The sequence below is a fragment of the Mustela putorius genome, unplaced genomic scaffold, assembly GCF_011764305.1.
Source record: "Mustela putorius furo isolate JIRA1106 unplaced genomic scaffold, ASM1176430v1.1 tig00000461_pilon_pilon_pilon, whole genome shotgun sequence".
In the NCBI taxonomy this organism is placed as follows: Eukaryota; Metazoa; Chordata; class Mammalia; order Carnivora; family Mustelidae; genus Mustela; species Mustela putorius.
Genome location: NW_025421390.1, coordinates 1,644,981 through 1,789,159, shown reverse-complemented (window position 1 = coordinate 1,789,159; position 144,179 = coordinate 1,644,981). Strand labels below are relative to the sequence as shown.

The window sequence follows — 144,179 nt, the reverse complement described above, 5'->3', positions numbered from 1 at the left end:
CAGAACCTTGTAGAAGGACTCAGAGAGCTCACTGAGTTAAAACGACCTGTATGAGTTAAATACATGCACTTTCTCCGAGGGCTCTGCTTTAGTTTTCTGATTCTGTGAGACCATTACAATTCCAGCTATCCTTGGGATTCTTTCACTTTATAGTGTTGGTACCAAAGCCTTACAAACACTATTCGTATAGAGAAATCAGCCGTGTTAAGAAAACAATCATCCGCAAGAAAAATTCCAAAGGGAGCAGTAACATAAAATGATGAAAATGCCAAAGATATGAAAAATAAAGACAATTGTTACAAGACGCAATGGCTCTGAATGTTTGCTTTTATGTGACAGATGTTTTTAACCAAAGCTCAACGTTGGCAGTTTGAGTACACTTATGATTTTAATTTGTGTTCTATTCCCTTTTCATATCGATGTCTACTTACAACATCTGTGAAGGCTCTGTAACCTGAATTTGACAGGGGAAAGTGAACAGACTGCTTTTGGAGTATTTCCATTAAGTCCGCATAACAGACTGTTAACAAAAATCTTAAATAGCTATTCTAATCATCAACAGCAATCTTACACAAATTAAATTAGACCCAAAGGGCCCGATTAACTTTAAAATGCCTTACAGGCATGTAACATAAATTTAACTTTTTTTTTTCCTTTGGAGTAGAAATAGGATTTTTCGGTGTGAGTCAGATACACAGTTTAAAAAAAAAAAAAGTTAGCATGCATGTTAGACTCATAATGACATGGAGACAGGATTTCATTTTCTTTATCAGGAAACCACACTTCTGTGCACAGAAATTCAGTTAGGCCACAACCAAGTTCCCTGTTTATATGCAAAGTAGAGGCACTGAATGAGGTAGGAAACTTGGCTTTTCTAATAAGCTCAGGAGGTTTTATCCCTAAAACAAAGAGGCTGGTATCAATCAATCGGCATTAACATTAAAATGATGCCATGAGCCAAGGTAAAGCTGAACTAGAATTTCTGCAGTTCATCAACCCCACCTACCAAAAAGTGGGCTCAATTCATGATTGAAAGCAAAATTATACCATTAATCAAGGGAAAACCATTTTTAAAAAATATCTCCTCTTCTCTGTTTTAGCCAAATCCCCAGGGGTCTGTCCAAATGCATTTCTTGAATTTTCATGTATCCCAAATCCCAGCCAGGATCGTTCCCCATCTATACATTTAATCATCTCCATTCCTCACACACACTGGATAACTTCTCTTAGACAGCTTCCTTCCAGCTGTATGGAACATGTGATTTCTGCCCAAGTCGGTAGCAGTGAATGAGAAACTTCATATTAAAGAACATGAACCATCAGAATTACCAAAGCTGTATTTTGGACAACCTATTAGTTTGAGGAAACCGTGTCCTTTCAGCTTTTAGAAAACTATCACAGACACCTTCGTGGCAATAACCCTCGTTTTCTGGTGTCCTCAAGGTAAGTGTTTTCAGTCACTAGGAGATGCTCTCTTCTCCCCACCTCTCCAGACACTATCCAGATGCGAGTTAAGAGTCTTGAGAAAAGCTCATTGCTTGCAGAATATTCATTAACACCTTATAGAACCTAACTGCTTTTTAGAACCCTACCCCTCTTCCACAAGTCTCAGGGCGCTTTGAGCACCACCTGGGTCACCAACAATAGAACCTGATTAGTTCAAGTCAGTGGTAGTCCCCTAGCCACGGTGTTGAGGAAAGGCATGATCTGGCATGATAAAGGCAACATAAAAAGGATTTGTATGTGATGCCTCAGATAGACCAAGAAGTAGGTAACTCCCATTGGCTCTGGCAACCAAATTGTGAGCACAAACAGAAGGGATCTTTTTTTTTTTTTTTTTAAGATTTTATTTATTTGTTTGACAGACTGAGATCACAAGTAGGCAGAGAGAGAGGAAGAAGCAGGTTCCCCACTGAGCAGAGAGCCCTATGCGGGGCTGGATCCCAGGATCCTGGGATCATGACCTGAACCTAAGGCAGAGGCTTTAACCCACTGAGCCACCCAGGTACCTCCAAACAGAACCAATCTTAAGAGGAAACTAATGTTTTTCTACCTTTGGAATCCAGTTATATAAATAAATATTCTTATTGTTTATGCCAGCTCGAGTCGGGGATTTTGATTCCTTGCAGTTGAAAATACTCGACTGATTTAAGTGGTCTTCTGAGCAATTTGTACACCAATATCTCTGAAGTTTTCCTAGAATTCCCCCACCGGTCCACAAGGGCTGCGCCACAGCGGCTCTATATAGTAAACAACGTACTCCCTATTGTCTCCATTCTCCAGTGCTAGAGAACTGTTTTTGAACCAGTGTGTGTGCTCGACTCTCTAAGACTGGGTTATTTTCCCAAAAGACTTCTTCCTCATGCAACTGAGACTAGACTTCTACCAACCCACCAGATATGCCCAGGGATGCCCTCAAATGTACCTGCCTGGGTTCAAGCGAGAACCCCAGATACATAAATAAATGTATCTTTATATCAATTTTGAGCTGAAAATTGTTGTTGTGTGTTTTTTTTTATTTCATTAGACTTAATTCCCCTCAGTTTTAGATAAAACCTGGAGTGGGGGAAGTGACTTGACCTGACTTGACTCCGGAAGTGCTGAGCAGACCCAGAGACAGAACAGAGGCCACATTTCCTGCTCTGTATTCAGTGCTCAGCCCCCTGCTCTACAATATTGAGTCTTCAGTCGGAAACCTAATGCCCTTTCCCAGTGGCAGATGAGCATTATTTAAGCATTACGTTGGGATCTGACATAAAACTGTTGAGAGTCTTTATTTAGGAAGTCTGAATTTTTCATAGCTCTGCCATGTTAAACCCGCTACTGCTATTTTCTGAGAAATCACGCCAAGATGCAGTGAAAATCTAAAAAAATACTAAGGCTTTAGGCTCCAGATTAAAGCTCAGGCGAAGTCGTCCGACTGATGAGGGGGTATTCTTTTCTTCAGTGCGTTCTAAAGCCATTAAGAGGAGTCATTTCACAACAAGAAGAATCCAAAATTTTAATATAAAAAAGAAGCAGAAAAACATGCAGACCTTTTTATTTTATACCTAATCTATATGAAATATTTAATGGTGAAAACTGCTGCCAAAACCTGGAAACATGGTTCTCAGCATATCCCTGCCTGACTCAAGAACACACACAGGCTTCCATGCTTAGTTCTGGAATTCGCTGGCTGATCTCCAAAGCATTGGGTGACCGCACACAGCTAATCAACTATGTCACCTCATCACCTCCCGTGTTCTCCGAAACATCTGCACTGTAGCCACGACCCTCCATGAACAGCACTCTCTGATACTCATGAACATTCCTCCCTCAGGACTCAGCCCACCTTTAGCGGACATCTGAAATGCCCTCAGCTCTTCTGTGACTGTCCAAGCTCATCATAAATCCCTCCTCAATGACAGGGAGCCCGGCCCATAATCCTTCCTTGCCTTCAGGTGCACTCACCCTTGATTATCAACTGTTGTGTTATGTTTTTCTCATGCTTTCAAATGCGGGGGTCTCTTCTGATTTGATTGCACACTTTTTAAGCACAAGCACTCATGTCATTCTTTCCTATACTCATTCTGTGGAGCCCCTTGTGCAATATAGAATTCGAATGCTGCTCTACAAGTGCTTGTTGACAGGTGGTTAGAAATAACCTGGCGGACACAGAAAACTGCACCTGACCCTGCATCACACTCTCCTGGAGCCTGGTCACCACTGGTCCTTTAGGGTGTAATAGCTTCTCATTAGCATAGGTTCTTATGAGGACTGAGGACCAAGCTTTCTTCTTCTCTTCCTCGGTGTCCTTCCTGCCTTGCAATCGATTCTGAGATCCATTAAGATCTTCTTATCTGTAAAGTGCACAGATCGAAACTCAAATTTCCAAGGACATCGATGACATTGGTAATCCTTTCTAGCTCCAAGCAGGCCAGGATCTCAGCTGTTTCAGCAAAGCTCTTTCTCCAAATCCCTAGGCAATCTTCAGTCTTGCAGAGATACGCAGTTATTTCTAGTGTCTAATCTAAATCTCTTTGGCTGAACCCAAGTCCATTCCCTTTATCACAACCCTAAGTGGAAACAGGGACCAGGACTTTCTTTGCTGAAAACCACGTCTATGCCACATAACTGATTTTTTAAAATGTTATTAACCAGCCTGTCTTCTTTATAAATTTAGGATGTGGTATTGGGTTTTATATCTGGTCTCAGTTTTAAGGTAAATAGCCATCTGTTCTATTGACTGCAATAAAGCAAGTCCTTTAAATTTTCAAGCATTCAGAAAGTACAGAGAAATTTTTTCATATTTTATAAAATATAAAATATTTAAATATTTTATTTTAAAAATTAAGATATTAGGGATATAATTGATGCCCCCTTTATATACTATGGCCTATTCTCTCTCTAGAAGGGTAAGGACTCCTAGAGCAAAGTGCATATTCTTCCTGTCCAGTTTTTAGGTCACACATATATATGTAGATCACATATACATAATCATACACACATTTCATATACATGCTAATAGTCTCCATATTTGAGTGTTTGTATTCTTTATTTTTTTATTAAAGATTTTATTTATTTATTTGACAGACAGAGATCACAAGTAGGCAGAGAGGCAGGCAGAGAGAAAGGAGGAAGCAGGCTCCCTGCCGAGCAGAGAGCCCGATGAGGGGCTCGATCCCAAGACCCTGAGATCATGACCTGAGCTGAAGGCAGAGGCTTAACCCATTGAGCCACCCAGATACCCTGAGTGTTTGTATTCTTTAAATCAGAGTGTATGTATCACTCTGATATTTACTTACATGTAAGAATGTGTTTTTAAGATTTCTCCAAGTTGGCAATATGGTTTTCCTTTGTACAACAGTGATATAATTTATTTACTCATTCTTCTATTAAGGGACATTTAAAACATGTCCAATTTTCCTCTATTACAAACTGTATATTGAACATATATGTACAGATCAGAATGAGCACGTATTTGAGAGTTTCTCTAAGATATAATACTTATGTAAGTGGAAATGCTGAATTATAGAATATGTACATCTTAAATTCTATTAGATAATAAAATCTGCTCTCCAAATTGCCCATAAAAAGTCACACTTCCACTAAAAAGTTCTGAGTTGTTTTTTTTTTTTAAAGTTCTGAGTTTTTCACCACTTGATACTGAGGGGTTTAAAATTTTTCCAGTAAGGTGTAAACTTGATGTCTTATTTGTCTTTTCTGATTGTTCATGAAGGGTAAGCATATTTTCTTGTCTGTTGATCATTCGGGTTTCCTCCTCTGTTAATTATTTGTTTATAACATTTACCCATCTGTCTGTTTTGTCATTCTTATTGATAAGCAGGCTTTAAAAATATATACATTCTGTTTTTCTAATCTTTTGTCAGTTAAGACATGACAAATATATTTTCCCAGTCTGTGGATTGCCTTTTAACTTTGTCATATTTTACAGGTTTTAAAAAAACTGTTTAATGTTGTCAAATTTGTCAATCTTTTTTTCTTTTTCAGAGTTTTTTATTTTTGCCTTTCATTTTATGTTCATAAAAGTTTCTTCCTAGCCGTGAGGAACAAGAACACTTATCCCACCTCAAAGTAAGGTGGTATGAGAGAGAAAACTCTGAAGGGCTTCCAGGAAAACTCTTTCCTTGGGTGAACCAAGTTTGCTTTAGAGCAAGTAGGAGAAGGGAGTGTTCACAGAAGAGATTGTGGTATAAAGGATTCAGAGGGTGACCACAGTGAGTTCCAGTGGACAGCCTGGAAAGTTCAGGAGTTAGAGAAAGGCAGGAGATGGGAGACACTTTTCTATCAGGACTCCAATACCTCAACGATTCTTGAATATACTCAGCCATTATTTCTCCAAGTCTAGCTTCTCTCCCATTCCCTGTAATCTTTTCCAGAACTCTTTCAGGAGCCTCTTAATCTAGCCACCATGATTACCAGCCACCCTTTCCTTTCCTATTTCCACCAACTTGCCTGTGTAATTTCTTAGTTATTTCCTCATTACCGCCTTCTCATCTATCACTTGTCTGTTTGATTGTGTCCGGCCTAGAATTTATTCTACTTTGTGTATTTATTTCAATGCCTGTGTTGTTGTTTTTTTAATTTTGATGAATCTTAATGGATTTTATATATATGTATCTATATTCTCAATTTCCATCAGTTTTTATTTTATGATGTCTTGTCTTTTCTTGTGAGGGTGTTCTTTTATCTCTTTGGGCTCTGAAACATTTATTTCAATATCAATTTCAGATTGCTCTGCTATTTTTGTATCATCTTGAGAGAATCCATGTTCCTCTTGTAGGTTCTGTGTGCCACGCTTTGAGTAATAACTGTCCTCTTCCTCTTGTGCTTTGGAATTCTCGATGGCAGGCTCATCTTGAAGGGTTGTTTTTTGTTTGTCCTGCTCATCCCTACCTCCAGCTCTTCTCATGCCCTTTTATCTAGCAAATTTGTAATGGCCTCCACCCAGCTCCCAACTCAGAGCCAAGTCTAGTATCTGTAGCTCAGGCGTTCCACCTTTGGTCATGTTGGAGAGCTCCCAGATCCAGTCACCTAATCACAGAAGGCCTTGCAATGTTCCTGGCCTGCAGGAACATTGTCTGTGTCTTCCCTCATCCCAATATCCCTCTTTCCATCCCTACCTCACTTGCTGATTTGAAGTAATGGGACTACCCTGACCCCATCTCACATAGGGCAACTTTAATTCTGGTACCCAACACAGTGGAACTCCCAGCTGCCTCTGTCTGCGGCTCAGCTCAGAAGCTGTAAGCCTACAAAGCTAGCCCCAAGTTACTATTCTGAGCTTCCTCTCTAAAGGTAATCCATAGGGATGCCTACATTTATCTCTAAAGGTAATCCATAGGGATGCCTTACAACATGAGGTATGCCTTTTCAATTTTTATCTCATACCTATAGTGTTAATTTGTTTGGACTAGTGTAGGTGGGGACTTGAAGTATGAACTGTGTAATCTTTTTTTTTTTTTAAGATTTTATTTATTTATTTGAGAGAGAGAGACAGTGAGAGAGAGCATGAGCGAGGAGAAGGTCAGAGGGAGAAGCAGACTCCCCATGGAGCTGGGAGCCCAATGTGGGGCTTGATCCTGGGACTCCAGGATCATGAACTGAGCTGAAGGCAGTCGTCCAACCAACTGAGCCACCCAGGTGCCCCTGAACTGTGCAATCTTAAGCTGACATGTTTCCGATCTGAATAGCCAGGAGGGGATCTGAAGCACAAATGGAAAGAATGGCCTTGATTAGGCCTAATTTAATAATTAATTTAATAAAAGTAAGAACTTGGGCATGAAGATGAGACTCAAGGAAAAGTGGCTTCATTAAGACATTCTGAGAATTTGTGGAGTATCAACAAATTCTTGATTCCTGAAAAATTATTTTGTACTTTGTACTTTAAAGTTTCCAAGATTGGATAAAGTTCTCTTTATAAACCAAACTGAATCATAATTAGTAATCACTAACTATTTTTCCTTTTATAATTATTTTAAAACAATTGCTCTGTTTTAGACTTCAGAAAACGTACTTATCTATCCATTAGCAAACATTTACTGAGCATCAGTTTTATGCCAGCCTCGTGCTATGAGTAAATAGGACAAGATCGAGTTCTTGCCCTCACAGAGCTTACAAACTTAAATAAATATGTGATCACAGGGAGAAGCTCTAACTACCCCTGTGATAAGTGCTCTCCAAGGCCCTTCTTCCTGTTCTCACATAATGTAGCTCCTTTCCCTTCAGGGTTCCACTGAAAATGTCCTATCCATTGACAATCCTCTCCCTCTCTGCTATTATTCTCTGGTTTGGTTCAGACCCCAGATATAAGAAGCTTATCACAAATTACTATCATTTTGATTATTTATTTTTAAAAAGCCTGTCATACTAACTAGACTATAAACTCCAGGAGGACAGAGGACCTCTTTTATCTTGTTCTATTGCCTTAGTGTCACTCACTAGCACGATTTCTGACTCATAGTTGGAATTCAACAAATATTTCTGAATGAGTGAGTCCGTGAATCAATAATCCATGTGGAGGGTATTGGGTGGGTGGTGGAGGGAACTTTCCTGGCAGAGAGAGCAATCTGTATCAACACCTTGAGGGTGGAAGGACCGTAGTAGGTCGCAGGAATGTAAAGATGACTAAGGATGCTGAGGTTACAGTGAGCAAGTAATAGGTAGGGGCCAGCTCATCTTGGCTTTAAATATCAAACTGAGGACTTTAAATTTTTATTTGAAAGGTCATTGGAAACTTGGTGGGGTTTAAGTGGGAAAGTGGCTTGCTCAGCTTTTCTTTCTAAAACTGTTCTATCCAATATGGCAGCCATTAGCCTCACATGACTATTTAGATTTGGATAAATTAGGAATAAACAAGATTAAGATTTCATCTTCTCAGTCATATAGGCCACAGAGCAAGTGCTCAACAGTCACAAGCAGTTCGTGGCTATCTTAACAGAAAGCACGGATATAGAACATTTCCATCATTGCAGAGTGATTCATTGGATAACACTGTTGAAAAAATTGGACACTGCTGTGTAGTAAGTGGTTCAGAGGGGATGATTCTAGTGTACTGTAAAACTTGAACCTGAAGACCTCAATGTGAGATGTGAAACCATAAAACTTCTAAATGAAAACATAGGCAGTAATCTTTTGGACATTGGTCTCAGCAACATATTTATGTGTACGTCTCCTTGAGCAAAGGAAACAAAATAAAAAATAAACTGTTGGGACCACACCAAAATAAAGGCTTCTTCTTTTTTTTTTTTTTTTTTTGTATAGCAAAAGAAAGCAACAAAGCGAAAAGACAACCTACTGGATAAGAGAAGATATGTGCAAATGTCCAATTGCAAGAATCCAATGAGGGGTTAATATCCAAAATATATAAAGAACCAACACAACTCAACCCCCCCAAAAGATAATAATCCAATTAAAATGGAAGTAGAGAACCTGAATAGACATTCTTCCAAAGAAGACATACAGATGGCCACAGACCCATGAAAAGATGCTCAACATCACTCATCATCAGGGAAATGCAAAACAAAAAAATAGTGAGATATCACCTCACTTCAGTCAGGATAACTAGTATAAAAAAGACAAGAAATAAGTATTAGCAAAGACATGGAGGAAAGGGAACAATTGCGCACTGTTGGTGGAAATGTAAATTGGTAAATGGGTAAATGTAAATTGGAAAATGATATGGATTTAAAATTTAAAAATGGGGGGCGCCTGGGTGGCTCAGTGGATTAAAGCCTCTGCCTTCAGCTTGGGTCATGATCCCAGGGTCCTGGGATAGAGCCCCGCATCAGGCTCTCTGCTCAGCGGGAAGCCTGCTTCCTCCTCTCTCTCTGCCTACTTGGGATCTCTGTCTCTCTGTCAAAAAATAAATAAAATCTTTAAAAGAAATTTTTTTTCAATTTTTTTTTTTTTTTTTAATTTGACAGACAGAGATCACAAGCTGGCAGAGAGGCAGGCAGGGAGAGAGGAGGAAGCAGGTTCCCCACCGGGCAGAGAGCCCGACATGGGACTCGATCCCAGGACCCTGAGATCAGGACCTGAGCTGAAGGCAGAGGCTTTAACCCACTGAGCCACCCAGGCGCCCCTAAAAAAAAATTTTTTTTTAAATAAAAATACCATATGATTCAGTAATTCCACTACTGGATATCTACCCAAAGAAAACAACACTAATTTGCAAGGGTATGTGCACCCCTGTGTTTATTACAACATCATTTACAATAACTAAGATATGGTGGCACCCAAGTGTCCACTGATAGACGAATGGATAAAGAAGAAGAGGTGTGCGTGTGTATGTATACAAAATGGAATATTACTCAGCCATAAGAAAATAAAATCCTGTTATTTGTGACAACATGAATGGCTCTAGATGGCATTATGCTTAGTGAAATAAGTCAGACAGAGAAAGACAAATATCATATGATTTCATTTATATGTAGAATCTGATAAACAAAACAAATGAACAAACAAAAAACAAACAGACTCTTAAATACACAGGAGAAACTGGTGGTTGCCTGAGAGGAAGTGGCTGGGCGATGTATGAAATAGGTGAAGGGGATTAAGAGTTACAGACTTCTGGACACCCAGGATCAAAACTCCCCTCCCCCATTGGTCTCCCTGCTCAGCAGGAAGCCTGCTTCTCTTTTTCCCACTCCCCCTGCTGTGTTCCCATTCTCTCTCTCTCTGTATGCAATAAATAAATAAAACCTTAAAAAAAAAAGTTACAAACTTCCACTTGTAAAGTAAATAAGTCACAAATAGACTTTAACCTATCCTGTGGCAAATCTAAGAACTTTTTGCAGGGGGAAAAAATATTTAAATCTATTATCTCATTGAAAACAAATTTTGTATTTTAAAAGAGCAATTTAACAGGCCAGAAAAGTACCAGTGCTTATATGTTCATAAAACAAGCTGCTCTTAAACAAATTGAGAAACTGTCAAAACATTTTGAGATGCAGTTCTAAAATTTGTATTATCTAAGATAGATGATAGATAGATAGACTAAAGATTGGTCTGGAGATAATGAACAAATATCTATTCGCAAATTTACTAATTAGGGTTATGTCTGTGCTTTTTTGGAAACATTAAACATTTGTTTATTTGAAGAAAAATCTCTTTAGCCAACTACCATAAATATTGGCTGCCTGTCAGAAATGATGTACCCAAATCTTACATGTTTTACATTTCCTAATAGCGATCCAGCCCACACAGTATTTTTATATAATGACAGCTGTCATGAAAGCAGAAAATCTTATAAATACATTGGATTTTGATTAATGAGCTAATGGTGGTGATTCCATGTTTAAAGTCATTAGGCCCTGTGTGGTGTTTAGCCAAAGCAGGATCAGAGTCAATGCTGTTGATTACATCATCCCCGTGTTAGAGTGGAGCCAAAATGATCACATTACCGATAGCAATGCTCTTGCAACTGCAAACAAGTATTGCCTATAAGTCTTGGTTTGTGAAAACCTGTATTTGTGTGTGTCTTTTGTATGAATGCTGGGTCATGCTATAAAATGTATTTCTTCCTGTGGATTACAGGAAAATATTCTGAACAACACCAGCCTTCTTTCAGATTTATAGCTGCAAGGGCCCTCAGTTGTTCTACAATTTTCCCTTGGCCACCTGTTGATCAAAGTCCTTTTCTGATGCATTTCTGCACCCTCTAAGCCCTCGCTGGTCAGCCCTTTGAGGGGTCCGATTCGTCCCCCTTCAGTGGTGTGCAAGATCCTTTCTCTAACCTCACCTCCTACTACCTCTTCCCCTGCTTACTCCACTTAAGGTACAGTCTCTTCTGCTATAGAATGTGCCATGAGAGCTGAAGCATGGGCCTTTGCATTAGCTGTTCCCTGTGCCTGGAACACCCTTCCTTCCCATGGATATGTACCTGCCTAATTGCCTTTCTTCCTTCAAGTCTTTACTCAAATGTTACCTTCTCAATGAGACCCGCTCTGAGTTCTTGATTTACAATTGCAACGCTTCTCATACTCACAATCCCCCTTTCCCACTGCATTTCCTTTCTCCATAGAGCTAGCCCATCTCAGTTGTACTATAGAATTTACTTGTTATGTGTATTACTTGTCTGTCTCCCTCTACTCAACGTAAACTCCAGAAAGGCGGGTATTTCTGTCTGTTTTATTTACTGATACAGCCCACACAGGACAGTGTCTGGCATAGAGTAGGTGTCCATAAATCCTGTAGATTAATTTAGATGGGGCCCACATCAAGAGGGAGAGAGACCAAGCCTCAAATTCAAAATTACCAAGAGATTGTTATTGCATTCATAGGTTATTTTCTGCCTTTTATCAGAAGCTTCTAACTTTTTTTTTTTTTTTTTAGAAAGCAGGCATTCTAACTTAACATTTTCTCCTTATAAGGCCCAATCCTCATCTGGCTTGACAAGCCATTAGACCAAGGGCCTTTGACTAACTTCTAGGAATGCAACCCCAAGGAGTGTAGCACAAGTTAAGAAGTGAGCCTCTGGTTACAATTTGTAGATATAATAGAGCTAATCTAGGTAGAATTATCAAAACCTGTACCTCTGCTGAGCTCGCCTATTTTTCCAATGTGGAAAATGAAGTCGTAAAGGAGGTCAGAAAATAAATTGCAGGATCACTTGGTTTACAACATAAAACTTCAGGAGAAAAGTAACAGGATCAGTTTGATGGGCCCTGAAATTTTATTTTTGGAGCCTCCCAGGTTAGGGAATGAAAGTCCTGGGGGGAATTAGCTCTGCCACCCAGGCAGGAGGGTTAGGTCTTTGGTACAGTTCATTTGTTTCTCACTTCAAACTTTCCAACATAGAAGCAGGGACTTCTCTTCCTGGCACGTAAGGAAATCAACAATGTCTTTCTGTACTTATTAAAAAAAAAAAAAGGGTACTTGGATCTAGTTTGTGTTATGAGGATCATATATGAAGTAGTGTAAGTTTTTTAAAAGCTAGAGGACTGTGAAATAAATAATTTGGAGAAGAAACCATAGAAATATCACTTTTGGGTTGTACATAATTGCACTAGGGATGCCATTTATGAGATGACTCACAGAAGATATATTTGATGTTAGAAATCACAAAAGCGAGGGACTGTAAATAGATTGACATCATATAAATAGCACAAAACACAAAACAAAATATAACAAAAAGCTTCACAAAAGGGATGACTAAAAATGTGGCCACTTCTTTTAATCATGATCTTAAACTGTGCCTCTTTATTTAGCATACTGTTACAATTCTGTGAGAAGCTGAAAGCATTATCATTTTTTTTTCTTTTGTCCCCAAACTTACACTTCCTTCATCCCAATCTGTACTGATCTTTGAGCAATTTAAACATAACTCAGCTGTAAAGCTTTCTTCTGTCTCGGTGTTTATCTCTGAAACTGGAAGCACTGCACCATACCTTGCTCATACTTTCTTTTAAAAAAAAGATTTTATTTATTTATTTGAGTGAGGGAGAGAGAAGGGGCAGAGGAAGAGGGAGAAGGAAAAGCACACTGTGCCCACTGCACAGGGAGCCCAGTTCAGGCTCAGGCTCCATTTCAGGACCCTGAGCCACCCAGGCACCCCCTTGTTCGTACTTCTTAATATTGTTTTTATTTTAAGCTACATTTTAAATAAATAGAAACATGTCTGGATGGTTCCCATCTACAAGAAAGATGACAAAATCTGTTTCATTATAGGCTTGTCACATTTTAGTCAATTTAGTCACAGTTTAGTCAATACTGCCAAAGCCGTGGAATAAAAAACTGCAGTCTTTAAGTTTAGGGAAATTCTTTCACAATTGAAGTCAATGTTAATTTTTTTTCAAATCTCTTTGTTTTTTTTTGTTTTTTTTTTTTCCCCCCAACTGTAGAACAAAGGGTACTTATTTGGTTACACATTCTTTACCTCTGGGGGATGATCTTGATAAGAAATACATGGGATTCATTTGTTCTATCTAGAAGTTTTGATGTGGGTTTTTTTTTTTTAGTGCATTTAATATTTATGTTAAAAAATTAAAAAAGTATAAGCACTTTTAAAAGATAATTCTTTTATTAATTTCATTAAGTACTTAAAGAATTAGGGGTATTCATGAACTAACCACATTCATTTGTTCTGTCTAGACACTTTGATGAATTTTTTTTTTTTTTTTTTTTTTTTTTTTTTTTTTTTTTTTTTTATAAAACATATATTTTTATCCCCAGGGGTACAGGTCTGTGAATCACCAGGTTTACACACTTCACAGCACTCACCAAATCACATACCCTCCCCAATGTCCATAATCCCACCCCCTTCTCCCAAACCCCCTCCCCCCAGCAACCCTCAGTTTGTTTTGTGAGATTAAGAGTCACTTATGGTTTGTCTCCCTCCCAATCCCATCTTGTTTCATTTATTCTCCTACCCACTTAAGCCTCCATGTTGCATCACCACTTCCTCATATCAGGGAGATCATATGATAGTTGTCTTTCTCTGCTTGACTTATTTCGCTAAGCATGATACGCTCTAGTTCCATCCATGTTGTTGCAAATGGCAAGATTTCATTTCTTTTGATGGCTGCATAGTATTCCATTGTGTATATATACCACATCTTCTTGATCCATTCAATCTCTGTTGATGGACATCTAGGTTCTTTCCATAGTTTGGCTATTGTGGACATTGCTGCTATAAACATTCGGGTGCATGTGTCCCTTTGGATCACTACATTTGTATCTTTAGGGTAAATACCCAATAGTCAATTGCTGGGTCATAGGGCAGTTCTATTTTCAACATTTTGAGGAACCTCCATGCTGTTTTTCCAGAGTGGCTGCACCAGCTTGCATTCCCACCAACAGTGTAGGGAGGGTTCCCCTTTCTCCGCATCCTCGCCAGCATCTGTCATTTCCTGACTTGTTGATTTTAGCCATTCTGACTGGTGTGAGGTGATATCTCATTGTGGTTTTGATTTGTATTTCCCTGATGCCGAGTGATATGGAGCACTTTTTCATGTGTCTGTTGGCCATCTGGATGTCTTCTTTGCAGAAATGTCTGTTCATGTCTTCTGCCCATTTCTTGATTGGATTATTTGTTCTTTGGGTGTTGAGTTTGCTAAGTTCTTTATAGATTCTGGACACTAGTCCTTTATCTGATATGTCGTTTGCAAATATCTTCTCCCATTCTGTCAGTTGTCTTTTGATTTTGTTAACTGTTTCCTTTGCTGTGTAAAAGCTTTTGATCTTGATGAAATCCCAATAGTTCATTTTTGCCCTTGCTTCCCTTGCCTTTTGCGTTGTTCCTAGGAAGATGTTGCTGCGGCAGAGGTCGAAGAGGTTGCTGCCCGTGTTCTCCTCAAGGATTTTGATGGATTCCTTTCGTACATTGAGGTCCTTCATCCATTTTGAGTCTATTTTTGTGTGTGGTGTAAGGAAATGGTCCAATTTCATTTTTCTGCATGTGGCTGTCCAATTTTCCCAGCACCATTTATTGAAAAGGCTGTCTTTTTTCCATTGGACATTCTTTCCTGCTTTGTCGAAGATTAGTTGACCATAGATTTGAGGGTCTATTTCTGGGCTCTCTATTCTGTTCCATTGATCTATGTGTCTGTTTTTGTGCCAGTACCATGCTGTCTTGATGATGACAGCTTTGTAATAGAGCTTGAAGTCCGGAATTGTGATGCCACCAACGTTGGCTTTCTTTTTCAATATCCCTTTGGCTATTCGAGGTCTTTTCTGGTTCCATATGAATTTTAGAATTATTTGTTCCATTTCTTTGAAAAAGATGGATGGTACTTTGATAGGAATTGCATTAAATGTGTAGATTGCTTTAGGTAGCATAGACATTTTCACAATATTTATTCTTCCAATCCAGGAGCATGGAACATTTTTCCATTTCTTTGTGTCTTCCTCAATTTCTTTCATGAGTACTTTATAGTTTTCTGAGTATAGATTCTGTGTCTCTTTGGTTAGGTTTATTCCTAGGTATCTTATGGTTTTGGATGCAATTGTAAATGTGATTGACTCCTTAATATCTCTTTCTTCTGTCTTGCTGTTGGTGTAGAGAAATGCAACTGATTTCTGTGCATTGATTTTATATCCTGACACTTTACTGAATTCCTGTATAAGTTCTAGCAGTTTTGGAGTGGAGTCTTTTGGGTTTTCCACATATAGTATCATATCATCTGCGAAGAGTGATAATTTGACTTCTTCTTTGCCGATTTGGATGCCTTTAATTTCCTTTTGTTGTCTGATTGCTGAGGCTAGGACCTCTAGTACGATGTTGAATAGCAGTGGTGATAATGGACATCCCTGCCGTGTTCCTGACCTTAGCGGAAAAGCTTTCAGTTTTTCTCCATTGAGAATGATATTTGCGGTGGGTTTTTCATAGATGGCTTTGATGATATTGAGGTATGTGCCCTCTATCCCTACACTTTGAAGAGTTTTGATCAGGAAGGGATGTTGTACTTTGTCAAATGCTTTTTCAGCATCTATTGAGAGTATCATATGGTTCTTGTTCTTACTTTTATTGATGTGTTGTATCACATTGACTGATTTGCGGATGTTGAACCAACCTTGCAGCCCTGGAATAAATCCCACTTGGTCGTGGTGAATAATCTTTTTAATGTACTGTTGAATCCTATTGGCTAGTATTTTGTTGAGTATTTTTGCATCTGTGTTCATCAAGGATATCGGTCTATAGCTCTCTTTTTTGGTGGGATCCTTGTCTGGTTTTGGGATCAAGGTGATGCTGGCCTCATAAAATGAGTTTGGAAGTTTTCCTTCCATTTCTATTTTTTGGAACAGTTTCAGGAGAATAGGAATTAGTTCTTCTTTAAATGTTTGGTAGAAATTCCCCCGGGAAGCCGTCTGGCCCTGGGCTTTTGTTTGTTTGGAGATTTTTAATGACTGTTTCAATCTCCCTACTGGTTATGGGTCTGTTCAGGCTTTCTATTTCTTCCTGGTTCAGTTGTGGTAGTTTATATGTTTCTAGGAATGCATCCATTTCTTCCAGATTGTCAAATTTATTGCCGTAGAGTTGCTCATAGTATGTTCTTATAATAGTTTGTATTTCTTTGGTGTTAGTTGTGATCTCTCCTCTTTCATTCATGATTTTATTTATTTGGGTCCTTTCTCTTTTCTTTTTGATAAGTCGGGCCAGGGGTTTATCAATTTTATTAATTCTTTCAAAGAACCAGCTCCTAGTTTCGTTGATTTGTTCTATTGTTTTTTTTGGTTTCTATTTCATTGATTTCTGCTCTGATCTTTATGATTTCTCTTCTCCTGCTGGGCTTAGGGTTTCTTTCTTGTTCTTTCTCCAGCTCCTTTAGGTGTAGGGTTAGGTTGTGTACCTGAGACCTTTCTTGTTTCTTGAGAAAGGCTTGTACCGCTATATATTTTTCCTCTCAGGACTGCCTTTGTTGTGTCCCACAGATTTTGAACCGTTGTGTTTTCATTATCATTTGTTTCCATGATTTTTTTCAATTCTTCTTTAATTTCCCGGTTGACCCATTCATTCTTTAGAAGGATACTGTTTAGTCTCCATGTATTTGGGTTCTTTCCAAACTTCCTTTTGTGGTTGAGTTCTAGCTTTAGAGCATTGTGGTCTGAAAATATGCAGGGAATGATCCCAATCTTTTGATACCGGTTGAGTCCTGATTTAGGACCGAGGATGTGATCTATTCTGGAGAATGTTCCATGTGCACTAGAGAAGAATGTGTATTCTGTTGCTTTGGGATGAAATATTCTGAATATATCTGTGATGTCCATCTGGTCCAGTGTGTCATTTAAGGCCTTTATATCCTTGCTGATCTTTTGCTTGGATGACCTGTCCATTTCAGTGAGGGGAGTGTTAAAGTCCCCTACTATCATTGTATTATTGTTGATGTGTTTCTTTGATTTTGTTATTAATTGGTTTATATAGTTGGCTGCTCCCACATTGGGGGCATAGATATTTAAAATTGTTAAATCTTCTTGTTGGACAGACCCTTTGAGTATGATATAGTGTCCTTCCTCATCTCTTATTATAGTCTTTGGCTTAAAATCTAATTGATCTGATATAAGGATTGCCACTCCTGCTTTCTTCTGATGTCCATTAGCATGGTAAATTCTTTTTCCACCCCCTCACTTAAATCTGGAGGTGTCTTCGGGCTTAAAATGTGTTTCTTGGAGGCAACATATAGATGGGTTTTGTTTTTTTTATCCATTCTGATACCCTGTGTCTTTTGACAGGGGCATTTAGCCCATTCACATTCAGGGTAACTATTGAGAGATATGAATTTAGTGCCATTGTATTGCCTGTAAGGTGACTGTTACTGTATATGGTCTCTGTTCCTTTCTGATCTACCACTTGTAGGCTCTCTCTTTGCTTAGAGGACCCCTTTCAAGATTTCCTGTAGAGCTGGTTTGGTATTTGCAAATTCTTTCAGTTGTTGTTTGTCCTGGAAGCTTTTAATCTCTCCTTTCTATTTTCAATGATAGCCTAGCTGGATATAGTATTCTTGGCTGCATGTTTTTCTCGTTTAGTGCTCTGAAAATATCATGCCAGCTCTTTCTGGCCTGCCAGGTCTCTGTGGATAAGTCAGCTGCCAATCTAATATTTTTACCATTGTATGTTACAGACTTCTTTTCCCGGGCTGCTTTCAGGATTTTCTCTTTGTCATTGAGACTTGTAAATTTTACTATTAGATGACGGGGTGTGGGCCTATTCTTATTGATTTTGAGGGGCATTCTCTGAACCTCCTGAATTTTGATGCTCGTTCCCTTTGCCATATTGGGGAAATTCTCCCCAATAATTCTCTCCAGTATACCTTCTGCTCCCCTCTCACTTTCTTCTTCTTCTGGAATCCCAATTAATCTAATGTTGTTTCGTCTTATGGTGTCACTTATCTCTCGAATTCTCCCCTCATGGTCCAGTAGCTGTTTGTCCCTCTTTTGCTCAGCTTCTTTATTCTCTGTCATTTGGTCTTCTATATCACTAATTCTTTCTTCTGCCTCATTTATCCTAGCAGTGAGAGCCTCCATTTTTGATTGCACCTCATTAATAGCTTTTTTGATTTCACCTTGGTTAGATTTTAGTTCTTTTATTTCTCCAGAAAAGGGCTTTTATATCTCTCGAGAGGGTTTCTCTAATATCTTCCATGCCTTTTTCGAGCCCGGCTAGAACCTTGAGAATTGTCATTCTGAACTCTAGATCTGACATATTACCGATGTCTGTATTGATTAGGTCCCTAGCCTTCGGTACTGCCTCTTGTTCTTTTTTTTGTGTTGAATTTTTACGTCTTGTCATTTTGTCCAGATAAGAGTAAATGAAGGGGCAAGTAAAATACTAAAAGGGTGGCAACAACCCCAGGAAAATATGCTTTAACCAAATTAGAAGAGATCCAAAATCGTGAGTGGGGAGAAAGGGGATAAAAAGTGGTTCAAAAAGGAAGAGAGAAAAAAAAAAAAAAAAAAAAAAAAAAAAAAAAAAAAGAAAAAGAATTTTAAAAAAAAAGAAAACACCTAAGAAAAATGTAAAAAAAAAAATATATATATATATATTAGATAAACTAGTAAAAAATCGTTAAAAAAAGAAAAAGTAACAGTTAAAAAAAAAAATTTTACCCCGAAGGCGAGAAAAAAAAAAAATGAAAAGAAAAAATTAAATTAACTGCAACACTAAAAAAATTCACAGGAAAAAAGCCACGAGTTCCGTGCTTGGCTTTCTCCTCCTCTGGAATTCTGCTGCTGTCCTTGGTATTGAAACCGCACTCCTTGGTAGGTGAACTTGGTCTCGGCTGGATTTCTTGTTGATCTTCTGGGGGAGGGGCCTGTTGTAGTGATTCTCAAGTGTCTTTGCCCCAGGCGGAATTACACCGCCCTTATCCGGGGCCGGGGTGAGTAATCCGCTCGGGTTTGCTTTCAGGAGCTTTTGTTCCCTGAGCGCTTTCCGTAGAGTTCCAGAGGACGGGAATACAAATGGCGGCCTCCTGGTCTCCGGCCCGGAGGAGCCGAGAGCCCAGGGCCGCACTCCTCAGTGCGCCCTCAGAGAACAGCGCCCAGTTACTCCCGTCTGCCTGACCTCCGGCCGCGCTCCGAGCTCACCGAGCCTGCGACCGGTTCAAGGTAAACCCGAGCTGCGAGCTGACTGTCAGCTCTGTCTCTGTAGCCGGCTTTCCCGTTCCAATACCCGCAAGCTCTGCGACACTCAGACACCCCCGATCCTTCTGTGACCCTGCGGGACCTGAGGCCACGCTGACCCCGCGTGGGCTTCGCCCCGGTTTAGCCTCTGGAGCGATGTCCCTCAGCGGAACAGACTTTTAAAAGTCCTGATTTTGTGCGCGGTTGCTCCGCCGCTTGCCGGGAGCCGGCCCCTCCCCCTGGGGTCTATCTTCCCGTCGCTTTGGATTCACTTCTCCGCCGGTCCTACCTTTCAGAAAGTGGTTGATTTTCTGTTTCCAGAATTGCTGTTCTTCTTCTCTTCGATCTGCCGATGGATTTTCAGGTGTTTGCAATCTTTAGATAAGCTATCTAGCTGATCTCCGGCTAGCTGAAGTAGTCTCAGCTTGCTACTTCTCCGCCATCTTGACTCCTCCCCTTTGATGAATTTTTTTAAGAGCGCGTCATGTTTATGCTAAAAATAGAGAAATGATAATGTATGATACAATGTATAACATAATAAAAATTGTAACAGAGTTCAGCAGCCAAATTATTTATAGTTATCACTATAAAACTTGAAATTAAAGGGTTTAAAGGACTTTTAAAGGACAGTCCTTTTATTAGTTTCTAAAAGAATGAAGGATTTTTCATGGTCTTACAAAGAAGATTCTAAGATCTCAGAAAAGTTACATAGTCCATGTAAGTAGAAGAGTTACTGTAAAATTAAATGTCTGTACAGAATGCACAAGTTCCTTTTTAAATAATCAATATTACTAATTTTTGCTGTTGAGCAAAATGTTGGGTGGAAGTCACACTACCAGGAAAAACTGTTAGTCTTTTGCAATAATTAGCTATATTTCACAGTTGTGGGTCCTACTTTCAGATCGTTTGACAGAGTGAGTTAATAGAGTATCTCATTACTATTTGAAGAGTATTTTACTTGTAGACAGAAAACCACAGAAATGTTCTGCTTTGATGTTATCAGTGGATGTGTATCTTTAAGCCTCTTAATTGTGAGACCAGTGGTGAAAGGAAGCAGGACAAAAAGGGAACCAGAATATTATTGTTTAAACAGATAGGAGGGATTATGGAGTAAAGTGAAACTAGAAATTAATATTTCTATTATCAAATTGAAATATTAACTGAAATAATTAAAGAACAACTATGTTTAAATTTTAATTACCACTCCTTTTTTTTTCTTCTTAGTTGTGGCCATACTTTGTATAGGAGTATGTATTCTGCTTTTGAAAATAAATATTTTAATGAAAAGTAGCCAACATTTTAGCATCTCTCAATTAATTGACTTGCTAGGTAATTCATGGCTTAAAAACACATCTCAGAAGCACTGCACTGTAGAAAATATTAACGGTGTAGATAAAAGTAAATGAACTGAATAACTAGGGCACCGAATTATTAAAATTTTCTGAAGTGTATGGTGATTGTTCAGGCTTTCATGCAGCAAAAGATGTAATGGTCTGATTATCTGACTCATTTGCTCAATATCTCTACAGATATTTCAGAAGATATCTCTAGGGAGCTTGAGTTGCCTGAATTTTCTTGCTACCTTGATTTTATGTAAATACATGTAATGTTTATAACTGTACGCACACACACACACACACACACACAGACTGAAATGTATAAACATGGTGTCAGTAGGCTTCAGTCAAAAACTACGAGGAACACATGGATAGTTGAACAAATTCAGATTGTTATTTGCTGCAGGGAGGGTGAATTCATGCCATGGAAAATCATGAGTCTTACTAAGAGGGTGTTAGAAGGGAGGTTTGGAGGGGTTGGGCTTTGGTTGGGTGACTTGGGGGGTGGGAGTCAAAGGAAGTAAGAACTACTTCCAGACTGGGTGCTGTTGGAAAGTGGGGCAATTCATGATTGGATATCTCAGGGAACCTTATCTACAGGGAGGGGAAGCTGGAATGAGGAGAATGCCATAGTAGTAAAGAAGTAGCAGTCACTCATTCTGGCTAAGCCGGGAGGTGTGTGGCATTTTGTGGGTGCCACAATGACCCGTTTTTGTCTGCGCTTTGCCAAAATCATGAGGCAGCCTGGCTTTCTCTCACTTTATTCTGGTCTCAGGGCAGCCTTGTGTGAGGCGGGTATTCTGGGAAATTTTTTCTGTCTCCTGGTACCGTCACATGGTCTAGCTGTGAGTCCCAGGGCCAGCTTCTCGATGTCAGGAGTTGCTCTTCTTCCTTTCCTAACAGCTTCAGTCATTCTTATTCTAGAACCGGCAGATCTCACTAGTTTATGTGAGCCCCACTGCCTCTCTGCAACAAGCACAATCCAACTTTAGTTTGGGTAGGTTAAGAGAGTGAACGTAAAGGAAATATTCTCTCTAGAAATGATGGCTCACTAGTACTCAGTGGCTCCGTTTCTAAACAATTGGCTCTTTTAAGAGCTGATCCTTTTCTCCTCCCCAGCTTATGCTTGCTGATGCCTTCTTTACTGTCACTAGATGAATATTTGGCAATAAGGCAAACACAAAGCAACAATCTTTTCTTATGCTAAAAGTGATGATAAATGTGACTTTTCATTTGCATTTTGTTTTGAAAGAAGCATTCTCATAAATTTTTAATAATCTCTGAGAGAGAGAGAGAAATCCTTTCTCTACCCTTAGAATTTTTTCTGCTTTGGTTATCACTAAGCATCGCTAAAATTCTGACTCTGAACTTATTTTTTTCCCCCACTTCATTTTTTTTTTTTTTTCCTAACTAGAAAATGAACATCTCTGCTTCCGGCATGTAGAAGAGCTTCTGTGATTCTCCACACAGTTTTCTACTTGCTGTTTCTTATTCTTTGAGAAATAACCTACTTGTCTCTTTGCATGTTAGTGTAACTGGTATAAAAATTAATTTATGGAAAATTTTATGGTATACTCCATATAATCAGTTTGTTCTTATTTATCAAACGTAAGAATGCCACAAGCCACACTGGGCCATAACTGCCTATCTATCCACACATGTTTATTCAAAAGATCCATGCTAAGCTCATGCAGTGCTGGCAAGCTCTGCCCTAGGCTTAGACACTAGAGAAGGAGGGAGGGAAGGTGAAAAGCTGTTTCTGGGTTGGTATTCCTGCTCTGCCCTTGTTGGCTGGGCATTCTTGGGTGATTAGCTGATCTCTCTAAACTTTACTTTCTTCCTCCATAAACCGTGGGGATCACACTAATACTTCCCCTTTAGGCTGTTGGAGGATGAAAAGGGATCTTCTGAGTTAAGTGTTGAGCACAGTGTTGTCACAGTTACTGCTGAGAGAGAGCCACTGTTATTTTTTGAGGATAAAGTTGTGAGTTACTAAATACTGTCCCTCAAGAAACTGAAGTAGGATTGGACTCCCTGGGAAGACTGGAGGCATCTCTCTCATTCTTAGAAAAGTGTGGGGCAGCAGAAGTGCTGTAGAGAAGGAATTGTCTAAGACCTGGTTGAGGAGTAGAAGTTGGCTAAGTGGTGGAGGGTGAGAAAGAAGGTGAAGGAATGAGTTTAGCCCCTGGGCAGGGGCATCCCAGCATTGGGAACAGTGTCAAGCGCTATATGTGGCAAGGGCAGGTCCTCATGGCCACACTGTGGACAGGGATGGGAGGCAATGGGAGGTGTGGCTGGAGGGGCAAGTGCAGACCAGTGTTCCAAGGTTCCTACCTTGGACTTTATTTACCCTGAGGGCAACAGGAATCTGGAGTCAGTTTCCTATATCACCACTGGTAACCTTCTGAGAAGGTACTTAAATAATTTTTTTTTAAGTGGATAAAGGAAATTTTTTAGAAATGTTTGTTGTAACACATTTAAAAAAAAGTTTTTGTCCCTGGACCTAAATGTCAGAGGATTTATACTCTCCAGTTCATAAGACATAGTGACAGTTGCCCATGTGTGCCCTGGCCTCTCTCTTATTTGATTTTTCTTGCCCCCTCATTCCTTATCTGTCCCTTATCCCATTCTCCTCCATTTTGAAGACCTTTCCTTATGTGTCTGATACATGCTCTTAAAGGTACATGTATCCTTATAAAAGATATAGTGGTGGTTTATGTGTGTTTTTAATTTATCTACTTGGTATTCTGCTGTGAATCTAGTCCTGTCTCTGACTTTATTTTTCTCTTGATATGAAGCACCCATGTTGCTATGTGTACATCTAGTTCATTGCTATTTATAATAACAGTTTAAAATCATCTAAATATTGCTCACTAGAGAATGGTTAAGTAACCTTGGTAGATTAACAGTGTAAAATAATGTCTCCATTAACAATATTCTGGATGCCGTGGAAACCCCATTTATACAAAGTTAAGGGAGACAACGTTAAGGGAGACAAGCAGACAAAATTGTCTTTACTCTGTGAAACAACCACATAACAAATACATATTCATACAGCCAAGGGCTGGAAAGGATCAGAGAAGAATGAAAACAACTCTGCATGTCAGAGAGAGGGAACTGTGGGTAACGTTTCTTTCGTAGCTGTTAGTAATGATTACGGTGTGCCTAGGGATTTAGCTTACACACCATAACTTTTCCCATGGTATAATATTGGGGGAGGCAAGAGATCAGAGCAATACTAATCTTCTGCCTGTTCCAGCGCCGGCATTGCGATGTCCCTCCTCAGCCAGAGAGGGGTGTTCTGCAGTCAATTTCAACTGCATTTGTCACCCCCCGTGGGAAATGGAATTGAAGTTAAAACCCCTTTCGGAAGACTGAGATCTAGTACTGCCAGATTTAACTATCTTCCAGAAAAGTGAAGTGCATTAAAAGTTATGTAATATTCTTCCAGTTGTACATAAATAAATAAATAAATAAATAAGACATGGACTTGTATGGTGTAAGGAAAATTTTTGGAAGAACAGAGGATGAACTGTTAACAGTAATTGCCCCTGGGGAGGGGGACTGGAAATGAAGGGGAGAGGGAGACCTATTTTTATTTAAAGCTATGAAGGAAGGATTTATTATCCTCTTTTTAAAGACCACGTACCAGACACTGCTGTTTCAAACAAAATTTTATTTTTCGAAGTTTAAATCTCCAAATTTCATGATTTTTAAATATCACTTTTTTAAATGCAATTTTTAACTAGTTACCAAGAATCTTCCAAAATAACAAATTCGTATTTTGAGCCTAACTTCTTTTTAGTGGTAAGGGCTAAGCCCAGTTTGAAGATTGCTTACATTGCGTTATGAATCACAAAACAAAATATTCTGACATTAAGTCCAACGCAGAACGCGACTGCTGAACAAGATACACTGACAAGAGCGACCTCAGGATTAGGATCGGATAGGGATCGCCCTCAACAGGGAACCTGCTGCAGGCTCTTCCTCCCCGCCGGGTGGGCGCGAATGCTCCAGCCCCTCCGGCGGTGTTGGTTCCTCTATCCTGGGGCTCCGCTCCCCGGGGACCCGGCTCTCACCCCGGGACTCTCTCCCCGCCGGCCGCGCCACCCCTCGGCGGGCCCAGGCGACCCCTCCCGCCGCCGCGTCCCAGGGCAGCCGCCCTGCGCGCCGCGTCACTCGGCGCCTTCGGCGAGCACCTACCACTGGCCGCGCCGCGGAGGGGAGAGGCCGCGACCCTTCCCCGGCCGGCGGGCGACGCGCCACCCCTCGGGGCGCCTCGGCCTGGCGCTAAATTTAAAAATTTAACCGGCGCAGCTGGCTGGCTCCGGAAACGAAAGTAATTTCGTCCCGCGGGCCGCCTCCCGGGCTCTGGCGGCGCCTCGGCGCGCCGCGCTCCCCCGAATAGACCCTTCTCCCGCCATTTTCCGCCGGCTCGTGGCAGGCCCCGCGCCCCGCGGGTGAGGCCTGCTGCCGCCGGGCCTGCAGGCGTCGGGCTCGCGCCCCCGGAGAAGGCGGCCGGCATGGACTGCGGGAACGGGGCTCGCGCCCGGCAACACGTGTTCCTGCTGCCAGGTAAACACGGCCGCCGGCGACGGCGGCGCGCCTCGCCCCGCCCGGCCTCTAGTTCGCCCGGCCCGGCCCGGCCCGAGAGCGCGGAGCGGCGGACGGGGATGGCGCCCCGCCGGACTTCCACTTGGAGCGGCGCGGCACGCCCCCCGTCGGCCCTCGGCCCCCGCGGCCTGACGCGCGCTCCCCAGCGGGTTGCGCCTCCCTGCGTGGTGCGTAGTGGTGCCGCGCGCCCCTGGGACCCGGGTTCGGGACGGGATTCCTTCCCAGATTGTTGCTCCTCATCTTGGTCGCTCGTTACAGCTAGCTGCGGTTTTCACAACCCAAATGCGAAAGCGCAGAAACGGACCGAGCGTCTTGCTTCTGCTAGGGTGGGCCGCAGGAGGGGCCCAGGCCTACGCGGCGCAGCGACATGGGCTCACGGTCTCTGGGCACGCAGTGGGGCCCTGGAGTGGCTGCTTTGGGGTGCAGTTAGCTGTCCCGCACTCTTGCACTGGGCAGCTGGTCCAACCTCTGGGTTTCCACTGGATCGGATCCTGCACTTTTTTATAGGGCCTGAGCCCTGGGGCAGGCCGTAGGCGGAGGGAAGGAGGCAGGAGGGAAGCCAGGTGGTGGTAGGGGCTAGGACAAAGGTGGTTCAAAGACATTCGTGTGGGTAGATCAGGACAGGAATGCTGGAGCCAAGCCTCTTCAGCCACCGCCTGGGTGATGAGGAACCATTCGGAGTCTGCAGGGGCTTAGGATAATGGATAGTCAGTCAGTTTCCAGACATGATGGATTCCAGTAAATGTCAGAATGAAAGGGGTTTGGGACTAGGGAGAGCAAGTTGGAGAAGTTTACTCCATTATAGTAGATACATTGCGATGATGGCATAACATTGGAAATAAGGAATTAATTTTAGATTTAGGTCAGTAAATGCATTATTTTTACAGCAGATAATACTCTGATGATGTGATAGTTACTCAGGAACCTAGACTTTTATGATGAATATTGAAAATTATTATGTGACAGTCTGCCAAGTATAACTTGTGCATGTGTGTGTTTAACTTTTTCTCCCTTAATAAAGAGGTATAAACTGTATACAAATTTAAGTGTGCATTTCAGTGAATACACCCCTGTATTTTCATCATGTATACATATGTATATACCCCTGTAATGATCCCCCAAGTCAAGATATGGAACTTTTCCAGCAAGCTCATGCCTGCTGTTAGCCTTAGTAGCCTTTATACTGACCTCTGTCACTAGAGATTTATTTTGCCTGTTTGGATAAGTGTGTACTCCTTTAGGTCTGGCTTCTTTTACTTAGCCTTATATCTCTAAAATTCATCCATATTGTGTCTAGCAGTGGTTTGGTTTTTCGGGTGGTTTTTGTTTTCATTGCTGTGTGTGTCTTATTGTATGAACTTCCATGTTTATTTCCTCTCTGGTGGGTGGGCATTTGGAATGTTTCCAGTTTGTAACTATTGTGAGTTATACTTTTAAGAACATGCTTTTATGAGGCTGTTGGTAGAAGGAGACACTCATTTCCCTCGGGGTGTATATACCCAGGAGTGGAATTGCTGCTTCTAGGTATCTGTGTGTTCAGCTTTAGCAGATGCTGCTAAACGGTTTTCCGAAGTGGTTGTACCGATTTATACTCCCACCAGCGGTGTATGAGAGTTCCCATTGGTCCACATCCTCACTGTAGATGTCTGTATATTAAAGCCATCAAAGGAAAATTCGGGGTTTTGGCAGAATCTAGCAAAGGCTTACCTGTAAACATGCCTTATGTTAGAAATATCCTCTTGCTTTTGTCACATCAATTCAGTAGGATATTAAGGGCAGGAACTCTAATCATTCTTGCAGAATGAAGGGCATTCTTATGATTCAGATACACACAAGGGCCCATGATACTTTGCGTTTCTTATTTTCTGTTTGATCTTTGTTCTTTTGATCAGTATTGACATTTTCATTCTTGAGGTGTGTTTGTAGCCTCACTGTATTAAATACAAAAACTTTCAAAAATAGTTAAATATTGATGCATCCCTGACAATCCTAGGTTTGATGTGTTGACTGCTGCGCTGTGAGAATGTGAGTCAGCTTCCTGTTCCAAGCTGAGATGTCCTATGACCTTTGAGCTTACTGGAGTGGCTGAGCAGGCGGCTGGGGCCGGGTGTTATCAGGCAGGCAGGTTCTGAAACTCAACTTGTTTTCTGCTCCTGTCTTTCCAGCCGGCCTTTACTGCCACCTGCAGGCTTTGAGTGTACAAACATTGGTGTATTGATCATTCCTGCCAGGCAACAATGCTTCTCAAACTTGAGGGCCTTGGTCACTTAGTCAACTGGGCCCCACCCCCAGAGTATTTGATAATGTGGCTCAGGGAGGGGGCTCGGGAATGTGCATTTCAGACAAGTTCCCAGGTGATGCTGATGCTGCTGGTGTGTGGACACCACCAGGAAGCCCTGCACAGGGACAGCCCTTGGCAGTGGGCCAGGAGGCAGGATTGGTCAGCCTTAGGTTTAGCTCTCTTTGTGGGGGCCAGAATTAGTATCATCAGGGGTGCACATGGAAGCAGAGGCTGTGAGGACTGTCTTCACAAATACACATTTGTTGTCATCATTGTTGTTTTCAGCAGATGAGAAATCAGCCCCAGTAAGTTGTATGATTGAGAGAAGGAGACTACATCTTGGGTGGAGTGAGGACCATAGCTATAGTGAAGCTGGGCCCTAAAGAAAGAAAACAAAAATTTGTATAAGAATTTTTCAAAAGCATTTGGTGGAAGCAGTTTGTATTCAGTTTTAGAACATTTCTGGGATCCGAAGAGCTTACTCTGTGTACTGGAACATAAGTGCATTAGCCAAGAGGCAAATAGAACTTCAGAGATTTATCCTTGAGACAAATGCACAGCCACTGGACTTCGGAATGATACTTCTTTCCCACCATTTAATTCCCGTTGTTTATCAAGTTGCCTACAATAACATTGTGTTATATGTTGAAGAATATATTAAAAAGCACTAGGGAGGCCTCTTATTTTCAATTTCTTTAGAGAAGTCGGATGTCCCAGAAAAACAAAAGCTGGAACTTGGAAGGGATACTTGTGAAGTAGTTCGACTTAGGGACTTGATTTTCATAGGCCAGGCGGACAGAACTGCCTCCCGTTTAAGCAAGGTAGGCATTTCTTGTAGTTTGGAATGGTCTTAAGTGTTTCTCCAAAATGGTCTGTGGATAGTACCCTATTTGCAGTTTTAGTTACTGTAAGAGACCATCAACATCTCTATTTTTTAGAATTTGGTGTAAGTTTCTATCCCTCTTTGCTGCCCCGAAGGTAAAATTTTTTAAGTCATATTTTTAAACATTTTTCTCTACTCCACGTTTTCTACACTGGTCAGTTCTGCTAAGTTGAAATCTGCCCTCACGTGAGAGGTGGGCTGGGAACAGGTCCACTGAGCCTAGTAGGATACAAGATTGTGTGGATTGCTGGCATGGCTGAACCTTGTCACTGCATCAGCTCCAAGGAGATGTCAAAACATTGGGAAACCCTAATGTTGTGTGAAGGATAAAAGGAAGGAACGAAATGATCTCAGGACCACTAAATTCATCTGGGTTAGCTTGGTCTGAAAGCATGTCTCAGTCAGCCCCCTGATTAAACAGCCCCTCAGATCAAAGTAGACCACATCACATCTTCAGCTGTAGGCAAATTTTGCAATGACGTTATTCTCCTTTATCTCAAAAAATACACATTGAAAAATATTTTGAGGGAGAATCATATTTGTTATTTATTTCCCCACAGCATGAATAGTGCCTGCTTTTGTGAGGTTAGAGGATGGATTGCTTTTTGGGAAATAAGAATCACAGGTGGTCTGCCTCCCTTAGTAATCCCAGATGACTTAAGGAGCCTTTTATGAGCAAGAGCATATATTCACAAATAATAATATCAGATTTGTCTCTCCAAATAGAATACAAAAATAGATTTGAAAGCATTGTATGAAAGCAGGCCTTAGAACTATGTTCTAATTAAATGATTGGAAAAGAAATCAAATTGAAAAGGCAAAACTGATTTTCCTGTTTAATGGTAGAGACAATTTATATTAATGTTATTTCTGATTAGAGTCCTATAGCTTTTTTGTAAGCCCACAAGAAGCATCTCTTATTTGGAAAAAAGTAACAGTTGAAAATATGTGGTAAAGGAAGAATTGCTATAGATCTAAATGACTGTTCAGTGACCCTAAAGACAGTACATATAACTGTATGTACAAGGCACAAGGTTAATCTCAGAAGGAAAATGTCAGTGGGTTTTTTTGTTCTTTGGCAGCATTGTTTGCGTGCGTGCACGTTTGTGTTTGGAAATCCAGCCTGTGAGCTGAAAGTTTCCTTACTTTCAGAAGAGCTTATTCACAGGGGAGGAAACTGTACTTAGCTTGGTGAGGGATGGGGAACAATTCAAACGCTGATTGTAGACAACCTCTGAGTAGTGAAGCTCAGCTTCTTGGAAGATGTGTCTTTTGCTGAGTAGTTTTCTGCAGGCCTTCTGCGGGGTGGGAGTCTCTAAACTCTCCCTCATGGAGCATGTGTAGTATTTCCCACACAAATCCTGAGGCTGGTTTTGTCTTTACAAAGTTGTTTTTGGTGGGAGCCCCACTGACCTTTCTCAGATGGTCATTAGATCTGCTCCCTTTGCTTGCGGAGCACATTCTGGAGGGGATGGGCTTAGTCAGTTGTCAGTTGGTGTGATTAAGCTGAGCCTGATGCTGTCCTGCTAGTAATTGTTCTAAAAGATTTAGGACACTTACAAGAACTTATAACTCTCATGTATTTATCCTCCAAGGCAGAAATAAATTTTCATAAAACAAGAGTAAGAAATATTTTATTTTTTTTTCATATGAGTATAGTTGACACATGATGTTACCTTAGTTTCAGGTACACAACATAATAATTCAACAACTCTGTACCTTATGTCATGCTCACCACAACTGTAGCTACAATCTGTCATCATGCAAGGCTATTACAATGCCACTGTCTCTGTACTTTCTAGCTGTACCTTTTATCCCCATGACTTTTACTTACTCATACGTAACTGAAAGCCTGTATCTCCCTCTCCCCTTCACGCATTTTGCCCTTCTCCCCGCCTCCCCTCTTGTGGTGACCATCAGTTTGTTCTCTGTATTTATAGGTCTGTTTCTGCTTTTTGTTTATTTTGTTTTGTTTTTATATTCCACATATAAGTGAAACCATAGTATTTTTCTCTGTCTGACTTATTTCATTTAGTATAAAACACTGTAGGTCCATCCATAGCAAAATCTTTTTATGGCTGAGTAATATTCAGTTGTTTGTGTGTGTGTGTGTGTGTGTTGAGATACCAGCTTCCTCTTTATACATTCATCTACTGATAGACACTTGGATTCCATATCTTGGCTATTGTAAATAATGCTGCAATAAACATAGGGATAGTCATAACAATATTTTTCTAGATATGTCTCCTATGGTAAGGAAAACAAAAGCACATCAAAATAAAAAGCTTTTTTAAAAAATTTTGACTGCCTCAAAGTAAAAAGCTTCTGCATAATGAAGGAAACCCATCAAATAAAAAAGCAACCTACTGAATAGGAGAATATATTTATGAACATTATATCCAATAAAGGGTTAATTTCCAAAATATATAAAGAACTTATATAACTCAACATAAAATAAACCTCAAATAATTTGATCAAAAAATGGGCAGAAGACCTGAATAGACACTTTTCCAGAGAAGACATCCAGGTGGCCAAAAGATACATGAAAAGGTGCTCAACATTACTCATCATCAGGGAAATGCAAAGCAGAACCACCATGAGATATCCCCTTACCTTTTCAGAATGGCTACAATCAGAAAGAGGAGGTGGAGGAAAAGGAACCCGCATGCACTGTTGGTGGGAATGCCTTTAAGGTGATGCAGCCCCTGTGGAAAAGAGGATGGGGTGTTCCTCAAAAAATTTAAAGTAGGACTACCATAGGACTACCAGTAATTCTAGTACTGAGTATTTACCTAAATAAAACATAATGTTTAATTTGAATAGCAGAAAAGGAGCTGCATGGATGTCCCCCATATCCTCTCCCAATATCAAGCTTTCTCCCAATATCAAGCTTTCACCATGATAACAAACAACTCATCAGTATTTTCTAACATGTTATATTAAAACACAGCTAAAACTGGGCTTGTGCTTTTTCTTGGCTCCATGCCCTCCCCCAAATTGTATCCTCTTTGTAAAGTCTCCATTTCTTCTTCTTTACAGTGGGGAGCACAGTCCCAGCCTCCAAAGCTCTTCCTTGCACCCCAAGCTCTTAGCCCCAGACTTGGGACAGAGCAAGCATCGAATAAACATTCACTGAAAGGAAAAATGTCTCACATTCCATTTTTTTCCCCTAGTCTTTGTTACACTGCCCTTTGTCCTCCTTTTCCATTTCTGTCCAAATTCTAGCCTTTCTTCAAGGCTCAGTTCGACTTTAGTTTCCACAAAGCTAAGCTATTGTATGGATCACAAAATGAATTCCAGTATTCTTAAATTTTTCTCATTTTTCTGTTTCTGCCTTTTATTTCACTATGTACTCATACTACTTATTCACTGTAACACTCACTAAAATACTGAGGGATATTGGGGTTATACAATGTCTCTTTCTTTGAATGCCCAGTGACTTTGGGTCTGCCTAGACCTCTGGCTGCTCCTCTCCACATTCTCTGCCTGGCAAATGCCTCCTTATCCTTTAAAGTCAGCCCATGGCTCTTCTAAGACATCTTCCCTCTGAGCCTCCCCGCTGTTAGTGTGCAAGCTAGTGGTACCTTCTTGACCTATCTACGCATTTCATCATGATTATTCAATTCACTATCTTTTGGGGGTGTGTGGAGCAGGGCTTAAACTCATGACTCTGAGATCATGACCTAAGCTGAAATCAAGAGTTGGACACTTAATCAATTGAACCCCCAGTATGTGCCAGCGGCTGGAGAGAATCCAGGTATGTACGTCCTGCATCACCACCATGGGCTTCTGAGTGCTGGGCGCCTATGCCTTAAGCTTCAGAGCCCACCCTTGCCCAGTGTCTCTGGAAGCAGAGCATGCCACTTAGGACTTCCAGTCATTATTTTTCAGAAGTCCTTTGTATGTGCCTTTTAAATATCTTTAAAAGGTAACTTTACTTTCCAGGTATGACTGTTGCTAAAGTGGAATGGGCTGTGTACCGAAAGAGTCAGATCTATATGTTCTGAGGACTGTTTTATTATCTGCCCCTAGAACAACTAGGATCCGAGTTGGCCAAAGTCTGTAGCCAGAGCTGATTTCCTGCAGGAGCCTAAGACATTTGGTGAGGCTCTGCAGTATCCATTGCTCAATTTCGGGCACTTAAATCTTCATTTAGAGGGGCACCTGGGTGGCTCAGTGGGTTAAAGGCTCTGCCTTCAGCTTGGGTCGTGATCCCGGGGTCCTGGGATCAAGCCCCGCATCGGGCTCCCTGCTCGGTGGGGAGCCTGCTTCGCCCTCTCTTTCTCTGCCTACTTGTGACATCCCTCTCTCTCTCTCTCTCTCTCTGTATCAAATAAATAAATAAATAAATAAAATCTTAAATCTTTATTTAGATGTTTTTCTCCCAATATTTTTTAGTAACTTCTTATTTTCTTAATTTTAAAGATTTTATTTATTTATTTATTTATCTATTTGCGAGAGAGCGAATGAGAGGGGGAAGGGTCAGAGGGAGAAGCAGACTGCCCACTGAGTAGGAAGCTCGAAGCAGGACTCGATCCTGCGTCTCCAGGATCATGACCCAAACCGAAAGGCAGTTGCTTAACCAAATGAGCCACCCAGGCGCCCAGTAACTTCTTTTATTAGAATACTAATATATACCTTTTAGTTAGACACAAAAACATAAAGAAGAAAATTATCTATCATCTTGCCACTGGGAAATACCAATTTTGGAAATATTTCTTTCCAGTCTTTTTATCCTGTGAGTATCCCAGTATGAAGTCAGTGTTCTTAATTTTTTCTCATTTTTCTATTTTTACCCGTATTTCACTATTTACTCTTTCTACATGCAAGTTTATTTCTATTGTAACAAATATACCAAATAAGTACTACTTCACAGCGTACATGTTTTGGATGGATTATCTTTAAGAGTGGGTAAAGACTGAAAATACAAATGGATGCCAGAAGGTGAGCATAAATTCACAGAACCCTAGCGGACACAATGGCATGTTGGGATTTCTTAAAAGCCATTCGAGGTTGATTTTTTAGGACAACCATGACCTCCTGCAAACATCCATTGGGGCGCTTGCCATAAATAGGATGACAGTTTGAATGGACCACGAGTCAATCTGCCTTGGTATGGAAATTACTGTTTGCTTCATGTGGAGTCAGTCTATCTGACTTGTGTTACAAAACCTGGCCTGTATTCCTTTAGGAGTTTCCTAGCTGGGTCATCTCTTCCTAGGAAGGGCCAGCTGGGTGGCAGGGGCAGGGGCAGGGCGGAGAGTCTGAGAACATTGGAAACACGGCTCGCAAAATGAGGAGGTCCAGAGTGTCTGCCTCTCTTGAGAATTCACTTCCTCTTCTCAAACCAGCTTCCTCCACTTCGTGGAAAACAGGCTGCACATTGCACCAGCCTCAGATCTGGTGTCTGCTGGGAGAAGCTGCCCCTCTTCTCTTGTTTCTATTTTCAAGACAACCTTCTGACTGGCCCCTCTGAGCTCTCATGCAAGCACAGCCTCACCCCCTATTAGCTGTAGCCTTGAGGGCCAGCTCCACTACAGCACCAGGTGGGACTGAGAGGACGGAGGGTACCTGAGGGTAAGGAGCGCTTCTCCAGAAGAAGGAAAGGCGAGGCTCAGCAGCACAAAGCCAGCTGTGGCCCATACCCACCAGCGTGCAAGGCTTGTCTCAGCTGAGCATGCGCAGCTTCTCAGGTACTAGTGGTCTCTTTGATTGGGTGGCAGGGAGGTGGGGCAGCTCCTTCTTTTACCCAGGGTTTATATAATCTTAAGGAAGCCCATCTTCTAGGGTCTGTATCTTCTAGCCCTATACCTTCGCACTACACTTCGATGTATGTTACTGTAGCTGACCATCTCCGTGGCCTTGGGAAGTAGTCAAGGCAAGCTTTATTATCACCATTTTACAAGACTTCGAGAAGTCAGATCATCTGACCAACACTCAACAGGAATGAAATGGCTGAGATTCCAGGCGCTCCCCGGTCCTCTGGGACCCCTGCCGTGTGCCAGAGGCCACTCTGCTGACTGAATGGCGCTACCTCACCAGGGTAGGAGAGCTGGGAGGATCAGAAAGGACTGGGGTTCCCTCTCTTGTCGGGTTGATGACCAGGGACCAAGCACACCTCCTATTCTGGAGCCAGTCTGGTTATGGTTGGACATCCCAGTCAGGTCTGTCCTTTCAACCCCTCCAGAATTTTCCTGCTTCCTAGATATTTTGAGAGCTCCATCTTGATGTATTGTTGGTCTCTGTGGCTCTGAATTGACTGCACACCTAAATTTTTTTCATCAGTTTCTTCTTTAGCACAGAGATCAATCCCAAAAACATGGCTATGGATAGAGGCAGCCCCGAGAAAATGGAGATTTTATCTTCTCTGGTTTTGGTGAAGGCCAGTTTTCATTTTTTTCTTCTTTCTTCAAAGCTTCAAAATTAAAAAGATACTCTTAGAGGAACCCATAACTTGAAAATTATTTCTCTGATGCATGCCTCTCTCTATCTTTCTTGGTTTACCTCCTGTAGTGTTCAAGGAAGCTGAAAGCTTCAAAGCCAGGAACGTGACCCAGATCTCTTTGATGGCAGTGGTAACATCTTGGGAAGGGAAGCATAGAGTTAATGCTGAAATTAGCATTCCTGGAAGTAGCAAGTGACTTGAAAATTATGCTGACTTGTCTTGCATGCATTGTATTTGTGTCCTAACCAAGTGTTTCCAAGGAGCTATCCCTGGCAATGGAACAGATGGAACCAAGGGGCTTGAATGTGTTCTAATCACCGATGACTACAGAAAATGAACTGGAATCTATTTAGATCACTGTATTGCATGAGCATGAGAGTGATGTTCTCATCTTTTTTTTTCCCCTATTGGACCTTCTTAAGAAAATGGAATACCCTTGATATGGTATCTAAAAATAAAGTAAGTGATGCTTTGATGTCTGTTCTTTCTTTTCCATGTAACAGTGGGTGTGTGTTTCTCAGAGCTGTGTGCCAGTAATCAGACAGGGCCATGAACAAATGTCCATTGCTTCCAAGTCATAAGAACACTTGGCAAAAAGGTGACTTTCCCTCCTGTCTCCTGTCTTTGAACTTTAAACGATACGGAGAAACTTGTCTTAACAAGAGAGGGATAAAAAAGACCTGCCAAGTTTAAACACTTGTTGATAACTAGCTTCATATCAGCTGTACAACCCATACCATGTAGTCTGAAGATGAAAAATAGTGTTCTCTTTTGCCTTCTACAAGAGCTCCCGACTAACTTGCCGGTATCACAGAATGGTTAAGTCCATGCCTTGATCCACGCCGTGTACTCAGGTTATCACAGAAATCTCGGGGGTGTATGTGGCAATGTATGGGATATTGCATTCTCTAACAGAAACATCAGTTTCCCTTTCTCGCATTTGGTCAAGCTTGCCTCTATCTGGTTATCACTTGAGGTTTCTTGTGCCCCTCAACACATTTCTTTTTTCTTTTTTTTTTTTTTAATTTTTTTTTTTTTTAAAGATTTTATTTATTTATTTGACAGAGAGAAATCACAAGTAGATGGAGAGGCAGGCAGAGAGAGAGGGAAGCAGGCTCCCTGCCGGGCAGAGAGCCCAATGCGGGACTCGATCCCAGGACCCTGAGATCATGACCTGAGCCGAAGGCAGCGGCTTAACCCACTGAGCCACCCAGGCGCCCAACACATTTCTCTCATCCTTTATTTATGTCTCTTTTGGTCGAACCCTTTTCTCTCTCTCCCTTTCCTGTTTTCCTTCTGCTGCATGCACCTCTGGCAGTGTGGGATTCTGGCCGCACTAAAGTGGGGGCAGCTGACCGGATGACTTTTTGGTCCTCAAGGCCGGGAAGGACACAATAAGAGGAGACGGAGGAGTCTGGGACATCTGTGTTGTGAGAGAACAGTTGTACGAGCTAGTTCTTGTGCTTCAGAGCTGCAGTTTCTGTTTTTTGAGTTGAGACGGATGAGATGGGAGATTAAGAGTTTCTCTGAAGTATCATAGTTGAAACTGTTGGTTGCCTGAGTTTATTCTTGGCTCTACATACAGTTAAATAGCTCTGTGACCTGGTTTCTTAACTTTGGAAAACTTTCTCATGCAAGAAAGTAGGAATCCCAAATAGTGCCTACTTCATAGAGCTGTTATAAGGATAATATTATGTAAGTTATATCAAGGACATTGCCCAGTGTGTAGTAAATGCCCAATACATATTAGTCACTATTCATTGTTTTACATTCATTGGACACAGTTGTCTCTTTATCACTGGTATGTTTTCTTTAAAGTTCAAATGTCAGGAAAGAAGCAATCAGACTTTCCTTTCTGTTGAGGTACTTAGATCAGGATGGTAAACAGATGGAAGATTTGCTGCTAGAGTTAATGGTGACCAGTGGGACGTAAAATTGGACTTTTATAGAAAACACAAAGACCACAAGAAAACTGCTATGGATTGGTTAGGCGTAAGAAGCTAGACCGGCAGGGCTAGAGACTGTTGGGAAGTTTAAGATATTTCTGAGTCCGAAATGACTGAAAAGACTGAGTACCCGCTTCTGATTTGTCTGAATTCTTTTATTTTTGTGAAAACACTCTTTTGGCCAGCATGGCTTATGTTTTCTCTTCTGTAAGAGAAAATAGCTAAAGAAAAAAAAAAAGAAGAAGAAGAAGAAGAAAGAAAAGAAAAGAAAGAAAGAAAATGTAAAGCCTACTCTTTAAAAAATATATAATTTGAAGTTTTACTTTATTCAGCATAGTTTTAGAAGAAGGTGTTTCATACAAGTCAATTTTCTAGATAAATGAAGTTTAGCTTGTTAAGTATCAAAACTTGTTTCACCCTTTCTTACTGAGCTTTTTCTAAAATCAAAGAACACATTCATGTAACATTTGTTGAGCATGTCACATGTGCCAAAAACTGGGTATTTTACTATATACAATCTTAATTTTCACATGTAAAATGCATTATATTTGGGGTTCTTAAAAAAAAGATCCCAGTCCTAATGTAATCTCTTCTTGGAAAGCTAATTGTTAGGCCCTTAGATAATTTTGTGCTTAGAATTTCTTCAGCTTTTATACTTCGATCTTATTATTCCCTACATATATATAATATATATATATATATATATTTTTTTTTTTTTTTAGATTTTTATTATGTATTTGACAGCCAGAGATCACAAGTAGGCAGAGAAAGAGAGAGAGAGAGCTGAGCAGAGAACCCGATGCGGGGCTCGATCCCAGGATCTGGGATCATGATCTGAACTGAAAGCAGAGGCTTTAACCCACTGAGCCACCCAGGTGCCCCTCCCTACAAATTCTTAATGTTTCCATATTATTGAGAGAAAGAAAACTGGTTTTCAACTGAGTGCTTATTATGTATTCTAGCACTTTCACATATATTTAAGCTTAAGAAAAACCTATAAAATAATAATTATTATGCACATTTTATAAATGAGACAACTGAGGCAACAGAGTCTGAGTATCATGCCCAAGCTCATACTGCTGAGAAGAAGTGGAGCTGTGAGTCGATTATGGACTTCTCTGTCTCCAGATCTTGTGCTTTTTCTATGCAGACATTATCAAAGAAATAGGGCTCAATTAAAACTAGGTTAATAGATTGTGCTTCAGATTCCTTCCCATTATTCTAAAAACAGATTTTTTTTTCTTCCTTAATTAATTTAGCTATCCTTTAGCTATGCTAGATGTAGGTAAAAGTTAGAAAAAAGATGGAGCTTCTAAGCCTTTGGATGAGAAACTGGTCCATGGGATGATACAGGATTTTCCAGATTTAAATGAAAGTTAAAAAAAATAAAAACACAACAACAACAACAACAGCAAAAACCCTTAACTTTCATAGAGCCTTTAATTTATAGTCACAAGTAATTTTGTGTGCCTAAGGCCAGGTATAGATTAAAGAATTTATCCGAAGTCTTATAGCAATATAAGTTCTTTACTTATGCTAAGCCATCAAAATCCAGTGGGGGTAAATCCTCCATAAAAGCAATGAAAACATTGGCAAAGATGGCCAAAGTCAACTTTTTCAAAACTCTTGAAATTAGCCAAAGTCTTCCAACAGTCTGAGAAGTGTTTATTCAGGAAAAACTGATGAACCTCATTAAGCAGTCTTTGTGGCATTGTAACTTGAACTGCTCACATATCCCTCTCTTCAGGTCTACAGTAACCTTGAAAAATAGCAGTCTTGCAAACATGGTGCTTATAAAAACCAGCAGCTTTGCAACCATTGGGCTGGACAGGCCTCATTTGGAGCTTCTTAAGAAGTCCCATTCCCAGAGCATTGTCCCTGTTTGACCTGTCTTGCATTTCCCTGGAAAAGCTTGATTGGAGCTTCGAACTTGCTCTGCAGGAAATATCTTGTCCTCAGGGTATTTGTCAAAAATGATCAGTGGCAATTGTTTAATAGATCAACTGCTGAGGGGGCAATAGCAGTTGGGCAAATAAGGACCTGGTCAAAAACTTAAAAGTGAGATATGAGGATAAGGTATCTCCCTAAGGGACTTTTAGAAGCTATGACATAGTCCTAGGAAATTAAAAGACTGAGCACATATTCAGGACTGTGTGCATGCCCAGGAAAGACCTGACAGGCCCTAATCTCTCACCTCTGACTGACATTGAGGTCCTAGGCAAGCAATTAATAAAAGCTAAGGCAGAAGTTAAAATTACTTGAGTGTTGCAGGCGTATCCCAAAACACATGCAGAATTTCTCAGCAAATATTGGGAGGCTGATTTGTTCAAAACATTTAACAAACTTCAGACTAATCGTTAGCTATCCAGTAAACTAACTGAGGCATCAGTGGTTACAGAGAATACAGACATTATAGGATTAGTCCAGGAAGGTCACTAAACAAATAGCAACAACTGCAATGATGACAAAGAACAGCAACAACAATAAATCTTGGAGTGTTGGGGAAGGGGAGTCTGATTTCCAGAATTGTCACATTAATTATTACATTTCTAATATGTCTAGGGTTTTGTTTTTTTGTTTTTTTGTTTTTTGTTTTTTTTTTTTTGTTAAGGTGTGGGACACCTGAAGAAAAAGGAAGGTAGGTTTATACATAGGAGAAAAAAAAGTAGTAAATAAAACCTGTCCCTGAGGGGGCCAAATTGTTGGACTTACTCTGCAAAGATTTTAATCAGCTATTATAAATATAGTTAAAGAACTAAGCAAAATATGTCTTAAAAATTAATGGGAAGTATGATAATGAAACCTTACAAAATAAAGTTTATCAATAAAGAGAAATAGAAATTTATAAAGAATATATAAATTCTGGAGTTGAAAAGTACAATAGCTGAAGTGAAAAATTCATTAGCAGGCTCAATAGCATATTTGGACTGGCAGAGAAGAGAAACAGCAAACTTGAAGACAGGTCAATTAAGATTAGCTGGCCTGAGGAACAGAAGGAAAAAAGCAGTAAGAAAATAGAACATAATGTCATATACCTGTGGTACACCACCAAGCACACCAACATATGTATGGGGGAGGTCCAGAAGGAGAAGAGAGAGGAAAAGGAGCAAAAAGAATATTTGAAGATTGGACAAACACCTCCCAAATTTGCTGAAAAACATTACATATTCAAGAACCTCAATAAACTCCAAGTAGGATAAACTGAAAGAGATCCATACCTACACACACGTAGTCAAACTGTCAAATGATAAAGACAAAGAGAGAATCTTGAAAGTAGCAAGATAATATGATTTATCAAGTACAGAGATCCTCAATAAAATAAACTGCTGACTTCTCATTAGAAATCATAGAGGCCAGAAGTTAATTGGAGGGCATATTCAAGATACTGAAAGAAAAAGAATTCTATATCTGGCAAAACTATCTTTCAAAACTGAGGGAGAGGGCCACTTGGGTGGCTCGGTCAGTTAAGCATCTGCCTTTGGTTCAGGTCATGATCCTGGAGTCCCAGGATTGAGCCCAGCATTGGGCTCCCTGCTCAGGCGGAGTCTGCTTCTCCCTTTACCCCTGTTTCTCCCCTGACTCATGCTTGCTCTTCTCTCTCTCTCCCTCAGTCTCTCTCAAATAAATAAATAAAATCTTAAAAAAAAAAAAAAAAACCACTGAGGGAGGAACTAAGGCATTCTCAGATACAGAAGAACTGAGGGAATTCATCACTAGCAAACTTGACTCTCAAAAATCATGAAGGGAGTCCTTCAGATTGAAAGGAAAAGAAACTAGATGGTAACTTGAATCCACACGAGATATTCATAGCACTGGTAAAGATAATACATAGCGAACTATAAAAGATAGTACAATGGTATTTTTGTTTGTGATTCTTTTCTGTCTAATTTAAAATACAACTTCAGGTGCACCTGGGTGACAGTCATTTGAGCGTCAGACTCTTGGTTTTGGCTTAGGTCACAATCTCATTGTTGTGAGATCAAGTCCTGTGTCAAATTCTGGGCTCAGTCTGGAGACTGCTTGAGATTCTCTCCCATTCCTTCTGTCCCTCCCATTCATGTTCTCGCTCTCGCTCTCTCTCTAAAATAAATAAATGTCTTTTAAAATTTTTTTAAAAATACAACTTCATAAGGCAAAAGATATAAAATGGTTAATGGGCTTATATAAAGATATAATTTGTGTGTGTATGTATATGCCTGTGTATATATGTATGTATATGGCACAGAATACTAGCGCAAAGGAGGGGTAGGAAAAAGAATGTATTGCAGGAAAGTTTCTGGTTACTATTGAAGTTTTCAAGTTAATATTAATATGAACTACATTATTGTAAGTTAAGTTACTAAGTGTAATTCTCAAGACAATGACTGAGAAAATAACTCCCCCAAAATACAGTAAAAGAAATGAAAAGAGAATTAAAACAATGTGCTAGAAAAAATCTTAAACATGATAGAAGGCAGTAATAGAGGAACAAACCATATGGCATATAGAAAATAAAGTTAGTGGCAGATGTAAATCCTACCTATCTGTAATCATATTAAAGGTAAATGCATTAAACTTTCCTATTAAAAGGCAGAGATTGGCACAGTGTGTGTGTGTGTGTGTGTGTGTGTGTGTGTGTGTGAAGGGGCATGTTATTTAAAAGATGCACACTTTAAATTAAAAGACACAAATAGGTTGAAAATAAACAGATGTAAAAGATATACCATGCAAACAGTAACCAAGTAACCAAAGGAGAGTTGGAGTGACTATACTAATATCTTATAAAATAGACTTTAAGACAAAAATTGTTGCTGGACACAAAAAGGGTTATTTTTTAATGATAACAGTGTTAGTGTATTAGGAAGATCTAATAATCATATATACACCTGAAGACAGAGCCCCAAAACACACGAACCAAAACCTGACAGAATTGAAGGTAAATATACGCAATTTAATAATAGTTGGAGGAGATTTACGTAACCCTTTTCCAATTGGCTAAAACAACTCAGAGGAAGATCATCAAGGAAACAGAAGACTTGAGCAACACTATACAATGACTAGACTTAAGAGACATCTGTAGAACACTCCACTCAACAATGGGATACATACTCTCCCTAAGTGAACATGAAACATTCTCTCGAAAAAAAAAATCACAGGCCATAACAAACCTCACTACATTTAAAAGGATTGAAATTATACAATATATGCTCTCCAAAAACACTGAAATGAAAATAGAAAGCAATAATAGAAGGAAATTTGGGGAATTCACAAATGTGGAAATTAAATGACACACTCTTAAAATAACCAGTGGATCAAAGTGAATGCAATGAGTGAAAATGACACAAAATATATAAAAAACATAAAGGATGCAAGTAAGTCAGTGTTCAGAGCAAAATACGTAGTTGCAGATGCCTAAAGGAGCAAGGTCTCAAATAACCCAAATTTCCAGTTTAAGAAACTAGAAAAAGGAAAACAAATCAAATCCAAAGCAAATAGAAAGGAAGGGAATGAAGATTAGAGTAGAAATAAAGAAAGTAGAGAATAGAAAAACAACAGAGAGAAAAATCAATGAAACCAAAGTTGGTCCTTTTGAAAACATCAACAAAATTACCAAATCTTTCATTAAAATGACCAAGGAAAAAAAGAAGTTTTGAATTACTAAAATCAGGAATGAAAGAGGGGACATCACTGCTGACCTTACAGAAATTAAAAAGGATCATGGGGGACACTACAAACAACTGTATGCCAAAGAAATAGATAGCTTAGATGAAATGGACAAAGCTCTAGTATGGCATAAATTACCAAAACCAACTCAGGAGGAAATAGACAATCTGAATGGACCTATAGCAAGTAAAGAAATTAAGTTAGATTAAAAGTTTCCCATTTCCCACAGGGGCAAAAAAAGCCCAATCTTTGCATAGTTTCACTGGTATGTTCCACTAAACATTGAGCATATTCATATGAATCCTTTGCAAAGTTTTCCCCAAAAAAGGAAAGAGAGAGAACATTTTCCAACTAATTCTACAAGGCCAATATTGCTTTCATACCAACATTAGACAAAGGCATAGGAAAAATACAGATCAATATCCCTTATGAGCATAGATGCAAAAGACCTCAACAACTAACAAACCAAATCCAGAAGTATGTAAAAAGCATTATACACTATGACCAAGTGAGATTTATCCTAGGAATGCAATGTTGATTCAACATACTAAAATCAATCAATATAATATACCATTGTAATAAAATAAAAGCCCCAAACCACATAACCATCTTAACAGCCACAGAAGTAGCGTTTGAGAAATTATGGCACTATTTCATCCTAAAACACAGTCCAAAAATTAGGAATAGGGAACTTTCTCAATCTGATAGAGGGCATCTATAAAAAATCCACAGGTACCATCATGCTAACACATTTCATATGAAATTTTCTTTACATGTTGAATTGAAAATGCCTATTGGGTTAAGTAAAATATATTATTGACACTTATTTTACCTATTTTTAATGTGGCTCCTAGCAAATTTTAAATTTTATAATTTAAATTACAAATTTAAATTTATAAAATACATACAAATAAATATAAATAAAAAATAAATATAAATTTAAATTATAAATATAAATCACATTTGTGGAATGAATTTTATGTTCTGCACCCTGGGCCTCCAGGGTCTGGTAGATCTGGGCCCTATTCCCTGTCCCGTAAGTCTGGTTGATTGAGAGGGGAGCATGGAGACTGACTAAGTGGACTGGAGAAGAAGATGGGGGTGAGGGGTGGGGGCGGGGCAGATAAAGAGCCCTTATGAATGCAGTCTTGCTATGAGAGCAGGGGGCTTTGTTTTATTCACAGCTGTATCCTTAGTGCTTAGGATAGTACTGGGAACAGAAAATTATAATAAAATAATATAAAATAAAGATTGGTAATTAAAAAAAAAGATTCAGTAAGAGAGTGGTGTTTATTAGTGAATGGTTCTTTATTCAGCACCATACTTGGTGCCGTGGGTTCATAGATTCTAGCAGACAAAAACGTGGTTTCGTGAGACCATACATGGCATCTGATAATCCCCCGACCGTGCAATGGGTATACGAGATGGGACAGAGGACTAAGGGGAACTAGAAAGTGGTAGCTGGACTTTGACAAAGTTAGTTTGTTGTTGCCTGTTTGATTGTACAAGGCAAAATCTTTACCTAGTGATTTTTTTTTCTTATCTAGGGAGCACGTATTTGAAGGGCGCCCTTTATGTAAAAATCACCCGATTTCCAAATATTGGCACCTAAATTCAAATTTTTTCAAATGTGCAAATCAAACAAAACCCTTCTGTGGCTTGAGTTTGGCCCAGGAGCCTCCTGAAGATTTCCCTGGTGAAGTGAAAGCATAATTCCCTTGACTTCTTAGCCATCACAGCAAAGAACTTAATGTGAGGCACAGGAAGCCTTCTCAGACCTACTCTTCTTTGTTGTGTCCCCTATCTTAAGGTCTCAAATTCCATGTATTTCTTCTTCTTAGTAGCTGTTACATTTGGTGTCTGCCTTTGTATGATTGTTGACTCAGTATCTGTTTCTTCCAGGGAACATCCAAAAGTTCCTCATGGGAACAGGCCAGGTCTGCTTTGCTAATCAATAGTTAAAAACTGAATGAGTGAAGTAGGCAGGAGAGATTAATTTTAAAATCCATTCTGTTGTTAAAGAGGTAAAACAACCTGAGAATAGCATCTCGCTTGGAATTCTGTGTTGAAATATTCAATACAACTGCAGGTTATTTTATTGGCACAACTGAGAAAAGATTTTTTTTTTTCCCATTCTACGTAGACATTTCAGCATTATCTACACTAATACATCTCAAAGTGTATTTCAGAGAACCCTGGCATTTGCAGCAGAACACATTAATGTCAGTATTTATTTGTACTTAGTAATTCCAAAGTTTACAGTTTGACATTTTAGGCTATAGTTAATCCTCTGGATTTAGTGCTCTTTGTGAGAAAAATGGAAACACTGCTTCCCTTGTATAGTTGTTAAGAATATATATTTTAGACTTTTAGTATTTATAAATTTTAATCATTTTAAGCGCTGGAAGAATGGGAAAGCTGAAGGAGAGCTGGCGAGAATCCCTAGAACTAGAACTTTCTATTGAAAAAAAGGAAACAAAAAAATCAATAACGATTCACCACGTTCAAGCTGAAAGGTTCACTATAGTACTGAAGTAAAACCACAGGTGTATTGCTGAAGGAGAGAGGTCGCTTTTTCCATGCCTTGACATAGTAGAGACAGTGAAGCTGAAATAGTGAGAAACAGCAGGGTGAAGGAGGGAAAACCACAACCTGTTTTAGTTTTGTGGAAAAGTTTTTAACAGTGCTAAACTTTATCCTTCACATTTTTATAAGTTGCAGAAAGGAAAGTCTTAAAAGACTCCTAAAATTAAATCTGTATATGTCCATTTCTATAACATTCTCAAAATCACGAAACTGTAGAGATGGAGAACAGATTAGCAGTTGCCAAGGGTTGGAATTGGGGCACAGGGTTCTATGAGCTTTCATCTAGTGCATCCTGAAGCTCTGTGTCTGTGAGCTTAAACATTTAGAATGATTTCCTCTTTAGGAAAAGAGGTTTTCCTAAAGAGGAAATCACCAGGAAATCACATCCTTGGAAAAAAAAAAAAAAAACTTTAATTCCTGTATAACTAACATTCATATATTAGTTTCAAGTGTATGATACAGTGATTCCACAGTCCACCACTCAGTGCTCATCACGATGAGGGTACTCTTGATTCCTTTCACCTGTTTCACCCACCCCCCCCAACCACCTTCCCCTCTGGGAACCACCAGTCCTCTACAGTCAAGAGTCTGTTTTACTGTTTGTCTCTTTTTTTCTTTTTTTGTATGTTTTGTTTCTTAAATTCCAAATAGGAGTGAAATTCTATGGAACAGTATGGAGCGCCTCAAAAAAATTAAAACCAGAATTGCCGTATGATCCAGTAATTCCACTACTGGGTATTTACTAAAAGAAATGAAAACACTAACTTGAAAAGATATGTGCACTCCTATGTTTACTGCAGCATCATTTACAATAGCCAAGATAGGGAAGCAACCCATGTTTCCATCAATAGCTGAATGGATATAGAAGAGGTAGTGTGTAAATACACCATGGACCATTACTCAGCCATAAAAAAGGAATGAAATCGGCATTTGCATCAACATGGATGGAGCTAGAAGCTTTGATGCTAAGTGCAGTCAGTCAGTGGGATGACCTTCTTTATTACTATAATGTTCTAAGTCTGTTATTAACAGAGCCATTCCATCTTTCTTTTAATTAGTTTAGCATGAAAAGCGTGCTAGTGTTAGCATGAAAAGCATATCTTCTTCCTTTTAATCTACTTGCAGCTTTCAAGTGTTTCTATATGCAGGCATAGAGGATTACCTTACTTTTTTAACCAATCTGAAAATTTCTGCCTTTGAATTAAGGTGTACAGACATTTACATTGCGTGTGATTATTAATAGGGTTAGGTTTGAGTTTGTCATTTTGCTGTTTGTTTTCTGGTTTGTCTCTTCTGTCCTTTTTAACTTTTTTCATTCCCCTTCTGCCTTTTTCTTTTAGGATTGAAATTTTTTTATGGTTCTATTCCATCTATATTGTCATATTAGTGGCAGCATTTTTTCTTAATTTTGTGGCCACTTTGCGGTTTACTGCACACGTATATCGATCCCATCTAGCTTCAGGTGATGTCACGCCATTCCACAGATGGCAGAAAAAACTCACACAGTAAGATGAAACATAGAGTAGTATGCTTTCCTTTCCCCTGTCTTGGCCTTCATGCTATCTTCTCATGTATTTTATTTATATGTATGTTATAAACCCCACACTAACTTGCTATTTTTGTTTAGTCAGTGATCTTTTTTTTTTAATGTTTTATTTATTTATTTGACAGAGAGAGAGAGATCACAAGTAGTCAGAGAGGCAGGCAGAGAGAGAGAGAGAGAGGGAAGCAGGCTCCCTGCTGAGCAGAGAGCCCAATGCAGGACTCGATCCCAGGACCCTGAGATCATGACCTGAGCCGAAGGCAGCGGCTTAACCCACTGAGCCACCCTGGTGCCCTAGTCAGTGATCTTTAAAGAGATATAAGTAATAGAAATAAAATTGTTATTGATTTACCCCTGTAGTCACCATTACCAGTGCTTCTCGTTTCTTTGTTTAAATTCTTATTTTCATCTGGTAGCCTATTCCTTCTGCCAGGACTTCCTTTAGCATTCCTGGCAGTGTGGGTCTGTTGGTGGTTATTGCTTTCAGCTCCTGCATGTCTGAAAAAGTCTATTTATCACCTTTATTTTTTCAAGGGTAATTTCTCTGGGATCATCATGTTTTCTTTCAGTACTTTACAGATGTCTTCTGGCTTGCATTGTTTCCAATGAAGAAACTTGCTGTGATTCTTAGTTTTGTTCCTCTGTACATAGTATGTCTTCTTTAACTCTGTCTGCTTTTAAGATCTGTCTCTTTATTACTGGCTTTGAAGTATTGATCGTGATATCTAGTTTATTCCTATTTCCTGTGTTTTGGCTTTATTGAACTTATGGGACATGTAGGTTTATTGTTTTCATCAGATTTGAAAATATTTGGCTATAATTTCTTCAAATATTTTTTCCGTTCCCACATCCTCTCTTTCAGACACATGTATTAGGATGCTTGAAGTTGTCCCACAGTTCACTAATGTCTATTTATTTTTCATTCTTTTTTCTCTGTGTTTTCATTTCACATAGTTTCTATTGCTATGTTTTCAGTTCATTAATCTTTTCTTCCGCCATTAATCCCATCTAGTGTATTTTTCATTTCAACTTGGGTCTTTTGAGAAAACTTATGTGTCTCTACTTAATTTTTTGTGCATGAGGAATACTGTCCTTATGCTCCTGCCTATTCATTTGAACATCTGTGTCTAATATCAGGACCCCTCTCTCAATAATTGGGTTCTTCATTTTTCTCATTTCGGGCCATATTTTTCTGCTTCTTTGAATGCACAGTAATATTTGCTTAGATGCCAGACATTGTGAATTTTATCTTTTCGGCCAAGGAATATTTTTGTATTCCTGTAAATAATCTTGAGCTTCATTCTGGGGCCCAGTGAAGGTACTCAGAAAGAGTTTGGTCCTTTTAGGTCTTGCTTTTTTTTTAAGATTGTATTTATTTATTTGACAGGCAGAGATTACAGATAGGCAGAGAGGCAGGCAAGAGACAGGAAGAAGCAAGCTCCCCGCTGGGCAGAGAGCCCTATGTGGGGCTCCATCCCAGGACTCTGGGATCATGACCTCAGCCAAAGGCAGAGCCTTTAACCCACTGAGCCACCCAGGTGCCCCTAGGTCTTGCTTTTTTTTTTTTTTTTTTTAAGGTCTTGCTTTTTAGATAAAATTAATTTATTGGTACCACAGCTGCATTTAGGCTAGGGTTCTTTGTTCCCTGCTGCTGAGGCAAGACCCTTTTATGTCCTCGGAATCAAGAGGCTTCCCCGTCTGTCTGGAGTTCCGAGCCCTGCATGAACGTGAGGTACTGTCCCCTCTCATCTCCTAGTCTTGGGGTAGTTTCATCACCTGCATGCACTGCTTTTCTCAGTTCGATACTCAGGCAGTGTCTTTTGCACAGCTCTAGGGTTTTCTTTCTCTGTACCTCTCTCCTTTCCTGTGTGCCACCCAGTGAACCTGCAGCCCCACCTTCTCAATGCAGGGTGTCTGCCAGCCTCCCCCTGGGGCAGGTGGAAACTCCTCACAGCAATACGCGGGGGCATTCGTAGAGGTCACCTTAATTGTCGCCCATCTCTCAGAGATCACTATCCTGTACGACTCAATGCCCCGTGTCCTGAACATAATAATAGTTTCCTTTGTTTTGTTGTTGTTGTTGTTGTCATTGATGGTTTTAGGTGGGAGGGTAAATAAAGTTCTTGGTATTCCATTTAGTTGTGATTGGAAATCGCAAAATTGGGGTTTATATTTTCTTTTGCTTATTTAATATTCCTCTTATTTGAAGAAGAAAGTTGTATTTTAACCATTTATGTGTAAGCCGATTTCTAATCATGCTTGCTGTATTCAAGTTTATGAAGATCTGAAGTGGGGTGAAGGGGCGGCACAGAAAATAAACACAATGAAGTGCTACTGCTTACCCCAAAGCTCTCTGATTTACTCTTTGGTAGGTTGTTGATCTGCTGGATTATGAGACCCCTTTGTTCCTTTCGGAGAGAGAGAGTCACCAAATGCGTTCTATGAATGTGCATTCAAAATGTATGGAAGATGTTATAAATCAAATGGTCATGGTCTTTGTGTTTTGATCTACACCATTAAAACTTTGACAGTAAAATATTATAGAGGAAACATAATGAGAGAACTTACTTCAGTAGATATTAAAATGTATTTTAAAGCTATAATAATCAAAAGATTAAAGTAGTAATGCTAATATTGACACAGACTAGTAGACCAAAATAGAATTTCCATAGGCAGACTTACAAATGTAGTTTAAACATTTAGCATAAAGGAACTATTTCAGGCATGCGTTTTTCAGAAGATAACGTTGGTACAACCGGATAATTCCTGAAAAAAAGAAAAGTTGGATCTCCTCTCCATACCTTAAACCCAGCTATGTTTCAGATAGATTAAAAAGATAACAACGGGGGTGCCTGGGTGGCTTAGTGGGTTAGGCCTCTGTCTTCGGCTCGGGTCATGATCCCAGCGTCCTGGGATCTAGCCCCACATCGGGCTCTCTGCTCAGCGGGAGCCTGCTTCCTCCTCTCTCTCTGCCTGCCTCTCTGCCTACTTGTGATCTCTGTCTGTCAAATAAGTAAATAAAATCTTTAAAAAAAAAAAAAATAACAACGTTGTTGGGAGAAAATGTAAGTGATTCATATAAGCTTGAGGGAGAGAGGGCCTTTTTAAGTATGACACAGAGGATACAACCAAATTGGAGTTAGAGAGTTTACAAAGAAAAATCATTCAAACAGAAGGAAAAAAGAGAAAGAGAGAGAATAAGGTAAATAAGGTGAGCAAGAAAGCAAATGTCTTTTAATTTAACAAATTCATTATTTCTTTTCAGAATATTTAAAAGATGCTTCAAAGAAGATGAAAAGTGGACTTATATTTGTAAAATTGGTGAACCCGTGTTCAGGTAAGCTTTCCTGCCCCCTTCTCTTCCGATTACAGTAACTCTAGTATTTTTTAAACATTGCGCATAAAAAGTGTATATACTTATTTACCTTTGTACGTTTGTTCTTCCTTAATAGGTTTTAAAAGTAAGTTGGCATTGCTGGGTGACAACAGTGAGCTTGGCCTAAATTTTGTTTATTTCTTCTTCTAATTTAAATCCATAGAACTGTTCACTCATCAGAAATGCATACAAGATAGAAAGTAGTGTGTTTGGCTTCTCTCTGAAAACAGACTGTTTTTCTTTAGCCTTCTTAAGCCAATTCTTCTTAAATAGTTGTCCAATATTAATGTCCATTTATATTCATTTTATGTTGTGAAATAAACAGCCAGAGTAAAAAAGAAAAAATAGAGTTTTTACTTGACATGCCAAGATTTTGAGTGTTTTCATTTTTAGTGGTACTTTCCTTATTTTGTTCTAACCAAAAGGTGGTATATTTGTTCCAATTCAAGAAGTGATTTTTTTTATATTAAAAGCATTGTATACAGATACATATTTTATTGCAACTAATTTCATTTTAACTTTATATTTTGTTTCCTAATTTTTAGGCAAAAATATTAAAATATACTATAAAATATAGTAATTCTGATATTTATCTTTATGTGGGTTTTTTTTGTTAATTTATTTCACAAGGTTTATGTCATAGGGTTGTTATTAATTTTGTAAGATTGTGTGTAGACATCTGATACTTAGCAAATTAGAACATTTTGCTGGCAGGTACAATATTGAAATAGCAAAAGCAAGAGAAATTTATTGGGTAGTGCCTTGTTACCGTTGTTGATGGAAAGACATAAATAGAAGCCACAAAAAAGGCAAAAAGTCCTGGCTTCTTCCAGTTTCCTTTTCTTCAAGGTGGAATTGAATTTGAATTGAAAATTCCTATTATCTTTAACTTCTAATTTTTTTTTTTTAAAGATTTTATTTATCTATTTGACAGAGAGAGATCACAAACAGGCAGAGAGGCAGGCAGAGAGAGAGGAGGAAGCAGGCTCCCTGCTGAGCAGAGAGCCCGATGCGGGACTCGATCCCAGGACCCTGGGATCATGACCTGAGCCGAAGGCAGCGGCTTAACCCACTGAGCCACCCAGGCGCCCCGTATTTTTTTTTTTCTAATTTTATTTTTCACATTTTTTCTAGAGAAGTCTTAGGTAGCAGTAAAGGTTGTAAAGCATTTAATGAAAGTAAAGGTATACAAAAAAGTCAGGCTTCTTGTAAAATTTGTGTTTTATCTACATGTCTGTAAACAACAGAGGAACAAATGTTCGCATTTACTACATTGTGGAAAAATCAAGGCTAACATGTGCTGAGCATTTACTATTTTAGGAACTTTACATGTGTTCTGCCTTTCTAATTCTTACAAAACCCTGTGAGGTATGTTCCCTATTGCTTCCATTTTACAGATATGGAAACAGAGGCACAAAAAGGTTTGTACAACTTCCTCAAAGGCACACCCCCAACGTGTGGTCCACATAGATTCAAACTCAGGGTCCTTGATAGTGCTGTGTTTAGAAAAAAATTTCATGCATCAAAGGGCCCTTGCCTTTCTCACTTAGTGCTGGCCCTCGGGGTCTATCTTGGGCCCTCTGGTGACAGGACCCACATGCCAGCTCAGTTCATCTGGCGGAAGCGTCAGGCTTGGGTAGTTTAAGAACTGGTTTCCCCTTGCGATCTAATGGAGGAGTCAATGAGAGGCTTTGTAGCAGTTAAGATGAATGATTGCGGTTTTTTTTTTGTTGTTTTTTTTTTTAATTTACTGGTTTAAGTTCAGTGAGGATTATAGAGCTGAGAAACAAGCATCTGTATATAATAGCTATAAACTTTCCTCGGAGTCAGTTTGTATAGAATATATCTATGTATGTTTATGTCCATATTAGGAACATTCCTCAGAACTATTGGACAGTCTTTTGATTTTGTGTGTGTGTGAAAACTTACAAATAAAAGATCTCTCTTAACAGGGGAAGGAACCATTTACTTGTTCAATATGTGTCAACAGCAGCTGTTTGAAATAAAAGTTTTCAAGGAAAAACACCATTCTTGGTTTATAAATCAATCAGTCCAGTCAGGTAAGTGACGCATGTATATATTTCTGTTAACTAAACACATACTCTAGCTTTTCCATCCATCATGCATTGGAGTGCAGGCTTGTCTGCCCAGTTTGGAGTCTGGTCCATGTTTTGGCCTTCCTTGGCATCAGAGCAGGATTTAATCAGGGGGAAAGGAAAGATAGTTTGAACAAGTTTAAATCAGTATCTATGTATCTTAGATAGTAGGCAAATTTAAACTAGTAACTCCACTTTGTCTCCTAAAACACAGATGCCTCCCTGGTCGGGAATTAGGTCATTTTTCTAACACGGGAGCGTACATTGTGTGGACTGGGAACTCTTTGTTCTTCTTTTAGATACTTTTGAGGATCTTCAGGTGTTAATGTCTTACTTCTGTGCAAATGAATGCACTTCTAAAATGAAATAGAATATAACAAAGATGTTTTTTAACGTGTTGTCATAAAATTACTACTGTCCCCACCCTTCACCCCCCCACACACACATACCCAACACCAAAGTTCTGATTCTTTTAATGTTCCTCTAATTTGGGAGCAGTGTTGACTCAGAAGGAGAAAGGATTCCGCATGTTCTGATGGTTCAAGGAGTCGGGGGAAGGTCGAGTCAGTGATAGTTGAGGCCATTATACATTCCCTCTACCTGTGTTCTCATTGTTTCCTGAGAGTATTTTCTATTTCTTTGTCAGCCCTCTGCTTTCTGTTGACTATGTATGTCTCCACTTAGAGCGAGTGTAAAAAGGCCACTTTGTCTTTCTTCTAGGATGTTCCAGAACAAGAGTTTATTGCTGGTGATAAATTTCATATACCTATGTGCATGAAAATATTTGAAATGGCTTTCAGTTGCCAAAATACAATGGCAGACTGTGATATAGTCTGGCAGGTGGAAAGTATATATTCCCTTTTATTGTCGCTGCTATGCTTATTCGTTTGGCAAAGTATGAGAGTTCTAACTTCTAACGTAATATACTTGCAGTTGGGTTTAGCTAGGCAGACACAATAATATCCTGATGAAACTGGGAAATATTGGGAGTCAGTGATTGATCACCTCTCCTGGACTGTCTGAGTTGGTATCTGCTTTTTATGCTTTTTAATAGACCTTATTTGAGTGGTTTTATGTTCATAGCAAAGGTGCCTGCTTTTTTCATCATTGTCTTCTTTTTAAACTTAGCCTTGAAGAAAGAGCTGCTTTTAAGAATAGCCACCAGGATATTGTTTTCAGACCTAAAAACCTGTTCCTAATTTCTATCACAGATGCCTCATATAAAATGAGCTTAGAGCTTCTGATAGGTTGTTTTCATAAGTTTCTCTTCTACTTTAAAAAAATAATCAAGTAATATCATAATGTGAAATTACTTTCTTAACTTTTTTTACTTTCTGTGAATTGGAATCATATATATAATTTAGCGTTAGAATTTCTTGGTTGTATAGGTAGGTTGCTCTGTTAGGGAATCAAAGAAAGTACCTATGTTTCCTGAAACCAAAATAAGTATAAAGATAAAGGAATTATTTATCGTTCCATGTGATGAAATATCTCTTCTCGTTCACCTCCATGGAAGAAGGAGTGTGTAAGAAGGAGCTTAGCGAGGCTGTGATTAAGGAAGGAAAAGTGGGGACTAGGTAGGTAGTTTTCTTGATACGCTTCTTTTCCTTCTAGCCTGGATAGTAATCTTACTACAGAGTCTCCTGTTCCTTATGTTCAGTCTTGTTAGACTTGTTTCCTCTTGCCTTTTCCTTAAGGAGTAGGACGTTAGGGTAAGGTCTGAATAGGGTGGGGTCTCCAGTGGGGAACCACCTTCTCAGCTTTGAATTATTGGCTATTCCAAGCTGTGAACCCACAGACCATAGAAGGAGCTATTCATGGAGAGAATAATATTGCTTGCCCATGGCTTCATCCTCAAACGTGTAGGAAATGACATTTTACTGCAGCTTTATAGATAAACTTACACATACAGGTCTCCTAATGTTTGCCTGGTTCACATTTTGTCAGTATTTCCCCCAACTTTGCCCTTTTTTGGGGTAGTAGGAGGACCTCTGGTAAAAATGATTTTTATGGACTCTGGGAAACGAACTGAGGGTTTCAGAGGGGAGGGGGATTAGCCTGGTGGTGGGTATTAAGGAGTGCATGTATTGCAATGAGCACTGGGTGTTACATGCAAACAATGAATCACAAAACACTACATCAAAACCTAATGATGACTAACATAACACAATAAAAACATAATAAAAAATGATTTCTAAATATTTCATATCTTCTTTATTCATCCTTCAGTGGACACTTAGATTGTTCCCATCCCTTGGCTATTGTAAATAATGCTGCAATAAACATCAGGGCGCATATATCTTTTTAAACTAGTGTTTTTATTTTCTTTGGGTAAATACCCAGTAGTAGAATTACTGGATCATATGATATTTCTATTTTTACTTTTTTGAGGAACCTCCATACTGTTTTCCACAGTGGCTGAACCAGTTTGCATTCCTGCCAATAGTGCACAAGGGTTCCTTTTTCTCTACATCCTTATCAACGCTTGTTATTTATTATATTTTTTATTATTTTTATTTATTATTATTATTTATTGTATTTGATTTTAGCCATTCTAACAGGTGGGAGTTGATATCTCATTGTGGTTTTGATTTGCATTTCCCTGATGATGAGTGATGTTGGGCATCTTTTCATGGGTCTGCTGGTCATGTATGTCTTCTCTGGAAAAATGTCTATTCAAGTCTTTGGCCCATTTTTAATCAAATTACTTGTTTTTCTGGCATTGAGTTATATAAGTTCTTTATGTATTTTGGGTATTAACCCTTTATGGGATATATCATCTGCAAATATCTTTTTCCATTCGGTAGTTGCCTTTTCCTTTGGTTGATGGCTTCCTTCACTGCAGACCTTTTTTTTTTTTTTTGTATAGTTCCAGTGGTTCATTTTTGCTTTTGTTTCCCTTGCCTGAGGAGATATATACCTATATCTATCTATCTGTACATATAGATATAGATATGTACATATAGTATATGTACATATCTATATCTATATGTACAGATAGATAGATAGATACACACAGACACACTTACACTTAAAATGGATTATTACTCAGCCATAAAAAGGAATGGGATCTGGCCATTTGTGATAACATGGATGGACCTAGAGGGTATAATGCTACATGAAATAGGCCAGAGAGAAAAACAAATACCATATGATTTCACTCATAAATGGAATTTAAGAAACCAAACAATAAAAAAAGAAACAAATTTTTTTTAATTTTTTTTTTTTTAAAGATTTTCTTTATTTGAAAGAGAGCACAAGTTGGGGATAGAGACACACAGACTCCCCACTGATCAGGGAGCCCAACACGGGGCTTAATCCCAGGCACCCACCCCCATCATGACCTGAGCCAAAGGCAGACGCCTAACTGACTGAGCCACGCAGGCACTCCCCAAAAAACAGACTCTTAAATACAAAGGGCAAACTGGTGATTGCCAGAGGGAAGGTGGGTTGTGGGGTGGCTGAAATAAATAAAGGAGATGAAAAGGTACAGACTTCCGGTTGTAAGATAAATAAGTCACAGAAGTGAAAAGTACAGCATAGAGTCTATCAGTAAGACTGTAATAACGTTATGTGCTGACAGATGGTGACTACACTTACCGTAGCACATTTCAAAAGAGTCATGTAGAATCATGTGCCTATGTAAGAAGAGCTTCTGAATTTAGAATTTCACATATATTTTTCAAGGAATGGTTTCCATATTGGGATTAAGATGAAATAACTAAGTTGTCTTTCTTTTTTTTTTTTTTTTTAAGATTTTTATTTATTTATTTGACAGACCAAGATCACAAGTAGGCAGGCAGAGAGAGAGGAGGACGCAGGCTCCCTGCTGAGCAGAGAGCCCAATGCGGGGCTCGATCCTAGAACCCTGGGATCATGACCTGAATGGAAGGCAGAGGCTTCAACCCACTGAGCCACCCAGATGCCCCAGTAAGTTGTCTTTCTAAGACATTTAATTCCTTTTGTTCTCTTTTTAATCTGTAGGAGGTCTTCTCCACTTTGCCACACCCATGGACCCTCTATTTCTGCTTCTCCACTACCTCAGAAAGACTGGTAAAGAGGTGAGTTTCTGTTTGGGACTTAACAGTGAGGGAACAGAATAGATCGTTTTTTGCTTGATCTTCTCTCTTCTCTCTCTCCTTTTAATGACCCAAATGTAGAGTCCCAATAATTCAGATATAATTTAGTTAGATTCAGGTTGGTAGATTTGGTCTAGAACACCTGTATCACGTGTGCTGGCATGGGTTAGAGCACTTACACAAACCTGAGTACCTGCACTAATCTCTGACTGGTTTACCAGTGACTTTTAAGACTGGCTTAGTCCTCTATGCCCCATGACTTACTTGTTTGACAAAAAGCCTAAGGATGAGGAGGATTTTATCGTTAAGTACTCATTCGTTTTGAAATACAATACAAATGTTAAGAAACTGACCCTGGCCCTTAGGAGAGGAAAGAATACATTTTCTTTCATTTTCTTTCTGTGAGATGTTAAATAGGTCAGCTGGGGTGTGCCTAGTAACCTGGAAGCTGTTCTTGCAACTTAAGGAATCCTAGGTAGATGAAATATACCCTTCCAATAAAAGAGTTCATTAACAGTAATCATTTCAGTCAGAGGTTCTAAAACATTTTGGTTTTAGGATACCATTATACTTCTAAAAATGTTTTAGGATCCCCAAAAGCTTTTTATTCCCATGGGTTTTATCTATCAATATTTACTGCATTAGAAATTAAAACTGAGCAACTTAAAATAGTTTTATTAATTTATTTTGAAATAATGAGCCCATTACATGTTAACATAAATAACATGTTTTTAATGAAACAAATAACAAAATTCAGTGAAGACTGTGGCATGTTTTCCATTTTTGCAAATCTTATTGATGTCTGGCTGAATAGAGGACATCGAGATTCTCCTATCTGGTTCTGCATTCGGTCCATGTCCATGTATTGTTTCCGTAGAGGTATATGAAGAATTCGCGGCCTCACACAGACATGGAGTCAGAAAAGGGAAGACTGGTACAATAGCACCTTCAGACAACGTAGTCTTTGATACTAATCTAAAAACCAACAAGGGGGAAGTGGTTTCTTAAAAATCCGTTGCAATGTAGAATCTGAAACCCCATCAGTGAATTTCCTGTGTTCTGTTTACATGAGAATCCATTGGTCTGCCTTGCACTGAGAATGGATTTTTTACCTATGTAGGACTTTATAATGTCATGTCTTGGTCATTTGGAAAATATTGCTCCACTGATTTCTGCAGATCTTCCAAATGTTAACACATCTCATTTCTCTCTCTCCCTCCTCTGTTAATATCACCACTGATCTCATCAGAAAACTGTATATTGGGAAGCTGTCATAGCAGATACAACTTTTCTACAATTCTAATTTTTGCTTGGAAGTTAAAATTATATCACCGGCTGCAAGTACTTTCAGTCTTTTCCTTGAAGTCCCAGGCTCACTTCTTTTATGTTCTGCCAAATACCCAGGTCTGAACAGCACTAGTCCCTAATGGTTTTTTCAGTTAAAAATGGTATCCCACAAAAAGTAGTTATTTCTGCCTTTGACTCAGTGATGCAAGCACTTTTCCTTGAGGTGATTACTGCACCTGGGTAGCAGCAGAAGGGGCTTCAGCATCACTTTTAACACACAGAATATTTAAAAGATTTGTACTCAGGGTCAAGATTTAACTAAAAGTAATTGATTTTACTCCTTGATCAAGGGTATCCTGAAGTGACGCTGGCTTTCTTTCTTTCTTTCTTTCTTTTTTTTTTTTTTTTAACCTTCCCTGCCTGGCAGTGAAGAGCACAGAAGCTGCAGGACAGGTTGGTGCCATGGCCATGACTGGTGCTAAGAAGCCTGCAGTTCTTCCTCCCTTGGCCGTGCACATGTCAGCACAGTGAAGATGCAGATAGCATCCTAGCATTATTGTGAAAATAGTCTTGAGCTCTGGACTCCCTGAAAGGGTCTGAGAGACCCCCCAGCATCTACCAACCACAGTCTGAAAATCTGTGAATTAACAATTTTAAGGAATAAGTGTTATTTTAAACTGCTTAGAAGAATCTGGGTCTTCGTACTCTGATATTTGCTTATAGTTTAAATGTTTATGGGCTCATCTTATTTAGTCCTTACACCAAATTTCCAAAACTTCCATACGGTGGGTGTATCAGTTTAATTTGCTATAAAAACCGAAAGCAATAAAACGGACTTCAAACTTTAAGTCATGCTGTCTTTGGAAGCAGCTTAGCTTCTTTTCTTCCCCTCCTTTCCTATATCCTCTGTCCGTTACCCTAGACTGGTGACGTTTTATTCCTTCCTTCATTCATGGTGCTCTTTCTCTGGAAGCTACCATGGAGCCAGCATATTTAGGGTATATGAGCGGTGAGGACAGTAAATCTTCACCTCTGAATGAACCACCAGAAATGGTCTGGTCACCACCAGAAGCAAGGATCTGATAATATTCAGTTGAATACTTCAGTTGGCTCCCATTTGTTTTCTAGGTTACATTAACAGAGGGAAAGTCACCAGCCAGCCTTAGCACCTGTACTGATGCACATTTAAAGCCCCCCCCCCCCCATGTTGTGGGGCTGTTTCCCTGTGTCCCACTGAGACCATGACCATAGTGAATTATCCTCACCCTGGATCTCTTGGGAGTCCTGAGGGCTGTTTCAAGTCGAAAGACACAGAATGAAGTAGAGGGGTGGTTGGCTTTCACTGTAAACCATCTTAATTTTTCCTCTCAAATACTTGAAGTACACTATAAAATAACTCATGAAACATTGAGGTATTTCCTTCCCTGCGTGTGAGACACAATATTTTCTTATTGAGTTAAAGAATATTGGTATGCACTTTTGAAATGTTGACCTAGTCTTTTTTAATCATAAGATTTAACATCAGAAAAGTTCTTCTAGAATTTCTAGCTATCCCAACTGTTACTAACTTTATATTCAAAACAAGTTGCTTCTTGTATTTCCTTTTTGAGTATATATGGTAAAGAAAGTGAGAATGAAGTATTAATTACGAAATTAACATAACTGTGTGGCAGTTCATTGTATATGATTATTGTTTTAAATTGCTAAATACTTAAAATATATGTTGACCATGAAAGAATATAGATTAAGGTAGATATCTAAAGACAGGCAGACTTGGAAAATGTGTGGATATTGTTTCTATCTGAAGGAAGAAGACAGTATTGGAACTGAGGCATTTCTTGCCACTCTTTGACTTAACAGAAAGTATGACAAGCTTTGACATATGCTACTGAGTGAATGAGATTTCACCCTTCAAACCAAAGAAAGCTGCATTTGTAGAAAGAAAACTGATCAGACGGTTTCTTTGTCTCCAAATGGAGTTGTCACCAAAACAGAAAAGCAGAGTGAGCTAAAAGTGGGACATGGGCAGAACCATACATTTTTTTATAAAGTCCACTATCCCCAAGTCAGGGGAGTAATGATTTAGACAGTTATTTACAGTTAAGTAAATATAACCTGATTGAGAAGAAGAATATTCTGAACTCCTATGTTCTGAATTCTGGCCCATTGGCTACCAGGCCTTGCACAACTCTGGAGATGGGCCTGATTTAATATGTGTATAGCTTCCTTGTACTTATCCCTCTGGCTATCTTTTCTTTTATCATGGTCTATACTTGGAAGCACTATCAGACAGTTCTGGCAGGAGCAGATTCATTTTGGTAATTTTCTCCTTGCTCTAGCATTTCTTTCTTCAGCCCTGGGGTAAGGATAGGGAGGGAAGCTATTTGATCTGTGTGTGATCTGGTCTTTTTCCTGAGTGATGATTAGAACCCCTGCTCTGTGACCTCAGTTGGTTCTTCCTCACAGTGAATGGGTAGGACCAGACCAGTGCAATCTTTACCATTTCCATAAGCTTCCATGGCTTCTAGTGCTCTTCTAGAACTTTTCCCTTCTGTGACTGTACTTTTGATATGGGTGGTATGCTGGTTGGAACCCCAGGGCGTTCAAGAGCTTCTTAGAGGGATCCAAGAGTCCGTTCTGGAGCCTATCCCAGTGGAGGGGTTCTTTAGGTGAGACAAATAACTTTGAACTCAGTTTAAAGGTCCAGTTATGAGATGATGTATCTTTTTCTTTTTTTTATAATGTGTGAGTTTGCTGACTGGAGTGCTTGCCTTCTGACTGAATGAAGTCTTTTTTCAGGGAAAATTCCAGCCCCTAAATCAAGTTGTGGTGGATGACATGTTTCCAAATTGCATCTTGTTGCTGAAACTTCCTGATCTTGAGAAGTTACTTCGACATGTGACAGAGGAGAAAGGTAGAGTATGTGGCCTTTGAAATCAGGCTTATGGCTGCTGGAAAGGCTGCGTGCCTGTCCTTCTGAATATAAGGTTGTTCTATGCCAGTCGGAGGGGAAGCTGTCATTGAGACTTGCTTCTGCTCGTCAGTGCGGGTCCTCTGTTGTACTGGACTGTTCAGTGTTGGAAATTCTAACCAGTGGAATACAGTGGACTGTCTCCCACAGGGCCAGAAATCACCAGGCTTGGGCTTTGGTTTCAGTTCTTCTTTGAACTAGTCTGTGACTTCAGTTAAGTTCCTTGACTGCTTTCTGCCTCAGATTTCTCTCTTGTAAAATTACATAAAGCCTGTACCTTCATTAAATCAAGAAGTGTTTATTGAATGCCTGCTAAGAAGCATATATTGAGCACTAGAGTTAAACTAGTTATAAATAAGACATTATCCTTTACCTTACTAGGCTTTGAGTCTATTGGGGACAAATGCAAATAGGGCAATGACAGCAGAAAGTAATCAAAGTGAACTCCTGGCTTTCTGGGGATGCACAGGACAGATTTATAACCTGGCAAATGGGGAGTGCGGGGAATTGGCTATGGTGTTCCTGTCCTGGGGGAGAGGGCCTCTAAGTGGAGCCTTGAAGGATGAGTCAGAATAGCAGCATTACGGAGGCATGGATGTATGGGAAAGTTCGTGATGTGTAAGGACCGCTAAGGAGTTCAAGTTTGCCAGAGTATAGAATGCCAAGGGTACATGAAGGTCGGGAAGGAAGGAAAGGGGTTCCCACCCTTGCCCATGCAGGGCAAGGTTCAGATGATAAAGGCGCTGATGTGTGTCTGACTTTGTGTGATGGTAGCGGAGCATCAGCAGAGTTTGAGCAGGGCAGGGCTATGATGTGGAAAACCTATTGGAGAATTGAAGGCAGGTCCACGGAGGCTGCTGTAGTAGAATAATGGTAGCCTGAACTCAGCACTGGAACTAGCAGACTGTAGCCCCAAGAGGTAGAACCAGTGTCATTCGGTATTGGGTGGTAGTCAAGACAGCAGAGGAGTCAGGGATGACTGTTGAGCTGTGCCCTGATCTGCGGTGAGGGTGGCCTTCTGGAGACACAGGTGGGAGGAGGCTGAGGCTACTGAAGAGAGGAGTTGTAGATACTTTTCATTTGAATTTTGAGAGAAGGAAGTGAAGCATATGTGAGCATATGTGAGTATGTCTTGTTAAGTTCAAACACTATACAAACTTAGCATCCGTGTCTCCAAAAAGTCATCCAAGTAGCTTCAGGGTTAACATGGACATAGAGTGTGGGAACCAAACCAAGAGGCTGATGAGCTGTGGTTGTTCATGGTTGGTTTGGCAACCGTGACAGTTCTGAGCCCAACAAAGTGGTGGTTCCAAGAAGTGTAAGCTTACAGTGGGAAAGGGGAGAACCTTGCTGATTACATTTTACATTTTAGGTTCAGCTAAATCATCCTTGACCAAGCTTAGGGCTCCATTTTGGATTTGGAATGTGGCACCAAGGTTTTATCAAAACAGTCCCATTAAAGACATTCCCCGATGCTGAGCTTGGAGAAGATAACCATCTTTTTGTGGGTGAACAAATGAAATGGCTTATAGCCATTTCTGAAAGCTTAAATAATGAGGGATAAGTTTAAGTCATTTTAATTTTGCCAAGCTACCGTAAATTAAAATGCAATTAATTCATTATCCCAAATGCTTGCATGAGCTATATAAAGAACAGTTATCTTAAACCACAACCCAGAAACCCAGATTCAGAAACAGTGTTAATGCACTGGCATTTGTTATTTGTTAGAACCTGCATTTCAAAACAAGAGCTTTCCTCTCTCTCATTCCTTCCTTCTTTCACTCGGAACCCCTGACCATTGATTAAATCATCATCTGAACTCCTATCACTCTCTTTCACTCCTCAACATTGCCTGACAGAGTTTGGCTGGTGGAGAAAGTGCGTGTCCTATGCTTATCTTGTTTGACCAACTTTAAGTAAACTTCAAAATACTATGAATTACCCTTTGGATCTTCATGGGAAAAGATTTCCATCTCAGTATGCTGACCTTGTATACAGAACTGACACAAAGAAAATATTTCACATATTTGTGTTCTGGGTTAAGGGGTAAGGCAAGTAATGTGAGATTGTTTATGTGTATTTTGATGAAGAGGACTTTTTCAGGATGATGCATTTTTAAGAGATGTAAGAGATCCTACTATTTCTATATCATTTTTTTTCTCATTTTTAAAATTTTTGGTTTTGTTTTTAAAACTTCCATTATTTTAGGATATACAGATGTCATTTTTTAGGAGAAGAATTCGATTATGAAGAAACTGTCAAGACTTTTAGAAAGAATGGCATACATCTTTTACTATATGAAATTTAAGCTGAATTATCACTTTATGTTTTGCCTTACTATCACTAAAAAAGAAAGAAAGAAAAGTTTGAGGCCTAGCGTGGTAGAAACCTGAAAAATATATAGGCTGATAATATATCTGCTTTGAAAATGAAAGTACATGGACTGGTAAAACAATTATTTTAACTTAAGAAAATTAAAGATACAAAAAATTCAAATAAAAAAACTGCAAATATTACTTAGTACTCAATCCAATAATCAACCTATGTTAATATTTTATTATATTTGCTTCATTTCTTTTTGGGGAAAGAATTTCTTTAAAAACAGTCTGGTAATCTGATTGCAGGATCTGATGGCCTGCAAGGAAAATTAAAAGTATATTTGCTGTACAGTTTTGAAGAAATCGTTCAGACTTTCCAGCATCCTTGATCTGTCAGATGAAGAGTTTGAAGGGTTGAGAGTATCCCCCATATGTTATAATTAGTACTTTGCAAAGTTGTTCTGGATCACAAAATAAAGCAATGATTTTATTTTTAGCTTTATAGTGTTGAAATTATTGAGTAAGCAGGATGTGAACATTATTTAAGTATTGCAATTAATTGTATCTGGTGTCTACCATAAAGAGATGCTTCTGGAATTAAATTATGTAATAGAGGTAAATCAATGCCCAGAGAGTACTGGATAGATAGTAAAAGCTCAGTAAATATAAGTACTATTAAGACTTCTGTAGAAATTATTAATTCTTTGCTGATGTGTAAATACTGGGCACACTCTTACACATCTGTTTGATGGGCCATTGCTAAATACGTATTGAAGTCATTTAAGTAGAATGGGGATAAGTGATAATAATACAAGTATCTACTGCGAAGTTATATATTATCATATCTTTCAGTAATTGCCTCTTGTTACTGTTAAAACCTGCATTTTTACAAATGAGGAGACCAAATCTCGAAGAGATGAAGTTACTAGACTAGCGTCACAGACGTAGAAGCCGGGGAACCAGAACTGAAGCCTGTGCCTGACAGCCACTCTTTCCTCTCCTTCTTGCAACTGTGCCACACCTTCCAGAACACTCGGGTAGAGTTGTTAGGTGGTATCTCATGTAAAGATAGAAACTTATTTAAAAAAAAAAAAATCTTATATATCCCGTCTTCATAATTTCCCTTTGTGAGGCAAAAAGAGAGAGACAGGAAAGACGGAGAACTATGATAACATAAGGAAAAGACGATTCTCATCCCAGCAGTGAGCTTTCTGTTCTCAGGCACCCATTTCCCTCCTTTCAGCGATAGTCCCAGCTGCCTACTCGAATTTAGCTTACTGTCCACTTATAAATTACTGTTTGGTTCCCATTCCATATTTTATTGCTAGGGGACTGCTAGGGAGTGGTCAGGTGATATCCAGGAGAGGGAGCACAGACAAAGGAGAGAGCTGACAGTCTCTAACGTCCATTCTCTCCATAGGCACTCTGCAGGTAGAGCAAAACCTGAAGCACTCAGATTCCCCAGCCAGCTGTTTCATTATTAGACTTCAGATGCTGTCTCAGAAGTTTGTGGCATTAAAGATCTGGTTAAGCCTGTAGGTTTATGAGCACCTCCCCCTACCCACCTCATCCCTGCCCAGTAAACCCAGCCCCAGTTGTTTGAATCCTAAGTGACGATGGCAATGATCTTAGTTAGCACTGCCTGCTCTATTAGTGAAGGAGATGATGTGTCTGTGTTTGCTAGCTCTGGGGCTCAGTCACTTCTTGCCGAAGAAGCTCACATTCAGTGGAGGGATGACAGGGAAGGGCCTAATAAAGGGTTATGAACTTCATCTTGAGTGTCACACTGTTTCATATTGCAAGCCAGAGCTGCACTGGGCTGTCTGATGTGATTAACAAGAAGAGCCAGGAAAACTTACCTGATTAAAATACCCCAAGTACAGTTGCCAAGTTTCTGTCCCCAGGAGGCAGGAAAAAAAAAAGAGACTATATGAGTTTCTGTTATGGAAAACATTGGGAAAGTAGATGTGAAAATGTGCTCTAGGCAGTTTGTTCAATAATACATCAGGGAAATTCAGGATTGTGAGCCGATTACCCAATTGCTGAACATGTTATTTAATTGTGGACTCAGTTTTATTCCATCCTTATTTTGTAAACCCAATCTTTCCAGATGTTTGAGACCAGTTTTATAGGCACCAGACACGTTAAGGAAAGAAACCTTTCCAGCATATGCACATATTATCTAACTCACTAACTCTTGCAAATATTAAATTTAAGACATGAACAAACATGGTATTTTTCATAATTTTGGGTAACCCGTGGCCTTCATGAATATTTTGAACCCCCTTATCGAAATTTGCGAATTTCAAAATTAAGCAGTTTTTGCACTTGGTCCTTTTGTAGCATCCTGGGGTATCCAAGTTGGATATTTCTTAGTGCTTGTTCTTCTCCAAGGAGTATTCAGTTAGAAATAAACTGACAGTTTAAAACTTCCTAGGAGAAAACCTCCAGGCCCAGTTAGCATCACTGATGAATTCGGCCATACCTTAAGATAGAACTCAAATAATGATACTTACACAAACCCTTTTAGAAATTACATGAGAAAAGAATATTTCCCAACTAATTTTATGAAGCCAAAATTATCCTAATACCAAATTACTTTTGAAAGAAAACCAGGCCGTGGCGCCTGGATGGCTGAGTGGGTTAAAGCCTCTGCCTTCGGCTCAGGTCATGATTCTGGGTCCTGGGATCGAGCCCTGCATCGGGCTCTCTGCTCGGCAGGGAGCCAGCTTCCCCCTCTCTCTGCCTGCCTCTCTGCCTACTTGTGATCTCTGTCTGTGAAATAAATAAATAAAATCTAAAAAAAAAAAGAGAGAGAGAGAGAAAGAAAACCAGGCCAATATTCATTATGATCATAGGCTGAAAAATTCCTAATAAAATATTAGCAAATCAAGTGTGTAGAAAGGATAACATATTATAACCAAGTGGGATTTATTGCAAGAATGCAGAGTTGGTTGAACATTAGAAAACCAATCTGCACTGGGTGTGTCAGAGCCCAGGCAGTATGGCCCAGAGCCTGTGGTCTCCACTTCTACCGGCAGAGCATTTTCAAGAGGATTAAGGAAGGGCCTACAAGGGGCTCAGGGAGTGCGAGAGAGGAAGGAAATGTTGTAGAACTTTCTTTCAAGAAATGTGGACATCAGAGGCAAGAGAGAAGTGAGTAGAATAGTCTAGGTGGGATTTCTTAGGAGAGACCTCTACACTGAACTTCTTTGGAGATTTATCTCAGGCAATGAAGGGAGCTTCTTTAGAAGTTTTAACCCACACGACAGTGTACATTTATTGAGTGATTGCTGTGTGCTCTTAGAATTCCCCTTATTTTTGTACGTGGGCAGGACACTGTCTCCAGGGAAGTTGAGTCCAGTCTTACCTGCCTTGGTTCCACAGCAGGCTCTTTGTCCAGGTTTGCCCCTGGCTCCCACACAGCAGCTGTTGCCCCTTGGAATCCTCAAACTCTGACAATGCCATTTGCAACTGTCTCTCCTCCATGATTCCAGTTGACACATCCCAAGGTGATGGGTGCAGAGGCCCAGCCCTCCCTCCATCTTGCCTCCTACCGCCCACAGTGTTAACAACCACAGGCTGGAATGGGGAAGGACACTACAGGAGCCAAGGCCAGCCCCTCTCCCATATATATAAACCATTTCATGGAAGGCAAGCAACATAACAGACTGCTGAAAATGATCCCTGAATAAGCATTTCCATCTCCCGTGACGAATATGGAGGAAAGAGAAAACGCTATTCTACATGGCTAGCCAAGTCACATGGGGGGAGTTTGCATCTGGCCCTATGATTTCCAGGGGTCCCAAAGATCACTCCTGCATGAAGCAGGAGGCTGGGAGCGCAGGCCTCTGCCTCTGCCGATTGCACAGAAAGCAAGAAACTCCATGAATGAAGTGTTACCGAGGAAATAATAGCTCATGTCACCGTATGTAAAGCTAGGAGGATTGTGAAGGGCAGAACTGTAACTTAGAAGAGGTGGCACTTTTATCCCCAAAAAGGGCCCTCAGTGTCTGCAGCGCATCTACATTCACTTTCAGTTTCCTTTCTTGGGATTTCCATCCTTATTTTAGAAAAGAAGTCTCATTGAAAATACTGAGCTAAGCTTCAACTCAGTTCCAAAAATGAAGGTTCCTTAGCATGTTAATTTGCTGAGTTGTAAAAATTAGAAATTTTCTACAGATTTGTTTTCATACTTTTTTCCAGTTTTATTAAGAAGTGATTGATACACATCATTGTCTAAGGTGTAAGGTATAATAGTTTGATTCACAGGTTTGATGAATTGATCACCACAATAAGTTAACATCTGTCATCTCATAAAGATATAATAAAAGAAAAGAGAAAAATTTCTCATTGGGATGAGAACTGTAGTATTATTTGATGATTTGCTTAAATTCCCATTCATTTGATGGTTGAATGAAACCTGAGGCACCTGGGTTCTGTTTGGGGATTTTTTTTAATCTCTCAAGTATGCTCTTAGGCTTATAAATTGAGTTTTTCAAGAGTATAAACTATTATGAAACATTTTTAAATTGTTGATATTATGTGTCTCTGTGTGTGTGTGTGTATATATATATATATATATGTCTTATAGATAGCTTTATTAATTTATTTTATGTTTAATACACTTTTCTGATTTTTTCTCTTTAATCCAGAAATAGACAAAAAGAAATATTACAAGTACAGCAAAGAGAAGACAATAAAGTGGCTGGAAAAAAAGGTAGAATACATCTCTAATACCTTATGGCAGAAAAAGTTTAATGCTCTTTTTTAAAAAACTCTTTAGAGAAGGCGCTAAGTGCGAATCAAATGGCCATCTTATATATCCAACTAAAAGAGAAAACCTGTATAAAGATATCCAAATATGAGGGGCGCCTGGGTGGCTCAGTGGGTGGCTCAGTCGGTTAAAGCCTCTGCCTTCGGCTCAGGTCATGATCCCAGGGTTCTGGAATGGAGCCCCGAATCAGGCTCTCTGTTCCGCAGAGAGCCTGCTTCCTCCGCTCTCTCTCTCTCTGCCTGCCCCTCTGCCTACTTGTGATCTCTGTCTGTCAAATAAATAAATAAGATCTTTAAAAAGAGAAAAAAAAAAGATATCCAAATATGAAAAGAAATCTTTTACTTTTCATCCTCCCTAACTCATCTCTGGAGTTAGCTTGACATTTTGCTTTGACCTGCATCCCCATTGCCCGTGATCCTCACCACTGGACGAAAGAAGCTCTCACTACTTGGTGATGTAGACTTGCGTCTTCCACACCAGGTAATGTGAGGCAGGATGCACATTTGCTGCTCTTTGTCCTGCTGTTGTCTCAGAGGTTTCGTTGTTCGCACAGTAAGGCAGGGGTCTGAGGCAGACACAATTCAGGCTCAGAGGACGTGTGCCTCACTCTCAGCGTCCGGTTGCTCGAGGGATTTTAGTGATCCTAAAATGCTAGAACTAATAGAAGGTCTAGGGCAGTGCTTTTCAAATTGATTTAGTGGGTCACAGCCAGTATTTCTCTGGGATGGGGTGGGATGGATTAAAATACAGCACAGAGTAAGGACAAGTATTAAGTATGATTCTTTGAAACATATATTTTTATTGGGTTGCTATGTATTTTCTTCCTGTGCTTATAGTACAAACAGACTACTGTGAAAGCCATTGGTCTAAGAAAATTGTGTACTTTGACACTCATTAAGAATCTCACCAGAGCAAGTCTATTGATAACAAAGATTTTCAAGTTCAGTGAATACCAGGATAGTATGGATTCCTAAGATTCTCTTCTATCTTGTATGTAAAAACATGCTTGTCCTATCATGTTATGGGGAACATGGAGAACCTGGAAACATGGAAATGAACCTTGCAGAGTTGGGTCACTCCTATCCAAAGTAGTGGAAGGATTTCAAAAGTGCTCCCCACCATTCACCCTTATCATTAGTAGTAAGTGAAGAATCAGGTTAAGTCCTGAGAAGGATCTTGGCATTTAGTTTTTGTCCTTAGCAAATGATAATGACATGAATAGCAAAGTTATGTTTATATTTATTGATTGTGTCTCTTTTCTTAAATTCCTAGGAAGCAGGAAATTTATGATTTATTCTATTTAGAAAAATAATTGCATATTAACTTTGTGTTGGGTTCTCTTCTAAGGGCTTTACAGGAACTCATTTAATGCTCACCGCTGTACTGTGCATTAGATACTACTCATGTCCCCATTAGGTAGAGGCACAGAGAGGTTATGTAAGTAGTCCATGGTCACAAAGCATACCCAAGCCGCCCAACTCCAGAGCCAGTGCTCTCATATTGTGTAGGCCTTAAGAAGTCCATGTCATGACATCATGCCGAAATGCTGTGGCCATCTCTCTTTGTCTGATACCAGTGAAGACATTTCTAGATCCTCAGATATTCTTCCTACATCTTAAACGGATTGAGAACCATCTGGAAGGCGGTGGATTTCTAACGTTAGTTGGAAATACCCTGATGTTTCCTTTTTGGTTACTTCCCAGGTTCATCAGACTGTGTCAGCCTTAAAAACCAATAACATAAATGTCAGTGCCCGGGTACAGGCAAATGCATTTTTCTCTGGGGACCAGGTTTCCAGTGACAAGGAAGGTAAGTAAGTCATTTTGTCAGAAATCATTTTTGCCTGCAGTAAGTTGCTGCTGTATAAATGCCTGTCTTGTGATTTTAAAATCTTTTTTTTTTTTTTTAAGATTTTATTTATTTGAGGGGGGGGCACATGCACGAGTATGGAGGAAGGGAGGGGAAGGGGCTGTGCCTCTCTGCATCTTACTCTCAAGAAGTATATGTCCTTGGTTGCCTGGCTAGCTCAGTGGGTTAAAGCCTCTGCCTTTGGCTCAGGTCGTGATCCCAGGGTCCAGGGATTGAGCCCCGCATCTGGTTCTCTGCTCAGCAGGGAACCCGCTTCCCCCCCTCTCTCTGACTGCCTCTCTGCCTACTTGTGATCTCTGTCTCTCAAATAAATAAATAAAATCTTTCAAAAAAAAAAGTATATGATCTACTATTGGTCTTGTTTTGTCGATTTTAGGTGAAAATTGATGCCCTTGGCAATTTTTTTCTTTTAGGTTATTAACGTACATTTTCTGCTTTTTCTAGTATGTGTCCTCTTGTTTTTGTATGTATAGTTGAATAAAAACAGCTATATAGTGCAATTAACATTCCCGAATGGTAGGACAGAAATTTTTCTGACTTTAAGCTCCAATTGAGTGTTCCCCTGTTGTGGGCATATAAGTCCAAAGCATCTGAGTGTCATCATTAAAACAAAACTAGGACCAGGGGCCTGTTTCTGATTGAAGGCAATGCAGGCAGTCCTTGATTTGCAGAAATCTAGCTTAAAACACCTTGCACTTATAGATGGTAGAGGACTCCCACTGTTCTGGAAATGGTGGACAGCTTTGGCTATCCCGAGTTTACCAGCCCTCATGGTTTCTGATTGGCTTTAACAGAAGAGAAGGAGTTGAGTCAAGTGGATGGATGGACCCTAGTTTTTTGTTTTTTGTTTTTTGTTTTTAAAGGTGAAGGGATGTTAGAGATTATTTAGGCAGATCTCATTTTAAAAGTAAAGAACTGTGGTCTCAGAGAGTAGATGACTTATCCAATGTCACCACTCCTAGCTAAGAGATCACATCTTCTGCTCTGAATCCAGTGTTTGTGCCAGTCTCTAAGCATAATGGTCTGGGCAAAGCTATATTGCCATTTAAGGCCTAGTCATGAAGTAAGTTTTCTGTTTTTTAGGTCTTTAGCTCAGTAAGCCACCAGAAGTGGCAAACAAATAACATGTTCGCTTTCTTAATTCCCTTTGTCTATTCATGACTTACTGGATAATTACTAACCTAGAACCAAGAACACATTTTAAGAAGGGTCCAGTGATAACTTTCAGTTATCAGTGAATAACTTCCAGTAAAATAACTTTACTGTGTTGGTAGTCATGGTCTTTCACTGAAGACTTTGAGATTATGTGCTCCAGAAAGCAGTCACTTTAATGCTCAGGCAAATTATTGTCTTAGTTTGAAGGCAGAAGCGAAAGAAAAAAAGAAGCAAATGAATATCCCAGCAACAAACGTGAGATGGTCCTTTTGGTAGCTTATATTCCCCATGTGATCATCCCATATATTAAGTTTGATTATCCTCTAGTACTCTACATAAAATACGAATTAAAAAACAGGGCTTTAAAACAGATTCTGACTTCCATAACTGCATCTCATCCATATCACAGCTTCATTTTAGTACTGAGTGTCCATGTGCTTTAGAATTAATGATCATACATTCTGCTGAGCTTAATTTTTTCCATTTTTGAAGACATTTTTATTAGTTTGAGAGTATATATAATGTTCAGGTACTTGACAGAGACATATATCATCTATGATGTCTCTTAAATGAATGTATTCAATACTATTCACTAATTTGATTCATTCTATATTGAAACAGACCTAAAAAAATTAGTATTTATAAGCCTGAATATGTCATACTGTTACAGCTGATTTTGAGCTTTATTTGTATTCAAAGGCCTCAACTAAGAAAAAGACCCTGAATTTTTGTTTTAACTATCATTTGGTGGGCATCTGCTATATTCTGTCATATCGCATCCATGAAATCGCTCACTGCTATAATCATGGATCTTAACATCACCATTTTACAAATGGGAAAATGGAGGCTAACAGCTTAAGTGAGTCTCTAAGGCCAGAGAGCCAGAACTTTAACTCTGATCAATTTGACTAAAATTACCATAATTGCAACTGATTTTTTTTTTTCACTCTCCATTCTCTTTCTTTCAGAGGATTATATTCGTTATGCTCATGGCCTGATATCTGATTACATCCCTAAAGAATTAAGTGATGACTTAGCGAAATATTTAAAGTAAGTATTGTTCATCTTTAGCCATAATTAGGAAGTACCCCGATGCTTCTTGGTTTCCCAACAATAGGTTCCTTAATGGCTCTATCACATCACTGCTTCTCATAAATTATTTTTGAGTTACCTCCTAGACTCTATGGTTGAAGATGGTTTTTAATAGACAATGATTTATTGGAACAAAATGATTTGGTAGATACTGATTGCAGAAACTGGTGAGTATTAGGACTGGAATTATGGGCTGGTGTGATTTTAGAGTATAAACGGTATACAGTTTTATCACCAGTTAGACTTCACTAATGTGGTTTTTTGTGATCATTTTAGTATATGTGCTGCCGAAGCGAGCACTGTGATCATTTTAAGAGAAATAAAGATTAGAAGAAAATAAGAGATGGCATGTAGAATTTTTTTTTTTTTTAAGATTTTTGTTTTTAATTAGAGAGCAAGAGCCGGGGGTGGGGAAGGTGGAGGGGAGGGACAGAAGGAGTGGGAGAAGCAACTCCCTGCTGAGCAGGGAGCCCAGTGCAAGACTTGATCCCAGGACTCTGAGATCATGACCAGAGCCAAAGGCAGATGCTTAACCAACTGAGCCACCAGGTGCCCCTAGAATATTTTTGAAAGTTACATTTAAAGGTTTTGTACCACTTTCACTTTCATGAGATGTTTGCCAAGTACCTTTATTATGCCCAGCACTTGGAACTCAAAGGATGAAATACAATCTGTGTCTGAGGGCGGAAAATGGGTTTATGAATGAATTATTTGTGTTATGTCCTTCATGAAGATATTTAATATAACATAAAGACTTTACCTTAGACTGAAAAGAATGTGTTTCTTTTCTTGATTTTAGCAACTATTGTTAAGTTTTTATGGGTGTGATAATAGCTTTTCCTGATTCGTATAATAGCTTTCTCCTCTGATACATGAAAATAAAGTGGCTTCTTTTCTTTTCTTTTTTTTAAAAGTGGCTTCTTAATAGATATATAGTTGCTGTTTTTAGCAAATTGCATAGGTCCTACTTTAAAAAACAATTAGTGGAAACTGGTTGAAGTGTTTGAAAGCCTGCTTTAAATTGATAACCCTGTCTTTCTGTTTAATATTTCCCTGGGTTCCTCTGTGCCTGTTTATCTCATTCGTGACCTATGTCTTTGTACTCCGGTTATTTTTCAGATTCTTTTCTTTCCTCTGAAGTGATTAGCTTTTGGTTAAAGATTCAGGTAGAAAGATATGTCAATTATACTTCTCTTTAATTGAAGAAAAGTCAAGTTTGTCAACAGTTAAAATAATTTTTACTTTTAAATAGATGCTGGATTCCACTCTATGTTAACTAAATTGTATTTAAATAAAAAATATACATGTGCTGGATTTGTCATTTATGAAGGAAAAAAAATACTACAATGCCAAAATGTAAATTTATAGAGGCTAAAGAAAAGCAATTCCATTGCAACAAATGAGTTCTAATTTTATTTTTTTTAGTTCAGACAATTCCAATGTGAAGAAAATAAATATTTCTTCATTTACAGAAATGTCATTCTTGACACTGAGGTGATAGTCCAGGAGGACACATGGAGGTGAAGCTAGTCCATGAAAGTAGCCCTTGCTAAGTCCGTTGGCCCAGTCTCTCTGTTTGCTTCTCTATGAAAAACCATGACTGATTCTTATTTTTCACTCCATAGGCTTCCAGAAACTTCAGCATCGTTGCCAAACCCTCCATCAAAGGTAAGGAGCTGTGACTAAGATATCTTTGGGGGACTTGGAAAAATAGTACATTTTTACCACATAGGTTTAGTGTGCTCTAGTCCATTTTAAAGCATACTAAATCCTCCTTGGGTGGAGTGATGTGTGGATTAAAGGTTATAAGGAGCTCTTTATCAGTATTTTTTTATTTTTGTAGATTTGTAGATTTTGTAGATTTGAAGATTTTGTAGATTTTTTTTTGTAGTGCTGAGAACCAGGTAAGAGTTGATTGTACAGATACCTACCTAAAGGTCTTATAGATACATAATTAAGATTCAGCCTTCTTGGGTTAGGCAGGTCCCGCAATTACCCTGATTAATCATCAGGAATACTCGATGGATAACTACAACTCATTTTGCCCGATCTAACTGTTATGGCCGCAGAGGCGAACAGAGCATAATTCTGCCGCACAAAGAATCCTTTGAGCAAGGATAGCCAAACTTTTTCTTTCTGTGCTAGGAATGATCAGCGCAACTTGTGTCTTGCAAAAAACCCTTCCTCTTCCAGATGTTCTCAAACTGCCACCCACAGCATCTTGGCCCCATGGGCCACAGCTTGTTTTTGTCTCCCAATGCAGAGAGCAGAGAAGCCAGTGGTAAACTGCACCTGATGGCAAACTGCAGCGTCCCTCAGTCCAGGCCTGATCTCAGACAAGTGAGCGCTGCTCAGAGACAGGGAAATAAATAAACGCGCACCAGCTCGTCCATGAGGCCATTCTCTTGCCAACAGAATAATGAATGCCTCGAGACTGGAAAGTGCATGTTGAAGAACTTTCCTCTCTCCCGGCCTTCAAGGTGGCCAACATGCTTGGATTTTTTTTTTTTTTTTTTTTTTTTTGGTCTCATGTCCTGTTTGGAGGTTGTGGCGGCTCTGAAAGCACTCATTACTTTGACTTATGAGAAGGACAGAAAATTTCAAGTACGTCAGCCTTAGCGGTGGCCATTTTCAGCAGGCTGTCAAAGGAGCACCATCCTTTCCCTTTGGGAGGAATAGCGCTGGGCAGAGGTCAGCTGCTGTAGGGCCTAAGGTCCTTCTAGGTAAGACCCACGTTTCTTCCAGTCTGGTAGTTCATCTCTGACAGTAGCTCTGGAGGACAGAGGCATGCTTGCCTTGCTGGAACTAAGAAGATGGGCATATTTGTTCCTCTCTTACTTCTCTCCTTCCAGAAACAAAGCATCTTTCTTTTTCCCAAATATCTGTCTTCCTTAGTAACTTAGAGATCATTCGTGAAGGATCAAAGCCTGTTCTTGAAGGTTTGGCCTTTGACACCATCCAGGGTAATGCATTTCCTACATTTACTCTTAACCCGGTTTTCTGTCTGCCTATTTTAATTTCCAAACTTTAAATCGTTTGTGATGTCATAGTGTATGATTCAGATCAGGGGTCGGCAGACTTATCCTATAAAGGCCACATAGTGACAGTTGGAGGCCTCACAAGGCAGATGGTCTGTATCACAGCTCCTCAGCTCCACTGTGGGAGCGCAGAGACTGCCGCAGACAATTTCTGAACGGATGCGGGCGGTGGCGTTCTAGCCAAACTTCATTTATAAAAACAGGCGGCTGGCGGGGCTGGGCTGGCGGTTTGCCAAGCCCTGATCTAGATCTCACAGTCCTGCTTCTCCTAAACCTCAGCCTCATCTCCTGGGCTGCTTAGTTGCTATTCAAGGTCTCCCAGTCTGTGATGTCTGGCTGGGGCTCTAGTGTCTGGAGTGCAAACTGGACAGGTGATGTACCACGCTTTAAACAAGCTTAGGATAACATCTTCTGCCAGCCTTCTTGTCTGTGTCTGGGATTTGATCGATTTTTACAGTCATACAGTTGATGGTTTTCAGCAAATCCATTCCAGTGGCTATTAGGTGTCTTTGTATCTGTGTGTAAGATAGCATAAAGCTTGGCATCCTTAATATGTTTTGCATTACTTTCTTACTATCCCATGTTTGCCTGTGTCGACGCTCAGCCTCCAGCCCCCGCGCTCTTCCCTTGTTTGCATTTATCGCTGGCAGAGCTGAGTGCAGTCAGTGGACTGGAGATACTCTGGAGTTCCTTCCTGCAGATCATTTGTAAGAATAAGACCCATCCTGGCATTCATTCCTGTGGTGCTCTGCTCTTGGCTCTTCTCTTGCCAGAACTGTGTCCATTCAAAGTTGCAGCCTTTGTTACTGTCTTTCTGAGCCATTTTCTGTTTCTTCTGAAATAATCCCCCCAGACCTGTAGTGATTTGGTCTTTTTTTTTTTTTCCCCCTTTGGAAGTAGGCTCCGTGCCCAGCATGAAACCCAACACAGAGCCCAACGCGGGCTTTAAGCACACAACCCTGGGACAGAAACCTGAGCTGACATCAAGAGTCGGACTCTACATGCCCCTATTTGGTCTTTTAAATAAGAACAGTTCAAATAAGTGTAACAATTGTGATTCTTTCAAACATATTCAGCATGTGCTGTAACATTAGAAAAAGTTCAGTGCAGAGGCTGACCACAGTCATCTTTTTTGTGAGCACTGATTACCGGTATCCTGTTTGATACTATTAAAACACCTGAACAAGTCATCATCTCTGTATATGTGACACCTCTGTATACTTACAAAGAAGTACTTTTCGTCTTTAGCTCTTGTCTTGAACGTTTTTCATTTGACTTACCAGCAAAAAGTGACTATGCGCAAGCATTTCTAGTGACATCTATAGTAGAACATTTTGCTACAGTGGATCACAAACCATCTTATAACTTTAAGCTTTTTGCAGTTTGAGACAGTTATAGCCTTCGTCGTTATGACCTGTGAGTTCCACTCTCCTGGCTGAAGATACTTTTCTAGTAAAAATATGCATCACCTAAACACCCTTTATTGATCTTAATTTTTAAGTAGAAACATATTCTTAAGAAAGTTGCTTATATACCTACTTTGCTGGTAGTAGTTCATTTGTGATAAACTAGTCTTTTTCTTTTGAAGATTCATTTGCTAGAGATTACTGTGTGCCCAAGAGAAAGTGTTGCCATATGATGTTCTATATTTCCAGGAGGTCCTCCCTGTTCCTTTACAGTGAAGAATTTCAAGACACGTTGTTTTATCCCTTTGGGTTTTTAGACATCTGCCATGGCATGTTTTAAAACTAACTCCACAGCTCTTAGTTTGGCAAACGCTGGGTTATGAAGAGGGAGGCCGGGAATAAATCTGCATTTCCTAGGGAAGATCCACATTGGGTCTTTCAACCCTGGTGTCTCCACAAAGAGCTTGAAGATCTGCAGAAATCCAAGTTGTGGTCACATGCAGTCAATTCTCTATGTTAAACATCAAGACTTACCTGCCCTGCTATGGGCCTTTTACATAGTAAATGTGTCACAGTTCCTTCCATAATGTCAACATTAAGGCCACAGTCTAGCTTTTGACAAGGCTCTCACATTCGTTGGTACAGAATGCCCTCGTGAAAGGTGAAAACATGAAGTAAAGGTGGACTTAGTTGTACTGGGCCTCATGGAAAGAGCTCTTGTCCAGAAATGGAGATCTCACGCCTCATCCTCTGCTAAGTGGGCTTAAGTCATTTGTTTACTCTCTCTGTGCTTCCTTCTCCTGCTGGCTGCTTGCCATGCAGGGTTGTCCCTGTGTGGACAAAATGAGATAATTGAATTGAAAGGAGGTAAGAACATGAAGCTATACAAAAATGGTAATAAGAGAATAATGTGCCTTATTCCTAAATGGACGTTACATCAGCCCAGAAGGTGACTGAAGTGGTGTTTCTGACTAGACTCCTGGCCCCTTTGGAGGGAATTTTTATCTTTGACTTATGTGCCCGCCTTCACCCCTTCAGACCGTCTGTAAGTCAGCAGTCTCCTAAATACCTCCCAGTCCCAGTACATACAAAATATGTGATCAGTACCGCTAGACGGCCCAACGGGCTAGGTCACGGACTCACCCTAGCATATCCCCCCATCACCGACACTGCTTCTCAGAAGGGATATGTGGCTTCTTTCCCCCCAGATAATTGACAAAATGCAGAGTAATCCCTTTGCAGGGTCTGCTGTTCCATTTGGCCTTCCATTTGGTCCAAATGGACCCCATTGTTTTTTAAAAAATGGATTGACATGTCAAGGTGACATTTGACATCACTTCACTGCTCTAACATTGCAGAAAGTAAAGTTATCTGATGAGCCCGTAGAAGCAAAAGAAGATTACACTAAGTTTAACAGGAAAGATTTGAAGACTGAAAAGGTATGTGTGTCCAGCCAGAGTGGCATATTCCTGGATTCAGTAGGTGGCCCTGAGGACATCCGGGAGTGATTTCATGCTTGATTCTGATGTTACAATTTTAACCACAAAGGACTGTGAACTTGCCTTTCTATGACTCAGTAATTAATTCAGAATTATGAATGACAATGAATATGTCATGCCAGGAAGATTTTTTCTGAATCAAGGCAAGGCACTATACTTAGCAAGAGCATGCCTACACTTTGCTGTGTATTCAGAGTTGGGGGGAACAGAGTGGGGGAGCTTCCACAGCTCATTTTCTGTCAACTCTACTGCCTGGAAGCTTCCCTGGACTTATAATGATGACAGGAATTATTAATAACCCTACCGTTCAGCAATCAGCCCAGCAAATATTTTTGTAACCTTTCTTACAAAGTTTTATCGAATACATACATTATAAAAATATATACAGCTTTTAAAATTGGCATTTTAATATATTTATAGTTTTAGGGTTTTGTCCTCTTCAGTTAGTAGTATATTGTGAAAATGTTCTCATGTGATTAGGCATTCTCTGACAGATTATTAATGGTTTCATGATATTCAATTCTTTGTGTTATTTTATTTCACTGTAGGGCACATAATCTATTTAGTCATTCCCCTGTTTTTGGACACTAGGTTATTTCTGCCTTTTTCATTCTTTGTTTTAATGAAGTGATAAACATTCTTATTTATAATCTGTATCTCTGATTATTTCATTACACACAATTTAGAACTAAGAGTAAGGGCTTAGAAAACATGAGCTCTTTCCATGATTATTGAGAGAATATATATGTGTGTGTATGTGTATGCTTATGATTTTATCTATATTGTATTATATATAATAATATATATGATTTTTTCATATATATTTTATCATATATAGTCACGTAAATGACTATATATATATATCATATATATAATCATATATATGATTGTATGTGTGTATACAGAATATATTTGTAAAATGCTTTCCAAAAATGTAGAAATTTGTATTTCCAACCATTATTGCTACAAGATTGCTCATCTTGCTTTCTTGACAACACTGAATATTATTTTTATTCTTGAAAATTTTTGGCTGTCTGATTAGGGTACATTTCTTCGATGAGAAAGGTTAGTTGTTTTTCCAAATGCTTATTTGCCCGTTTGCATTTTTAGAAGTTGTCAGTTCATGTCCCTTGCCCATTTTTTTGTATTGGGATAGTGTTTTTCTTGTTGATTTTTAAGCGCTCATTCTAGATTAGGAATTATTAACACTTGATGACATATAGGGTACAAATAACTCTGTAATTTGTGTTTAGCCTTTCATTCGATTTTTTAAAGTTTTAAGTTTTTATGAAGATGAAATGTAGGAATTGTTTTTCCTTGTGACTTTCTCATTATTTTTATACTTAGACTTTGTCCATCCCAAGATAAATTCACTTCCTCTTAGATTTTAACAACATTCTCTCTCCTTAGCATTTAATTTTTTTTATAGATTTTATTCTTTGATCTATATGTAATTTATCTGGGCATGTGATGTCACGGGTATAATCCCAGCTGAGATTTGGCAAGATAGCCAATTATCTCCATGGCTTCCTAAGCAGGGACATTGAGTTTCTCTGCAAGTACTAATTCTGCCCCATCCTTGTAACTGTGGCTTTTTGTTACATTTACTTGGGCACAGCCCCAGGGAAATAGGGCTGGGCCAGGATGTGTCTGTTAAATACAGAGGATAACTGGTCACAAAGAGCCATCACTTCTCACCATTCAGCCAAAAAATAAACCTCCTAAGATGTAAGTGACAGAATGTGAGAAGCAAGATTTCAGGGATCATATACTGTGCCTGTAAAAGCTTCTTTGACAGTGACTTTGTCTCCCCGTTCTCAGGGAGACAGATGAGTTTTTCCCTTTGCTGAGTCCCATTAGGTTTGCTTCTGCTGGAGAAGGTGAGATGCACTGAAGCAGAGTCAGCGGCTGTTCACCTGCCGGCAGTGCTAGTTCAGGATATGGCACAAAACCAAACCAAAGCAAAACAAACAAACAAAACACAGGGACCAGGAATTTCAAAGGCAGAGTTACTTGGAGTCAGCTTTTTGGCAAGTATTTCTCTGTTGGAGGAAAACTGGGGCAGTCATCCTGCTGGTCCAGGATGCTCTTCGGTACGGGTTATTTTTTTAATATAATAGTGTTGTCCTTGGTTTCCCGTAGAGCCTATGAGTAAAACGCACCAGTCCATGGTGGTGAATTATTCATTGCGCAGAACCGCCAGGCTGGCATTCCTCTCTGACAGTTGCGTCTGTGTCAGCTCCTTTGTTGGTGTTATTGTACTTCATACACCCTCCAGAATTATCCCCGTAAAGTAAACCGTTGGCTGTAGCATTCCACTCCTTAGAAGGCGGCAGTTTGGTCTCCCGCCTCTTTTACTGGATTTTGTGTCTTAGGTCTGAATTGTGAATGGAAATCAGATTAACAATAAATAAATAAATTAATAATAATAATAATAACTCCCTTATGAAGCATGTTAGTAGCCAGTAGTTCTCTTCATGAACCTTGAGACATGCATGCACGGTCTTGTTTGATTTGCATGTACGATTTATAAAAGTTAGTTACATTTGTAATAATTCTTCTCTTATTTTCCTTAACAGAAAAATAGCAAAATGACTGCAGCTCAGAAGGCTTTGGCTAAAGTTGACAAGAGTGGAATGAAAAGTATTGATTCCTTTTTCGCTACAAAAAATAAAAAAAAAATTGGAGAGATCTGAAACTTTGGAAAATGAAATCTAGCCAAAATATTTGCCTGTTACATGTTCCATTTTTGTCCTTCCCCCATACCACTGTGCCTCCCGACCCTTAATTACCACCTTTTGAAAAAAAAAAAAAGAGGGCAATTTTCAGAGTCAAACATTTCTTGGTATTTGGTTTTTGTGTTTCTGAACAAAATATGGGAAAGTCATTGTGTAACTTCATGGCTTGTAGCCTTCAGACTCTTGTTTGACATCATGAAAAGTAATCAAGTGAATAGAGTTAACCTCTCGCTAGCATCACAGTTTCCTCAATAAACTGGCGTGTGACAATATTTGAGTGTATGCCTGTTCTTTTAAGCCAGTCTGCCACATGGAAGTGACAACAATATGATTTTCAGCATACGGACAGAATCCGATAACCGCGATCAGAGAAACCACTACTTTTTCAAAGCCTTGAGTTTTTAGTGAATCTTCTGTTGAGTATTTTCTGCCCTATGAATCTGTGTTTGTTGTAGAAAATAGAGAAATGCATAATATTAAAATTGTAATCGCCCAACGTGACATTACCCAAAGATCATATGGCACGTGTTCTTGTAATAATTTTTTTATTATTATTATTGTTAATAATAATAATTTTATCTTCTTTCTTGGCAGCATCATTTTGTGAGCATTTTCCCAGGCTACTAAAGTATTCTTCATAAATATGCTTTTTTAGTGATGGTCCTTTTTTTAATTATTTGGATATGTGATTATTTAATGACCATGACCCTATTTTGAACATTTAAATTGCTTTCAAGTGTTCACTCTTTGAAGAATCAGATTACAAGTCAATGTTTGGTTTACAACTTTTATTGATCCCTTAGAATGGATTTTAGATGTGGGCTTCCCAGTTTATAACAGAATTGTCCAAATATGTATTTGTGGGTAGATCTTTTGTAGAAAGCATACAGGATCTTACACTTTAACACATGGTCGTTTCAGTTGTTATCTTATTCACTGCCCCCTTGTTAACTTTGAATGTTAGCTTTGCAAATAAGTAGGGGGAAAGGCATTTTTATTGTCATTTTAATTCACATGTCCCCATTAGTAGTAATGGTGAACATTTTCACGTTTACTTAACCATTCATCATCTTCTAAAGAATTATCTGTGTATGTCCTCTGTTAAATTGTGGCAGTGTCAGTGTTTTTCTTATGGACTCTTAGAGATATTCTATAACTTAAAGACAGTTTTTGTCCACTGTGTTCATTGTAAATTTTTTCTTGGTCTACAAATTGTCTTCAATTTTGTGTATGATTTTTTTGGGTCATGCAGATGTTTTTGGTTTTTACGTAGATACACACATATATGTGTGTGTGTGTGTGTGTGTGTGTGTGTTTGTGTATGGTAACATACCACTATATAGAGAGAGATAGATACTTTATATCTATATCTATTATATATATATATTAACTTTTTCTTTACATTGATTTACATACATTTCCTTTGCAGGTAAGTTAACCAGTCACTTCTGATTTTTTAATAATTTTTTGTTTTATATTTAATTACTTAAATCATCTACAAAATTTATATTTAAATATGCTGTGAGATAAAGCTCTAATATGATTGTTTTCTTACTTGTTGATTTTTCCATTAGATCTCTACAATTATTTTGTCAGGGTTCAAGAGTAAGTTCCAATGGGATTTTTTATTGTGATTTTTGTTAGACACATAAATTATTTGGGTGAAAAACAGACATGTTTATAAAATTCCTTTTTGCTGTTTAGGAATATAGGATTTCTCTTTATTTGCTAAAATCCTAACCATACCTTCTGTTACTATTTTGCTTTTCATCTTCATATAGGTTCTAAATACTTCTTTTTAGGCATATATCTGGGTATTTTTTGTCTAGTAATGAAATCTATTTTTTAGTCACATCTTCTAACTGGGTATTTTGTGGTAAACTTCTATATTTTTACATATTTATCTTTTAAATAACCAATTTACTAAACTATTAATTTAACTTTATTATATTCATATTGGGGTTTTGATACATAAGGTATGTAATCTTGGGAAAAAATGGGTGCAATTCTAATAGTTATACCTCTTTGATATCCTTTATATCCTTTTACATGGGTGATAATACCTGGAACAGTGTTGAAGAGTAGTAATAGTAGTCAATCGGTCTGATTTGTGATTTGATTAATGTATGTTACCATTAATTCTGACACTAGCTGTTGTTAATATGATAAAGAATATCTATTTTTGATGTTTCCTTTCATACTTTGTTTCCTTAAGGTTTTAATTAGTAATTGGTGTTGGTTGTTATCAAATATGTTTCTAGCACCTCTTGAGGTGATGAGGAGGTTTTTATCACTGTTGAACTGTACTTGAGTTCCATGATAAACCCTCCCTGACCTTGTATAAAGAATACCACAGTGTATGCTTCTGGGCTAGCTATGTCAAATCTAGCTGTTAATTTGTTTTTCTGGGCTTTTACTTAGAATTTTCTCTTCTGTATTCAAAAGCAATATTGCTATTAGGTTTTAGTGTTAGAATCGTGCTAACCTTCCCATTTTGACCAGTGTTCTGAAAGGAATAATTTTGCATAGGAACACTCTATTTTGGGGCCATATTTAAGAAAATGGTTAAACTGTTTAGCACTGAGACTTCGTTTTTGTTATCGTTACAGTCTTTAATCTGGAGAATTTCTCACCTGGTCTTTGTGTTACTTGACATTGACATTACTGAAGAGTACAGGCTAGTTACTTGGCAGAATGTTCCGCACTTTGAGTTTGCCTGATGTTTCGTCTTGACTAGATTCAAGCAATACCTTATGGGTACCTACAGAGGTAACCATGTGTCTTTCTCAGTGAACTGTCTCAGGAGCCCTAGTGTGACCCACTTCCAGTGACATTCACTTTCATTCACTTTGATACAGGTTTATCCACTGTAGAGTTACTACTTTTTTCTTTGTTATTAATAGGCAATTTGTGGGAAATTCTTGGGGACTTTTAAGTATGCTATTCCTTATCAAACATTCACCGACAAAGTTTAGAATCGACTGGTGATTTTTCTAACTCCTTCATTTTGTCTTTATTATTTCTTTCATATTTAGCTGACATTTTCTTTAAGAGGAATAGCTTTCTTTCTCTGCTTATTTATTCATTTATGAACTTATATCAGTATGGAATTGTAGATTTTGTATTTTGTCCAGTGGGTTCTTCTGTGCCAGGGTCTTCCAGGCTCTTGTCCTGTTTCTGCTCAAGCTGTAAATCAGCCTTTCTCCTAAACAGCCAAGGTTCCTTTTCATGGAGAATGATATTTAGAAACCAAAATCTAGGCACAGGATGTGCTCATTCCTTCTATCCATCAATGTGTGTAGTCTTTGTAGATTTCTCTCCTATTCCGAGTTTTGATCAGGAATGGATATGAATTTTGTCACGTATTTTTTCCTCATTTATTGAGATGCTCCTGTAGCTTTCCTTTAATAACATTGTCTTTTAATATGTGAAGTACAATGATTATTATTTTTTTTAAGATTTTTTTTTAAATTTATTTATCAGAGAGAGAGAGGGCGAGAGCAAGCACAGGCAGACAGAATGGCAGACAGAGGCAGAGGGAGAAGCAGGCTCCCTGCCGAGCAAGGAGCCTGATGCAGGACTCGATCCCAGGACGCTGGGATCATGACCTGAGCCGAAGGCAGCTGCTTAACCAACTGAGCTACCCAGGCGTCCCTACAATGATTATTTTTGAAAGTTAAAATACCATTATATTCCTGGGATAAACCCTACTTGGTCTGTAGTGGATTATTCTTTTCATATACAGTATTGTGTTTTACTTCCTAATATTTTGTTAAGGGTTTTTATATCTCCATTCATGAAGAATGTTGGTCTGTGGTCTTCCTTACTTGTAATATTCTGTCTAGTTTTGGTATCAGAGCAAAACTGACCTTGGAAAATGAATTGAGAAATATCCTCTCATCACCTATTTTCTGAGTTTATATGAGATTAGTAATTGTTTCTTCCTTTTATATTGGACAGAATTCAACAGATAAAGCCATTTGGGCCTGGAATTTTCTTTCTAAGAATGTTTTTAATTACTAATTCAATTTCTGTAATAGAGATAGAGCTATTCTAATTTTCTTTTGCATGTGTATATGCCAGTTTTAGTTTAATTTATGTCTTTTAAGAAATGTCTTTGTTTCATCTGTGTTGTCAAATTTATTGGCATAACATTTCTCATATTTTTAGTATCTTTTTTATATCTGTGCATCTGTAGTCATTTCTTTTTTCATACCTTGTTGGTCATGTGTATCTTTTTTGTTTTCTTAGTTAACCTAGCTGAATATTTTTTAACTTCTTTGATACTGTCCGAGAATCATTGTCTTGTGGCTCATGTTATTTCTAATGAGACATCTGTGATACTTTTTGTATTTCTTCTACTTTATATTAAAGGGTGTCCCCTTTCCTCCTGGGCTTCTTTTAAGATTTTTTTTCTTTATCACTAGTTTTCAGCAAGTTGATTATGACATGTTGATGTGGTTTTCTTTGTGTTAACTTGTTTGTGGGTGTATTGAGCTTCTTGAATCTTTGAGTTTGTAATTTTCATCAAATTTGGAAAATTTCTGGCCAGTGTTTCTTTAAATATTTTTCTGCTTTTTTTCTTCTCACCCCCTCAGCTTCCAGGACTTCATTTACATGTATGTTAGACCACTTGATAATAATCCACCATCCTTTCACTGAGTTTCTGGATTTTGTTTTATTTTATGTTCATGTTAGACAGTTTTCTTGTATTTTCAAGTTTACTTTGTCTTGTAGTGTTTCATCTTCCATTAACCTTAGCTAGTGAATTTTTATTTCAAATAAGGGAATTTTCAATTCTAGATGCTCTATTTGGTTCTTTTTTATGTCTTTCCATTTGTCTCATTGTGTTTTCTTTAAATATTTTGTTATAGTTATAATAACTCCATAAATGTCTACTGGTTGCATCATCGCTGTCACTTCTGGGTCTCTTTCTCTTTTTTTTTTTTTTCTTTATTTTTTACTTCAAGATAATTTTAGACGTACAGGAAAGGTGCAAAAACAGTAGAGTTTCCATATACTTTTCACCCAGCTTCCTCTAATGTTAACACTTGACATAACCATAGTGATTATCAAGCCCAGGAAATTTACAATAATGCAATACTATTAACCAATCTACCACATTCTTGGAGTAGTACTGTTCTGAACTCTTTGCTCTACGTGTAAGTCCTTTAACCTCCACAACGGCTAGAGTCATAGGGTGGGCACCATAGCAGCCAGGATAGTGACAGCCAGCCCAAAGGGCTTGCTTAAATCCCTTGGCCCTTTGCTTCTCTTACTTACATCGTTTATCTTTTTGATTAATGTGCTTATATGGGGCAGGCTTCTAAAACTTTCTTCAATCTAGAAAACCGCTATGTACACACACCTCCATCATTTTCGTCAAACCATACATATTTCTGAAACGGATCTCAGATTACCAACATTCTTTTCTTTGTATGTCTGGTTTATCTTCAATTTAAATTTTCCCCATACTCTGGCTCTCGGGCTCTCTCATCTTTTCTTCATTTTCCATAGATTACATTACCTTGTAGTAAAAAGAAATGTGAAGAGCACAATTATCGGGAAGTACTGTCAAAGGCTGACCAAGTGCTTTGCAGGTTTTAAGCACTTTTCACATGAATTTATGTGATTACTCCTTCCAGAAACAGTATGGCACCATTGGTATTATTTCCCCATTTTACAGTTGAAAGCCCAAGGTCACACAGCTAATAAGGAGCTGAACCAGAAGGTCAGCTCAGGACCTCTGACTCCCAGACTCTCCACACCAAACTCCCTCTGCCCAGAGGAACTGACTTCCATTACACCTGGGAAGTCACGTCATCTGCTATTAAAGATGACCTAGCTTGACTAGACACCTGGAATCACATACATCCTCCCAAATAGCCCTCTTTCCAGGACTAATCCAAGCTTTGGAGAGCACCAGAGTTAGATGCAGTCAGTCTCTTCGTGGAAGACAGAGAGCTCCTCCCGGTCCAGGATGGGAAGGGCACTAGCATTTTCTTAATGTCCTTGGAAGATGGCCACTGGCTTTGACTGTCTGAATAATAGCAAGAAATGACAAGATTTATACACCTTTCCTATGCTGGGATTCATATACTCTTCAGGGTCATTAGACTGACAAAGAGGTTCCCTACTTTATGTTTAATAGTCCTTTACGGTGTCTGCAGCAATCACTTACAGTAGCAACTCTGATCTTCACAACAAACCCCTGATGTAGACCAGAAAGGGGGTGTACCCCGTTCCATGCTGGTGAAAATAGGTGGCACGGACTGAAAGTGGCAGGCTCCACACTACCTTTTTACCCTCAAGCCCAGGATTCTTTCCTTTCTACTGACTGACCTAAGCTTCTTATTCATACCATTGTGTGTGTGGCTTTATGGCCATTTTCCCCTCACAAGTCTGTTTTAATTGTGAATTTTATTTTAAGGAAGGAAAAATCAGACTTACTGTGCTATATCATCTTGCTCTATTAAAAATGAATTCTGCTTGTCAATTTATCCTCAACAGTGATCGCCCAGAATTGAAGTAAAGCTACTCAGCTGGTGTATTTGCATGTCAGATCTTTAATTCAGCTGTCAGCCTTTTCACATTTACTGTACTTTTGTTAATGTTATTTTGATAGTCTCACATTAATCAAGCCTATTTGAGAGGGAGGGATCACCAAATATGATTTATAGAGGAACTGACTTCATAGATGTTCAAAGAATTGTTAACCTTACACATGTGTTTTAATCAGAATGTGTATACAAGTAAAGTTAGTCTTGTGATTTGTTCTTTTCTAAAGAAAAAAAGCCCAGGGACAAGCTCAGATTCATGAATCCCTTTAAGACTTTATACTGAGCACCTGCTACATGCCAAATGTTCTAGGCACTAGAAATGCAACTGTCAGTGTGGCCCACAAAAGCACCTGCCTTCAAGATGTTTCTGCTCTAGGAGTGCGGTGTGTGGGGAGGGGGGGTGTCTATGGAAAAGGCTGAGCAGAGGGTGACAGGGTTCTGCAGAGGCAGCTGGTTAGGGAAGGTCTGACCTCAACTCCTCCACATTATGGCATAGAAATATGATTTTCATCAACTTAAAAAAAATGTTTTTGAGAACATAATAGCTACAGAGTAAATTATGTTTGACCTTGTATACAGTCAGAAAGCTGCATGTCATCATTAAACACATTAAAGGCATTCTTTAGAGCAACGTTAGGGGCCACTAGTGGCACTACTGCTCCCAGCAAATCTACATTTATCTATTTTTTATACATTGGCCTCCTACTTTTTAGAGGAAAAAAAAAAAAAAGCACCTGTCTTTCAAAATGAAAGAAAAAGGAAGTGAGTAGAAAGAGGGCTTAAGAATTATTCAACTTAGGGGCACCTGGGTGGCTCAGTGGGTTAAGCCGCTGCCTTCGGCTTGGGTCATGATCTCAGGGTCCTGGGATCAAGCCCCACATCGGGCTCTCTGCTCAGCAGGGAGCCTGCTTCTCCCACCCCCCTGCCTGCCTCTGCCTACTTGTGATCTCTCTCTGTCAAATGAATAAATAAAATCTTAAAAAAAAAAATTTAAAAAAAAGAATTATTCAACTTAAAACCTTGTTTTCATATGTTTCTTATATCTTTGGTTTTCTTCTGAAATGATGGTGTTCATTCCACAAATCTGGGTGATGTGAAGATTTTGTATTTCACTCCCTTTGCACAGTGGAAAGAAAATACGCTTCCTACCCATGCACGCTCCTCCAGGAGACTAATTATAGTCCCAAAATGAGCTCAGAAAGGGAGGCTGGCCAGGATGGGGACCCCACCCCTTACCTGAAGTCTTCCCTCAGAAGCAAAAGTGTAAGGTTGCTATTTCTCAGAACTAAAACAGCCCACCCTGCTTCTTTGTTCTAGAAGGTGCAGCTAGTGCTTGGGGTTTAAGGTGACTACTTCAGCTTGCCAGAATACAACATGTTTTCCTTTTCTCTCTAGGTGGCAGCACAAAGACAGAAAAGGGGCAAGTGACAGAGTGACAGCAAGTCCAACGCAAAGCCGGGCTGCTTCTTCTATAACTTAAGACACTCTCAAGGGGCTAAGATTTTTTCTTCTGTACCTTCTAGAAATTCTGCTTATGCCAAAAGGTGTGCTTTAAGGAAGTAACCAGTAAAGATTCACTTCTTTGATTAACACCACTAGTGCATGTGGGTAATGAATGGCCTTTTGTCCTTGAGGCCACTCTGTCATGAACTTGAATGCACCCCCAGAATGCCCAGAGTGTGAGAACTCAAGCCATGTCACCCCTCAGCCCTGGCCTATCTCCCATGGTACAGTACCATGGTTCTCATTTCAAAACAGTGGGAGAGGAAGGTACATGGTGAAATGGGGGTGATTTCTGAAACCTGACCCTGTTGACTTGTGTCCCCTCCTGGAGCTAGATGAGCGTGGGGTAGGTCTGTGTGCTGACTATCAAAACTTGATTCCACAGTAAAAACTCTTACGAGCCAACTTCCTACCCTGACATAAAAGAAAAAAGAAAAAGCCTGACTTTTCTTTACTCCTTATCAGTTTGGCAGCTACTAATTTAAAATGATACCTGGACATGTACGTTTTACAATCTGCTGGAGGTATAAACACTGATTCATTTTTTTTAAAGAAGTCTAGTATGTGTATGTGTGTGTGTGTTTTTAAGTAAGAGCATAAGACATAGGAAAGTTGCAAGTAGAGACCAAAAAGTAAGTTAGTGGGGAATTCTGATGCACAGTGTATACATTGGTGGGGAAAGGGGATGGTAGTGAAGAGATTTGTGCAAAAATACCCAGAGATTTGAGCTGGTGCATCCACATGACACACAAGAGGAGTAGGGTAGAACCCACTCAGTCATCTTCCTGCATTCGCTGGGGACCCAAACCTCTTCTTCCAGAAACGACTTTGTTCTGGTTCTCTAGTTCCAGCAGGTAAGTAGAACCTCATTCTGGAAAGTGCTCTGTGGTCTTTTCCACACCTCCTTTCACACAGAGAAATTTGCTTTAACATTGAAGACCTTTCAGTATTTCTGTAGTTGATACGTGAACCCTCCTCTTCAAAAACACAACTCAGAACCTGCTGTGGAAATCGGGTGTATGACAGGCTTCCAAGAGGGAGCGCTCAGCAGAAATCACCCGTTTGGACTCCAGGCCATTTGGGTAAGAACCAAGAGCCTGACACCGAGTGCAACATACAGTTGTGGAGTTAAGATCCTTTTCCGTCCTCTCCTTGCATCATCCCAAGCCCAGTCATTGGAGGCCGGTGTATATTTTGGCCCAAAACAACTGCCCATGCTAGAGATTTACTGTCAGGTGTGCTGTGCCTCCTTGTGCAAATCGGTTTGCCTCTCAGGACCTCATTTCAGGGCAGGAGAACCAGCTAACATGTTGGCTGTCCCTTATCTCTTTCTCCTCCAAAAAGACACTTCTGGGAAACCTCTGTGTGGGCACCATGTTCCCACAGGTATAAGGCTGCCCCAACTTCAGAAAGGCTTGTCGGAACAGTTCTGTCTTCCACTGACTCCACTGTCCAATTGTGTCTTTGGCCTATTGCTTCCTTTCTCTCTCTCTCTCTCCCTCCCTCCCCACTCCACCCCTCTACACACACACACACACACACACACACACACACACACACAGACTTGCTCACTCACTGCCTCAAATGTAACCCACTCCTTAGTGACCAAAGCCACCGAATACTGGTGACACCTGAGTTGTCACAGGAAGCCCCACTCTCTTACCTGTGCCCCAACCTCATACTCCATTGGCCTCTGAACTTTAAAGAACTACTAATACTTTAAATTCAACACACCTAAATTATAAAAAAATCATGACTCTTTAAATCTTTACATAGTAATTCATGATATAGTCCCCCCCAAAAGTTAAAAAGACAAGCATAAAAATGAGCCCTACCCCTATCTTTGCCCAGGCCCCTCTAGGTACTGTTTCCTTGAACCTGAATCTGCTTCTTTTCTTAGTCATCCAATTTCCAAAGTTCAGTTTCTATCCTTTTTCTAGCTGGCAGCCCCCTACTTTCCATAAACTACTTTATTGTTTAACCTATATTGTATTATTAAATTGGTATATATTTATATATGCTATATGATATATGATTCTATTGATTCCTCCTTCAGAAATACTTCACAGGAAAACTAAAAGTAGATCAATAGCAGTAAGACCCCAGTCTTTTCAAAAAAGCCCATTCCTCTGCATGCCTGCTGCCACAGCATAAGGCTCTTTCCCACCTGGCCTGTGAGCAGCCTGCAGGCAGAGACCATATGGCCTGTGTCTCTAGTTTCCATGGAGCCACGGCCTCACATGTTTCACCCTCAGCATGTGGGTCACTGATACCCCAATAAAATGAGATACTCCTTCCTTGTAAGATGGTCAAGGACTTCTAGAAAACAGTCCTGCTTAGAGCCAGAGAAGATGAGGGAAATGAGCCACTGCTAGGAAGGATATTAAAAAAGGGCAACTTTGGGCTCCTGGGTGGCTCAGTGAGTTAAGCGGCTGCCTTTGGCTCAGGTCATGATCTCAGGGTCCTGGGATCGAGCCCCACATCGGGCTCTCTGCTCAGCGGGAAGCCTGCTTCCTCCTCTCTCTCTCTGCCTGCCTCTCTGCCTATTTGTGATCTCTCTCTGTCAAATAAATAAATAAAATCTTAAAAAAAAAAAAAAGGGGGTAACTTCTGGAGGCCAAGTTGGGGAAAAATATATCAAAAGCCTTAAAATGCTGTAGTCTCTTGCTTCAGCTATACCTACTGTTAGAAATATAGGAGATGACCAGGAATGTGTGCAAAGATTTAGCTACACTCTGTGACCCCTCACAGGAAGCAGGGAGGGAGAGAGAGCTTAAGGAGACGGTACATGATTGCTCCCAACTCCACCGGTGTCTCTGTCCCTTGTGCTCTGGCTGTGTACCCTTAGTACACCACTGTAAGAAATCTAAGCTGTGAATCCAACTATTTGACAACTTCTCTGAGTCCTTACAGCAGATATTTAAACATGGGAGTTGTCTGCAGGACCCCTCAACTCACCATTGTGGGGACACAATGCATGGTACTTGACATTTATGAAGTGGTTTATTACCTATTTTTTAAAGTGAAAACAACCTCAGAGAGCTGGAGTTAAATCTATCCTGTGAAAATTCTCCAAAGAACTAAGAAATATTACAATTGATTAACTAGATCCCCATGACACAAATAAAGAATGTACACTCTTCCTCAAAAAGCAGAATAAAAAATGATTCAGGAAATTTAATACAGTCAAAGCCAGTCAACCTTTTTTCTCAAGAAGAATTTTCTGCAGCTGAAGTTGGGGAGACACAGGGAACAATGGCCTGGATGCAAGCTCCCTGGCTTTCCCCATCTCCTCTCTCCCCCACCCCAGGTTGGGTAATCCCATCACATAGGGTGACACACAGTATGGGCACCAGGGAAGGCTTCTCAACCTTGGCTGCACGTTGGGAGTCATCTGGAAGTTTTGAAAAAACACTCACGCTAGGGCCTCTCCCCTGCAAAGTCTGATAGAATTGGTCTGCAGTGTCTGGGCGCTGGGATTTCAAGGCGCAGCACCTCCCAACGCCCCCAGAGCCCTACCATTCCACGCCAGACCCTGCCTTTGAAAACTGTATTTCGCAAGGTCCAGGCTTCCACTCAAGGCCAATTTATTCTTATTTTCAAAGACTTCCTAAAACTCATTTCTGCTTTCCTAGCTCACAGCCAGTGGGCAGGCACGCTAAGAAAAAACACCACCTTTTTATCTCAACAGCATGAGAAGACGGGACCAGTTAGGACAAGCAGAAGAACTCAAAACCATAAAAATCAGGGTGATTTCAGAGTGGGTCCCTCCTACGAATATCCTGGTGCCGTCATTCCTGAGAACGATGTGTTCAACCATGACCGCAGTCTGCACCAGCTCTCGGTACCACGCTCTGTTTTACACGCGTCGCCTGACATATATATGCTGAGGCCAATTAATTTTAATACGGATTTTGAATATTTGGCAAGAGCTCATTCTCAGTAATGAGCTGCATATGGTACCTACTGTCTTGGGGAAGCCCCCTCTTCCTTCAAATGTAAGGCCATCCATTTGCCGTCTTTAAACTTTTCTCCAGGGAAGTACTGCAGGCTCAGAAGCCCATCAGCTGTTAACTGGCAGAGCTGTGAGCGATCCTAACTTTTCCAGCCCCTGGGCATGGCTGCTCAGGGAATCCAGGAGCAGCTCGAGGTCAGCTGGGTGACGGTAGCTTGCCCAGAGCCTGAAAGCCCGGTGGAGGTCTTCAGGTAGCCTGAAACTACATGGAAATGTAGTTTCACACGAGAAGAGCAGAGCCCCAGAAAGGGAGACATGGGGATTGCGGGGTGTCGAATGGCAGGAAATGTAGCTTCACAAAAATAAGAGAAGAGCCACAGAAAGAGAGCGTTGGGGATTGTGGGTGGGGGTGGGGGGGTTGGCGGAGGAGAGACCCGCAGGTGCCCCTGAACTGGAATGATTGGGATCCAGGTGGGCGTGGCCTGAGGCGAGGCGCCAGGAGGCGGAAGGGTCCGCCCCTTCCTCAGAAGGAGAAACAGGTGAGGTCGCAGGAGGATACAGTCTCGCTCCTAAGGGGTGTGAAGAATCTCTTCGGGATATCATTTCCCTTCTCCCGGCCTGGTGTCATGGCCGGAAGATGGCAGTGACAGGTTTCAAGATAATTTGTGGTTAGAGGGTGCGCTCCAAGGAGACACCCCAAAGACTAAGTGTCCTGCCAGGAGCAGCTGTGCAGAGGCCCTGGGGTCAGCAGGCCCAGGCAAGGCCCCAGGAAGACCCCATCTACCCAGGTGCGGAGAGGAAGTCTGCTTTCACAGCCCATCCTTCGGGTCTCAGTTGTAAACCAGCCCAGAGGTAAGAAATCATTAAATGGGCACTAATCATTTTACTACTCATTTATCTTCCCAGTGAATGCTTTTCAGCACAAGAGTTTACATTTCCAAAGAATAAAGACTCGTAAAAAGGGTGGTGGGGTTTATGGCTGCAGGAAACTGGCTCCCAGTTTGCTCTGCTGACAGGTTTATAAGACCAAGAAAGTTCATAAGGTAAAAAGAATTTCTAAGCAAATATATTTTTGGAAAATGAATTTTTCACTTTTTTTTTCTTTTAACAAATATCAAGGTTATTTGCATTGATTTCATTAGTGAACAGTGAAAAACGGTTGAGATGCAGGGTTCAGTTTTTAAAACGTGATCAAAAGTACCAATGAGTTTTTTTGCTTGTTTGTTTTGTCTTGTTTTAAAAGATAAGCTCGGTAAAAGACGTGTTTTGTCCGTTTTAAAAATGGCTAATTTGCCTACAATTGTTTGATTAAAGTTTGAGTAAATGAATGCCCCTTTGTTTGGAGTATAGTTTCCAGAGCACTAGCCTGAACAGACAAAATGTAGTCACCGTAACACACCCTGGATTTGGCCATTGGGGGATTAACAGCAGAGTGGATCTAATTATCGTGGTTGTATTCTTGATTATATCAATACGATATGTATTAAAATGTCTGGTTTTTAAATAACTGCCATGGAGATAGGAAGGAAGGCAGGGGAGCCAACGGGCTTGGGGACTGGAAATGTTACCATAGTCCATGCATTTCTGGCAGAGCAGGCCAGCACATGGAAGAGAATTGTTTAGGGAAGAACACTGGGCTCCTAGACCAGGAAGGTCTTCTACCCCATCTAAGTATCCTTGAGCCTAATTTCCACCATCTGTGATTCATTTCTGAGAGTTAAAACTTGGGTTGTCCACTCTGCCATAAGGCTTTAGAAATCCTTCCCTTCGTTGGAGAAATGAGGTCCAGAGAAATGATTTGCCCCAGTGATAAACCAAGAAAATATCCGGAATACTTTAAATCCATCCTAGGCTTCAAAACATCTCCATGCTCTGGAAAGTAAGTTACATATTGTTTTCCGTGAGAAGATTTTCACCATATTCACAGCTTCAATCCTTTAGACTGTTCACATGGAATTTGAAATATGAATGTCCATGGACTTTTCCCAGTTTGAGTATAAAAATGGGAGAGTTGTCTCTCCCCTTCTTTGAAGTTGTGGAAGGCAAAAGTAAAATAAAAAATGAAAATAAAATATCCATTTTCAGCAAAACTAAGAGGGAGCTAAAACTAAGAACAGCGAAATAGCAAAAAACAGCATAAATAAATAAATAAATAGATAGATAGATAAATAGCTCCCACCCAGCAGGGGAGCCGGCTGGGGCATGAAAAAGAGGAGAGAAGAGTATACGGCTTCAGAAATCAAGATGAGTCAGAAGAATACCTTCATAAAAAGGGAGAGATGAGGTAAGGAGCAGAATCTGAGTTTCATGTGTCACTACAGAGGAAACCATGCACAAATAAGGGCAGCAAGAACTTTCTGGACCCAATTTAGGTGTGAAAAGTAGAAATGACGAGATGAAAGCACGCACACGTGCGCGCGCACACACACACACACACACACACACACACTCTCTTTCTTGCCTGGCAAGCCCTATCTGCAAGAAACAAAAAAGAAGAGAGGTGCTTTTTGAAAACCCCCATAGCTGCCTGTCTTTATTGGCTGGGGAGAATAGATTTAAAACTCATGTACAAAATCTTAGCTCATAACGAAAATCCCTAGTAGGCTAGGATGTGATCCTGCAAATATTTGCTCCAAGAAAAACTCGTGGGCCTCCAAGGTGAGACATTAAAAATAACCTACCCCAATTATTTTAGAGATCCAAGAAATGAAACAAGAGAAAGATCAGGAAAAGCAAATGGCAGGTGAAGTGCTGCCAAAGAGTGGATGAAAATAGTAAAAGGTGTTTTACTACAGATGTGAAATATTTAATGGCACAGTCATAAATATTTGTGCCTACCTCTACAAAGCCGGGCACAAAGGAGAGGTGGGACTGTCCTACCCAATGGCAGTGACAGCAAGACAAGAGACCAAGAGTGAGCTGGAGAGATTCAGGGTAGAAACGGGAGAAAAAATAAACCGTCAAAGAAATGAAGATGAATTGAGAGAGAAAATAGACAATGATAAAACACAGTAAGGAGTTTAGAGGATAAAAAAATGAGAAAACCAAACAAAATGAAATGGATATGGGTGTAGGAAAGATTTATTAAACAGGACACGAGAACTGAGCTTAAGATTGATACAAAAACCTGGTAATAATTGTACAACATTTAAAAACCAAAGCTATTTAAAAATACAAAGCAAAATTCTACGAAATAGACTCAAATGACACATTAAAAGAATAGTAATACGGGCACCTGGGTGGCTGAGTGGGTTAAGCCTCTGCCTTCGGCTCAGGTCATGATCTCAGGATTCTGGGATCGAGCCCCCGCATCGGGCTCTCTGCTCAGCAGGGAACCTGCTTCCTCCTCTCTCTCTCTCCCTGCCTCTCTGCCTGCCTCTCTGCCTACTTGTGATCTCTATCTGTCAAATAAATAAATAAAATCTTTAAAAAAAAAAAAAAGAATAGTAATAATATGACAAAGTGGGATTTATTCCAGTCAAAGATGGTTCAATTTTAGGAAGTCTCCTTACATGAATTCCCATATAAATGACCAAAGAAAAAACTATGTATTTATCTCTTTAGATGATTTGAAGATGTGTAGTAAAATTCAACTTCCACTATTGATCTAAAAAGAAAATCAGTGACATAGGAACAGATGTGTACTTGCTAACATAAACCAAGTTGAAAGTCAACATTATGTTTAAAAGAGAAATACCAACAGCATTCCTAGTAAAGTCAAGAATAAGCTAAAAATGTTATAAACAGAAAAGAATAGGCCCATAAGAATTAAAAAGATATAAAATTATCATTATTTACAAATTAAATAATCGTATGCTTTGATGACCCAGTAAGATTGAGCATCTGAAAAAGACTACCAAAAAAAAAAAAAAAAAAAGAATTTAATGAAATGGCTTAACATAAAATCAATAAATAGTTTTAAAAGCTTTCATACATTTAAACAACTGGTTAGGAGATGTAATAGAAGACCTTTTTACACTCAGAATAACAACAAAAAAGCTAAATAGCCAGAATAATGTTCCAGATCTTTATGAAACAAAAACTTTAAACTGATCTTGAAAGATACAAAAGCAGTTTTAAACAAAAGCAGGCATACCATATGCTTGGATAAAAGGAGTGACCCTCCTAAAGATGGCAAGTCTCCCTAAATTAAATGTCCCTGTGTGTAATTCCAATTAGTATACTGCCAGATTATTTTGTGACTCAACAAGTTGATTCTAAAGCTCACATGAGAAAATTAATTAGGAAGACTATTCAGAAGAATTCTTTGAAACAAGACTAACAAGGCACATACTAGCCATCTCACATATTAAATGATAGTTTTTGGTTACAAAAATTAAGAGTGTGATATCAAATGAATAGACAATCAGAATAAAAATACTACAGATAGACCTAAATGCATACTAAAATTTAGAATATGATAAAAGTAACATTTCAAATCAGTAACAAAAATATGGACCTATTTAATATGTGATTTTTAAAAGTACTAATTTAGAAAACAAATTTAGATGCATCGGGATGAATTCTAAATGGATCAAAGACCAAATGGTAAAAGATAAAAGAAGTGGAAGAAATATGGGAGACTTAAAAATAAAATTCTTCCTAGCAAAAATCAATATAAGCAAAGTCAAAAGACAAGATAAGTGGAGAAAACTATTCATACCTCATATCAAAGAACCCATTTTCTAGAAACTGAGATATAAAAGAACAAACCAGTAGGAAAATGGGCTAGGATTTGGCACTTTAAATGAATGAAAATGCACCAAATTGCAAATGCATGTCCTTTGACTCACTAATTCCAGTTTTGGGAATTTATAAACCTGCACATGTACGAAACAATATATAGGTAAGATTATTCATGACATCCACTGATTGACATAACAGAAGATCGGAAACAACCCGAACGTTGATCTAGAAGGGGCTAGTTAAGTGAATTATGTGCATCTGCATATTGTGTTCAGGTTACCAATTGCTATGTAGCAAAGGACCTCAAAATATAGTGATTAGGACAAAAATGCTTCATTTTCGCTCAGTGTTCTGTGGGTTGGCTAGACTCAGCTGGGCTTTCTCATGGGGTTAGAGTCAGATGTTGGCCGGGCTGAGATCATGGGAGGCCTCCAGGGTCTTCACTGCCACGTCTGGCACACAGGCTGGCGTGGCTAAAATAGCCAGGGACTGGCCAAACACCTCTCCACACGTGGTCTCTTCATGTGGCTAGCTTGGCTTCCGCACAACATGATGGTCTCAGGGGAGTCCAATTTCTCCCCTAGCATCTTTCTCCCAGGGGAGTGTCAGAAGGTAGAGGCAGCAGGCCTCTTCATGCCTAACCTCCACACACAGGCTCACTTGCACTGTATTCTGCAGTTGAACAAATCATTTAAGACCAACACATATTCAAGGGGAGGGAAGTAGAATCTACCTCTTGATGGGGAAGAGGAACAAGGAAAATGGGTCTGTCTTTAATGTGTCACCTAATGAAAACATGCAGCTGTAAAGAAGAGTCAGGATGTTCTCTATATACTGATGTGGAAAAATGTCAGGTTCTGTTGTTAAGTGAAAAAACAAAGTGTAGAACAATGTAGATAACATCTTTTGTGTAAAGTCGGTAGATGTGGGGAATAAAAACACCCATGTGTGTTTTGTGGCTATTTTCATAAAAAAAATTAACAAGAAATCAGTTAAAAATGCTTATCTATAATGAGAGCAATAAGTGGATAGATTAAGAGATAGGAAAAAAAAATCTTAATATGTGACCTTTTATATTACTTCGACTTTTGAGTTTGGAAAATTCGATGTGGAAAACAAAATACTTGGAAATCTTAAAGAAATGCAAAGTTGCTCAATCCTGCTCATTTCCTCAGGGTGCTGGAGCTGTTTGGGAATCCATGTGATGGACTCTATTTTGACAGTCCCATTGGTTACCAAGAAATCTTCATTTCACCATCACAATAATAAAAATCAACCCAGAAAATAGTCCATTTGGTCATCTGTTTAGTTATAGCCAATGGCCCCCACTAATAATACTGCCTACAGATTAATTGTTCTACTTGTAATGGTCTGAGAGTATAGAGAAGGGGGTTATTTTTCCTCATTGTCAAAGCCAAAGTGCCATTTCAAATGCAATTTTCAATATGTCAAAATTGTCAAAATAGAAGATTAGCCAGTGGTATGCTAATTGTTAAATATTCAGGAGTTTTCCAAGCCATTTGTTAAACCACTGGTAGCTTGAAATCGACCATGGCAGCTCCTTCCAGAACACATAAACAAACAAACTAGCATCAGGTTGCAATGTATGTATGAATGAAAAACACAGGGAACTGTAGAAGAGAAGGAACAGAAGGGGTGCCCACATACACCAGGGATCAGGGGAAATGGTATATGGAAATTATACTGACTTCATAAATGAGACTTAGGGTTTCCACTTTTTCTCTTTCTGTAAGAAACTGTACAGACGTGGACCAGGAAAGGATCTTTCTTAAATAGTTAACATTTATTGCACAGTTAGTTACACATGGAAGATACTAGGTGTTCTGCAAGCATTATCTCACTAGTCATCCTAACAACTTTTGAAACAGGCCCTATGATGGTTTCCGTTCTTCAGAGATGAAACGGGGAGCCCAAAGGTGGAAATTGCTTTGGATAAGCCAATGAGCCATAAAGCCAGACTCCAAATCTCATGGCTTGGCTCCAGTGCCCACTCATTTAAGCATCATGCTGTGAATGCTTCACATTATTACTTGGAAAACTCAGAAACTCATGATTAAGAAAAATGAAGTCACCCATAATTCTAGCTTCCAAAGATGACTACCGTTACCATTTTGATCTAAACCAATGGCCTTCAATCATTCCTTCAACTCAGTCCAGCTGAGATCTGTGACTCATGAGTCACTGAGTAACTGGGACTCCCTCTGAAAAGATTTTTCTCGAGGGTGTGAAAGGTGTAATCTGAAAAATCCTACATGTGTTTTTTTTTTTTTTAATATGGTCTGCTCACTATCTCATGTATTGCCTCTTCTAATAAATGGCATGGTTTTTCAAAGTGCATATTGTCCATAAACAGGTATAAAGAAATTTGATACGTTTTTGCTAGATTGGTTGATGGAAAGCTTTCCTGCATTGTCACATTTCTACTGGACCCTCTTTGGATCACTTTTTCAACCTGGTTCACTTTTCTTAAGATGCTAAGTACTATGGTGATATGCACACAAAGTCACATACAGAGTTACAATACATTTACAATACATGTTATCTGAGAGCCAGGTTCATACACACACACACACACACACACACACACTTTAGTTTTTGGAAGAGTTGGGTCAAAATCAGTTCTGATTTTGCCAATCATACTCACTTTGAAAATGTCACAATCACAAGATTACAATAATATCTTCAAATAAATGTGTTAAAGAGAAGAAAAAAGCAAAACAAACCAAACTCCTCTTCAATCAGAGGTTTTAAAAAAAAAAAACTGTATGGCAAACGGTTTAATCTGAAAATTTTTTAGAGATTTCTGTGTGAACTGATTTACTTTTTGTGTCAAATTTTAATTAAAAATACTTTTTGATATATAAAGAACTTACGATGAAGACATTAAGCCAAGTTCTTTATGGAAAGATAATGCTAATAACTGATCTTGGACACTAACAAATTGAATAGAAGTAGCTATGACATTTATTTAATTAACCTCTGCTTTAGCTCTTTTGGATTTTCAAAATTTTTAATTCCCAATTTTTAAATGGTTTTCCCATTTTCTTTGCTCCTATTTTTCTCCTTTGGGTCCTTAGTGCTTGTTGGTCTCTATGACACAGGGCCAGGCTGGTCTTGGGGGTTACTCAGCTTGGCTCATCCAACCCCCCATGGGGTAAGGCTCCTGCTGCTTTTTTGGGACTTGTTCTTGAGTGATTTTTCCATAAAGAACTTTTAAGTGACTTGTTCTTGAGTGATTTATGGCTTCGGTCTCTTATGCTTGTCATTAGTGTCTTCAACCCTTTTGGATTAGGGTCTTTATGTATGAGACTACTTTAACGATACTTTTCATTTCTGCAATGCAAGCTTATTGTTCTTGTATTTCAATCAAATGTACTCAATAGAGATAGAAAAAGTAAAGCTAATTTTTCCATCAGCAGATATTTAATTTCTTTCCTAACTTAAGACAAAGCTAACAGTCTAAAAAGTTTTGAATCCCCTTAGTTTTTCCACCCTGGGATAAGGTAATCAGAGAGTGCCATATGTGTGACTGCTGTTTATTAGTCACTAGCCAATTAGTAAATATCTCGTCTCCTAAAACCTGTGGTTTTGTTCCTTTAATGTTTTCTCCCTGCAATGGTGTTTTGTGGACTTTCAAAATGGCACCTGTTGATCTGGAAAAGTAGCAGCAATTACTATATACAGCTGTTTTATTAATTTTGTCATATGCTTAGTTTACAAATACATTTTCAGAAAAATAAAATGTCTTCCCTTTTCTCTCAATTATGTTTGTCATCAGCTTTCATGTTAGTCCAAGGCAGCCACATGATAGGGAAATTCAGGGACTCCTGAAGTCCAAAGCCATGAGCCAAAGCCTGCTGCTAGTTGTTTCTTCCTCTACAGAAGAAAGCGATGACCAGAATCTGGGGACACTTCACTTTTCGGTAATAGAGGTGAATTTAAACTCATTTTTAGACACATTGAGTGATGAATCTTACTGCATGTTTCAGGCTTCAAACGAATCATTCATTTTCACTGCTGGATATCTACTGGGAAACCGTAAGTTTTAACTTTTATTTACGTCTCTCCTATTTGGTTCGCTCCAACTATATGTGTCTGACATTACGGGCTTTGTCAAGGGCACATGAGCGAGTGCACCTCTGCACCCGCCTCACACATCCCCACCCCTGCCACTCTCCATTGAACCATTAGTGAGGCTGCAGGTAAACCACCAAGACCAGAGCTGTGCGGGGTGGGGCGGGGGGTAGGGAGGGGTCTAGAACTAAAGCCCAGTTCTTGCACTTAGTTCTGTCCCTCTTTTTTTGTTTTTTAAAGATTTTATTTATCTATTCATGAAAGAGAGAGAGGTAAAGGGAGAAGCAGGCTCCCCACAGAGCCGGGAGCCCGATTCAGGGCTTGATCCCAGGATCCCAGGATCATGACCTGAGCTGAAGGCAGACACTTAACTGACTGAGCCATCCATGCATCCCTGTTCCTCTTTCCCCACCCGTAAAATCAGTTACCTACCTCATGCTCCTAGGACCAGAGCACTTGGCTGGGGCTGGGCACATGCCAAGTACACGACCAGTTCCAGCCACAATAACGTAGCCGCCACATTTTCTAGCATGAGCACCTGCCTGTCTAACACTGAATGTTGACAGGAAGCGGCTCCATCCCACAGACCTCGGGCTGCAAGCAGCTCCTCTTCTCTATAGGCCAACCTGAGCCCCCTGTCAGAGAGAAGCAAAACAAGGGCAAACACTGTGAAGCTGTACATTTGGAAACGGAGAAACAGACGCACAGAGCAGCGTCCGTCGGTGTCTGAATGCACATTGTACCCGGGGTTGTTAATGCCGCCTTCACAAGGATGGGTTCAGCGGTTCATCGACCTATCATGATCCTGTATGGAAGTTAAACAGCCACAGGATCTATGAACTCCCATCCCACAGTTCCTAGATTTTTCTGCACGCTTAAAGCATATTCTGTTTATTTCCCCATCTCCTGGGAGCGCGGGTCGCCTTTGTCCCCACAGCACAGCCAGCGGTATAAAACTTCTGCATCTGTCAGATTTCTCCATGGGGAGCATAATTGCCTGATTTCCATTTGAAAGTACAGCGCTGACATTACAACTACATAGACCCACCAGTGGTAACAATAGTGTCCTGACACCTACAAGGGGACAGGGCGTGCGTAATGGTATAAAAAACACAGGCACCGAATGCACGCTTGCCTTCAGATGGACCAGGTCTGAGTGCAGCTGCGGATGAAGTACGCCCAGGAACAAAAAAATTTAAAAATTAAAAAAAAAAAAAAAAGAATAAAGAAAAAGAAACCCTCAGATTAGCATCAGCGTGAGTCTGGTGGAGCCAGATGGCTCTCTGTGGAAATCAAGCTTTCCCGCTTTCTTCCAGTAACCCCGACTAGCAGACAGCAAGCCTGCTAAGAGGGGAGAGAAATGATCTCATTCCTCCACCAGGCACATGATCCGCCTTCTTTCTCTCACACACAGCTCCAGCTGAAGGAAAGTTGGAAAAAAAGACAGGGTGAGAAAGAAGGGGTGGGGAGTCTGGCTCGCTGTAAAGAATTAGCAGTGCTACCTAGAGGAGGGGCGAGATCCCAGCCCCTGCCAGGCCCCCAGCATTCAGAAACCAGGCTCAGATGACCCGAGAGAAAGCCGGGTAGATGGGGACAGGGGCAGCAGAAGGGACATTCTGACGTACTGGTGTCCCCCTCCACCTGCGTCCATGAACTTCATCTCCAGAGACTTGGTGCACAAGGGTGGAGAGGTGGGGCAGGACTGGCTGTAGCAGCTCTCCATTAAGCCCTGGCCTCCTTAGGGAAGGAAGGTGGATGATGTTTTCAGGTTCTTACTAATGAATGTGTGCACCACTCTTGGTGGGCTGGAGGCCAGTGATTCTGTAACAGTGCTTGGCTAGCCAGACCAGGTCAGAAGCCGGACCCGCCATCTGCCTGGGTCTGAGTCTTCTGTGCCCAGGACCGTGGCCTGGAGTGCAGGGAGCTGAGGGGCTCGAGCCAGATGGGGTTGCCGCCTGAAATGAACCTAACAGGTGTGTGGGTAGGGGGCTGCCTCTCCTCCAAGGTCCTATAGCCTAGAGGGGGCTCAGCGTGGACTCATCGTGCCTTCCCTGCCTAGTAAAGCATTTGTGGCCCATAAACAACAGTCTGTTTCTGGAGTGACAGCCAGATATTTGGTGGATGGACATCAGGCCGACCACCAGATGTTGTTGGAGCATAGCCCTGGCAGTGGTGTGCAGGGGTGCAGCCATCCCCCATGCTGAGCTGCCCTCCTCATGGATGTTCACACCCCCCAGCTTGGCATGTGGGCTCCTGAGGGCTCCCACACAGAGAAGCGCATCCAAGAAGGAAGGCTCTCTTGAGAGTGCCAGGGGCTCGAAGAGCATGTCAGCAGCCTGGCTGGGTTTCCCTGGGCACCTGAAATTGGTCTCCGCCAGTGTTTACTCCGGAGTCAACACTAGGCTCCAGCAGGATACCCAGTGCAGGATGTGGTCATTCATTTAGAGCTGGAAATAATGATTCCAGTCATAATAAACACTGAACAGAATCTGCTCCATTTTCAATCAGGGCAAGGGCACCTGCTTCCCAATTTCTGGCCATCTTGGGTATAACTAGGCAGTTAAGTGGCATATTCTATGGGCAAAGAAAGCAAGGCAAGCTGCTGGCTGGGAGCCCAGGCTGTGGGCCCCTGCTCTTCTTCCAAAAACAAAACAAAAATCTGCCACTCTACCAAACAACTGTTTGGGTCCTCTCTCCAACAGTGCTACCACCTACCAGGGTTCATAGTCTTGGGTGGGTTTGTTCTTGCTTACAGCTGAGCTAAAGGACTTTGAAGGGAAGTACACAGGGGAGGTAACAAGAATCATGAGCTGGATCATTTTCCTTTGTCCCTGCTCTAGCAGGGAAATCACTTACTAAGAGCATTAAAAAAAAAAAAAAAAATCCCAGCACTTGAAAAGGGCTTGCAAAGTGTGGATAACTCTTCTAAATGCTTTGTGTATATATCTGACATCCCTACGAGGCAGGTTCTCTAAGTATTCCCATTTTACAATGGGGACACTGAGGCACAGAGACGTTAAGCAACATTCCCAAACTCACACAGCTGGTAAGTGGTAGGGCCAGGCTTGAAAGCTGGCTCTACCCGGCTCCAGGGTCCATACCTCCAGGCTGTCCTGCATGTTTTGGTGTCCCAACATCGGCAGCATGTATCTTGCTCAGGCACTTGGCCAGCATCAGCCATGTGGTCTCAGGCTACTGGATCTCCCTGAATTTGTTTCTTCATCTGTGGAGTAGGGCCTGGAAGAGCTGACTTAGTATGGGATTGTTGCCAGGAACAGAAGTAACGTGTAACATATATGAGGCCTAGCATGTGTTTGATGGTTAATAATTGTTAGTAGCGACATTACTATGAGTCTCGTGGTCCTATTTGTGCTTTAATATTTTACTGAATCTTCACCCAGAAAACCTTGGAGATAGGTAGGACTGCTGTCACTAAGCCTATTTCATAGTGGGTGAGGCTGAATTACCAAGATACTGAGCAGTAGAGTCAGGACAAGAACCCACATCTCTGGACTCTACCCCTTGCACTCAGCATACCCTGACTCGCTGTAACCTTGCCGAACTATGGGTCACACCTGCCTGTTGCCAGACACAAGACACAGTTGCCTCCCGGAAGCCTGGGGCAGGGAATTCAACTCTTGTTGCCTTCCCAACCCCTTCTGCCTCTGGGATTAGCTGGGGGCAGTCAGGTCCTGCCCATGTTTTCCTGGGAATGGTTGAAAACACTTAGTGCCTCTTGGGCCAAGTAAGGTCCTAGTGAGGGTGAATCACAACATCACGTGTGCCTTCAGCTTTTGTTTATTATCTAGGTAAAATAGAAGCAATTTTCTGTTCATCCCCAAATGCAGATTCATAGCCCATACCCACATCTCCACTTCCCGTCCGCTCCCCTCACCAAGCCTCTGAGAACATCCCCAAACTCTTCGAGGCAGAAGGTGTTTCCATCCCCACAGAGAGACGCCTAGAGGAGCCTTCTGGGTCCTGAAGGCAACTGGCCAAGGAAGCTGGGCGTCTGGCTGTGTTCTGCTTTGCTTCCCTATCTTTCCTAGCTCTGCCCTTCCTGTGATTTTTACATTTTCCCCTCCATCTTACTCTCAGAAAAGCCCTGGGGAATGCTGCTTTTGTTCTATTGCTTCACACAATTCCCAGGGCTGGGAATGAAAATTATTTCCTTTCACAACCCCTGGCCGGGTGCCTTTCACATCCCGGCTGTGTTACGGGGTGATTTATAAACTGCGGGGTCTGGGGCTCTTTCCTCCGCCTCCTCTTTCCCCTGCCCTCCCACCATCATTTAAAACAAGACATTGCACACGAGGCGCTCAGAGGTCAGGGTGTCCTCTGAAGTTGGCCACTGGGGCTTTTGCTCAGAGGCGAAGATTCAGTGGAACCATAGTGATGAGAGCATGAAAGCCATTCACCCCTGGTAGAAGAAAACAGAAAAGAGGCCCCACAGCCGGACTTATCATCTGTGGGAACAAACAGGACTCAGTCTCAACGTCGGGGGTGGGGGGGTTGGCTTTGAACTGAGAATTGTAAAAGCACATTTTCCAAACTTGTCAGGATTGTGTTTCATTTCTAGACTTTTATTCTCAAAGGGACCATGAGAAAGAGACGCAGCTTAAGAAGTTTTGAACTGAAAAATGAAAAGAAGTAACTTTTCTTTGTCTCCGTAAAACCGAGTAGAGGAAAAGTGAAGCCGGGGGGTTCATTTTTCCTGCATCACAACAGAGCACAGAAAGCAGATGGTAGAGCATCGTTAGGAAAGTGAGGTGTCTGTGTCCGCTCTGAAGACAGTTGTCTGTCAGCGGCCTCCACGGAATCCTGCCCTGTCACTGAACTCCCTTCAGGGGTTGGTTCCTCAGAAGCTGAAATGAGACAATGAGGTGAGCCAGTCAGTCAAGCTTCAGACTGGTCTCAGTGGTCAGGGGGTTTCTGTCCCAGCCAGACCCCAGCAAACAGTGTGGCCACCCTGGGCTTCCTCTCCTACCTTCGGAGCAGGAAATCATCTTTGGAAGAAGAAGTCCAAACAGACCTCAGCCTCGTCAGCATCGTATTTCTTTTGTCCCACATTGTGTCATCTTCTTGGTCACAGACCAGCTCTCTACTTGGACATAACTTACGGAACAGCCCCAAGCCTCCAGACTTTGCTGGCCCTATGACTGTCTGTGAGGTCCGAGCATCAGAATCACACAGGCCAAGGGTCACAAACCAGCCCGGCCACGGTTCACACTTAACCCCTTTGGGCCTCATTTGTCCTCATCTGAAAAGTGGGGAGATGATGATTACACCTACCTCCCCAGGTTGTGGTAATAAGCAAAGCAGATGATTTACAGAAAGTGATAAACATAATGATAACACAGAGTACAAACTCAAGATGCTGGTTCTTATTCTAAGTTTGGAAGGGAGCCCAGAGTGAAGGTACTGGAAAAGAACTACCTCAGGGACCGAGCCACACAAGGAAGGAGGGAGGGAGGGAGGGAGCAGGACTCAGAGAAAAAAAGGAAAGAAGAAGGCTGTTGGAAGATTGTCTCCACTTCATCCTGCTTGCCCTGTGGTTTCACTTGGAAAGGTGAGCATCTAAGATTTTCAAGTCGTGTATCATTCCCGCTTCTTTTTCTTTCTTTCCTTTTCTTTTTTAATACTGATCATTGTTCCAGAGACATTTGAGTTCAGAGAGGTGCACATAATAGATTTGTGGCTCAAGTGCTCTAGAAATCAGGAAACACAGGAGGAGCTTCTCACTTCAGCCTCATGTTCCCAGATTAATGAATGACGTCTTTCACCAGAAGGGGCCCTTAGCACTTCAGACTTCTTCTAGAAACCGGATCAGTGATTCACCTTGTTTTCCGATCCTAAAAGCTATGGTTTGTTTTCAGCACAAATAATTTGCTAAGGTTATGTCCCTAAGGAATATGCGGAAAAATTGGGGCTGCTGGGCCTGTCCCCACTCTCTCCCCTCTCTCTAGCCCAGGATGGGCTGAGAATTTGGGAAAGGAGCCTGGAGCACACAAGGAGGGAGATCATGGGCCACCTAGAATGAACTCACTGGGCCAACTCTGGGTGATGAGTCATATGGAGTTCACCACTCGTGCATACGTTAGGGCTACTCTGACAAGGAATCAGGGTTCGGAAGACCCTAGAATGTGGCATTTTTATGGAGTATGGCCAAAGAGGTGTTCCTTCAGTGGAGATGTCACTGAGTACATGTTCATTTGAGCTCTGTAGTATGTCCTCCCCCTCCTCCCCCTGAATTGCAAAATACTGAATCATGGTTAGCAATATTTTATCCTCTCCGGAAACTGTTAATTATATGGGTGCTTTTGGTTTTTTGTTAATTCTCTATGAGTTTTATTATTCCCAAACCATTTATCCCTTTCACTTTGAATCAAAGTTTATTGTGATAATGGCTTTTCTTTGAAAAAATAAGCACTATTACCATTTTTAAAGGAACACAATTTTTCCAAAATGGAAATATGCAAGATTAGTGATGAAGACAGTATGTTTGAAAAGTTTGCGATTGGTTTCATTGTGGTATCATGGCAAATAGAGGGGACAAGTGTTGATTACAGGTAGAAATGTAACTATTTCTGTTGAGAAGACATGGCTGCCCCTGCTCTGTCACTGCCCATCAGCACTAAAAGGGGCAACTGAACTCTCCCCATCTAACGTCCCTCCATGCCTCAGTTTCTCCAGATGTAAAAGGATTACTGCACCATACATCTGCCTTCCACTGAACTCCTAGAGTCGTTATGAGAACCTATAAGAGAACACCTCCACAAGATTGTGAGTGCCGAAATGTGGTTTGTATCTTTGGAATTGTACAAAAAGTGGGGGTCACCCAAACAAAAATACAAACCAAACAAGAAGGGGTTGGAGTTACTAAAACAAGGGATTCCAACAAAAGAAAACTTTTCTTTAGTTATCCACAGGCAGGCTCTGTGTATGATATGCCCCTGCTTCCAGAAAACAGCACAGTTACTTTGTGGTGAAGACGACTCATCTGTTTTCTGGCTTTACCTCTCACAAAGAATTTTGGAAGTAAACTCAACACTAGGAAAGAATATCTCACAGACCCTTTAGCCTCCCTGTTATTAAACACTTTCTCACGTTTTCCTTCCTCCTAATTTCTCTTCTCAAAAAGTTTTCAACTTACTCCCCTCCACCCCTTTGTGTCTCTTGCTCCCACAGCATACTTTTCTTTCTTCTAACCAGGCCTTTTTTTTTTTTTTTTAACTTCCTCACTTGTGTCTTAATTGTGGTCCTCTTTCTCTTCCATTTCTACCCATGTTTCCCTTGCACTTTTATTAAACTCTGTTCTTTCCCTTTTCTGTCCTTGAGGAAAAAGTCCCTGATGGACAAGGAGGAAAAAAATGGCCAGCTAGCCTGTTGTTGGGAGAATAGCAACAGCATTATTGAAAGCTAACGGACCAAACATGACCTTGTCAATTTGAGCCAATGCCACCTGATGATTCAAACGAGACTTGATCAGTATGGAATTGCAAGACTCTCCTGGAATTTCTACACAAATATATATTTGACATTTTACCCCAATCAATTCCACACTCCAGATGGTGGAAGAATTTCCTTGTTTGCTGGAGATGAATTCTCACTCATCATCTTTTACTCTTAGAAGACCATGGCTCACAACCCCCAAGGATAGCCTATTAGTACCACCATCTTGCTACAGTTAAAGCTTATTATTGGGCATACTTATAAAATGGGGTGTCATCATTAATTAAGTTTTCTGACTGAGAATTCCAGTGTACATCTTCTATCTAAACACTAAAACTCAGGTTGAATTCGATTAGTCTCTCTCGGAAAATTCAGAGGCAACTTTAAGACTCACAGAACATCAGAGACATCCCAGAAGTATTACAGATTTGCAGAAGTGCAAAATAATTGGAGTTTCCACTTGATGCGATGCAAAATGTGACTTGAGATGTGCAGCAAACAGCATGAGTCACATGGGAAAAACTGTACCACATTGAGCACGTCGTGTCTTCTTAGTTTCCCTCTTCTGTTTTGAAATGTTTTTAAATGTTCAAAGGAAAGAAATTCATGACCTCCCAAGTTACAAAACAGTGTATGTGTGACAATCCCAATCACACATACACCATGGGACCCTCACATACATAAGTTTGGCAGATAGGCCCCCCAAATTTGCTATTAGTCTCTCCAGGTGATGGAATTATGGGTGATTTTGCTTTCTTCTTTGGATTTATCTGCACTTTTTGGTTTTAAGATAGTAATAATAATTCAGTATTCTGTCTATAATATAAATGAACAAATAATCTTCAGTTGAGCAAACCAACACAGCCCAAGAAAGAATTAAACGCAGCACAGAAACCCACTTCAATAGCTATTAAAAATAAATTAAGTTGTGGTAGAAGCCATCTTCCCCTGTTTGGAAAACAACCAGTGCTTAGGCGGTGTTGTCAAATATGAAATTGGGGGATGTCCTAGTACAGCGGTGAGAACAAAGAGCAGTTTGGGGAAAGGTTGCTGCCTTGGGAAATACACGAGTACTTTGGGTCACTGGCTGGTCATTACAGACAGGACTCTATGACTCATAAAGGGTATGACATGGGGTTATAAGAAGGAATTCTTACATTCGTGATGGCAATAATTCCTGGTCTGCATTCTTCATCTGTATCTAATCTCCTAGATAGAGTAAGATGTGGGAAACCGAGTCTTGGTTTCAGTACTGATTTTCCATTATGGGGGTGATGTCTTCATCTTGAAACTTAAGTCTGACTCTCTGTTGGGTCTTCTCAGTCATCCTCAAGACTTCATCCCATTTGGATGCTTCCCACATGGGTCCTGCCAACGGGGGTCCCTTCCCACCTGTGCCTCTCACCCTGTACCCTTTCCGGCCTTTACTCTGAAGGGTTTTCATGTGTGCAGAAACAGTTTATCTCCTCTGACTTGGTTCCATCTGGATTTATTTTCCAATGAATCCACCTGCTCTTGGGGGAAGGTCAGGCTCACCACACCGTACTGTTTGTAGGTGTGAACAGAGAAAGGGGCCACGAATTCTAGAAGTGGTCTTTTTGAGGGGAAACTCTACCAGTGAGAAAAATTTAACCTTGTTATACAAATGGTGCAATGGGGTCTCCAGGTTTGGTGAGAGTGGTTGCCATTCTAGAATCACCCTCCCCTTTTTCTCCTATTTTCATCCATGGGCAAAAGGGGCCATGATCTGGAGGAACCACATTTCCAGCTTCCAGAAGCCCCTGCATTCTCTAGAGATCAGAGCAGAGGCCATCCCCTTGATCTGCCTGTTCCTGCCATCACATATTTGTTAAGCGAGTGAATTCCCAATATTAGGGTCCCTAACTGACAAAGCAGTTGGCACATGGGTCATGTCTTCCACATTTCACAGCTTCCAGATAATATACAGCATCTCATACATTCCTCAAAGAGACTGGGTAAAGCGGGCATTCTGCTTTCGGGTTGAGAAAGTGAAGCAAAGAGGACTTGCCCAAAGTGACACAGTTGGTTACTGGGCAGCAAGCCGTGGACGTGGGCCCAGGAATTCCGATTTCAAGCTAATTCTCATTCCGTCATGATGGTGGTCCCCTAGCCTGGCAGCTCATCAAAATGCCCTTTGGAGATGGTTAACTAATAAACCAGAGTTGACAGCCTCTCTCTGAGCCTTCTGAGTCACTCTGGGGCGAGGCCCAGACATCTGAGTCTGACAATTGCCACCCATCGCCCTCCCATGCCGACCGACTCCCAAGGCCTCATCCCCGTCGATGATATCAAGCCCAATAACAAAGGGCCTTTAGAAGCCCCTTTAGAAGCCCTTTCTGCCGCTGACAGTGTCCTTCCATTAGTAAACTCCTCATTTGCCCAGAGTTGGTTCATACGTCCCAGGATCTTCCTTCTACAGAACATTGGTGGGTTAACAACTCAACTTCTAAAAAGACTGAGGTTAAAAACAGCTGTGCCTCGGGGATAAAAGGCACAGCATAGGGACTATCGTCAATGGTACTGTAATAACACAGCCTGGTGACAGACGGGCTACACAGGGATGAGCACAGTGTAACGTATACACTTGTCCAATCACTGTGGTGTACCCCTGAAGCTGAGGTGGCATTGTGTGTCAACTCTACTTCCATATTAATAAATAAATACGAAGACCAGTCCTCTAGCAAAAACAAACAAAACAACTCTGCCATTCGTCAGCCCCGAGTAGAAAAGGTTGGAAAGATCTGACAGCCAAGCTTACGAAGGCCTTAGCAAGGCCTACTGCTGAAAGGCCTGGGGGCCAGGAATACAGGCCCAGCCTCCTTTTGCTGCCTCCCCCAACCAGCCAGGCCCCAGCTCCCCGGACATGTCTGGGAAAGGCACTTGTATTGTCAAAAGTTTGCAAAGCGAGGGAGGGACAGGGACCTGCCGATTAAGTGGCCACAAACTCAGGCAAGACTCACTCACCAGGGGGCTTGCTGGGGCTGGGGAAGTTCTTCCCATTAGGATTTGAGGGACTCGGCAAAGCCCACAGCAGGTAGACCACTGAACTCCGACAGAGACTCCCACTACTAACGTGCTCCAGAGGAACAATTAGGAGTCCTCCAAAACCGACCTAGCCTGCCATGAGCCCAGCAAGGGGACCCCCCCTGGACTGATTTATAGGAAGGGGTCACCTCCAGAGAGGAGCCTGGGCCACGTGCCTGAATGCTGCATGCAGGTCAGCCTGGAACCCATTATTCTAATTGTCAGGAGAATCAGTTAGGAGACAAGTTGAAGCAAGTTGAAATTTGAAAAACACATTAACAGGGGTCTGACGAGATGCCAGAAGAGCCTGCCAGCAGGGACAGCTGGAAGGCCAATTTTTGAGTCAATACTGAAAGGTGGTCGCTCAAATATCTGAGTCAACACACACTGATTTCTCTCCGGCTCAATACTCCGCGTTAATTGCCCCGGGGAGTCTACCCCACTGACACATCTAACACCCAATTCCATAGTGGAGTCAAAGAAAAGCATGGTATTGAAGTGCAAATGAGGTCCTGGGTGCAGCCTGCAGGCCTGGGTCCTGCTGGAGGGTTTCCTATCACCAGGGCAGACACTTCCTGCAGAGATGGGGTGAGCCCCCCATTTGCAAGAGGGCCAAGTGGTGAGCATCACATCACAGCTGGCCCTCAGAGAGGGATCTCTGGGGTTCGTGTCTCGCCTCTGCAGCTCCCTGTGCTGCTAAGGCCAGAATATATGTTTCAGGAGTGGTGGTCTTCACGGGGAGTGGGAGTCGAGGGGATACCTACTTCCCAAATTTGGGAACAAGTAAGAGGGAAATGCGTGCCCCCAGAAAGGGATCCTAAATTTGGCAAATTTGTGAGGCTGATGGCCAATGTGATGGATGAAGTGAGCCTAGAGTGTCCTCCCGAATGCTTAGAGGTTGGACAGTAGGCAGATCTCAGAAGCAGCAAGAGCCAGCAGCCTAACCTTCGGGGTCCTGACAGGTTTTGGCTACTCATGGAAGCACTGTCCCATAATGGGACCCACAGAGGGGCCAAGTGGGATGACCCCATGGCTGGAGGTAAGAATGGGGGCTCCTGCAGTGACCGTCTAACAGCCCTCCCCTACGTCAGAGCTAAGCATGACATCGTGAGATGCAACCCAAAACCTACGAGAACTGAGATCTAAATCACAAGGACAAGGCAGGCCCCTAGGAACAGGTGACATGAATCCTTCAAGGTGAGATTCTAGGTCTGCTGCCAATCATCACAGATAAGGAAGAAGCCTGTGCCATGGTAAAACGAAACTCAAAATTCCCCGGGGAAGCTGTGAAAAGCCGTTTCTGATTTGGTAGGTCTGAGTTTGGGTAGCCTGAGTGAGATTCAATGGCCAGGCTGGCTTTCCAAGCCTCTGGCTCAGTTTATCACTGTTTATCACTGACCCTCAGTATGCGTTGGTCCTCACTAACAGGCCTGCAGGATCACACGCAACAACCAGAAAGCTGCTCAGCTGGGGCCTGGAGGATCCCAGAGTAATATGGCGGAGCCTCTATGAAGCCTGGGGGTCCACACGCAGCAGCCTACCACCAGGGGGAACTGAAGTCCTTCTGGCCCATTGCTCACATGGACATGGGCTGCCTGAGACAAACCAGCATGAAGATCCAGTCCAGCTTCTTTCATTTACTTTGTCTGAATGACACCACCTTTCTGAACTTCAGGTTTCTTACATCTGTTACAGGGATAGTCAAGGGACTGTTGTATCAAGTGAGATAAAGTGGGTAAAATGCCCAGCACTAACTAGTTGCCCAACAAATGCCTCTTTTCTAACCATCCAGTTTTCACCCCCAAACTGAAGTGGCCTCAGTTTCTCCTGAGGTTGTCTCCTGTGGTTGTTGATATTGGTTTATGTCCAGGGAAGCAGCAGCTGCAGGAGCTACTAAATCAGGAACCTGCCTGAGAAACTTCTTCTTTTTAAGCAAGAATCCCAGCCCTGCCCAGACCTGTTGGTTTCTTCTGTGGAGGGATCTCCATGTAGCACAAGTCTGAAAAATGAGTTTGTTCATCTTCTTGGAGCATGAAGTTCTTAGACCTCCCAACCTGAGCTGGTGACGCAGCAGTCATTTCAGAATGCAAGTGCCAGAGACCTTCTCCTGGGGAACGTTCCCATGGAGTCCCAGCAGCTCCTTACCTTGCCTCTTACTTACTCTCAGACTTTCTGTATGTGGCTAGGAATGCTCCAGGCCACTCTGACTTCCTCCCCTACTGCTCCCTTCCCCTTCGACCCCTCTTTAGACACATGGCCTTCTTAGTCTTCTTTGAGCTTGCTAAGCTCATGTTTGCCTTCAGCTTCCTCTGGAAGCTCGCATGATAGCCTCATGGCCGGCTCTGGTCTTTCTTGCACACTTCAGCTCAAATGCTTCAGCCCCAAAGAAGCCCTCATTGGCCCTCTCTTCTCCATCACTCAGTTTATTTTCTGGCTAACATTTGTCATTATCTAAAGCGATCTTATTTTCCTTGATGTTGTCTATCTTCCATACTAAAATGCAGGCCGCATGAAGCAGGGACTCATGTCTTTAGTTCAGCGAGCACTGACAGATCCCAGCCTAGGGCCTGGCCTCCACTCTCTTGTCTCCCTGGAGCCTCAGCAGTTTTCTAAGAGATGCTGTTAAATGAACCTATGAATTATAATCCCATATGTAAGATGATCTCATGCTGTAATAACAGACTATAATAACATCACAGAGCGAACATCACTCAGAACCATACAACTGTAGGAAGGAAGGCGATGGGGTGGGGAGGGTAATGCCGCCCAGTAATGGCAGAAAGTCTGCTTAGAGCGGCTCATGCTCCAAAGTCCACGATTCCCTAGGATCCCCGATCAGAGCAAGGGACTTTTTATTCTGTCTCCTCTCAGAATTGAATGGAAGGGTGCTGATCATTCTCTCGACTTCAGATTCTGGGACTGAACTGGAAGGAAGTCTTCAGGCATCGGAACAACATCCAATGCCAAGGCCAAGGTCTCAGGCAAAACTCAAAAGATACTGTCTAATAAACATAACCATAATGTCTTAAAAGATACTATCTAATAAAAATAACCAGCTCTTTAACAGACAGACGCTGCTGCCTCGCCTCAAAAGCTTAATCCCCTCTGGATTAATCTGGACCCTCTTGCATGAGGTTTCCAGAAAGCAGGAGGGCGGCAGTGGCTGCACAAAGCCAGAGAGGACAAGTTGGCAGGGGGCAGTGAGGTGTCCCTACAGTAGTTCTTTCTGCAGACCCATCCCTGGTCCTTCATCACAGCTCTGTGTCCCCATCCTCCGAACCCAGGGGAGTCAGTGCTGCAAACGGCTCTTGAGGAAGCTGAGTGGCTCACCGGGGCAGTTAAGAGTAGGCATAGGTGGAAGGAAAACTTCCATTCCCACCACCTTCAGGGACAACCAGAGAAGAGAGTCATAGGGCCTACACTTTGTCACTGCTCCGAGGTTGCTCTGACTCACCCTGTAATGGAACAGTGCAAAAATCTCTGGCACTCCTTGTTCACAGGCGGTGTGCAACTGAGAGCATGGTGTCCAGACAAGCCTTGTTTCATGGGTACCGAGAGACCAGTATGTTTTTCTGAGCACTAAACATTCGTTTGGAGGGGGGCATAGAGAACCCTTCCAGAAGGAAGGTGCCCCGCACACTTGGGGTGGGGAGGTGGGTGGGTTGTGTTCAAGATGCAATGAGCAACCATCAGAACATCCTGCTCAGGACCCCAAACTCCATCTGTCCCCATCTGGCTCTGAGCCACACCTCTGAACCCAACGGTTCCCCCTCCACGCACCACAGCGCTGCGGGTATATGGAAGGCTCTGCGTACTCACCGTCTGCCTTGCCGCTCGTCAGGGGCAGTGGCTCACTATCCTCGTACCGCATGATGGCAACAGTCTTGCTGTCTTGACCTCCTGGAGCACTTCCATCTGCAAACGGGCATGCGGGGAAGGACAGTGAGAATGGCTAGCCGGCTTCATGAGCTGCAGAGGTGGGGGACCTTTCTTTGATGCCTCTGAACATCAGTCTCCCCTTGGGTATTTCCTTGGGCACCCGTTGTATGAAGGACCAACTGGATAGTGGTTCCGGCTGCTGGGGGGACGCAGGACACTTAACATGCCTAATGCCTTCACCAGCTAGAAGATGAAGGAGCAAATGCACCTGCTTTTGAGAACAAAGGGGAGAAAGGAGAATGGTTTGAGGAAGAGCACTCCGGGGTGCCGTCCCTTGTTCTGTCACTTCCTGGGTGTCCCCTCATGCCAGGTGGGGGAGGAGTACGGGCTGATGAGAACCCAGGAGGGTCACTGCTGAGGACTTCTCACCCTGTTCCCCTGCCGTCTACCCACGGATGAGTGCTGGCTGCAGTTCCAATCTGCTCACACTCATTTTCTTGGTCTTCCTCCCACACCTCCCCCAAATCACCCAAAGAAGCCAGTGTGTGTCTCTTACAGAAGATCCTCAGAGGAAAGAGGCCAGTATGGGAAGAACAGTAGCATGCATATTAGTGTCTCTGCATCCCCATCCTCCATCCCTGGCTTTGAGAGACTCAGTCTTGCTGTGTGGGACAAAGTCCCTTGGTCTCTGCAAGTAAATGGGGCCCCAGCCCCACACTGCAGTGGGGATGGGAGGGACAAGCAGTGCCTTCCCCAGGGCCAGACAGCTGAGGCTTATCGCAGGAGACCCTCGCCTGATGCGGAAAGGGGCAAGAGAAGCCAAGAGAAGCATGGAAAGAAAAGAAGAGAGGCAGAGATCTTTCCAGGTTCTGCACACAGGGTTGTGCCCTTTCTCTGCACAGAGATTCCTGGCCAAGAAGTTCAGGCTGGGGGCTGACATCAGCCCAGAGGAGCAGGTGACTTTCCTTTATCATAAGCCATACCTGGAGGGTTACCTACCCAAAGTGGGCCTTTTCCCAGCTTGCACGGAGAAGCTGGTTCGGGTCCACAAGGGGCTACCCCTCCCCTTCCTTCACATCCGTTCTCCTCTGTCTCAGGGTCCATATTGAATCTTTAACTGAAACAAGCTTACTCATATTCTACTGTCAGTTATTTCTGTTCTGTTTGGTTTTTCCAGCTCAGAAAAGTAGGTTGGAGTCTACTGACCCACACCATGTTCTAGAAACCTGTTCGTCAGACTTTCCCATTTGAGGACCCCTGCAGGGGGAACAGGAGAAAGTGGTATCCAGCTTGAGCCAAGGGCACCTTCTGAGTAGAATTCTGCCCTGTCCTGGTGTGAAAGCCTCCGACTCTGTCTCCCCTCTCCCACAATCAGGTGGTAGAACACCTCTCCCCATTTACATTGTCCAGTTCTGACAACAAAGAAATTGCTCATCCCTCCCTATCCGTCCTCCCTGTGGAGAGGGAGACGGTGAGGCCATGGGCGAGGCATCCCGAACCTAGAAATTCAGAGGCCAAACACTCTGTTGAGAGTGGCTTCTGGTCTTCAGTAGCCAAAGTTATTTCTAATTTTTAATTTACATCTTTCTATCTCAGTGTCTTTAGCACTAAAATGTGGCCAAAACCTGTCGCAGCCCACGGGGATATTAACATGCACCAAAAACGCTATGAAAACAAGTCTAAAAGTTCTTCCAATACCCATCTCTTTAGTAGTATGGCCTCACTTTTTGAACTAGTAACCGTGATTCATATGTCCCAAAGAGACATCCTGCGTGTATTAGCAACGAGAAAACTCTGGATTTCAAGATTTTCCTTTGCAGGCCCCTGGATCAGTTAGAGATTAGCTCCTGTCTAAAGGAATCCATTTCCTCCTCCAGTTTGCTTCGGAGGCTCAGGAAGGTTTGCCTTGTGCTACTGGGTCTCCCCCTGGGGTCAGCACCTCCCTGCATTAACCAGGGAAGATGGTAAGGAGCCCCAGCCACTCGGGGTAGAGGGCAGCTAATGGGGACCTCCTCGTCGGATTCCAGCTACTGCTGTGTGTGAGTCCTGTGAGCCTAGTGGTAATCCCCGGGCTGGCTTAGCACTCCGTTGTTTTAACCTAAACTCCCTCTCCTGTCATTCCAGGAGCTGGGTAAATCACAGATCTCGTCCTTCTTCCCAGCTTTAGAAGCCAGCAACAAATCAGGAAGGTTGTGAGGAAAGCCCACTCGAGGCTAGGGAATAGGGAAAGATTCTAACATTGTCCACCAGCTGCAGGAGAGGCTGATGAGAAGAGCCCCTTTCTGGGGCAGGAGAGAAGCTGGAAAACAAACGCAGGAGGGACCCTCCAGGCTGGGCCCATCAGCCCAGCTCAAGGAACATCAGACTAGCCAGGATGCAAGGGTTCATCCTGGTTGCTCTGATCCTTGAGATGTCAAGGGATAATGCCCTTGCAGAGCCTGCATACTTAAGGGCCACACTGAACACATCCCAAGTTGTTAGTGGAAAAAATATCCAACACCGAGAGGTGGCTTTTCCTTTATGCTCACCCTTCCGGTCAAGCAGGCTTTGAGGTCTGCCCATGATCTCGTCCTCTGAGGCGTGCAGGTTCCGGATCAGAAAGTACGTGGTCATTTTTCCTTTACCTTTCACTTCAATTTCACCCCTCTCGATTATTTCAAAGCCTTGATTTTCCAGAGCGCTGCACAGAGGGGGTAAAATATGCACCAATTACCAAAGATTGGAGGTCTGCAACTTGAGAGTTGGCTACAGTGGAGAGGGTGATGCAGGAGAAGTCTGGGCCGTGGAGCACACAATGGATTGTGGGAGGGGAGGGTGACCACAGGACATTGGCCAGGCTGGTTAAGTGGGGCAGGGAGGCAGCTGGGGAGAGGAGGGAACCTAAAGTGGCAGAGTGAGAGCACAGGGGACCCACCCAAATCCTGTGACTCTACACCACCTTTCCTCCCTCCAACACACTGCTCATACCTACAGCTGCATGTCCTCTCTGGCCACGCGTGCACCGGCCCTGCGTGGTTCTGAAACAGGAGGCTCCTTGGAAATCAGCTCTCTCCTTTCCAGCCTCCCCAAGCACCTCCCCAATTACCCCCATGTGGACAGCATGCTCATCCTCACCCCTCAAGCTTTCTGCATGGCTTCTGGCTGCCAAGGAACTGAAGGGAGGAGTATAGGGGGAGGGGACCCTGAAAAGAGACAGAGCTATGGGATAACTGGAAAATGTTTGCTTGTTCATTTATTTACTCGTGGCTGCCGGGTATTGGAGAGAAACCACAGAACAGTGCGTACCAGCCAAGTATCGAATTCACGGTCAGGTGGGTGCCTCAGGCAGCTCTCAGCACTCACTGACCTTCCCTTGCCCTTGACCAGTTCCATGGAGATTTCAGACCCTCATCATGCTCCTCTAGTTCCCCCACTTGGCACCCGCTCTCCTCACTCTCAGGTTTCTGACTCTGCCTCCTCCTTTGTGACCTTTGTGATTCTTCTCTAAAATTGCAGCCACTTACAGGCAAGACCCCACAGCATTTCACCCCCTCCTGGCCACACTCCCCTTTTGCCCCAGTCTCTGAGGCTAAGATGTCTTGTGCAAGAACTGTTCCCTTCCCACCTCTTTGAGGTCTGGCCGCATCAGCCACCTCTCCCCTTCTTTTCAGTTCCCACAATTTGCATCCTTCCCTCAACCTCCTAGCCAGCTAAGGTCTCCTCCATCCGAAACAGAAGGAAAAAACCTTCCCACTTCATTATTTCCTGCTTTAATCCCATACACTTTGCCAATCCCTGCTTTAGGTCAGAAGCTCCTTGAGAGCCAAGGTGTCATACAGGAGAGGCTCAGGAGTATTTACTCTCTGACACAGCGTCTTCTGTAAGCCAGGGTGGCATGACTTTCCTTTACTACCTGTGTCCCATGGCGGCTAGGCACTCTCTGTGTTCTGGAATTAGGGTAAGTCAAAGGAAGGCATGAATGCACAAAGGGCTACCTGTAGGCAGTGGGGCTGAGGTGCACTTTGTCGGGGAGTCCGTGACTTTCCATCCTAGAAGCTGTGTTCACGGTGTCACCAAACAAGCAGTACCGTGGCATCTTGTCTCCCACCACTCCTGCCAAGACCGGTCCCGTGTGGATGCCCACTCTGATCTGCACAGAGAAAACCTCACTGAAGCAAGACCATCGAATACTCCTGCTTTTCTTTTGAAATTGAGGTATAATTTATATAAAACAAACAAACAAAAAAGATCTCAAGTTGTTAGCTCCGGGAGTTTTGACAAGAGCATAGGGCCCTGCAGCCCCCACCGAAAATCAAACACAGCCTACTTTCATGACCTCGCAAGATTATCTTGTGCCCCTTTCCAGTGAAGCTCCAGCCCTCCCTGCAGGGGTGACCACTCTCTTCTTTCTTTTCCCAAAGGTGAATTTGCCTGTTCCTACAAGAAAAGGAGCCTGTCCAACACCGAGTACCTCCGCCTCATGCAGAGTACGACCTCACGTATACTGAAGGCTATATGAGTGAAATAATAGAAGATCTCGAAGAGTCCTAATTTAAAAATTATTGAATTGGTGGCACAAAATGTTTCAAGTCCTTTTCCCTACTTCCTTAAATAAACCCACATGGTATGTTGTTTCTGATGGAGAGTCAATGATGTGCCTAACCAGGTCCCTCTTCTTATCTTAAACTTGATAACATCTTTTCCTGTTTTCTTCTTGGTAAATCCACCAGGAAAGTTTCCAGGAATGCATTGTTTAATTTCATTCTTAGTGGTGTAGCATTACTGTCATCTCTGTAGCTTTCTCACACACATACCCACACACACACACACGCACACATGCACACACGCACACCCTATACACACACTCTATTTACACAGCAGTATATTTTCAATAATTCAGTGGCTTTATTTACAGCACTTTAAGCAAAACTCGGATCTCTTATCTGACCTTTTTTATCTCGTTCCCTCATTCCCTCCCATCTTGATTTTTTACTGGGGCTTTTTTTCCACAGATGTATCTGTGTGTTTACATGGGCTGAGTACTGTGGATGTGTCCTTCCTGCAACCACCTAAAGCCAGCTTTTGCTCAGAAGGCTACAGTGGGCACGACCACCAGAACGTGCAGCATTTCCCAATGTTGGACTCATCATGAGGGTGAGTGGAATGCTGCTTCAGAATCTCCTATGGAGGGGCTGTAATTGATAAAAATTGTATTCTTTTTTTTTAAATTAATTTTTTATTTTTTATAAACATATATTTTTATCCCCAGGGGTACAGGTCTGTGAATCACCAGGTTTACACACTTCACAGCACTCACCAAAGCACATACCCTCCCCAATGTCCATAATCCCACCCCCTTCTGAGAAAAATTGTATTCTATCTTCTAGTTGTCTTCATTTACTCTGAGTTGGCTGGGTAGCTTATCTTGAAGATCTGACTGCCAGAAAGAAAGAAGGGATTACATTTTAAACCCCAGAAACACTGCTCTGAAACATCTCAGGGCGGCTAGGATCTGCTGAGCAGACAGAAGAGGATGCTTACTTTTCATCTCCAAAATTATCCATCTTTTAGAGTGTGAACAAACTTCCATGCTTGGAAGAGTAGGTTCCTGGGAGAGAGGTGAGCAGATGTCTCGCTCAGGGCCACGTGGCAAAGAGGAAAGCTATTCGAAATATCTCATGGCACCCTGGTGCCTCCGCCTACTGCTGAGGGCATTTTCCCCCTTCAGTCTGACTCCTGAACCTCCGAGAAGGCATGTTGAATACACAGTTTCCTTTGGGGTGGGAAGGCTATTCAGTAAACCAGAAACACTTGTGGAACTGAATGCTTAAATTAAAAACCTGGAATTATTTAAAAAAAAACAAAAACAGCTATCAAGATGGATTGAGCCCTGCAGAGTAAATGGAGAGCTGAGCTCAACATTACAGACAAAGAAGCTTGCGGTCAATCACATGAAAGTACCAAGCTCTAAGACCTTCTCTGAAGTTAAAGAGAACTTGGGATGATGATAACCTTACTATTATCTCAATGACTTAGAACATGTGCAAGAGAAGACAAGAGGTGGGAAAAATTACCCATTTTAACTAGTGTAACATACCCAGTAACCATCTGAACAGACGTATAAGCAGAATTCTACCTTTTTGTGCGTGAAATGCTTCGTATTCAGCAAAATACTCAGTTTCTCTCTACCTGGATGGGTTCTCCGGTAATAGGATTCATGACTTCTTTTGCAGAAATTCTCATTCCCAAGGCAAAGTTGGCCACTCTTTGAGCATGGCTTCCGACAGGCACCGGTACGCCCCCCACCACCATGTAGGCATCGCCTATGGTTTCCACCTGGAAGGGGATTAAATATTTGTGTCATTTTCCATGCATTGACAGAAGGACTGCATTAAAGCTGGTATTTGTTTGCCAGGAGGATGAGGAGCATGAGGGAAGGCGTGAGAAGAAAAATGGTTCCACAAACACCCATGAGAGAGCCCAAAGGCCTTTCTGCTTCTGGCAGAAACAAGTTCCAGAGAAGATGAAGTTCCTGGGTTCGTGTATGACTATGTATTAGATATACATTATTTAGATTGGACTTTTTGCTGAATTCAAGGGGTAGAATTATTCCCTGGGAAAACAGGGTGCCCTTCAAAGATGCCTTAGTGCTGAGAATCATAAAAGGATTTCTGCAAAGACTAAAATTCCTAAAATAGCTCCAATCCCGTTTTAGCTCTACCTGCTGACCTCACCACTCCCATCCACACCAAACCGCAGACCAGGGAGGGTCCAGAAAGCTGAGTCCAGAGTCCCTGCCCTTTCTGGGGGTAGCACACCCCCACAGTTCGCAGACACTTACTTTGTAGACCTCGTGGACACTGGTTAGTCTGTCAAACTTGGAGTACATGGAATTCAGCATCTTCACTATCTGGATAGGTTGGCAGGCAGCACAGATGTTAGTAAATGTAACCACATCACTGAAAAGAATCGTGCACGTTTTAAACTCCCCTGCAACATAAACCAGGTGTCAGTGACAGTCCAGGATATGGAATAATAATCCTATGAATTCTAGGTGCAGGTGTCCTTTGGGAACCAAATCTGACTGTGCCTTGGGGAGAAGGAGCCGGATGCCATTCAGCCAGCAGACCTCCCCCGAGTGCCCACTACGAGCCAGTCTTCATACAGGGAGAATCACGTAACATGAAACAGACAGGACCTTGGCCCTTGAGGAGCTCACAGTCCAGTGGAGGAGACATACGTGTCATCAAACACCCTGTAAGGTGTGATGAGAGGCATGGGAGAGCAGAAACGGGTTGAGCAGGCCCTGGCTTACCAAAAAGCCCTTGGCAAGTGGGCTGAGGCAGAGACCTCGGGGCAGGGCAGAGTACTGCCCACCGCGACAGCAGAGACTGGTCACCATGAGGTGGTGAGTTCCGCTCTCCTTGTATGGCGAGAAGGCCACCATATCCTCAGCATGTGCTCCCAACTTGTCAGGCTACTTCCAGTCCTGCTAATTTTCGTAGAGCAGCTAGAGGACCTGCTTAAGTCAGACCCCCACCTCCTCTGCCTTACATCCATGACTTCCATCACACTGAGACTAAAACAGAAAATGTTTACCGTGGCCAGTGAGGGGCCCCCTCTGTCCCCACCACCTCTCTGGCTTCACATCTTCACCGCTCTCTTTGGTTTACTCCACTCCAGCCACACTGGCTTCCTTGGGGTTTTTGAAGTGCCTCCTGCTTGGCGTCCTAGCACTGGTTGCTTTCTCTCTCTGACCCCTCTTTTCACAAATATCCAAGGTTCTCTGTCTCACATCTCACATGTAAGCACCTCATGAGAACTTCCTTTACCACTCTATTTAAAATAACAGTCCCGGGATGCCTGGGTGGCTCAGTTGGTTTGACGACTGCCTTCGGCTCAGGTCATGATCCCGGAGTCCTGGGATAGAGTCCCGCATCAGGCTCCCAGCTCCACGGGGAGTCTGCTTCTCTCTCTGACCTTCTCCTAGCTCATGCTCTCTCTCACTGTCTCTTTCTCAAATAAATAAATAAATAAAATAAAATAAAAAATAAAAAAAATAACAGTCCCGAGACCCTGTCCTCTTAGCCTCATTGCTGCCCCCAAGCCCGTATGCCTTACATGTGGGATTATATGGGATTGTTTATTTGCTTATTGCCTGTTTTCCTCATTGGACTATAAGCTCCATGAGATGAGAGACCATTTTGGTCTCTGTTATATTCCCAGTCCCTAGAGCGGGACCTGGCACATAGTAGATGCTCAGTAAATATTTATTAGATAACTGAATATATGACTCCTTGAACACAGCTGGGTATTGTCTGTATTATTTATACCTCTGGTAATAATCTCCTGTTCATGTAACTTTCCCTTCCCTTTGGCTTCTGGTCTACCCTTCTTCTTCAGACTCTCCCTACCTTTCTGATCTTGTTTTATATATTCCAATGACTTTTCTTCCTTCTCAAATAAGCGGTGTTCCCTAAGTTTCAATGCCTAACCCTCTTCCCTTCTCACCTCATGGCCCCAGATGACCTTATTTATAACTCATACCGCCCGTGATTAACCACCACCCACATTCCCGACAACTTCTAGATTGATAGCTTACCCTGGAAATTTCCATTGAGTTCTCCCTACAGTTCCTAACTACTTACTGGTCATGCTACATGGAGTATCCCACTGGCATTTTAAACTCAGCTGCTCCAAAACCGACCTTACCATCCTCCCCTCAAACCTGCTCTTCTTTCTGGTTCGGCCTTAAAATAAATGTATCATGTGTCTCTATGCCAGAAACTTCACACTCAACCCTGACCCCTCCCTCTTCCTTTCTCCTGTCTTCTTGGTCATGAAAATCCTGCTGAGACCCTTCCCATATGTGGGGTCTTAATTCAGGCGTTTACCATCGCTCACCTGTACTGGGACAGGCTTTCTGTCTGTCTCCCTCATGTGCATTCACTACTCTGCAGCCAGAATCATATTCATCAAACTAATCATGAAACTTTCCTTCTAAGAAAAAGAAACCTGAGGGAATCCTCACCCTAAGTGTCCAGCCCCACCTGGCATGGCTCTGCCACGTCCCCCCACGTTCTAGGGACAGTCCCCTGCAGACGGTGTTGGTGCTGTCCCACCTTTGCTCCATCATCCCATTCTCCTGCAATGCCTCATCCCTCTTTTTTTTTTTTTCCTGAAGTAGAATCTCAAGGTTTAACTCAAGTGTCAGACACTTCATGTAAAGCCTCATAGCCCCTGACCCTGTGTCTTTCTCTCCGATGTCTACTTATTATTAACTTCCCTAGCATCTGTGTTTCCATACCTTTGCAACAGACAGAGCATGAATTCTGGAGTTAGATAACTTCTGATTGATTTTCAGCTTGTTTACTCATAAACCGGGGTGCACATAAATTTACAAAGCTAGTTGGGATAATAACACTTCCCTCACAGAAACGTTCAGAAAATTAAATGAAATGGCCTGTATGAAAATGTCTATTCCAGGGCGCCTGGGTGGCTCAGTGGGTTAAGCCGCTGCCTTCGGCTCAGGTCATGATCTCAGGGTCCTGGGATCGAGCCCCACATCGGGCTCTCTGCTCAGCAGGGAGCCTGCTTCCCTCTCTCTCTCTCTCTGCCTGCCTCTCTGCCTACTTGTGATCTGTCTGTCAAATAAATAAATAAAATCTTAAAAAAAAAAATGTCTACTCCAGATCCTGGAGCAATCAGGACTCCTTAACCCACACGAGTTTCCTTTCCTTTGGTTACCCTGCCCCCCATGAATAGATCCATATAGATGTCAAACCCACAAGACCGTGAACTCTTTTGGGTCAACACGGGGCAGCACCCTGAAATTCAGTAGCTTTCCCACGGATGTCTGGGTGCGAAAACACACCCGTGCCCGATGGAAAGGGAGTTCAGAGTAAACACGTCATTCTCTCCTCCATAAACGGCTTGCTCTCCCAGACTGGTCCTTCCAGGCACCCAGTGACTTATGTAAGGTGCGGGAGTGTTATTCCCGGGGTCCAAGCACACACAACTCTATTCACGATCCCCAACAGACAGGCCAGGCTCAGGCCACACTTTCAGGTCTTAGAGAGTGTAATATAGGTGGGCATAGTTGACGGGCATTTTTATTTAATCCGTATTTCACAACTGTGTTCTTTCCATTATTCTTATTGTTGGGAGAAGCAAACTGAGGCCACATGGCTTATGTAACCAGCCCAAGGTCATGTCATGAACGAGGGACAGAGCCCCAGTCCAGCCCTAGATCTGTGCGGGTTCAGAGCCTGCGCCCTGACAGCGGGGACACACCACCTCCCGCGCAGAGGTCCCTGGCAGGGAAGGGAAGCTCTACCTGCGGCGACCTTCTTGCCCTCCTTCAGCTGGTTGGCCACATGTTCCGGCAGCATGGCATAAAGCAGGGTCTCTGTTTTCTTCTTTTCTATGGCCAAGTGCTTGGAGAGGATCCGCAGCTCCTCCTTCTTCCTCTCCAGCTGGTTGGACAGCTCAATCTCCGCCAGTCGCTGCTGGTTCAGGAGGATGAGGTCCCTGGTGGTGTCGTGGGGGGCGATGTCGGAGAGGTGCATGCCGCGTTCCTCCAGCTCCTGCAGGCTGCGAAGCTTCGGGGAGCACATGTATACCATGCAGCCCACGGCCTCCATCCAGATCATCTGGCCTGCCCATCACCGAGAAAAACGCGACAACAGAGCACGTCGCCGACAGGGGACACAGCTCACCAGATCACCACCCACACAATATGCCCTTTCATCCCTTGCACAGTCTCACACCTTTCCTGTCAGCCCCATTTCTTGAGGGCTCTATGCATACTTCCTGTCTCCACTTACTCTTCTTCCCTGTCTCATGGGTACCCTTTTTTACTGGGACGTGGCCCTCTTACTCCAACACAAGTCTGTCTCCCTCACCTCCTGAGCCCCCCTGCTGTTGGGTAGTGTCATGCAGAAACCCCCTCCCTGTAACCTCACTTCCGGAGACTTCCCTGACACTGCTTTGTTTCTGAGATTCCCCCCACTTCTTTCAATTTTCCCTTTAAGGTCTTTTTTTGCTCATTCCTTCAATGCTGGTGTTCCCCAGGTTTCTGTCTTGGTATTCTCTTAGTATTCCACAGTGGCACCCTACATCGTGCTGACGAGGAATCTGAATTTCCAAAGAAACCCTGCTTCCTGCACTCAAGTGCATCTTTCCTTAAAAAGAGATACGTTTATTATTTCACTATAAAAAGAGTATTCATGCATTGCAGAAAATGGAAGAAGTCAAAGAAAACAACAAAAGTTGCCCATAATCACACCACTCAGGTAATTACCAAAAATGGGTTTTCTGCCATCTTCTTTTTGTAATCTGAATTTTGCACTTTAAATTTATAATAGATATATCTTCCCTAGCATAAATATAGGTATGCATCATACTTTTTTTGCAGGCTGCATTGATTATACCATGTTTTATTCAACCAACTAGCTAGCACTGATTATGTTAGGTCCCTTTTATCAGTCTATAAACAGCATGACAATGGCCAAGCTTAAGGTAAGTCATTGTGTATAATCATGCCTATTCTGTTAAGGATGTAATCTTAGAAACTGGATTACTGAGACAAACAATATGCTCACTTTTAATGTTTTTGGATGCATATTGCTAAAATGCCCTCTAAAATGATCGTGACAATTTATACTCCCAACAGCAGTGATTTTTTTCTTAAACTACTCACCAGTATTTACACATGGTTACAGCTGAACTCACCTTCAGTCCCCTCTGCTTATTTCCTTGCCCTCACCCCTGCTATGAACCAGGCACACTATTCTAGGTATTAAGGAGTCAGCAGTGACTCAAACTGGCCAAGTCCCTGACCCCAAGGAGGTCACAGCATGTCTGTTCAGCTAGTTACCCAAGTTACCTAGTTTTATCACTCAGTTACCCAAGCAAGAAAGCTAATCATTAGCCTCAGTATTCTCTCTTTTTTGCAACCTTTACATCCAATCGCCAACTTCTACCTTAATTCTTTCCTGAATCTGTTCCTCATGCACCACCCCGGCACCACTGCTTGGGTCCTGTGGGGCTTTAAAGCTTCTCACCAACTCTCCCATGGCAGCCTCCCGCTTTCTATGCAACTTTTTGAAAAAACCAAAAACTCTGCCTTGTGCCTGTCTGAGCAATGGCCCAGATGGCAGAGAGCGATGAGGGGAGGGGTGAGTTCCTTACCTCGGAGTTTGAGTGCGGGCTGACTTTTCCATGCCTCAGGCATCCTTTCTCTTCGTGCCTTCAGGACAAATTGACTGTTGATAAATTTGCAGATGCTGAAAATGTTGAAGGTAACTTGGGGATGAATGATGGAGAAATACTCATCTAATCGAATCTTCTGGGTTTGGAGTCCCGGGACATACTTCTGAATATTCACTCCAGCTTGCTTGACCCTCAGCTATCCACAGAGGACAGATGTGAGACCAGGAAACAGAAAGCAACCTGCACCACGCACTTCCCCTTGGAAATACCACTCCGTATCCTCTCTGACTCACTAAGGAGGAGAAGGGGTCACTAATGGAAGAGATACCGTAGAAGTAATAAATATTATTTTAAAAATCAAATCTGCAGCTAATCTCTGAAAGAGGAAAGGGTAGTATAGGGTGCTCAAAAGCATATTTCTTACTAACAAGAAGTCTCAACTGGGTTGAGACTGTTCAAAGACTCAACAGGGTTGACAGTTCTTCTCTAACTCTGTGGGATTTCTCTGTTTCTGTCTCTTTCTGTCTCTCCCTGTCTTTGACTCTCTCTGCCTTCCCTCCCTTCAGAATTCATTAATAAAGAAACTAGCAAATTTTGTAGCTTAGATCTGACACCCAGGCCCCAGGTGAAGGAGTCCATCACAGACGTGAGGGGATATCTTCCATTGCTGCCTTCAGGGGACACACAGAAGGAAGAGGCAAAATGGGTCTCCTGTACATAAAATGTCCAATGTCTACATAAGTTGCCCATAATACTTAACATCACTAACCCCGGGCTGTCTGTTAGGCTACAGAAATTGACTTAACATTGTACAATAATTATCATTAAGTTTTCTGTGATTCTTAAAAAGAATCACTATCATTAAATTTTCTGTGATTCTTAAAAAGAAAAAGCAGTTTTCAAATACATCAGAATTTAAAACATTAATAGTAACAATAATAATATCCTCATAGCACCGGGGAAATGCCAAAGCATATTACTTTATCATTCCCTAGTTGTTTCTTATAGGAATGTTTGATTTCCTCAGTTAGATCGATTCTTTGCAAGCAGAGAAGACCCTCAAATGAGTAAATTTCATAGAATCTTTATCCAGCAGTCCACTGGAGGTGATGATTCCAACAGGTCTCTGATGATTCCAACAGATCAAATAAATATCAAAGAAAATCGCAACTACCCGAAGACATTTTAACTGATATTTTTTACCAAATTTATTTTGCCTCATTGCCCTTTAAATGAGCTTGTAATCAATTCAGTTGACATCATTTTAGCCAAGGAAATTGACACCAAACATTTTCCATTAATGGTCATCCTTACAGCTCCCACAAAACTGTGGCATGAGTTGGCACAGACCTCTCCCCTGATTTCAAGCTATAGAAAGAGAAGCTTGGTGGGATTGAGCCTTTCACAATGGCTACAAGGACGGCAAAGACCCTGATCTAAAATGTCACCCTGTCATTACTGTGTTCTTTCATCTCTCGGTGTCGTGAACTTTGACGTTATGTCTTTTTTTTCTAATAACAAACTTTCCCCCATGCACTCCCTAGTCTAGTCTCCTTGGTGCAGTCCCCAACCCATAGGTATGGGAGAAGATCCTGCACTCTGGTTTCTGGAGGATGCCAAAATGAAAAAGAAGTCAATGGTCCGTCACACCAGGCTAAATCCTAGTCTCCCAAACCCTGGGGACTCCTCAGGGACTTGAAAGTCCCCACCAGCCATGAAAGACCATACAACATCTTCCCTTCCCAGTTTATCCCTAATCCAAGCGACAGAGGGAAGGGGCCTCTTACTGATTCATCAAACACAATGTGGAAAGGAAAAGCATTGCAGAACGTCTTCTGTTCAATCCAGAGCTGCTCAGGATAAACTGGCACGAAGGTATTCACGAGATGCCCTGGGTGCAGAAAAAGAGAGTCCTGCTCACAGGCAGCTCACGCCACCAACCTGGCACAGAGCAGAGCTCGCTCGGGATAGCATCTTAAACGTTCATGGGCAAAGAGCAGTCCCCACTCTCTATCACAGGCTCCCTTAGCGTCTCCAGATGGCCACAGCAATTCTTCCAAATTAAAACAAACAGAAAACTTGCTACCGGGTTGAGAAGTACCCCCCTACCCCCTGCCAAGTTTCTGCCCGACGCTGAAGAGTTTCTGGGCCAATTGAGTATGTCTCGCCATGCAAACAGAGCCGGCATTGAAACGGTGACAGCCAGACAATGAGCTAGCAGAGCAGAGCGTGTGTGCCCGGCCCAGCGTCAGGGACATTTGCCATGGAGCTTTTTAGACTGACAGTTTTGGGTGGCACATGAAAATTTAACCAACAGCCCTATTTGGCAGGGGGTAGAGATTCGAAATGGAGCCTTTTTGATATGAAAATCTCCCAGACAAAGGATGTCAATTGCGTGTTTGACTCGCTTGCCATGGCTTGAGGGACTCAGAATGCAGCCTTTTGAGCCCTGCAGACCTCCTCCCAGATGCATGTCACCAGGACCTACGGGGCAAAGCGGGGAGGGCTCTAGCTCCGGGCTCCCAGTGGGGCGGGGCTCCCATTCTGGCTTAGTCATTAGTGCTGATCAGGGGATGGGCTCCGTGTCAACAAGGGCACCTTCAGAGCCTGACGCCTTCATTTTTCATGCAGAAGATGGAGGACCTTGTGCAGGGCCATACAGCACCTCAGGGACGGAGCCAGAAATCTGCTTTCTTGGCTCCTAATCCAGTGTGCTTTGCACTACTGGACACCATGGTTATTAACTGCAGACTTCTAGATCAGAAGTGCATCCCAGTCCCGAAGGCCCAAGAAGCTGTAGAAAATGCATTGTTTTTGAAAATATGTCAGTTCTCATTCTCCTTCCTTTCAACACAGTCCCCAGCTAGGACTGATTCCCATCCTCTCTCCAGTGGCTTTCCCTGATTATCGGGGAGACTGTGTCTCTCTGTGTCACCCAGCACAAAAGGGACAAAGGAGGGCAAGTTACAGTCTGACGTTTTAAAGTTAAAAATCCTGCCTCCAAATCCAAGCTCTGCAGAAATCAGTGACATCATAATCATGGAAGACTTGACCCATTTGTGTGCACCAAGCCATTACTCGGCTCCAAGAGTCACAATCAGGAAATCAGGAAACTCACCTTTTCCAAACATGACTATGCTTCTCACAATTTCCCAGTGTGATTTCTTCACAGGACAGACAGAGACACTCAAATACTTCTCTTTCATCCTAAGGAAAGCCGCCTCCATAGCCTGTAGATGACAAAAAGAAAAGCACGTGTGTCTGGTCATGGGACTGGTCATGTGCCTAGACGTGCACAAGCCCCATTCTGCTGTAATCAGGACCAATGGAACAGCAAGTCCACACAAGGTCAGTCTTAGCAAGACTTTCTTATCCCTAAGATTTGTACCTAGTTAATCTTCCTGTTGTTTCTCTGCCAAAGGCAGCAAGGACTTCTTACAAATCTCACGATAGGGCTGGCATGAAAATCACATAGGAACATCTTCTCTTCTTGTGGTTGGAGATTCTGTAGCCAACACTTTGAGGGGGGCTTTGAATGCTCTAAGACATAAACACTGGGTGCTCCAGGAGACACAGAATCATCGGGATGCTTGCATAAGCTGTGTGGATATATGTAGGACCTAAGTAGAAAATGTTCACTCTACAAGTTGGAATTGAGGCAGCCATCACAGGATCAGGAATTGACTCCAGACTCCCAACTGGTCCCAGCTCTAGAAGTGGGCGCTAAGGGCTTAAAAGGTCAATTTATTTTAGAAGGATTGCAAAATAAGCCACAAAGCCAAATGTCTGGCCTTCATATTGGTGTTTTTAGAGGTGAAAATATTCCAGGCTGAAGTTCGTCCCCGAAAACCTCCCAGTGTTTATCCAAGTTTTCTTAACCTAGCCATTCTCAACCAATAATGATTTTGTCCCTACCACTGCCCTGGAGATATTTTTAATTCCCACAGCTAAGGAGTGGGGAAGCAGGGTCCTACTCACGTCTGGTAGATGAGCTAGGAATGCTACTAGACGAGCACAAGACAGCCCATCATAACAAAGAATTATCTGGCCCAAAATGTCGGTAGGGTTAAGGCTGAGAAGCTCTGCCTTAAATCCACTATTAGAAGGTCCATTTGGTTCTGTTGCATCGATTGTTCGGAGACTGGATCTGTGCTTCGCAAAGACATAGCAAACCCAGTACCTCTTGGTCTCTCAGGATGTCCTGATTGTCTTGTTTCCAGTTTGGTTTTGCCCTTCTTATCTCTCTGTGAGACTTCTGCACAACCAGAAACACAACATGCTCCTTCTTTCCTGTCCTCTCCTCTTCCTTACTCATGTTAAGGATATCCATGGTCACATCAGTGTCAAAGAAGTCTTTGGCCACAGCCTCAATGATACCTACAGCAGAAGGACACTTAACGGTGAGGGATGGCAAGAGGCAGTTTTGCCACCAAAAGTTATAATCAAGTTAGACTTCAGATGAATATCCCAGCGTTCACTAAGCCCAGGCCCTGCATCAAGACAGGCAACAGAGGACAGATTAATAAAATTAAAAATAAAATAACTTCTGGGTAGTGGTTTAAATTATATATGTCTGCATAACAAATATAGCCCTGCCACTCCAATTTCTAGTTTAACATCTATTCATTTGTTTGTTTATTTCAGGAAGGCATTTAACTCACTAAACCAACTCTAGAAATAATGTAAACAAAATCTAGTTATAAAAGCATTAAGGACCATGTTCTAAAAAGAGGTGCTCTGGAAATCTATCCCGGAGTTATAATATAAGCATGGGAAAATTGTGCATGAAAATGTTCACCAAAGCAATAACAAAAGAGTAGTATCGACTAAAAATTCAACAACAGGGGACTCATTATTTACAATATGGATTATCACTCGGCAGTTGAAAATGAGTTTAAAGGACCATGTGCAAACATAGAAGGATGCTTTTTCTCCATAATGCCGAATACACAAAGAAATGTTGATACAAAATAATATGCAGAATCATCATAACTATGTAAACATGTAGTTCAAAATGTTAAAATAAAAAATGGAAACTGTTCCTTCTTTTGACACCTTGGGAACTTATTTTAATGGCCCAAAGGCTTTGGGAGTAATGATCAAGATGACAAAGAATCAGATAATGGAAGAGCTGGGTGAGCTATGAGCCATCCTGGAGACTCTGTGAGGAGAACTCCAGAGACGTTGTAACTGTGGGCTGGTGGGGCTGTTCCCATACCTGGTACGATGTGGCACAGACCACTCCTGTCAGAGTAGTAATGGAGAAGCATTTTCCCATCTGCTGCTTTCTCCACACGGAATGATGGTGCGTTCATCTCCTATTTGAAAGACATGACATGTTTCTCCCAGAAAACCCAAGTTATTTAAATTATACTTTAAAGGCTTTGTGCACAACAGTACTTACCCATAACGACAAAGAGAACTGTATCCCCAGCCCCTCTCCAATCACACAAAATCCAGGATGGTTTTGACCCCTACATGTCAGGTATTTGATATTATCCCTAATTCCCTAACCCACTCTATATGGCAAGTGTTAGCTCTCTTTTAAAGAGGAAGAAACAGGCTCAGTGGAGTCAAGGCTGAAGTCAGGGTGCAACAAATATGGACCCCAGTGAGCCTTCGCACCCTGTGCGCTGCTTCTAGCCACACTCCAGGGCGGGCCAGCCGCTTGGCCTGTGAGCAGGTGACCATGGGCGTCTTCACCCTCTGAAAGATCAGGCGCTCAGAGCGACTTGGAGAAGAGTTCATTTCTTATCCTGGAAGTCACATGCTGTCTGCGGTGTAACATTGCACATTTGGAAAATCAAGATACATCGGAAGAGATCATCTTTCTCTGGGAACAAATGTTGACATTCAAGTTTGCACCATCTCATGGTAGATGTATGTCAAGAAATAAAGATGGAGACGTTGCCTGGGGGAGTCTCTGAAAAGAAAGAGCCTCCCCCCGCCAACCTTGATTAGTAGGCAGCTCAACACCCAGGCTTATAGCCCGTGGTCCAAGTGAGGGAGGAGACTTAGGGAGGTGGGTTCCTACCATGATATTTGCTTTCTTCTATGGTAGGAGGGTTTCTAGTTAAAATAAGTTTCTTTTAAAAAATTATACACACACACACACACACACGTATATATATAATTTTTAAGAATTTAAATATAGAAATTAAAGAACTGAAAATTTTTTAAAGAACTTAAAAAGATTTTTTTTTAAATTTAAGAATATTAAATAAATAAATATATGTATATATAAAGAGGATTTGAGGCAACACATATAAAAAGCACATAATAAAATAGGAGATTGAAAGTTATTTAAAAAACTTTGCCCAAGCCCTGCATAGTGAAAAAAATAACAGTCTGAAATTCACAGCCTCTTGCTATCACTTCCACCTTCAGTCCTCACCCCCAGCCTAAGCTACTTCCCAGAGATGCTGCTCAAAGTCTGTGATTTTAATTCTATCCAACTCTCTGAACAGTAAGATAATACTTTTGTTTTTTTTAATTGAAATAGAGTTTTATGGAAGTGGAGAATCAGGGCAAAGGGAAATAATGGGAAGCAGACAGAGCATGATCTTTGGGAGACAGGCTTATGTGGGGTTGCATCCCAGCTCAGCCACCATAACCCGGCAACTGGGGCAATTATTTGACCTTTCTGGACCTGTTTTCTCATCTATATCGTGAGAAAAAATAAGAATACCTAATCTTAGGGGTGTAAGGAGGATAAGTCAATGATTATAAATTACTTAGCCCAACGTCTGCCTCATAATTAGCACCCAGTGAAAGTTAGCTTAAAAAAAAAAAAAAGCAAGATTAAAGGCACAGCTAAAATCAGAAACGTATGCCTTAAGGCTTTGACAGATGACTAGAGGCATCTGAGACATAAAGAGAGACATAAAGAAAAGTCAGCATTATCTTATTTTACTTGTGCCTAAAGAAACAATCTAGAATGTTCTGCGCAGTATAAAGCTCGACAGCTAACAGGTATCACTGCCAGTGTTTAATTACAACTTGCATATTAAAACATTTATATATTTTATTCATGTCATCATGTGCAAAATACCCTCACATACACCCTGAGAAGTTCTATTCTTTTAAGATTTTATATATTTATTTGGAGAGAGGGAGAGAGAAAGAGAGAGAGAGAGAGGGTGAGAGGTACAGGCAGAGGCAGAGAGAGAATCTCAAGCAGACTCCCCGCTGAGCACAGACCTGACTCGGGGCTCGATCTCACGACCCTGAGATCATGACCTGAGCTGAAACCAAGAGTCAGACAATTAACTGACTGAGCCACCTAGGCACTGCTGAGAAGTTCTGTTCTTTAGCATTGGTTTGGGCACATGAAGGAATGACAGATGGCTACTCCAGAGGAAAGGTATTAGGAGTTGGGTGTACAAACAATGGGCTTGAACTTCAGACCCTCAGTTCCACCCACCCTTATTCATTAAAGCGGGAGTAAATGGTGGGCACAGTATCTGGAGCATAAAAGATGATCCATAATTTTTTGTTGTTGTTGTTTAATGAATGAATGGGAGAACAGTAACATTCTCCAGGACTGTGATTTCAGATATTAGCCAAATTTACAGGTGAAAGATGCTATATTAAAATATGGGACATTATTGAAGGGGCCCAACTGTATTTCTTTGTATCCTAACGGTGGTGCTTTAACTAAGAAATTTTAAAGGAAGTTGCCATATGAATTATTATCATTTTTTTAACTGGCCATATGGAACAGAGAGAAAAGGGAAAAGAAAGAAGCTATTATTATTTGTGAAATGCCTTTTCTAGACTGAGCACAATGCGGGGGACTTGCGCATGTGCTCTCTTATAATTCACACAATAATATGGGGGTGGATTTTTTTTTTTAACTATTCATCCCTTTTTGTCTCTGTGTTTGCCCAATGCCTACAAAAAGGGCTTGGCACTGAGTAGATAATCAATACATACCTACTAAATGAATAAGTGAGAACCTAGAGGTCCATTGAGGGTACCACACAGCAAGTCAGTTGGTCAGACAGTGTGGTAGGTCCATATGACCCCATAGTCAGAGCTCCTTCTGTTCCCTCCATCCTTGAGTAGTTCACAAGATAGCAACAGGACAGCCCACCTACTCATCCTACTTGAAGCCAGTTAAGGCTTCTAAGCTTCTTATTCTTTATGTGAACAACAGAGAAAATAATCATTTTCCCATGGAACACGCAGAAGGGTGACTTATGGTTGAGGGGGCATTTAGCTTGAATATTCCCATTTTATCCCTATGACAACCCTTCAAGGGCAGTTATGAACCAGTTATGAACATTAAATATAAAAATAGGGAAGAAAGAGCTTAGTCAACTATCAAGAGTCCTAAAAAGAAATATAAATAATTTTATATAAAATAAAAACATCTAAGTGCCATTTTGCCTATTTAATGGAGCATTTTCTTTTCTTAAAAAAGAAAAGGAGGTCTAGGCGTTTGAATTTCCTTCCTTCCAACAAGGAAGGAAAACCAAGGGAAGAACTCCAGAAGGATAGATCCCAATAGGGACATTAGTTTCTCAACACCGCAAGCGGCCACCCCGCAGGTCACTCAGCGCGGGATGGTTTCTGACTGTGGCTCTGGGCCCTGTCAAGCCCTTCCTTCTGATATGTGAGAAAATGAATCTGGCTACAGAAGCTATTTATCAGCTCCATCCAGGCCAAGAAACCTGAGGAGCGATCTTGCAAATCCACCGAAACCTGATTGTTTCCCAGCCTTCATTCCCGCTGGGATCAGTCTTTCAGATTTCATTCCAAAGCCACACCAGAGACTGCTGGAAGAAGCTGACCTATGTCGCCAAGCTGACCTCTTCAGCTTGTCCTTCTTGGTTGCCAGCCAGCTGATCAAAGTGGCCAACAGGCATTCATTGTCCCGTCCTTCCAGACACCGAGTACCAAGGATTCTCCCCGCCCCTGCACCTGCACCCCTCCTGGGGCAGGGCGACGATGACCGAGGACTGCCTCAGGCATTTGCTCCCCCTTAGAGCCACCAAGACTGGCCTCAGAGAGTCTTACCTGATAAGACAGTGCGAGGTAACTGTGGAGGGCATCAAGGTTTTCAATAAACTCCGTGAGGTTTCCACCCAGTGTCCGCAACATCCTGTCGTAGCCAGACATCTTGCAGAATTTAAAGAAGTATTCTCCAAAGAGTTTCAGAATGGCTTCCATGGACACGCCTGTGGAACCCAAAGCATAGCCCCCAAATAAAAGCACCTGCAAAGTGTTCATTCTCATTCGGGCGGTCTTCCTTGGGCTCCAAAGTGTTCACATCCTGCCCATGGGACATGTTATTAAGCAGCTTCCAAAGTGTTCGCTTTCCACCGTGAGGAAGCCAATGAGTCTTGACACAGGAACATAAGATTCTTCTAACCCTACCCCAGTCTTTTCTGTGGTCCCCAAGACATAAATTCCTCTACAGTCCAGAAGCGACAGCTTCCCATCCCTATACTGGCTGACTCTGGCTTCCAGGGCCAAGTTCGCTCTGGGCAGGGCTGTGTATGGCCCCCTCCAGTCTCCCCTACTACTGTTAAATGTCTTTAAAGACGACGGCTTGTAAATGAAATGAAAAGCTATCTCTGAGAAAGAGCTAATACCACAGCTAAGAAACAATAGGGATGAACCTATTTTGATTTACCCAGAAAATGATGCCGAATGCTTGCAATGATCTCCCCTTTTCCTCTTGTCCTCTCCCCATTCCAGTGTCCCCACGGGGTGTACTTTGCACACTGCACCCTCCATAAAGATTTCTCTGAATAGCCCACGTCACACTGGGTACTCTTCCTAAGGGTTGCATTTTACTTTCTTCCCAACTGTGAAATTCCTGAGAGGCAGTGACCGCATTCTACACATTTTCTGTGCCAGACACAAGGTAGGAGCTTGATAAAGACCTGGAGGTAGATTGATGGCCTTTGCTGGGGCTGCTGCCACTGTCTGCACTGTTGCAATAGACGAAATGTGACTGTTTGCTTTATAGAAGCAGAAGTCTTTATTAAAGAAATTTTATAGTTCCTGAAACACCCATTAATCATTAAGTACTCAGTAATCAAAATCATCAATTATTTTTCTCGGCACATGCTGAAACCTTGTAGGTTAACTAATCTTATTATCATGTCCCCTTTTTTTTACAGGTGAGGTGTCCCCTTTTTGAAATTGAGAGTCGTCTTTGTTAATGGACCTAAACCAGGGGCAGAAGCTCTAACTCTAAATTTGGTGATTTCTTTTTCTTTTTTTTTTTTTTAAAGATTTTACTTATTTAAATGACAGAGAGAGAAAATGCAAGCAGGGGGAGCGGCAGGCAGAGGGAGAGGGAGAAGCAGGCTCTCCGCTGAGCAGGGAGCCCAATGCAGGACTCGATCCTAGGACCCTGGGATCATGACCCAAGCCAAAAGCAGACACTTAACCCACTGAGCCTGCCAGGTGCTCTGCATTCAGTGATTTCTCTACCACATCCCCCAGTCTCTAGAGCTGCACTGCAAAAAAACGAGAGTTCTCCTCAAGAGTAAGGTCTGCTTATGTGTTGTCATCACTGACACAGGAGACAGGACATCCCTTGATGCTGGTGGCCTGGTGTGTCTGTGAAAGAACATTCTCTTATTTCCTGTGATGTGGTGACCCTGGGAGGTCTCGGGGGCTGGGATAAGGTCTGGAATGCCCAGGCTCACGGGAGACCTGCGGAATTTACAATCACCACAATCCCTGGCTGTACCCTCGAAGGGCTCTGTGGTATTCTGGCTGAATCTGGAATTCCCAGTAAGGGGCTTTCCAGGTCCCTTGAGCTTAAGGACAATTCCTGCAGGGGTGGCAGGGGATCAGAGGAGGCCTGGGCACTTCCCACCCTCTGTTTGCTTCTTGGGATGATCAGAGAAGCAGATTTTCTATGGCTCATTGTTCACACCCAGACTCTTGGGCAGATAATTGTTTTGTAATCTGAACAGGAGAGAGCCCTGTTCTGAATTGGTCTGGCCTTACCAAGGGTGAGTAACACATACATTCCAAAAATATATTACCCAGGTCTTTTGAATCAAGACAAAGCTTGGGACAGGAAGGTAGAGGGTGGGAATGGCTTGTGTTAATTGCCTCTTTTGGGTTCTCTGCTTCTGGGTCCATCCCAAACTGGATGCAGGCAGGCTTGTCTCCCATCCAAGTACTAACCAGGCCCGACCAAGGCAGGCTTGTCTATAAGAGCAATCAAGGGCCACCTGCTAAGCCGCAAAGAACTAAAATAAATTCCACCCAAGTCCTTTCCATTGCTTATGAGCCCCTGGGAGAAGAACTGAAAAGTGCATGGACAGGTGTGGAATCATTCTTTCCTCTTTCCCCCTTCCCCCTCCCTTCCTGCTAAATCTGGCTGATGCAAGCTGAGAAAAAACAACTGTGCTGTGTGTCCCATGGGCTGGAGTGCTGAGCAGGTGCATCCTGTTACCCGCCAGGAAAGCACAGATCCCAGAGACCTCCTTCTCCCGGGAACCATACTCAGGAGGACACGGCTGTCGGCAAAGCAAGCAAGGTATAGCAAAGTGACAGTGGCATCCTTGTGTAGAAAGACTATCTGACTTTTCTCTTAAATCTGTAATCCTCCAAAAATCCATGAACATGCTTGTTCAAGACCCTGGTTATTTTGTTCCTGGGCACCCAGCTCTATTCATAGGAGAGGCCATCTTGTTCAGAGATTAATGGTGCTTGACCACAGATCTCGAGTTTGGGTGCGGCCTCTTCCATCCGTGCTGGGTCTGTGACTTCTTCTCAGATTTCTGGTTGAGAGAGCTTGTCTAGCAGACTACAGGTCACTTTTAAAAATCAGTGTTTTTAAAACACTGTGTTGTGGGGCACCTGGGTGGCTCAGTAGGTTAAAGCCTCTGCCTTCGGCTCAGGTCATGATCCCGGGGTCTGGGGATCGAGCCCCGCATCGGGCTCTCTGCTCAGCAGGGAGTCTGCTTCCTTTCCTCTCTCTCTGCCTGCCTCTCTGCCTACCTGTGATTTCTGTCTGTCAAAATAAATAAGATCTTTAAACAAAAACAACAACAACAAAAAACCACTGTGCTCTGTTGTTACACAGTTTAGCTCAGTGAATTTATGATTCCATGAGTTCTCTAAGTCACAGGGAGTCAGGGAAAAATAGGAAATGTCAAGAAAATGAGAAAACTGAAAGAGTCATAGGTGCCTTAACATATTTTTTGATGGTGCAATGGAGAATCTGTAGTATGCTTAGCATTTTATCTTTTGTGTAACAGAGCAGGGGAAATACAGAAATATGCATTTATCTGTTTATTTGTGCAAAATGAAACACCAGAAGGATAAACCAGGGACTTTTGGGATTGCCTACCTACAGGGCATTGGTAGGAATGAGGTAGAGAGGTTAGAAAAATTGTGGAGGGCGGGGGACTGACATTGCTCTGAGCATAACTTTTTGGACAGTTCTGGTTTGAGGAATCATGTTAATGACTCATATACTGAAAATAAAGAAAATAAATATGGTATAAATAAGGATAGGGAAAGCTCCGAGATACAATTCAAACAAACAGATTAACAGAACAGTATTGTAACAGACCCGGTTTTGAAAAATCTAATTACCCAGGAAAAAAAAAAAAAAACCCAGTAACATCTGAACATAGGATTTACACTGCTCTGTCTTTAGACTAAACCCAAAACCAAACAAATGAACAAAAAACTGTAAACAAATATTTAACTGTAGTTAGTAGGTTTCCTTCCCACAATGGTGTTAGTAAGCAATTCTGAAACGACTTTCTGAACATTTGAAGATTAAGGGTGTAAGTAAATATATTGTGAAAAGTGGGGAACAAGTTCCTCACTGTATGAGAAGGCAGTTACAGTTATGGAAGGGGAAAGAACAGAATGAAGTCTGTGAGGTAGATTAGCAAATCTACTGTAATAAGACAGTAAGACTCATCATGGTGTTAGATGGATGGATGGAAGGATGGATAGATCTATTGATCAGTTGATTGGGGTGTGTTGCGGGGGGTCAGAGCTCCTTGGAGAAACAATAGATTTCAGAGCTGGGGCAGGGAAGGGCTAAGACAAACCTGTAACATCTAGTCATCCCAGAAACTAAAGAAATAACCAAAGAATCAAAAGGACAAAGAGTCCAGCTTAAAGGGTCTCCCACTGGTTCAATCTTGGAGAATTTGAGCATCAAAAGAAATAATGAAATCAAAGGATCATAACCTATTTAAAAAATAATAGTCAAGGGCTCATATTGATATAAATAAATGGGAATAGGGGAAAATCCTTTCTTTCCCTGTAGAAATCCAACTAATAAACATAAAAGGAACAATATACCATTTGGCCACCACTGTAATAATGGTTTCAGGCAAGAATCACCAATGAGTACTAAAACTGGGGAGGGAGGAGTTTGAGAAGCAACTAGATATTTGCATAGTCTTCAAGTATCTTCTCACAAACTACTGATTACAAAGGGAAAGACAGGACCGATGTGGTAGAGAAACCTGGCAGATCCCTCCTTAACCGAGCAATCAAAGTTAACACCAATAACAGGACAATGGGACAAAAGGACATCATATGCCCCCTGCTACCGTGACCTGGGAAGGACAGAACATCCCTTCTGGGGTCTTCCCACCAAAAAAGCACAATGTGAATTGAATCAAGAGGAAATATCAGATAATCCTGAGTTGAGGGCATCCTACAAAATAGCTGACTGGAATTTGCCAAAGATAGCAATGTTACAAAACCCAAAGAAAGATTCGGGAACTTTTCCAGATGTCAGAAGACATCTGACATGTGACAACTTCTGCAGTTCAAGGTTTTCTTTGTTCTAAAGGATGTCACGGAGACAACTGGAAAAATCTCAATAATGTCTGTAGGTTACGTAATAGCCCTCCATACACATTCATTTCCTCAGTTTGGTAGTTGTATTACAGTTACATAAGAGAATTTTCAGGACTAACGAGACATCATATCTGCAACATACTAATGATTCAGGGGAAAAACTTACAGATAGAGAAGGATGGATCCAATATAGTAAAATGTTAACATTTGGGGAATATGGATGAAAAGTATATGGGAATTCTTTGTGCTATTCTTGCAAACCTCCGGTGAGTTTGAAATTATGTCAAAGTTTTTGCTGATTGTCCTAAAAAGACCTTAGTAAATCTAATACAAAAAGACCACAAAGACCACATTTATCCATGGCCAGCTGAGATACAGCTGGATTCTGGGCCTCTGTAATATTATGAATTTTGTTAGGTATAATCAAGGCATTATGATTATGTTTTTAAAATGTCTTTATCTTGTTAGAGACTCATACTGAAATATTTATGGGTAGAATTATAAGAAACCTGAGATTTGCTTTAAAACATTCCAGCAAAAACAAAACCAGAAAAAGGGTGGAAGGACCAGAGAGATGGAACAAGATTGGTGAAATATTAATAATTATCGAAGCTGGGGGAAGGGCACACGTGCTTGAGAATATAGTTCTGTGTGTGTGTGAGAGAGAGAGGCTAAAAGGGTTGTTTGTTTTTGTTGTTTTAATGGAAGGCTTCTTTGCTGGCAGGAAAATCACTGTCAGGAAGTGTCCATTTTCCAGATGCTTGGCTCCCCAGAAGAGATATGGAGGCTTTGAAGTAGGTTTTCAATTGGAATGATGTCTAAACTCAAATTTTCTGACTTAACAAAGCTAGCTCTTTGACATCACTGGGAAATGTTACTTCTTCCTGGGTGATGGCTCAAGGGACTAGAAAGAGCAGAGGCGGGCTGTCCAGGGTGGAGGACATGATACCTACCAAACCCTGTGTGAGGGCTGACAGGCAGAGGAAGGCCACAGAGCCACAGCTGCCTGTGCTGGGCCTTCTGGACACAGGGCCCACTCAGGGCCACACCCCCAAGACCCCTGCCCACCTCCCATCCCCTGGATACAGGAACAAGAGCCATTCCTCATAGTGACCCACCCGAGGGGCCCAGGGAAGCATGTGCTCTCCCACAAGACGGGGACGTGTATGTAGTACATTTTAGAAAATTTTCCATCGAAAATGGGTAATTTTTTCCCCAAGGCTAATGTAGCCAAAGGAATAAGCTTCTGATATCTGGAAAAAGCCATTCACCTAGAATATTCTCCTTCTCAAATAACATCACCAAAGCCAGGCCCGAGATAATAGGAGAAATCTTGTGTAAGTAGGAGGAAGGAGCTTAAGAAAAGCCGGAGGGGCGCCTGGGTGGCTCAGTGGACTAAGTACCCTCCGTGGCTCAGGTCGAGATCCCAGAGCTCTGGGATCCAGCCCCCCGGCCTGCTTCTCCCTCTCCTTCTGCCCCTCCCCAGCGCTGCCCTCCCCCACCCACCCACCTTATCAAGCTCACGTTCTTGTTAGGGTGCTCTCTCTCTCTCTCAAATAAATAAATAAAATCATTTAAAAAAAAAAAAAAGAAAGAAAGAAAAGAAAAGCAGAAAACTGCTACCCATGTGAGTACCACAGGTTGCAAGGAGGAAACAGACTTTAAACTGGGAGGGTGGGGGTCCAGAGGGAGCAGGACTGTTCACCCGCCCACAGAGGAAGACCAGCCGGGCCACAGATGACACCAGCTCAGGCGGGAGGCCCTCTGCAGCAGATCACAAGCTGCCTTCTTCCCGGCAAACTTGGGAGCAGAGGCTTGGCCTAGTCAGAGACCTTCCAGGTAGGGCTAGGGGAGGGGGACAAGGTGAGGGTTTGCTCTGTGGAGTATCTGCTCTGGGTGAGATGCCTGGCTTGCGGTATTGTATTGCATCTTTAGGACGGGCCCTCTGATGTAGGGGCCATGGGTGTCAGGGCTGCTTACCGATGGGGAGTTTGGTCCAGGTTACGTTAGTTACTAGGGTATGGTACAGCTGGGGGTTCAACCTAGTCCAAAGGATCCCAGAGTCCTTGCTAGAGAGTCCGTGGTAGGCAAATTGCAGTCATCAGCTGCTTGGAGCTGTGTGCTTGGAAACTGGGCTCAGAACCTGCATGCCAGAGGTCAAGCCCTTAGCCTTGGGGGCGGGGTGGGGGGAATCACCCTTCTGGGGCAACTTGTCCCCCCTCAGAGGGTCATGGTAAAGATCAAATATTGTAATGCTGGATTTTGGGACTTTGTAAATTTTACATTGTTGTTCTTCTCTTAAAAGAGGCAAACGCCGAGAAGGCTTGTTGGCATTTGCCGCTTGCTAACTGTTGAAACGTGTTTGACTATTGGTCTCTTAGCAAGCAGAGTCTAGACTGACACAGCTGTGCCAAATGGCTGTTGTGTACTGTTTTGCATTTTGTCACTTCAGATCACTAATAAC

At 41.5% G+C, this 144,179-nt stretch overlaps 2 protein-coding genes across 5 annotated transcripts; one reads left to right on the top strand and one right to left on the bottom strand.

Annotated features, from left to right (window-relative positions):
* The first annotated feature begins 25,065 nt into the window (after window positions 1–25,065).
* On the top strand, window positions 25,066–88,691 carry RNASEH2B (ribonuclease H2 subunit B). 4 transcript variants are annotated; one of them, XM_045080573.1, is made up of 11 exons: window positions 25,070–25,472; window positions 50,104–50,175; window positions 52,167–52,274; window positions 56,295–56,371; window positions 60,476–60,590; window positions 67,621–67,685; window positions 69,446–69,551; window positions 71,735–71,816; window positions 73,484–73,526; window positions 77,661–77,741; window positions 80,381–80,811. In XM_045080573.1, the coding sequence occupies exons 1-11, from the start codon at window positions 25,421–25,423 to the stop codon at window positions 80,495–80,497; spliced, it is 918 nt and encodes a 305-aa protein (XP_044936508.1). In that variant the 5' UTR covers window positions 25,070–25,420; the 3' UTR covers window positions 80,498–80,811. The 4 variants fall into 4 exon arrangements, with proteins under 4 accessions (XP_044936510.1, XP_044936509.1, XP_044936511.1 ...); XM_045080575.1 differs by lacking the exons at window positions 77,661–77,741; window positions 80,381–80,811 and adding an exon at window positions 88,495–88,691 and having other exon boundaries at window positions 25,066–25,472; XM_045080574.1 differs by lacking the exon at window positions 77,661–77,741 and having other exon boundaries at window positions 25,066–25,472.
* A 17,215-nt stretch (window positions 88,692–105,906) lies between these two features.
* Window positions 105,907–137,077, bottom strand: LOC101674897 (guanylate cyclase soluble subunit beta-2-like). Its single transcript, XM_004775229.2, has 13 exons — window positions 136,928–137,077; window positions 133,125–133,224; window positions 132,087–132,283; window positions 131,025–131,136; window positions 129,694–129,797; window positions 127,886–128,102; window positions 126,030–126,350; window positions 122,535–122,683; window positions 121,883–122,029; window positions 119,689–119,843; window positions 118,243–118,394; window positions 115,655–115,750; window positions 105,907–106,203 (listed from the first exon to the last, which is right to left on the bottom strand). The coding sequence occupies exons 1-13, from the start codon at window positions 137,027–137,029 to the stop codon at window positions 106,058–106,060; spliced, it is 1,998 nt and encodes a 665-aa protein (XP_004775286.2). The 5' UTR covers window positions 137,030–137,077; the 3' UTR covers window positions 105,907–106,057.
* Window positions 137,078–144,179: the final 7,102 nt, after the last annotated feature.

What these genes read in the sequence shown, in the direction of transcription:
- RNASEH2B (XM_045080573.1), top strand. Translation starts at nt 25,421, where the DNA reads ATGGACTGCGGGAACGGGGCTCGCGCCCGGCAACACGTGTTCCTGCTG. An exon ending in ATTGGTGAACCCGTGTTCAG is followed by an intron (nt 50,176 to 52,166) that starts GTAAGCTTTCCT and finishes CTCTCTTAACAG; the next exon opens with GGGAAGGAACCATTTACTTG. An exon ending in TCAGAAAGACTGGTAAAGAG is followed by an intron (nt 56,372 to 60,475) that starts GTGAGTTTCTGT and finishes GTCTTTTTTCAG; the next exon opens with GGAAAATTCCAGCCCCTAAA.
- LOC101674897 (XM_004775229.2), bottom strand. Translation starts at nt 137,029, where the DNA reads ATGTCTGGCTACGACAGGATGTTGCGGACACTGGGTGGAAACCTCACG. An exon ending in ACATTGTGTTTGATGAATCA is followed by an intron (nt 128,103 to 129,693) that starts GTAAGAGGCCCC and finishes CTCTGTGGATAG; the next exon opens with CTGAGGGTCAAGCAAGCTGG. An exon ending in AAGCCTGCTTGACCGGAAGG is followed by an intron (nt 115,751 to 118,242) that starts GTGAGCATAAAG and finishes GCCCGTTTGCAG; the next exon opens with ATGGAAGTGCTCCAGGAGGT.